This window comes from Quercus lobata, chromosome 2 (assembly GCF_001633185.2).
Source record: "Quercus lobata isolate SW786 chromosome 2, ValleyOak3.0 Primary Assembly, whole genome shotgun sequence".
NCBI lineage: Eukaryota > Viridiplantae > Streptophyta > Magnoliopsida > Fagales > Fagaceae > Quercus > Quercus lobata.
In genome coordinates this window covers 64,485,021-64,629,199 of record NC_044905.1, presented here as the reverse complement: position 1 = coordinate 64,629,199, position 144,179 = coordinate 64,485,021, and the positions used below count along the sequence as shown (strand labels likewise).

At 35.0% G+C, this 144,179-nt stretch overlaps 4 protein-coding genes across 14 annotated transcripts; 3 read left to right on the top strand and 1 right to left on the bottom strand.

Moving 5' to 3' along the window:
• The first annotated feature begins 16,757 nt into the window (after nt 1-16,757).
• On the top strand, nt 16,758-18,269 carry LOC115968339. The gene is made up of 2 exons (XM_031087719.1): nt 16,758-16,976; nt 17,313-18,269. Exons 1-2 carry the CDS (start codon nt 16,758-16,760, stop codon nt 18,267-18,269), a joined length of 1,176 nt encoding a protein of 391 aa, XP_030943579.1.
• A 1,668-nt stretch (nt 18,270-19,937) lies between these two features.
• LOC115968327 lies at nt 19,938-21,791 on the top strand. The gene is made up of 3 exons (XM_031087696.1): nt 19,938-20,837; nt 20,883-21,041; nt 21,201-21,791. The coding sequence occupies exons 1-3, from the start codon at nt 19,938-19,940 to the stop codon at nt 21,789-21,791; spliced, it is 1,650 nt and encodes a 549-aa protein (XP_030943556.1).
• A 6,866-nt stretch (nt 21,792-28,657) lies between these two features.
• On the top strand, nt 28,658-36,223 carry LOC115976211 (choline monooxygenase, chloroplastic). The gene is made up of 8 exons (XM_031097370.1): nt 28,658-29,214; nt 32,624-32,698; nt 32,803-33,012; nt 33,174-33,269; nt 34,372-34,493; nt 34,605-34,698; nt 35,745-35,795; nt 35,882-36,223. Exons 1-8 carry the CDS (start codon nt 28,744-28,746, stop codon nt 36,020-36,022), a joined length of 1,260 nt encoding a protein of 419 aa, XP_030953230.1. The 5' UTR covers nt 28,658-28,743; the 3' UTR covers nt 36,023-36,223.
• A 2,862-nt stretch (nt 36,224-39,085) lies between these two features.
• Nucleotides 39,086-123,695, bottom strand: LOC115976210 (calcium-transporting ATPase 8, plasma membrane-type-like). 11 transcript variants are annotated; one of them, XM_031097358.1, is made up of 43 exons: nt 123,589-123,694; nt 123,410-123,502; nt 109,337-109,369; nt 105,713-105,877; nt 91,911-91,995; nt 76,121-76,182; nt 73,371-73,510; nt 68,359-68,505; nt 66,207-66,337; nt 65,385-65,556; nt 64,555-64,671; nt 64,423-64,462; nt 62,588-62,715; nt 62,345-62,476; nt 62,134-62,223; nt 59,613-59,682; nt 58,590-58,660; nt 58,424-58,507; nt 58,258-58,335; nt 58,097-58,168; nt 52,708-52,791; nt 52,547-52,629; nt 52,358-52,466; nt 52,187-52,242; nt 51,560-51,602; nt 51,367-51,450; nt 50,889-51,026; nt 50,737-50,799; nt 50,549-50,647; nt 47,080-47,190; nt 45,493-45,663; nt 44,373-44,432; nt 43,935-44,099; nt 43,656-43,772; nt 42,777-42,875; nt 42,041-42,178; nt 41,850-41,950; nt 41,405-41,450; nt 41,141-41,275; nt 40,126-40,233; nt 39,953-40,044; nt 39,587-39,687; nt 39,086-39,491 (listed from the first exon to the last, which is right to left on the bottom strand). In XM_031097358.1, exons 10-43 carry the CDS (start codon nt 65,550-65,552, stop codon nt 39,487-39,489), a joined length of 3,258 nt encoding a protein of 1,085 aa, XP_030953218.1. In that variant the 5' UTR covers nt 65,553-65,556; nt 66,207-66,337; nt 68,359-68,505; nt 73,371-73,510; nt 76,121-76,182; nt 91,911-91,995; nt 105,713-105,877; nt 109,337-109,369; nt 123,410-123,502; nt 123,589-123,694; the 3' UTR covers nt 39,086-39,486. The 11 variants fall into 11 exon arrangements, with proteins under 11 accessions (XP_030953218.1, XP_030953227.1, XP_030953221.1 ...); XM_031097367.1 differs by having other exon boundaries at nt 62,588-62,709; XM_031097361.1 differs by having other exon boundaries at nt 73,371-73,507.
• Nucleotides 123,696-144,179: the final 20,484 nt, after the last annotated feature.

Sequence of the window (144,179 nt, the reverse complement as noted above, 5' to 3'; positions counted from 1 at the left end):
TGGACGATCAAGAGAAGACAGCTTTTGTCACCCCCATTGGAAACTATTATTATAAGGTGATGCCCTTTGGATTGAAAAATGCGGGGTCTACCTACCAACGGATGATGACTAAAATGTTCGAACCGCAACTGGGCAGAAACATTGAAGTCTATATCGATGATATGGTGGTGAAGAGTAAAGTGGTGTCCGAGCATGTAGAAGATCTTACGAGTATTTTTGGAATCCTGAGAGAGCATAAGCTACGTCTGAATGCCTTAAAGTGTTCCTTTGGTGTAAGTTCTGGAAAGTTCTTAGGGTACATGGTGACTTATAGGGGAATCGAGGTGAACCCAGACCAGATTAAGGCCATTAACGATTTACAAGCACCTCGGAGTCCAAAAGAGGTGCAGAAACTGACAGGAATGACTGCTGCTCTGAACCGATTTATCTCCAAGTCAGCTGATAGGTGTAGACCTTTCTTCCATTTACTACATAAATGGAAATGATTTGAGTGGACCGAGGAATGCGCTGTAGCATTTCAGCAGCTGAAAGAGTATCTATCTCGACCGCCTATCATGTCCAGCCCTGAGGTGGACAAAGTCCTGTTTGCTTACCTGGCAGTTGCCTCTCATGCAGTTAGTTTTGTCTTAATATGAGAGGACAATGGCATTCAAAGGCCAGTTTATTACGTAAGTAAATCACTTCATGAGGCCGAGGTGCGATACTTATTGCTAGAAAAGGCCATCTTGGCAGTAGTCCATGCAACTCGCAAACACTCGCATTACTTTCAAGCGCACACCATAGTAGTCCTAACTCAGCTACCACTTAAGTCCATACTTAGAAGCGCGGATTATACGGGGAGGATTGCTAAGTGGGGCACGATTCTAGGGGCTTTCAACATCAAATACATGCCCCGCACCTCCGTGAAAGGCCAGGTCCTCGCCAATTTAGTAGCCGAGTTTGCCGAGCTCCCAGAATAAGCTAAGATGAAGCAATATGACATGGATGAAAAGTCGGTTGGCTTGATTTCCACACAGAGCGTCTCATCCTGGATAGTATATGTGGATGGCGCAGCAAATCAACGGGGAGCAGGAGTGGGGCTAGTTCTGGTATCCTCCAAAAAGATCATCATTGAGAAATCCTTGAGGCTGGGATTCTCAGCCACGAACAACGAAGCAGAGTATGAAACTTTGTTGATGGGAATGAGTATGGTCCAGAAAATGAGCGGGAAGGTAGTGGAAGTATTCTCAGATTCAAGGTTGATAGTTGGCCAGGTGAAAGGGGAACTGGAAGCCCAAGATGCAAGAATGCAGGAATATTTGAGTCAAGTTAGGCGTGTACAAACAAGATTTGAATCTTTTGACTTGTCACATATTCCCCAAGGTGAAAATACCCATGCCGACTCCTTGGCAACCCTTGCCACTTCCTCAGCACAGAATTTGCCTCGGGTGATAATCGTTGAGAATTTATGCACCCCTACCCTGGTAGGGGAGGACGAGCTTCAAGTTCATCAAGTCAACCTAGCACCGAGCTGGATGGATCCCATATTGAAATTCCTCGAAAGTGACATCCTGCCGGAAGAGAAAATAGAAGCCGAGAAAATACGGAGGAAAGCTCCTCAGTTTTGGTTGTCCGAGGACAAAAAATTGTACAAACGCTCTTTTTTCGGGCTATATCTGCTTTGTATACACCTCGAGATGTCAGAGTCACTTCTAGAGGAACTGCATGAAGGAATTTGTGAAAGTCATATGGGGGGAAGGTCCCTATCTCATAGGGCCATTACCCAAGGATACTGGTGGCCAAATATGATGAAGGAAGCGCAGGAATATGTCAGAAAGTGTGACCAGTGCTAAAGATTCGCTCCTAACATCCATCAGCCTAGAGGAATTCTTAACCCCCTATCCAGCCCATGGCCTTTTGCTCAGTGGGGTTTGGACATTGTAGGCCCTTTTCCTAAAGTATTAGGAAACAAGAAGTATCTGCTGGTCGGCACAGATTATTTCACTAAGTGGGTCGAGGCTAAACCTTTAGCTAACATCAGGAACGTAGATGTCAAGAGGTTTATCTGGAAGAATATCGTAACACGATTTGGAGCTCCACACATCCTTATCTCGGATAATGGCCTTCAATTTGATAGTAAAGCCTTCAGGCAATACTGTTCAGACTTAGGGATAAAGAATAGATATTCCACTCCAGCCTATCCTTAAGGGAATGGGCAAGCTGAGGCCGTCAACAAGGTTATAGTCAATGGACTTAAAAAGAGGTTGGATGATGCGAAAGGAAAATGGGTGGAGGAATTACCACATGTCCTTTGGACGTATCGAACAACGCCTCGACGGTCAACAAGAGAGACCCCTTTCTCAATGGCATATGGAGTTGAGGCCGTCATCCCTTTGGAAACTGGTTTCCCAACGTTAAGGATGAGTACATTTACCTCGGACGGCAATGATGGGCTGTTGGAAAAAAGTTTGGACTTGATCAAAGAGCGAAGAGAGAATGCAATGGGTACCAATTGGCTTATTACCAACATAAACTCAAGCAAGACTATGATACTAATGTAAAGCTGAGGCCATTAGTTGTAGGAGAACTGGTGCTGAGGAAAGTTCTAGGAACCACCAAGAATCCAGCTTGGGGAAAATTGGGGCCTAATTGGAAAGGGTCTTATCGGATTACTTTAGTAGCCGGAATAGGAGCCTATTATCTGGAAGACCTAGATGAAAAAGCTGTACTCCATCCTTGGAATGTAAACAATATCAAGAGGTATTATTAATAATAAAAGTAGTCTAGTTTGGGTTTCTTTTAAATTATGCCAATCATACATCATGTGTTTCCATATCTATTGAAGTATTAAACAGAAACTAAGTTATGTCAGGTTCCTCGGACCACAAACTTAGTGAAAATTAATACCCTATGACATCTATTAAAGTATTAAACAGAAACTAAGTTATGTTAGGTTCCTCAGACCACAAACTTAGTGAAAATTAACACCCTATGACATCTATTGAAGTATTAAACAGAAACTAAGTTATTTCAGGTGTCTCAGACCAAAAACTTAGTGGAAATTAATACCCTATGACATCTATTGAAGTATTAAACAGAAACTAAGTTATGTCAGGTTCCTCGGACCACAAACTTAGTGGAAATTAATACCCTATGACATCTATTGAAGTATTAAACAGAAACTAAGTTATGTCAGGTTCCTCGGACCACAAACTTAGTGGAAATTAATACCCTATGACATCTATTAAAGTATTAAACAGAAACTAAGTCATGTCAGGTCCCTCGGACCACAAACTTAGTGAAAATTAATACCCTATGACGTCTATTGAGGTATAATACAACCTCTTGTTATTAAAATGCTAGTGCCACATGAACTTGGGCATTTCAAAATAATAAACCCTAAAGTACCGTCCTCGAATCACAGGGTTCTTTATTACCTATTGAAGATATAAATCCCAATGGGCCTGTGACCATCATTTAATATATAATTGAAGTACTTTAGATTTAGCTTTATCTGACTTATGAACGCTTCCTTAAGTTTCAATTTAGTAGAATGGATATACACATATACGAAATGTATCTATGTGGTGTCATAGTCTTAATGGTTATCATCTATTTTGGCCGCCAACTGTTAATATGTGTAAGTTATATTTTTTTCTCTTGTATAAACAAAGAGCAATTAGGATGAAACCACTCAAACTAAAATGAGTAAATGAACGACACAAAAATTAGATAAACGGCAACTCAAACGAATTTCAAAAAGTAAGGATGCATACTTCTTTAAGATATGTCTAAAAAAAACAGCAACAACAAACAAACAAACGGAAACAAAACCCCTTACAAAAGTTCTAATTAAATTACAGAATAAAGCCTATTTTTTCAGCTTAATCTGGAGCTTGGAAGTTTGGTTGGCTGGTTTGTCTGCCTCTGAGGTAGATATTCCTTCTTTGTCCTTAACAGTTCCCTCAGCTGGCATGACTGTAGAGGTCAAATCTTGTTGAAAGACTTGAGAAGCTGCCTCTGCCTCCGGAACGGCTGCAGCTTTGTCCAAGGGTGCTTCTTAGGAAGCACTGGCCTCTTTGGCTAGTTCTTGTTGGCCAGGAGGGGGAGGGTCCTGAAGTGATACTTCTGGATTTGGATCAGTAGTTATGGAAGTCACTTCGGCTTAAGTGGAAGGAGGAGCCGAGACTTGGATTGCAAGAGGGTAGAACACATTCTCTGCCTTCCTCAACTCAGATGAAGCCTCAACCCTAGCTCGATTAAGGGCTTCATCCTAAGTTTGGGCACAGTAAATGCGGCACGCCACTGGGACATCTACCTTAAGGGTTTCCTCGGTCTCAGCTACCCCTAGGTCGTAACCTTTCTGTTCAGCCACATTCGTTGCTTGCTCGGCCTCAACTTTCGCCTTCTCGGCCTTTTCCCTGGATTTTTTAGCTTGATCCTTTAACTTTTGGGTTTCCTCCAGCTACTTTTTTAGGGCTGCCATTTGCTCCTTAGCAGCCTTCAATTCCTCATTTGCTTCGCGTAGGCGCTTCCTATGATCCTCGGCTTGCCTTTGTGCACCTTCCAAGGCCGAGTCAGCACTACGGCGAGCTTGCTCCTCAGCAATTAGTTTTTTCCTCGCCTCCGCCAGGTTGTGCTCTGATATGGTCAAAGTCTGTACAGCGGACCCCCGTTTTTTCCTTTCATCCTCTAACTGTTGTTGACAGTTATTGAACATCTCATCCAGTCTAAAAGTGTTTTGGATAACCTAAAAGGAAGAGATTAACGCCATAGTTAGTAAAAAGCACATATTAGTAAGTAATGGTTGCAAGTAAAAAAAAAAAAAAAAAAGAAGAAAGTTGACTCTATACCATTTCCAAATATCTTTTATTGTTGAGGATAAGTTCATTCTTTCTTGCATTTTTTAGTTCGGCCATGTCCCTTGGAAGTAATAAAGCCTCCTCAACGACCGAGGCTACATGACACCCAATGCCACCATTGAAGTTCCTAAGTGATACGTCATCCCTCAGGGGCTCCCCACCGTGCATGGATGCGGGCAGCCAAGCTTGTGGCTCAGGAGGTTGAGTGTCCAACCTCTCCTGGCCTCGCTATAAAGTATGGCTGGTCTTCTGCTGCTTCGCAGCTCGTTGGGCTTCTTCTTCCTGGGTCGGACGGGATTTTCCAGTCTCCACCACGTCCTTCCCTTTTTTCTCCCTTCGTCTTTTCAAATTGGTAGCTTCAGCTCTTACCGGCTGAGGAGGTTGGTGAGAAGGCTTGTGAGGAGCGGGAGGAGGAGGAATATGAGATTGTGAAGATCTCCCCAGTGCACTTTTCCCGGGCTGGTTCTCTATCAACTCCATAAGACTTCTTTGGGGTTTCCTTTGCACACCCATTTCGTCGAGATCTTCCTCGGAGTGTATGGTCTGATTGAAAACCTCAAACTCATCCGAAAAGTCTATCAAATCGACTACTTCGTGCAGATTTCTTTCTTCTTCTTCCTCTTCTTCTTCCCCTCTTCTGTCCTCTTCTTCTCTAAGGACTGGTTGGGATGCGGATGCCCCTACTGAAATACTGGCAACAAAAAGTGGCTGGGTAGAAGGAGTGTCTCTAGGGAGCGGGATACCCTCTGGAACGACGAACCCCTGGTAGGCAACGCTGATACGTTGGAGCTGAGGGTCGCGAGCTCGGATTACGTATCTAGGAGCTTGAAAGGCGAATGAAAGAGGGGTGTATCTGAGAATCAAATGAGCTGTTGGGAGTTGACCGTCAGCTTCGTTCACATATATCTCGGCTCGTAACACCCTATCTAAGCTCGCTTTATTGACTAGGTTAAGGTTGGGTTTGGTATAACGCCTATTTGCAAAGTCATTGAATTAAAGGAAAGTTTCATGAGAAACAAAGATATTGAGACACGGAACAAATAAAGAAAATATGTAAACTAAAACTCATGAGTCCATGGCTATACTACCACCTGGTTCTCCCTCCTTCGTTGGGAAAGACAGGCCATCATGCCATTCTCCGGAAAAAATAAGGAAGTCCTCCTTTAAATTTTTGTTTGAAGTAGGAAAGCATTGGATTAATCTTACAGCGAGATACCTCGATTTGAGGTAATATCCCTGCCCCTTCAAATTATGAAGATTGTACACCTAGTTTACATCATGATGGATCATGTTCAAGTTCATTCTCTCATTTAAAGCTTCTATACTTCCCAGGACTCTAAACATGTTTGAGGCACATTGTGTGGGAGATAACCTAAAAAACTTAAGATAACTTCTAGTAATAGGACCCATGGGAATGGTCATCCCACCTTCAATGAAGGCGATCATGGGAATGACCACCTCTCCTGTTCTCCTATTGCCAACCCATTCCCCCTGGGCAGCATACCTCATACCCACAGTTGGTGGAATCCTATACTTGGCCCAGAAACTTCTCATATCCTCCTCGGATTTAACCAGATCTTCGAATTTACCCATTTTCCTAAGGGGTTTCGAAGAAAAATTAATAAGTTTAAGAGGGGAATTAAAAAGAGGTTTTAAGAAGATTTACATGTTTGAAAGAGGGTCCTCGGACAAGAGTCTAGTATTTGTAGACGCACAGGCAAACGTAAGAAAGTGACAGGTTCAGTGTATAAGCTCTAGGATTGTGTGATTGCTGAAAATAAAAGAGAGAATTGATTTGAAAAACTATTTATAGTGGCGCAGAAGTTACAAGCGGGAAAATTCCCGCTCGAAAAACAAGAAAAACCATCCATCGTGCGATTTACATCTTACCGTTGAACGTGGGGGACAAAGGCGTCGCCAAAATTTAATGCTGACATGCTCTGGACGCCGAAGCGTCAAGAGCATATCCAGAGCATACCAAAAGACACGTAGGAGGTCAGGAATAAGGGGTAAAGCCAAAGTTAAAGTGGAATAAGGGCATCAAAATCGTCCTTTTCTGCCGAGGAGTCGAAAAGCAAGATTTTGAGGGGCTATTGTGGAGGCCAATTCATTAGGAAGTATTATTAAAAGCAGTGTTAACTGGGCCCCTAGCCCTGTCCGAGGACGTTAGACCACCCGAGGAGGCCCAAATAAGGCTATAAGGGGAATAAAGTTAAGAAAGGAATAGAGGTAATGTGAGATGGGTCCAATAAGTGTCCGAGGACAAAAATCTCATCGGCAACGTGTGTCCGAGGTAAATCTGAGTACCATACCGTCACAAATTTACTTTAGAGTTACACCATAACTAAGGGTTGGGCATTAGACCAGATATAAGAAAAGAAAGGTAGACAAATATCTTCAAAAGCTGCTACCTCCACATTAAATGTCTTTCAACCAACTTTCTGGCCGCATTAATGAGGAAATGATGCCTGAACAGTGATCAAGCAGCCTTACATCCACTGGTTGATGGTTCTAGGAGATGTTGGATGGGGAAGAAGGAGTCCCCCAAATCTAACCTACACGTGTGTGGTAAGGATGATACGAAGGTTGTAATATATAACCTGGAAGAACGTACTGAGAGGGGGATTTGGTTCTTCTATACAATTAAGGTCTTGAAGAAAATCATATAAAACAAGGAGCTTAGTTTGTTCCGAGGATAAATTTAATAATCATATTCGTATCAAACCATCTTGAATCGTTAAGTTTGATCGTCTTTCTTCTGGGATAAATCTAGTTCTTCTATCCACGCTCTATAAATTTATTGTTTGGGCCGTTAGAGTTTGAGTTCAATCCGGTTTTGGGATCAATACAATTTCAGTCCCTACATATATATATATATATATATATATATATATATATATATAATAGGTAAAGTTGAGAGAAAATCTAATTAGATTTCAAATTGGAATTCAATTAGAGTCTAATTTTGCACCACGTGTTCCACACAATCTAAGTTTTCAAATTTTTGTGCCAATTGAGTTAATTTATTGTAAAAATTGGATTTAAAATGGAGTTTAATTTTGTGCCACAGCCCACATGTTCTATCTAATCTAAGTTTTTTAATTTTTATGCCATATGAGTTAATTTAGTGTAAAAAACGAGGAGTTCTATATAAATAAATCATAAAAATGTAATCATATATCTAACTCTATATATAAAATTAGAGGAAGAGAGAGTTTGAATGATTTTTTATTTATGAGCATTTTTTTATAACTAAAAAAAAATTCAAATTTATAAGTAATTTATGTAATATACCATGACTATGTACGGTCAATTATTAACTAGGTAATATATATATATATATATATATATATATTTGCTCTTTTAAACCAAAGTTTAGAGAAAATTCAATTAGAATCAAAATTGGATTTTGCTTTTGTTTGTTTTCCATACAAATTAAATTTTTTAGATTTTTGTTGTTATTTTTTGTCTGAACTAATTAGCATAATTTTTATACTGTTTCTATTCAGATATTTTGTATGCGAAGACATTGAATGTAACAAACTGTAATTGAGTTGAAAGATCTCATGCACCTATCCCCATTCAATTTTGGAGATACTATTTGACCAATTTATTATTTTTATTTTGTGTTATATATAGTAGAATTTCACAGATAATAATTGTGAATTGATATTGTATATGCAGTATCTAATAGTAATTTTCAAAATTTTATACGTAATAGCAATATAATAAGAGATTTAGCGTAACCAATATCATGAAAATTGCAAAAAAAAACTATTTTAGTACCTCTAAATGTCCTGGTCGAACTATGTCTTATATATTTAATAACTCAAACTAACATCAATAGCACTACTACAATTTATTATTCCCGTGTGTAAGAACGGGTTACATACTAGTTTAAATAATGATAAAAGAATTCTAAACCATTCCATATTAATGATGTTTATTGTATGTAATTGTGTCACATGACAGAACCTCATAGTCTCTCACATTAGATTTTTGCTTTCTTATTTTAAAAAACATAAACCAAATAAACTATTTATATATATAATTAGTGCACAACTATAAATAATTAATATGTGAATTTAACCCATGGACACATTCAATGAACTAATATTTTGACATAAATGTAATATTTGTTGAGGTGGAAGCCTAAATGAAGAATACGTCACTCGACAAAATCTCTGCTTTTATATATATATACTAATAAGTTCCCAGTGCGATGCACGGATAATTTTGTGATATTTTATGTAAGATGGTTTTGGAAAATGTTATACATATATTATAAAGAAAATTAAACTAAATTAGAGTAAAGAAACATATCCATTTTAAGATATTAAAAATTAGTTTAATAGCTTCACTGCACATTTGTAGCATTTTCAAGGTAAGATTATTATTATTTTTTTAAATCACGAAACCAAAAATAAATGCAAAAGAGTAACCAGACTTTGAAAATCAACTAATTTGTGTTGTGTTCACCGATTGCATACTAAGAAATGAAAGTATGCTGAACTCTCTTACTGTCTTCCTCTCATCGATAGTGTGATATTAAGACATGATGTGAGCAAGTACGTATGCATGTGTCTTATAGATAATTTAAAATCATGGTAAAATATGGCTTTACATTGTGTACCAAATATTCTCTCTACTTATATACCCAAAACAAAAAACTATTCACCAAATTTTTTCAAACCTAAATCATATTTAAGCCCCTAATTTAAAAAGAAAAAAGAAAAAAAAATTCCCCCTATTAGGGTTTCTATGGCATGATGGTGAATGACGTAGAAGGTGGCCCCTCAGATTATTTTTTCTCTCTTTTACAAATACTTTGTCAATGTCAAACATTTTATTTTGGTAATAGTGAAATAATGTATTTCAGTTAACAATCCACACCTTTTTTTTTTTTTTAATTGCAAATCATATGTAATTTAAATATTCATTTTTACAACTCATATATGGCTTTTAGGTTACTAAGGAAACTTTTATTGTGGAATAAGAATGGAAATATTTATGGAGCAATTTAAGAAGTTTATAGTGGGTAATCAATAATATATATAAAACCGAAGCCTCTGAAGCTCCCATAATTTTCCACGTCATCACTATTTTCTTTTTCTTTTTATTTTATATTCTTTTTATTTCAGATTCTTTTTCCACGTTAGCATTATTTAAAAACAAAAAACAAAAATTCTGATTTTATATGATAGATATTAGAAGATCATATATAGATACGTATAGTAAGATTAATGCCACTTAGCCGGTTGCCATGAATTAAGAGTCCCATTAGGAATTGGATTTTATTGGAGTGGCGTGGAAGTCTCTAAATCATGTTTGTATGCAATACAAACTCCTTCACAGTGAAGGAGGTACCGACTTACTCTTTGTATGCAATACAAACTCCTTCACAGTGAAGGAGGTACCGACTTACTCTCCTATATATGTATAAACCTACATGTATTGCCGCAAACTATTCTTTTGTTACAAACACTTCTTTCTCAAGGTATGAAAATTTCTATTCATAACTTTCTCTCTTTAATTTTTGTATTCTTTCTTTAATAGTAGTTTGTGTATGGTCTGTGTTTGTGTTTGTTTTTCCGTTAATAGTCTGTGTGAATATATTTCTTGGTACTTATGCAAAATCTTTAAAGTTGCCTTCATATTCTATGTTTCCTTTTCGTTTGCTATTTCTTGGCTTATATTATAGATTGTAATGTATATATTCATCAAACAATTTAGTTAATTGGTTTTCACATCCTTAAACATCACCCGTTCATGAATGGAGATTTCGTGCAATATACCACTAGGTTATTGTAGAGTGAAATTCTCTCACAACAATTTTGACATTTTGACTTTTTTTTCCAATTTTTTTTTATTCAAGGGTTTAGATTCAAAGTTACAAAAGCAACTTTCAATCCAAACCTTTCAAAAAAATTTCTATTGATGAATTAAAAAGCTGGTGACTTTATTTCATAAAGTCATTTTTTTATATTCTTAAGTAGAAAGGATAAAATTAAAAAAAAATGCAAAACTATTTTACAAGCATGCTAATTACACGGAAACCTAATTCAATTAGGAGAGAAGTTCAATTAGAATTAGGAGAAGAAGCTACAGGTCAAATGGAAACCTAATTCAATTAGAATTAGGAGACATAAGTTACCACATAGAATAGAAACCTAAATTCAATTAAAATTAGTAGAGATAGAAGTTACCAAATAGAATAGAAATCTAATTCAATTGGAATTAGCAGAGATAGCTAAGAACCTTGTATAATATAAAATCTATAATAGTGTTCTGTATTATATGTTAATATATTTATATTTGGTTTTGAAATTTGCTATTATTCTCTTAAAGTGTTCCAGATTCAAAAGATATGCTTTAACCCTCTATTCCAAATGTTAGTTTTATTACTTTTATAGTTTTACTTAAACTAAGTGATACTTGAACGTTGGTGGAATTTTCATAGTGAGGTTGTGTTTGAAATTGTAACTTTTAAATCAGTATGCTAGATTATGATACTTTTTCGATTACTAATATTGTTTGGTTACTTAGCATAATAGTTAGAACTTAGAAGCTATGTGGGTATGGTCATAAGAATATGTTTTTTCTATTCTCTGCCCTATACAACACTTCAATATATAACATTGGTTACACATTTTTAGATTGAATATTCACTTTAGGATTTTGATTATAATGAGAAGAATTTTGTGTAACAAGTCGCCTTCTTTGAACTTTACCATTGGGCCCAAATATTGGAAAAAATATTTCTTATAGGACCTTTAATCATTCCTTAACAATTGTAGTTGCTCTTGCTTGTGCTAAAATTTCCAACTTTTTAAATCAAATTGTTTTCTTCTAAAAGCCTGTGTTATTAACCTATCCATTAAATATCATTATCTTTGTTTTCATACTAAAAGTTTATGTTCTGGTAAATTTATATCTTTGTGGTGGGAAGTTTAATGAAAAGTTTTTAAAATCTCATATCCAATAACTTTCCCGTGCATCACACGGGTTAGCGACTAGTTATTAAAATGGTGGAATTGATAGTGCAAATTTAATTTTCTTTATTTATTGGTAACACATAGCAAAATGATTAACACATGTCAATAGTTGTTTGCCATGTGGTGTTTGAGAAGTGACATGTACCAATAGGCAATAGTTGCCTACCACGTGGTATTTGGGATGTGTCATTGTTTTATGAATCTTGAATGAGACATGTGTCACCACTTTGTGTATCCACCAGTTTGAGGGATCCCTTTTATAATATACTAGTCGTAGACCCACGCAATGCGCGAAAAAATCTAATATGATTATTTTTTATTGGATAATTATTGAATTAATATATTAGATTGTATATTTTTAAAAATTCAATATGTGTTATTTGAAATTATGTTTTAAATTAAAATTTTTTTTGTAGTGTAACAAAATATATTTTGTAGTAAGGTATTATATATAGTGAGATATGTATGAAAACACAATGCAATATATATATATATATTAAATTGATAGTATGAGAACTATTAGACCAAATTATAGCTATGTATACTTTTTTTATTACTATATAGATGTATACGGTTCAATTCTTATAGGTATATTTTTCTCCAAAACATAGATCCGCATCGATCTCTTTCTTCCTCACAATTGAAACAAAGTGAAAAAGTAAATAAAGATAACTATGCAATAGATGATTATTAATAAATCATATATCATAAAGTGGAAATATAAAATAAAATAAAATAAAATGCAAAAAGAAAAAGTTCCTTAAGTATCTATATATAAAAACATCAATAACATAATGATGTTCTAGAGTATATTATTATTTTATCTTATTCTCTTTTCGGCATTTTCAGTAAAGATGATCAACTAAGCAAAGTAAAAGCTTACCAAAAAAGTTGAAATTAACTAAAAATTTGATGGTGGAGACGCTAATTATTTGTAATAAAATGACCAAAATAAAAATAACAAATAGATATAAGAAAAACATATAAAATTTCTAAAAGAAATTTTACCAAACACATGGGTTGCAATAATACAAAATTACTACATTGAATATTTTTTTGACTTTTTTGATACGCTACAAATAAAATAACTTTATTCACTTTTTTTCATAGTATAAACTATAGAGTGATTACAATGATTATATCCCCCCCCCCCCCCCAGGTTATTTGATAAGCACTTTGATTGAAATCAAAATATGCTTTTTATTTCTTTTCCATTTTTTTTTCCAAAGGCAAGTCAACCTACCAGATAATCCAAATGATTATCATAAGGACATGCTACCATAGAGCAATTTTTGGTAAATGTATGTTATATCAAACATTTGATGATATTTTAGGCTTAGATATCATAGATCCAGCTTCTCAACACAAGCTGAATATCTCTTCACAATAAGTCTAATTAGGGGATTCTCCACAACATCACCAACCTAAGTCTTGTAACGGCAAACTGATATTTTTTTTCATTGTTTGTATCAACTACAACCTCGTCTTTGCGAGTTAAAAGCTCATTTGCCAGAACCATATGCATCTTGTACTTTTTAAGAGTTATATCAGTCTTCTTCAAAAGTATTTGTATATCTGTCTCTAGCTGTTTAGTTAGGAAAAGGAAAACTTTCAATTCCATTTCATTATAAAATAACAAAAAGTAAAAAAACTTATAGCAAAAGGCTTTCTATACAAAATTCCAATTAAAGGGAGACTAATAGGCCTTCCACATTTTTCAAGACATAGGGGATTATGGAAGACCATACATCCTTTGCCAACCATTTTCTCTTTCTCAAATTCACACTACCAAAGAAGTGTATGAAGCTAAAAACATTGTGAATGCATCTTTGTTTAGTGGAAGTCCATTGGCAGGCACATTCAAATTCATAGCAATGTATATTTTGTTTTGATATAAACTCAAATAACCAAAATCCAATCAAAGCTATAAGAGTGATTTGTGAAGGGAAATTTAAAAAATACAACACAAAAAAAATTAAATAAAAAAACCATCAACCTAAATTAGAGTTATAAGAAAGAACAAAAATCAAACAGTAGAGAGAGAGAGAGAGAGAGAGAGAGAGAGAGTACTAACAGTTTTTGTGTGGAAAAAATATGGATTGAATGAAATAAATGATATCAAATTTATACAAAATAAGATGGGGAGAAGAAGAGTTAAAATAAAAGAAGGAGGAAATGATGAAGAAAGTTTAACACTAAAATAAAGAGTAGTAAGGAGATAAAGAGGCAAAGAGGGAGGGGAAATGTTGGAGGAAGAAAAGAAGAGTTTTTTTTATTTTTTATTTTTTTTAGAATAGGAAGATGAAAAAGTTTAAATATTCAATTTCAACAATTACTTAAAATTAGAAAGAAGAAAACGAAAAGTTGAAATTAATTTAGGTAGCTAAATATAGTCAAACATTTGCATCTAATAAATAGTAATATTTGTAATGAATAGTCAAACATGTACATATATCCACTAAAACAAGTAATGAATTATTCAGTTTTAACAATTACTTGAAATTAGTATCCAAAAACAATTACTTGAAATTAGAAAGAAGAAAATGAAAAGTTGAAATCAATATAGGTAGCTGAATAATCAAATATTTGCATTTAAAACAAATGAATAGTAAACTGTTGAATAGTAATGGAGTGCATTAACAGGTTTGTCTATGAACTATATTTAATTATTTTTAAAAGATAAAATAGAAAAATCATAAAGGAATTTTTTTTTTTAAGTATGACGTGACTGATGAGGTGGCTTAATAGGAGTATAGCAACATTAAACTCTATGTCTTAGCTTTTAGATATATATAGATATAGACTAGTAAGTTGCCCGTGCGATGCACGGATAATGCTATAACGTTTTATATAAGATGATTTTGGAGAATGTTGTACATATATTATAGCATAATTGTTATAGAACTTTGTTAATAATGAGTTCAACATAAGAAGCAACAATTATAAATTATACACTCTTATCCATTATAATTATTCAGTTCAAGTGATAAGAAAAAAAAAACTTTGAAGGAATATTATAGAATAAAAGTTGATATTGAATATGCCTTTGTTTTCCTCCTTATATCTAAATAAAATGTACATCCCAAACACCCACAATTAATCACAGCCTTAACAAAACCCACAAGTCCACAACGTTTGATCTTAATATCAAAATCATAGTTGCCACTGTCAGTTAATATAAAATGCAAGTCTTCTTCCTTGGTAGTAGGAAACTCATACAGGTTAGAATTAGATGGAAAAACAATATTTGAGCTAGGTAGGTGTTGTCGAAAGATTGAAAGTAACGCTCCGTTTGTTTCGATGTAAAATATTTTCATTTTCAAGTGTTTGGCAAGATTAGACACTTGAAAATATAAGCATAAACCAGCCACCAGCCACCATCACCAAATACAAGCACAAACCACCACCAACCATCCAAAATCCAGATTGGCAAGAGAGAGAGAGAGAGAGGGAAAAAAAAAAAAAAAAAAAAACCACCGCCCTGCTGCCACCAAAATTTAGTGACTAAACACCACCACCTACACCACCACAACAACAACCACCAATAGGAAGCAACAATACCAAATGAAAACAAAAAAGAAAAATCCAAAAGCAAAGATCAATGAAACCCACCCTTTATTTAGCCACCATTGACATCGGAACCCACCGCCACCATTGAAACACACGAACCACCACAACTACAATCGTGGCTGTCACCAAAACCCAACCACCAAACTCAAAACCAAACCTGAAAACACCAAACCAAGCCCACCAAAATCCAACATCAATGACCCACCCCACCACTGAGAGAGAGAAAGAGACAACAATGCTTAGATCTAATGACGACCCACCCCACTACTGACCTTATCATTGATCTGCACTGCTATTATGCTCGACATCCACATCGGAAACATTGATGCTGAGAGTCAAAGTCCCAAGGGATTGCTAGAGAAGGTGGAGCTAGTGATAAGTGGGAGAGAAGGATTGAATGTGGGTTGGGCTGTGGAGAGAAACTGAAAGAGTGTGAGAGTGAGAAAGGTTGATTGAGACTAAGAGAGAGGAAAATGTAAAATATTTTACCAATATTTCAAGTGTAAAACATTTTACACTTATTTGCCTTGGTTGAATTGTTTGATTGAAAATATTTTACTTTTGACCAAATGTTTTACAACAAAACAAACACTGTAAAATGTGAAAATATTTTCCTGCAAATATTTTACATTAAAACAAACAGAGTGTAAATGACATCTATTATGTGTGTATTTTACATAGGATGACATGAAGGGTTATGGGTAGTGATAGGAATGACGATGCTACATCCTACTGACGAAGATAACATTAATGACGAAGGAAGCATCCTTGACAAAGTCATCAGGAACAACGAAGAAAGCTATCATCATTGACGAAGGCAGGGAGTCATTCAATGCAGTCAATCAATGACCTGAAAAGTTACGAAATCAACCAAGCAGATTGTTGGGAACCTCTTAAAAGTCTCATTATTGGACCAGAGGCGTTACTTGAGAAAGCATTAACAATCACAACGGCTAACCCCTAAGGCCGCAGGTATAAAGCTCTCATACAGTCAATAGAAGGTATGAACACACACTAACACTTTGAGAGCACATTTTGATTCTTTACTTTGTTTGGTCATTATCCTAACTTTGGCATCGGAGACGTTGTGGCAGGCACCACACCGGTGACTCTCATCGAGCATACCCTCGCACACCATAAGGGATTCCATCTGCCCACTCTTACTGACGAGTTTGTGTTTCATCAGTTTGACGTCGTCTGTGGGGACGAGTTTTCAGATTCATATTTGAAAACGTAGTTTCCATTAATTCTTTACATCCAGATGGAATCTAACCCAGATTCAGCAGCCTTGGCCCAGCAAGTTCAAGCCCTTGCAGCCACCATTGAAGAACTTACCAAACAAAACCAGGAAATGAAGCTACGACTCCAGCAGGTTCAGCAGGCCCAACAAGACGAAAGCCGGTCCAAGGGTAACCTGGAGGGAGAAGGGGATAGCCACAGGAGAGGTACCCCCCAAAGGTCAGCTACCCCGGACAAACAGAACTCAGATCTTCTTCGAGAAATGAGGAAAGAGATGGACGAACTAAGGAGCGCCATCAAAGAGAAGACGGACCGGAGTGTGGACAAAATGGTAAGGGCTACGGATTCACCCTTCACCGCAGCGGTACTTGAATGCCCCGTACCGTCAAAGTTCCGTTTACCTCAACTAGAGCCATTCGACGGACTCAAGGACCCTCAGGATCATCTTAATACCTTTAAGACGACTCTAGGTCTTCAACAACCACCTGACGAGATACTGTGTCGTTCCTTCCCAACCACTCTCAAAGGAGCTGCAAGAGAATGGTTCATGAAGTTGCGGACCTCGTCCATAGACAACTTCGAGCAATTAAGCAGTGCCTTCTTACGCCATTTCATAGAGGGGCAACATCCAAAAAGGCCAGTAGACTACTTACTTATCGTAAAGCAGGGAGAGAAGGAAACTCTGAGGTCATATGTCAAACGATTCACCCGGGAAACTTTGGAGGTGGACGAAGCCGATGACAAGGTGCAGCTGACGACCTTCAAAGCAGGGCTGAGGTCTAGAGATCTTGTGGCCTCCCTCGCTAAGAATCCACCAAAGACGATGGCAGAAATGCTCCTGAAGGCACAGAAGTACATGAATACTGAAGACGCTTTAGCTGCCATAAAGGATACCGAGAAGCCAGGCGACAAGGTAAGGAGGGAAGACGATCGCAGGGGGCAGAAGAGAGATCGACCAGATCGTCGGAACAACGACGGGAATAGGAGGAAAGATGATAAAAATCCTCGGACGGTAAGATTTACTCCTCTGGTCATGCCTGTTGACAAGATTTTCACGCAGATCAAGGACGAGCATTATCTCAAATGGCCTAGACCATTGCACTCATCCCCTAATGTCCGCGACAAGAACAAGTACTGCCGGTTCCACAAGGATCACGGCCATAACACGGAAGATTGCAGGGACTTGAAGGAGCAGATAGAGGAGTTAATACGGAAAGGGAAGTTACAGAAATATGTGAAGAAAGGAGAATATAGCAAGTCCAGAGATGACAATAAAACCCAGCACGGATCATTCTCCCGGGATGACGATCGTCCATCCCATCCTCCAAACAAGGTGATCGGGGAGATCAACACGATCACAGGAGGGTTGTTCTCAGGAGGGTCGTTTAAGTCACTCAAAAAGGCATACCAGAGACAAGTTAACAGCGTCCACACCGTACCCCCGTCCAAGCATCGACGAACATACGAAGACATGTCCTTCAATGAGGGAGATGCCATAGGAGTGAAGCAACCCCACAACGATCCCTTGGTCATAATGTTAAATATAGAAGGGTTCAATACCAAAAGGATCATCGTCGATAATGGCAACTCTGCGGACATCATCTACCTCCCAGCCTTCCAGTAGCTGAGACTAGATCCAAAAAGACTGCGCCCTTTTGACTCTCCACTCGTCAGCTTCAGTGGAGACAGGGTCTACCCCCGGGGTATAGTGACATTGACGGTGACGGCGGGGACCCACCCAGTGCAGTTGACTCGGCAAGTAGATTTCCTGGTGGTGGATTGTCCTTCATCCTACAATGTCATCGTTGGAAGACCCACGCTCAATAAGTAGAAGGCGGCAACGTCAACTTACTGTTTGAAGGTAAAATTCCCAACAGATAATGGTGTCGGTGAAGTGAAAGGAGATCAAGTCCTAGCAAGAGAATGCTACCAAGCCATCCTGGCTGGGAAGGAGAACCATACGTGGATGATTGAGGAGAAGGAAGAAGACAGGATAGAGGCCCTGGAGACGGTAGAGTTGGTAGAAGGAGAGGCAAACAAGACGACCAAGATAGGAACGACGTTGAGCCCCGAGATAAGAACAAAACTTATAAAGTTCCTCAAAGAGAATCTAGACGTCTTCGCATGGAGTCAGGAGGACATGCCGGGCATATCCCCAGAAGTCATCCAGCATAAGTTGAATGTGGACCCAGAACGGAAACCCGTCCAGCAATGACGAAGAACCTTCGCTCCAGAACGAGACTAGGCAGTTGCAGAGGAAGTTACCAAACTCCTGACGGCAGGGTTCATCCGGGAGGTGTATTATCTTGAATGGCTGGCAAATGTAGTCCTGGTGAAGAAAGCAAACGGGAAATAGAGGATGTGCGTAGACTTCACCGACCTAAACAAGGCATGCCCAAAGGACAGCTTCCCCCTACCTAGGATAGACCAGCTTGTGGACTCCACAGCTGGACACAAATTACTGACATTCATGGACGCCTTCTCAGGATACAACCAGATAAGGATGGCTGAAGAAGACCAGGAGAAGACCGCTTTCATCACAAGTCAAGGACTCTACTGTTACAGGGTGATGCCATTTCGGCTGAAGAATGCCGGGGCTACGTACCAGAGGTTAGTGAACAAAATGTTCAGCCAACAAATTGGCAGGAACATGGAAGTGTACATGAACGATATGCTCGTCAAGAGTAAAGAAGAGCTCGCACACCTGGACGACTTGAAGGAGACATTTACAACCCTCAAAGCACACCAGATGAGATTGAATCTAAGTAAGTGTGTCTTTGGGGTTGCTTCGGGAAAATTCCTGGGATTCATGGTGTCCCAAAGAGGAATAGAAGCAAACCCAGAAAAAGTGCAAGCCATCATCAACATGATGTCCCCCGGGACCGTTAAGGAAGTTCAAAAACTCACGGAAAGAATTGCAGCTTTGAACAGGTTTGTTTCTAGGGCTACAGACAAATGCCTGCCCTTTTTCAAGACTCTGAAGCAGGCCTTTGCCTGGACCGACGAATGCGAAGCTGCATTTCAAGAACTAAAGCGTTATCTGAGCAGCCCACCACTTCTAAGCCCGTCCAAGGAAGGGGAAAACCTATACTTATACCTGGCAGTGTCAGCCTCGGTAGTAAGTGCAGCCCTGATAAGAGAAGAGAGCAAGAAACAGCTACTGGTTTACTACGTCAGCCAAGCCTTCCAAGGAGCTGAGTCCAGGTACCCAAAGATCGAGAAAATCGCGTTTGCGCTGATAGTGGCTTCACGCAAATTAAGGCAATACTTCTAAGCCAATCCCATTCTTGTAATGACGGACCAACCAATCAAGAAATCAATGAACAAGCCCGAAGCTGCAGGAAGAATGGTCCAGTGGGCGATTGAACTTAGTCAATTTGATATTGAATACCATCCCAGAACGGCGATCAAGGCGCAAGCACTGGCGGACTTCATCGCAGAGTTCACTCTTCCAGACGAAGACATGATTACCAACGAGGTGGACAGATGGACAATACAAACCGATGGTTCGTCAGCTCAGAGGAAGGGGGGAGTAGGGGTCGTCATAACCACCCTCGACGGAGAAGTACTGAAATACGGGGTCCAATTAAGATTCCCGGCCACCAACAATGAAGCTGAATACGAGGGGATACTGACGGGATTGAGGCTTGGAAGGGCACTTGGTGCTAAAAACTTGTTGATTCAAAGTGACTCAAAGCTAGTGATTGGACAGATTAGGGGAGAATACGAAGCAAAGGAAGAAAGGATGCAGAAATACGTCAAGCTGAAGAAACATCTGACTCAGGAGTTTGATGTAGTGGAGTTCATGCAGATCCCAAGGAGTCAAAACATGGGGGCTGACGAAGTCTCAAAACTAGCTTCATCAGAAGAAGGGAAAATTGTCACAGATCTGGCAATAGAGGTCCAAAAACACCCCAGCATTGAAGAAATTGCAACATTCACCATCCAGGGCACAGACAGCTGGATGACGCCCATAATATCCTACCTCCAGGACGGGCACCTCCCTCTTAGCACGGAGGAAGCTAAAAAGATCAAGAAAAGGGCAGCCAGGTTCACGATCCTTAATGACGCCTTATACAAGAGAGGGTTCTCTATGCCTTACTTGAAGTGTGTTGACGAAGAAGAAGCCAAATACATCCTAGAAGAAATCCATGGAGGAATTTGCGGCGACCATGCTGGCCCCAGATCCCTGGTAAACAAGGTAATTCGAACAGGATATTTTTGGCCAACCATGCAGGTAGACGCAGCTGAGATCGTCAAGAGATGCGACAAGTGCCAGCGATATGGGAATGTGCAACGGCTTCCAGCAGAGAGATTGATGACTATAGCTTCTCCCTGGCCGTTCGCGCAATGGGGAATGGACATCGTTGGCCCGTTACCCCAAGGTAAAGGCCAGGTAAAGTTCCTGCTTGTTGCTATTGATTATTTCACTAAGTGGGTTGAAGCAGAGGCTCTTGCAACGATTACTGAGGCTCGAATCTGGAGCTTTGTGTGGAAGAACATAATCTGCAGGTTCGGGATTCCCTTGACGATCATATCTGATAATGGGAGGCAGTTCGACAGACAAGGCTTCAGAGAATTCTGTTTAAACCTTGGAATCAAGAATCAGTTCTCATCCCCGGGGCATCCCCAGGCAAACGGACAGACGGAAGTGACGAACAGGACGTTGCTCAAGATTATCAAAACCAAGCTGGACGAGGCAAAAGGTGCTTGGCCAGAAGAACTATATAGTGTCCTGTGGGCTTACAGAACAACAGCCAGAACCCCGACAGGAGAGACACCCTTCAGACTCACCTATGGCACAGAAGCGGTAATCCCAGTAGAAATTGGGGTAACAAGCATCAGGCGAGGAACTTTCAATGAAGGACTCAATGACAAGGAACTACGACTCAACCTGAACTGTCTGGACGAAGTAAGAGATAACGCATCCAGGAAGATGACAAAGTATCCGAAAAAGATGGCCGAGTACAACAACAAGAGGGTTAAACTCAGGCGACTGGACATAGGAGATCTCGTTCTACGCAAGACCACTACAGCAACTAAAGACCCTACTCAAGGAAAATTGGGCCCTACATGGGAAGGGCCTTACCGCGTCATTCACTACTCAAGGCAAGGGAGTTACCACTTGGAAACCATGGACGAATAAAGGCTCCCTCGACCATAGAACATCGAGCATTTGAAGAAGTACCACGAGTAAATGTAATAGACGAATGCATTTGTCCTTGAAATTAATGAAAGAATTATTCCTCTGATGTCTTTGTGCAGGCAGTTCTAGCTAATTATAAGGCCCATGAATAACTAAGTAACAAGATTCCGCCCTGACGAATGTAAGTTACTGACGACCACCCTAATAGGTATGAATCACTAAGTAACAAGATTCCACCTTGACGGATGTAAGTTACTGACGACCAACCTAATGGTTATAAATAACTAAGTAACAAGATTCCGCCTTGACGGATGTAAGTTACTGACGATAACCCAATGGGTATAAAAAGTTAAAGTGACAAGATTCCGCCTTGACGGATGTAAGTTATTGACGAACCTTGTAGCGGACACAAAAGCCAAAAAGGTGATAAAACGACTAAGTGACAAGGTTCTGCTTGGACGGACATAAGTTACTACTGGTACAACCCCTAGCAAGTGCAAGTGGCAAGAGCCCGTTTGACGAATTCACACAAAGAAAGGGGAAAAGGGAAGAACTGTCCATCGAATCAAAACAACACTCAAAATGCGTTCAAGATCATCAAAACAATCAGTTAACAGATTGTTGACGAACAAACATAGCGCAAGGTACAACAATATGAACGAGTATAAATCAACCAAAACAGCTGCTGAAAAAAAGTAAGTATACTTCATTTAAACCCATAACCACAGGGCAATTAACATTGTCTTCAAAATAAGTGATTGTTCTGGAATTAGATTTACAAAAAAAAAAAAAAAAGAGAAAAAGGCCCAAAACAAGACGGGCATCCACCGAAAATAAAACAAAAGGGAAAAATTTTCCTAAGTGTCAAGGTCAGGCATCAGCAGCAGCGTCTTCACCGGCAGGTGCGTCGGTGGCAGGCTCTGGAACATCACCATCCGGGGCAGAAGACTGAGCAGCTTCGTCCAGAGCCATCTCCTTGTCCACCTCTTCCAGATCCAAGCTCTCCATGTTGACCCCAGAAGGATGCTTGACAAGATACCTCCTGAGAAGCTCGAAACCTTTAAAATACCAACTGAAGAGTACGGTATTGTACTCGTCAGTGGTCTGGAAGGCCTCCACAGATCTGGCAGCAATGGTGATAAGTTTTTCTTTGGCTGAAAGAAGCTGCTCATCCTTCTCTTGAGTCAACTTGCGTTCAACCCTGAGGTCGTCATCCAACACTTTGACCTTCTCCTTCAATGAAGTTGCCTCATCCATGGAGGCAATTAGGTTCTTCTTCAGGTCAGAGTTCTCTTTCTCCAAGGCCTCCATCCGGATTGTCAGAGATGCCACCTTGGCCTCTTGAGTGAGATATTCGGTGGTAATATGGAGGCTCTCTCCCAACACCTGGAAGAAATTATAGAGTCGTCAGTAAAAAAAAAAAAAAAAAAAAAAAAAGAAGAAGAAATGTGTAAGGAGAACTCTGTACCTGGACGAGTTTGTGAACATGACGAGAGGCGACATCGTTCAAAGACATGTCGGAAAGAGCCCTCAAGTCCGCTGGAGTGACAACCTCGTGAGCCTTGTCCACAGCCAACCTTTCGTCATCCCATATTGTGGACGAACGGGTATCAGCCTTCTCCTTCTCCTTTCCTTTGCCAGCCACGCGCGACCTTTTGGAGCCGGGAGTAATGATCTCCTCTATTGACGTGGTCGGAGAGGCAATCCTCGTCGTCTCGGAAGCTATGGGAGGAATGGTATTAAGGGGAGTGGGAGCAGGGCCCTTCCCGGTCACACGCACAGTCTTCTTCCCCAGATTGGACAGCGGTTCGTCCTTTTTGGATCTCATTTTCGCGTACATGTCCTTGTTAAATTTTGTCGTCATCTCTGCAAGAAGAAAACGCTTATCAAGAATGCCTAAGTGCACATAAGAAAAATCAACACTGACGAGGATAATACTTACTTTTTTTGCCTTCAATACTGATTTGACGAAGAACGTAAGGAGACGGGTCAGGACCGAGGTTGTAAAATGCAAGGGACCGGGGGTCAACCAGTTCGTCCCAGCTCTCAATCGTCTCAGCGTACCCGATTACAGTCTCGATGCATTCCTTATACCGGCTCTTAAGCCCAGACCGTCTCTTAACTATACCAAACAAAGAAACAAAGGAGTTAGCAAGACTAGAGCCTCAAAGGTGGCAAAATTAAACGACGGGGAGAAATACTGACGCACCTAAGGTCGGGGTTCCCCACCGACGGAGCAACCTCGGGATATCACCCCAATCACTGCTGGATTGAGTCTCGAAGTTGTCCCCAGACACAAAGAAAAAGCGCGACTTCCAATACCTGAAGGACGAGGGTAAGCCCCTGACAATCCCTGTCTTTCTCTCCCAAGGGACTAACTCATAATACCCCCACTCCTTGGACTCTTTCAAACGATATAGATAGGTGAGCTCACCCATCCTGATCATATCCCCGTTGGAGGCCAACCATATTTTCATACAGTTTATCACGATCCTCCACGAGTTAGGCATGAGCTGCCCCGGAGCAATACCGAAGTAAGCCAAAAGTTCTATCAGGAACGGGTGGACGAGGAATCTAAGCCCGCAGGAGAAAGTTGACTCGTAAAAGCATACTTCGCCTGGAAAAAAGTGACAGGCCCTATCTTCGTCCCTAGGTAGACAGACACGAACCCTAGCCGCAAACTGGAACCTATCCTTGAACCTATTCACTGTTTCGGCGTCCAAACCACAGACCTCCCTAAGGGCATAAAAAGCCCTAACCTCCCGAGGACCAGAGACGGCTGTATCCCCTTCTGCTGGGTCGCCACTAGACGACAACCCAGTCTCGAGATCACTAGACCTAACCTCAGACATCAATTCTCTCCTTGCTAAACCCTCGAACCAATTAAGCGATTGACGGAGCAAAGGCAACAAGTTGCCCAAAACCACGCTCAGACAATTGCCCTCAAACACAAAATTTTCTAAAAATGGGTACGTACATAAGGACCCCCCTAGATGCGCAAAAAGAAATGAGATCGATGGGCAAGCTATCCTAACCTCCAAACTATCAACCATGGAAATTGAAGGGCAAAGAAAAGCAATACAAGCTAAATCCCCAGAAAAAAAAAGACCAACAAAAGAAGAAAAAGGAAAGGAAACAAAGAATCAGAAACTACACTGCAGTAAAGAAAAAAGGAAAAACCAGTGAGGAGAAACGTACCTCCAATGGCGGAACACCAAAAGCGCAGCGCAGATGATTTGAAGAAAAGGGAGTCTCAAGGAAAAGAAACGCTCAGAGTATCACTGGTATTTTTCTATTTTGCTCTTTAAAAAGTAAAAGAAAAATTAAAAGAGGAGAAGTTTTAAACTTAGGCCAAAAAACGATTGAAAAACCAGCGGGAAACCCAAGGGTCACAACCATTAATTCCACTGATCATCATGCGCCACGTGGCCACGTTGCGTGAAGCGCCGCCACTAGGCATTAAATGTGGAACAAAACCCCAAGAGTCACAAGAAAACTTTTCATCTTCCGTGATCGTCATGACACGTCACCGACGACCCCAGAACCTGGGGGGTAACTGATAGGAATGACGATGCTACATCCCACTGACGAAGATAACATTAATGACGAAGGAAGCATCCTTGACGAAGTCATCAGGAATAACGAAGAAAACTATCATCACTGACGAAGGCAGGGAGTCATTCAATGCAGTCAATCAATGACCTGAGCAGTTACGAAATCAACCAAGCAGACCGTTGGGAACCTCTTAAAAGTCTCATTATTGGACCAGAGGTGTTACTTGAGAAAGCATTAACAACCACAACGGCTAGCCCCTAAGGCCGCAGGTATAAAGCTCTCATACAGTCAATAGAAGGTACGAACACACACTGACACTTTGAGAGCACATTTTGATTCTTTATTTTGTTTGGTCATTATCCTAACTTTGGCATCGGAGACGTTGTGGCAGGCACTACACCGGTGACCCTCATCGAGCATACCCTTGCACACCACAAGGGATTCCATCTGCCCACTTTTACTGACGAGTTTGTGTTTCATCAGGTAGATATAAATAAAGGAGTAGAACTGCAAGAGGTAAAAATAGTGAATTGAAATGCAAAGAGTTTAGTCTGTTTGTGTGAGGGAGGAAAAATCTTGAAACATTAAACCAAAGGAAAAACAGAATACTTATTATTTTAATTAAAAAAATTCTAAAAACATTGAACCAAATGAAATAAAAAGTCAATATTTAATTTGTTCTTATATCTAATGTGACACTTGAGAATATTTCGGTTCTCTTTGTAAAGAATAGGTCACTTGGCAGAACGTCATATTTTCCCACGTGAGGTCTCTAAATATATATATATATATATATGTATGTATGTATGTATGTATTGATTATAGATAGATAGATTGATTTATGTATAATTTTTTTTTTATATACCAAAAATAGAAGAGGGGAGAGAAATTTTTGGAGAGTCAAGGGGGCCATGCCCCTAGCGACCTAGCTCCCCTCCATCCACCCCTGTTTATAACATACCTTGATTAGCCATGGTTAGTTGCACTTGTAGTATTTGGCTTCTGGAAATTACTTCAGCTAATGTGAGAGAAGGGCATTCTTAATCCAAGTCAAAAAGCCATATATGGCTTAGTTAAGTTGGATTTTTGTTTTTCAAAGAAACCCATGTGGATAAATTAGTTAAAGTTTTATAATGTTGGGTTGTTTTCGTTTCCTGTGAGAGAATGACATACTTAATCCAAGTCGAATATCTATATATGGATTTGTATATAGAGAAAAACTTTCATCACGCTTTTGGGTTAGGATTCCAACAAGCAAGACTGATGAGGATGGTGTTTATTGTGGGAAGAGAGAGAGAAGAGAAACTGAGCAGGTTGAAATAAAATATTGGTTTCTAAAGAATTGGTACACTAGTATTAATTGGTATTACAATTTTTTCGTTTCTTTGCCCAAATCAAAACAGTCTGAGTGACAACTTTGACTTTGGAGATAGACAAAAGGGCATTTTGAATATAAAATCAAACTTTTTGAACCAAAATGAAAATATCAAACTTAAGGGACCAAAATGAAAGCAATTCCATACTTAAAAATGTATAATAAAAAAAATTAGTACGAAGAAAATGTAAAAAAAAAAAAAAAAATGTTCTGGTTACATTGATGGGCACGCACACATGTATAGGGGTGACAATTTTGCCCCGTCCCACCCCGCTTCTCCCCATGCGGGTTTTCCCTGCTCTACAAAGGTGGTGGGACGGGAATGGGGCATGATTTTATCTCTGCACTGCAGGGCGGTAATGAGTTTAGATTTTTTAGACCCATCCCATCCCCATCCCACCCCACCCATCCCATCCCCACCCTACATTGATAAGGGTTAAATTGTAAAATTTTTATACCCTAAAACCCTACTATTTAAACAAACATATCATTAGCTTATTTTATTCTACCCAACAAGGCTTTTTGCCTTTTATTTATTTATTTATTTCTCTAGTAAGGTTGGAAATAAGGTAATAATTTTAACATTTTCTTTTGTCTTTATTATAAACAAATTTATATACTATTAAATCATTAATTTTGTATTACAAGATTTTTGTTTTTGTTGTGATATTGTCTTGTTAAATACTATAATAATATTATTCAATTTTTGCTAAAAATTAGTTTGATTTGATGGGATAAATTTATTTGTAATTTCAAGTATATTTTTTATTAACGAAACAGATTTTATTAAAAACAATTGTAATGGTTGTGGCTAAATTAATAAGAAGTAGAGTTTTGCAGGGTGGGGTGGGGCTTCATAGGGCCCCAAGGGCCGGGATGGGATAAGAAAATTTTTATCATCATGCGAGGTGGGAATCAGTGGCGGCTCTACATGAAAGCTAGGGTGGTCACAGGACCACCTTGACTTGCAAAATAATGTATGTATACATTTGCCAAAAAAATATTATATGCTAAACTAACCTATTGTGATCACCTTAATAAAATTTTAAACACCCTAACTTGAGAATTACAAAAATTTGGATTCAATAAAAATAATTTCTAATTTCATTTTTCTTTAAAAAATGGTAATAAAAAAAAATTATAGTAATTTAAATTTCTTAGTAACCGCCCTAATAATAATTCCTAGAGCCGCCACTGGTGGGGATGGAGTAGGACAAAACCATACGGAGCGAGAGCAAAGATCTCATCCTTCGACTCTCGCCCCATTGCCACCTCTACACATGTATGTATACTAGGTAAATTTGAATTGAAATCGTGACTTGAAAATTTGAAATCATGTATGTACAGACAATTTCAGTTCAAATTATGTGTTTTGTTATTTGAAATCATGTGTGGAAATATATGTGGGTGAAAAAATGTATGAAAATATATGTAATATTGTTTAAAATTGAAAATGTGTGTTTAAGTAGGTGTACCAAACACCCCAAGTCTCTGCGGACATGTGTGCAAATTGACAGGTGTAATTAGCACTCCATTGAGGGGTATTATAGGGCAAAATTTGGTATTTAGACTGTTTTTAGAAAAAAAATTTTGTGAATAGCATGCGCGTCAAACTATTTAGTAAGTTGGATTGATTTTGGAATTCGAGTTTGCGAAACTTGAGCTTGGGCTGGAAAACAAACACTATAGTGACGTTTTTTTAGTGCCTATAGTAGCGTTTATAGAAAACGCCACTATAGGGTCCATATAGTGGCGTTTTTGACAAACGCCACTAAAAAAAACGGCACTATAGTTTAAATTTTGAGACTTAAATTCCAAAATCAGTCCAACTAACTAAATAGTTTGACACACATGTTATTTACAAAAAATATTTCGGAAAACAGTCTAAATACCAAATTTTGCCGGTATTATAGTGGGTAAACTAAAAACGGGGCCTGAAAATGGACTTTTTTCGCCGGCTGTTTGTATTGTATATATTATTTGTATTCTTCCCAGGGGTTTTCCAACGGGGCTGATTACTCGATGATGATGATCCTGAAAGCCAAGAACCCCCATTTCCTTCTACAATCCACAAAGCCCCCCAATGATAAAACCCACTCCAACAAACACAAACGCAAATCCATTCCCTCTGTGACTGCGTGTCAGTGTCTCCTCCGCAACTCTGATGCTGGAAAATTGGTCCATGAGTTCGACCCAAAGGTTCCAGTAGAAAAGGCTGTGACACCTCCCAGCTCATGGTACACAGACCCTTCGTTTTTCCAAGAAGAACTGGAGCGTGTCTTCTACAGGGGCTGGCAGGCCGTAGGATGCATTGAACACATAAAGGACCCAGGTGACTTTTTCACAGGCAGATTGGGTGATGTAGAGTTTTTGGTTTGTAGAGATGAAAAGGGAAACATTCGTGCCTTTCACAATGTGTGTCGCCATCACGCCTCTCTCCTTGTCTCATCAGGAACTGCCCACAAAGCCTCTTGCTTTGTCTGCCCTTATCATGTCAGTAACACTTGACTTCACTAACCATTATAGTATAGATATGTTGTGTACTAGCACTTCTCTTATGATAGTTAATATCTGTTAGCACATTTCTAAGCCATTTCTCATGTCAAACCTCACCAAATATGAGAGATTAAAAACCTGTGTTGAAAAGGTATTCTGTAGAAAACATAGGGCACAAGTAGCTTGAGCATTTAACTCTCCAGCTTTAACCCAAAAAAAACCCATATTTGAATATAAAAAATGCTGCGTCCATAATATTTTCACAGCGCTTCACAACAGATAGTAGGTGGCCAGTTATTACTGGTGGGCTAAAAATTAATTGGTTCAAATTAGAACTAGTTACTTAAGATTTGTTGTGGAAGTGTTGTGGACAAAACATTTCTCATTTGATTAACAAAATTCAACATATTATGCTTTGTTTTAAGTGGTGAGACACTGTTAAGATTCTTCTAGTTGAGACTTTCCTATTTTTTGATTAGTAAGTAACATTTATTGATATAACATGAAAAGAACATCGATACTTCTTTTCCAGAAAAATAAACACATTGTTTCTCTTTTTAGTTTCACTTTGTGGACAGTCTGTGTTGAAAGAAAAACTAAATTTGAATTTCAAGCACTTGCCCCAAAGAAAAAAAAAACAGTTAATTTGATTTCAAGTTGCTTTCTTCCAAAATATGGACCAGCACCATCTTTATCTCTTCTAGATTTGACCATCATATATCACCTCTTCCTTATATTGCTAGACACATCATACAATGTTATATTAATAAATTACTAAATTTCATCATCATTGACTTCCATCAAACATCAATGGTGTTGTCCAACAAACATGTGTGTGTAAAACTTCCATGTTCGAACACTACTCTTAGGTCCTGTATCTAACACTAGGTTTATATCACTCTCTTGAACAATTTCTTTATTATGTAATGAAACGGAAATACTCACCTTAACCAAATTATCATTGTTAGAGTAAATATTATTGATTGGTGCATAATATCCCATGGAACAAATTCTTTTAAGTTTTTCGCCCTCCATTTCACCTTGTGTTGGATATTCTATATATATATATGTCATCCTCAAGACCACCTCTTGGTATATGCAAGAGTTTGCAGTCCCCTCCTAAATCACCATTTAAGCCTACAATTTGTCAATCCGCTTAGATAACCACTTCAATTGGAGTCCAATCTCTTCCAACTTTTTGATCTTCATGCAAGGATGGATTGTCTTTGGCTCTAATAGCAACTAACGCAACTAAGAATGCTATGAGACTAGGGTTTACTTCAATTGTCCATCAAAACCTAAGTTTCTTAGAGGGAATAAAGGGAAAACCGTTCCTTGAGTGCTTAATCAAGTGAACCCTAAGTCCTTTAAAAAACTTTTGAGCTAATAACTAAATTTTAATTGATAAATAAAAGTCAAGATGTCTTTTAAAGTTATCATAACCTCTATTTATAACAGGATTGAACCCAAGAACCCCAGTAACTTAAAACTGTAGCCCTTAATTAAATCTAATTAATCATGCACTTCAGCTGAAATAAAAGGAAAAGTACAAAAGTACTCTTTAAAAGTCTAGCCATAGTGCCATGTACAGGACAGTCATTACAGTACAATGAACACTACTGCTCTATTAGTCATAACCTTTATTTTAAAGATCTTACCCTGCATTATTTGGTCTTTCTTGGGTCTATTGAACCCAGAAACTCATACTCCTAAAAGTTTAAATTTCAATCCTTTTGCTATCTTTTTCTATTTCATGTTGCTTTGTCAGGAACTTTCTCATAATGCCCATTGTTGCATCAATCAGCTAGAAAGGTGGTACCAAATTACAACACAGTCTGTAACAGAGTAGATGTAAGCTCTTTTTTAACTCTGTCAACATGCTTTGGGGTTAATGTTTACCTGTTCATCTTACCACAAGTGCTTCTGATGCTATAAATACATTTCCTTCTCCTTCTTTTTTGGATTTCTGGAGAGGGTCGTGGGGGATGTTATGGGTACCTTTATTACATTAACACCCCCCAGGCATCATGCCACCAGCCTAGTCCAACAGAACTTCAACTGTTTCCTTGTACCTTTCTAACGAAACTTCTATATGTATGATAGGACAGTGCCTCATCAAAGTTGGTGGGATCACACTCATTTTTTAAATAAAAATTATGAATTTTTCTTTTGTGGCAGTTTAGACCATTCAATGGTTTAAGCATCTCTTATATGATGGATAACTGAGTGAAAATTACAAATTCAATACTTACTTTTACTAGGAAATAAGGATTCTGCTCTTTACCTCATATGTGTTATACAATTTACCTGTACAGATATAAGTAAAGATTTAAATCACTAATAAAAAAAAAATCAAATCACTTTACTTCAGTAACTCAAATGAAATTCGAAGATTGCCTACCATTATGCGTCATTGATTTGTTTGAACAATTTAGATCTATACATACTATGATTATTAGGCTTCAAAAATCAATTTTGCTGCAGCGCCTTCCTATATATATATAACTTTAAGTAATGTTACACGACTTAAAATTTTTTTTTGGATGCGAATTTTGATATATCCATCGTTGGATAACATTTTCTTATTATACCCTTCATGCTTGCAAAATTTCTAGATGATTTGAGACCAATAATTGTCTCATTTGTTAAATGCTGAAATTTTAGGTTTTTGTATTTAAAAATTATGCAGAAAAGATGAGTTTGGATCGAATAGTAAAATGACATTCGATTGACAAGAAACTTGGTATGTGTATTAAGAACATAAAGAATGTGTAATCCAATGGTGGTACTTTCAAAATATTAATTCGATAAAATTTTATCAAGTCGTGTAACACTACTTAAAAGTTACACCATGTGTTATTTAATCCTAACCTATAACTGAAGGGAATGAGTACGACTTTAAGCTGTCAATCTATCAATATAATTACAAAATAAATTATGCTGTTTATTTTGAGTTGAGTTCAAATTACATCTGGTGTAACTTTAAACTATGTTACACCACCCAATAACTTGTTATAGAATTCATATTTTGAAAATCTCACCGTTGAATTACATGTTCTATATATTCTTAACATTCATGCCAATTTTCATGTCGATTAGATGTTATTTACCAATTAATCCATAAACTCATCTTTTATGCATTATTTTAAATTACAAAAATTTGAATTTAAATAGTTGAATGATGACATAACTATTAATCTTTGATCACCTTGAAATTTTGCAAGCATGGAGAATATATGAAGATAATGTAATCCAACAATGGATTTCTCAAAATTCGCATGCAATTTAAAAATATTGAGTGGTGTAACATTACTTAAAGTTACAACAGGTGTAACTTGAACTCAAACTGTTTATTTTATATATTCTTATGATGATTTTAACAGATAGACCTAAACTTTTTCTACAGGCATGGACGTATGGGTTGGATGGACAGCTTCTTAAGGCAACTAGGATAACAGGAATACAGAATTTCAATGTAAAGGTATGCTGTGAAAATTCCTATATTAGCAATCAAATTCGAATTCTTGTACAATATCCTCTAAATTCGAGAATAATTTGGATACTTTCTCTGGTCATTGAGGGTAGGACTTTGGACTTATACCAATAAAAGTAGCTACTTGGGGGCCATTTGTCCTTCTCAACTTAGACAAAGAGATATCTCGGCATGAAGCTGATATTAATACAGTGGCAAGTGAATGGCTTGGTAGCTGTTCAGAGATACTGAGTACCAATGGAGTTGATTCTTCCCTAAGTTATGTCTGTAGACGTGAATACACTATTGAATGTAACTGGAAGGTGTGGTCTTCTAACTATGTTGTTGAAATTATGCTCCTTAATGAATCTCCCTTTTTCTATTCTTTTTTTTTTTTTTTTTTTTTTTTTTTTTTTTTTTTTTTTTTTTTAAATTGGCCTCATATAATGCCTACAACTTTTAATGCATGGAGATCCATATGCAGGTGTTTTGTGACAACTACTTAGATGGTGGATATCATGTGCCATATGCACATAAAGGCTTAGCATCAGGTCTTCAGCTTCAATCCTATTCCACCAAAGTATGATTCACTGCTTATTACCTCTTTGAAATTGTACTTCATTGTTACAAATTATGGTAGTATGTCTCTCACAGAGTCATGAAGACCATAATGTTTTCTCTGAATTACCTGCATTTGATTGCTGGTGTTGTACTTCCAAGTAATAAAAAAATTGATTGTTAATTACACCTAAGGACAACCTCTGATTCTAAACAAGAAATAATACATAAACTGAAGCACTTAAGATTATAGAACACTTCTTTATTTAGTGACATAGGTTTTGGACATACAGCATTCCAGAAGAAGAATGACTTCGTCTTGAGCCTTCTTCAACTTCACCTGCAAGTTCTAATCTATTCAGAAGCATTTTCTACCTTTCCAATTTTGTTCCTTCTGTGTTCCAACAAAACAGAAATTTTCTGTTGTTTTTCTTCAGATTTTAGCAAGAACAAAAATTCTCTCAGAAAACTCTCTCTGATAGCATTATATGCTTGAGAGATTTCAGTTGAATTTCAACATTCGTTTCCCTCAAAAAACTCTCTGACAGTGTTATATGGTAAAGTGATTTCAGGGGACTTTCTGTACTCTTTTCTTGCAGAAAACTCTCTTTGACAGCAATATTTCTAAGGAACTTTTGTTATAGTTTCAGTACTCTTTTTCTCTTAAAAGCTCTCTTTTTTGCAGTGAAGCCCCCATATTCATAGGGTATGGGAAGTTAACCATAGCTGAGCCTTTTTTCCAGACAATCATTTTGTTAATATCCTAATTTTTATCCTTATTCAAGATTATTCAGGCACATATCTGTGACTTTGTGAGGCCCAATCATGGACCCATCTGGTTGCTGAAGAATCCCCAGCTGTGGGCTTGAAACCAGGACCACACATGGTATCTATTTGGACCTTTTAAGGCTCTGTTTGAAGCCCAACGCTGCCTCCCTTAAACTATTCCTGCCAATGCACTTTACCTTTATTACTTAAATTTTAATTTAAGCTTTTAGAGCTGGACTTGCTTTCCAGAAATTAAAGTTTGGCTGTCAACATTGATACTTCTAGATTGGTAGTTTAATTACTCATGTTTATTGATGTTTCTCTTTGTTCCTGATGGGTTGCTACTTATGAGATAGATGTATGAGAAGGTTAGCATTCAAAGTTGTGAAGGTGGCTCGATGGATAGGAAAGATGATTACGATAGACTGGGATCAAAGGCTCTATATGCTTTTATTTATCCAAACTTCATGATCAATAGGTATTTGCTCAGTTGTTAGAAGTGGCAATGGCTCATCTATTTGTTACTTTCATGAATTGTTTCAGCTAATCTGTATGTCCTAATAAGTTGAGTTCTTTGGTGGTCTTATAGGTATGGACCTTGGATGGACACCAATCTAGTACTCCCACTAGGACCCAGGAAATGTCAAGTGGTATTTGACTACTTTCTTGAAGCTTCTCTTAAGGTAATCTCTTATTTTATCCACTAATTCATTACATCTTGTCCATAATTCAAATAGTACTACATACAATAAGCATTACCTCAAACGACACTTTCTTCCACTGTAAGAACAAGATGGAAAGTGAGGTTATGGGTTCAAAACTCATTAGGTGTATGTTTAACTTACTAATAAAAAAAATCGTGAAGGAATATTTAGATGGATGTCATGTCATAATTTGGTTATCCTCCACCCAAGCTGTCTCTCTGTATAGGTATTGGCTTGATTGTACAGTGTTATCGAATGTAAGATTTTCTTTTGTTTTTATTTATTTATTCTACATTCGTGTTTAAAAAAAAAAAAAAAAATTATTTTGGAATATTTATTAAGTGCTATTTGCAGACAAATTATTAATTTTTTGGGGCATGACATTTTGAATGTGTCTGAGCATGCTGTGTTAAGAGGGCTGCACATCGTTGGGTTCATACTGGTCAAGGTCCCCAACTAAACCACATTTAATAAAAATGGTTTGGGTTGAGGCGGAAGAAGTCTAGTGTCATTGGATTGCTTCTCACTATTATATACTCTTGCCTGCTTATCATATTGATTTGCATGTCTTACAATATAAGATAACATGACAAATAAGCAACTATCTATATATCTTGATCTTGTTGGAAAGCTGAGATAGGCGAAACTGCAATAGATATTTCTTCAATCTCTAATTTCCTAATTGTACTTGTAATTGCTATTGAAATGACAAATCATTATTCTCAAATGCGTGATTCAGAGGAAGCATTTTGGGGATAAGAGTGTTGAGTGTGAGCTCCATGCATAGTCCAGTCTTAACCTACTTGTGAAATGTATGAAATTTTTATGATGAAAATTTGAATGATTGATGGCTTGTGGTTTGGAATATTTTGTGCGTCTAAATTCTATATATGTTGGCCAACAAAAGAAGAAAGGAAAAAAAGAAAGAAAAAAGAATACAATGTTTTATTATATTGGTCTTCTGATATGTGAAAACAAGTGCAATGTACTCTAATGAGCTATACTTTTTTTTCCCCTCATCTCAGGATGACAAAGCTTTCATAGAGAAAAGTTTAGAAGATAGTGAACAAGTGCAGGTAAAACATTGTCTAGTCCATCAATCTGGAAACTATCTCAAGTATCACTTATTTTAAGGCTAATGCACTTGGTTTAATAAGTGCAGATAGAAGATATTGTGCTATGTGAAGGTGTTCAGAGGGGCCTTGAATCACCAGCATATTCTACTGGCAGATACGCTCCTACAGTAGAGAAGGCCATGCACCATTTCCATAGTCTGCTTCGTTATAACCTAACAAATGATTAACTCATCTAGTTAATTCCGAAATTGTATATACGAACATTATTTTTTTGTTCCACGGTCCACCTTCCATTTCGTATAACGCATGTCTCTGTTAATTCAAGTTTACAGTTTTATGTAATAATGAACCTTTTTGTCAGTGCCTTTGAGTTTATATTGTATTCCCAAAAGCATGGAATGACACCCAGAGTCATTCTCAGCAGTAAATTCTTGGTCGTTGAGTAGTCTTGCTTCTATGTAAATCTAGCCAAATGGGACTATTGCCCTTGTCAAGTACCAAATAACCAAATACATGAACAAATGACAAATTCCAAACTTCGAAGTTACTATCCATATCATCCTTGGGAAAGAGGCGTAGCAGGTTTAAGAATTATTAAATAGGAAAGGGTAAAGAAAAAATAAAAAGGATTGTCAATAAATTGATAAACCAAAATAGTATTGACAACCCCTAGTTATGTATGATCTGCTCTCTAAGTTAAATTTTATCAAGTTTTTATACGTACTCCAGGGCAAAGTTAGGCCCAAAACAACTTAGAAAACAACTAAAGTACGTCTACTTGAACTGGAATGAATTTTTACTTTTATTTTATATATATATATATATATATGTAATTTGTATACCTTTTAACAATAGATATTTGAAACATTGCTCCCTGGAAAATTAAAATGAAAGGCCAAAGAATCATCAAACAAAGCTTATTTTGATTTTAATTTGCATTTTTACCGTCTTGATTTTGACTTGAAACTTTAGGGATTCTGACCTAATAATAATAATAATAATAATAATTATTATTATTATTATTAGACAAAATCAGCAACAAAAGAAGTGAGAGTGCTGAAAAGGGGAGGGCACGCTTGAGAGAGAGAGAAGAGTTGAGTCTGTCATGCCACAAACGTCCAAAGTTGATTTTTAATTTTTTTTTTTAAAATGTTGAGCTGTAAAATGGTGAGGCCTCAAAAGTTTGTGTCAAATATTAAAAGATTAAACAAAGTTAAATTGTTCAAGTTTTATATAAAATAGTCGTAAATTTATGCGATGTATGAGAAAATGTAATATAATTACTTTATAAGAATATATTGTAAAAATTGTAGGTTAAATAGTACGTGTTATGTAAAAGTAATTTCTATTTTTAAAAGTTTTATGTAATAGAACATATAATGTATTTCATATTCAATAACAATACATATACAAAATGTAAATTAATAAGAAGATTTAAATTACATAAATTATAATATTGTTTTATATAAATAGAGAAGATGTTATTAAAAGGATTTTAAAATTTAAAAAAAAAATATAAAATAATCAGTTGACTAATTTGAACATATCTAAGAATTAACAAAAAAAATATACACCCACATTCCATGAAACACAAACATGTTACATTAAGTTTAAATTATTATATAAGTTTAGAATTGTAGCTTTTTTTCCCCAAATATAATTATAATGCCTACATTATTGAATCTTAAATTTTAAGGTGATCTTTGTCTCAAAAAATATATATTAAGCTAATCTTTTAAATATTTATCATTTTTATTGCTTTTTTAGGGCTCATATTTCTAAGTTCAAATGCCTATTTTGTTTGTATTTTTTAGCCAAAAACTAGAGTTTAATACGAATAAAATAAAATTTCATACAGGAAAAAAATTTGTGTTTTTGAGCCAAAAAGGAAAAAAATTGAAAAGACAATCTACAAAAAAAATCAATTTAAGTCCCAATTAGTCCAACATAGATCAAAACGAACCAAATTATCAAAATGAGGCAAATGAGACTGAATAGACTAAATGAGAACAAAGTGGATTGAAATGAACCTAAGTAGACCAAAATGGATCAAAATATACAATGATGTTGCTCAAAAGGACTGGATAGACCAAATGGGACTGAATAAACCAAATGAGACCAAAGTAGACCAAATTGGACTGAAGTGAACTTAAATGGACTAAAATAAACCAAAATGCTACGATGTTGTAGCTTAAAAGGAAAGTAACAATAATAAATACTCCGCTCTCCACTTTTTTGGCCTGTTTAGAAGGAAGGAGTAGGAGGAAAAGTGGAGGAAAGTAGAGTTGGCTAAAAATAAATTAATTTTGTACTAAATCTATTTTATTTCCCTTTCCTCTCCCTCAATCCAAACGGACCATTACAGATTATATAGATTATAAATTAATTTTTTATTTGTAATTGGCTTTAAAGAATAAAAATAGTGTCAATAGAGGTTGACCATTTTTTGGCTTAAGCACTCGCTCAATTTTAAAGAAATGAAATTTTTTAGTTGTATTGTGTTCTATAGTGAAGTTTTCTTAATCGCGGTAGTTTTGAACCCACTTAAAACAAAAATGATATAATTTGATGGAAAAAAAAAATTAATGAGTATTGTTGTAAAAACAAAAATTATAAAATTTGGTAAGCCAATATTCGCATGAGAGAATTACATAGGGAATAAATTTAAGATCACTTTAAAAAAAAAAAAAAAAAAAATTATTTGTAATAACATATATTCCGAAGGCAGAGGGAATCAGAGAACTGGAAATCTGAAGATCATCTAGAAGATGCCACAATTTTTGTTGGAAAAGAGAGATTCTAGAGAGAGAGAGAGAGAGATGGGAGTGAACAGAAGAAATAATCGGGGGAGTGTGTCCATGACCCAAAGTCGTTTTTATCAAGGGATTAAAATGAGCTCTTTAAGGCATTCTCGAAACTCATTATAAAGTAGAATTAACCCCCCATAAGTATATACACTGTAATAAGTATATACATGAGAGGTATATACTATGTACTGAAATCATTTGACATAATGCTTAAATCATGAAATGAAATGCAAAATCTCCGTAAGTATATAAACTGTAATCATTTGACATAATGCAGTAATTACTGCCAACAATTGGAGAATCTTGGAATTTAAGCACGCTCAGTTTGATAAGATGTTTCACTCGAAATTCCTGTAGCATCCCACTAATCCACAAAATATTACCAAAACAGAGGGTAGAATTAACTATACTTAAAATACTGCACGCTTGCTATGCACCACGTAACCCTAAAACAAGTTCTAATGAATGAATTCGAAAATGAAAAGAAATGGACTCAAAAGAATTCCTTTAAGATAAGTTCCATGCATAAAATCCACTTTTCCCTCAGTATCACAATGTGAGGATATCAAGTACCAAACATAATTTCAACAATAGAACTACACAAGCATATCTTGTCAACAAAAACAGGTAGTATATGCCAAAAAGTAGAACTGCACTAGTACCCTATCATCCTCGATAAAAAAAAAAATCCCCAAGCAATTCAGGTAATAATGCAGATTGCTCCTATTTTCAATTCATTAGTTTGTTTTTCCATCAAACGTAAATCACTGACATCCTAAAAACTGAATATAAAAAAAGGGCAATGAAAAAAACCCCCAAAGAGATAGTGAATTTGTAGACTTGGTTGACGTCACTGCTCCAACTCCTCAAGTCTTCTATATAAACTAACCTATAAGGCACGAAAGAGAGAATTAAACAAATCAGAAGCCATAGCAGTTAGAATGCACCCTAGAGAAAAATAACATAAATAGTGTCATTTCTTACTTTGAGAAGCTCCTCTTCGACAGCACTTTAACTTTTTCAATCCATTACCGATGGGAGTTTCTGAAACAGGTATTAGTTTCCCTAGAACAGCAAGGGGCCAACTGAATGGGGAGAGAGAGTGAGAGAATATTCCATTAGTTAGGGGAAGAAAATGGAGATAAGCACTTTAGCCTATAATACTATAATAACACATGCCTATGGTTTTTACATGTTCATAACGGTTGGATGGAGTTTTCCAGGTTTACCAATGACCATCCAGAAAAAAGAGATTCACTTTGCAGAAAAAGTTCCAAACAAAGTTGAGATGCAAGATGCTCAAAAACATTTACAACGCCTTAAAACCACTTGATATTATTACCAACTGACCTTATGATACCAATAATAACAGAGATCAGCCACTGAGACCAATTCAATTTTACTGTTGAGGTGAACTTCCCAAGAAACTCGATGATAAGAACCTAAACAACAGCAAGAAATGTGAATTCCAAACAAGATCCATAAAGCCAAAAGGCACATAAAAAATGCTGTACAAGTCTCACCTGAAGCACAACTGTTGCTCCCACTATCCCCATGAAAAGATAGTTTTTAGTAATTCCTTTGAACACGTTAAATTCATCTGGCTTTCGAGCATTAAATTCATTGAAAATCTGCAGTTGGAATAATTAATTGAAAATGCTTAATAGCTAACAAATATCACTCATGATATACCAATTTCCTAGTCAAATGAGATCAGCTTGGCTGGTTAACTTTACGGACAAAAATGAATCACACATTGGAAAACTAGCAGACAAACAATAATGAATGGCAGTCAGGATATTTTTATCAGCCAATTAAAATTTATAAATAATTGGATCACGAATGGAGTTAGCAGCACCAGTGTGCCATCCCCACCCTAAGAAGATTTCATAATCCTGACAAGTGCAAGTGTTCCCGTAACACACACAAGCACACCACTTTTTTCTTTTTCATTTTTTAAAACAAAATTATAATCACACAGCCACAGGACTGGGTAGTCTGTGGCTGCAACCGCTGACTTTTAGCATGTGTAATGAGATAAACAGAGATAGAGATATCAACAAAAAGTAAAGGAATTACATGGGCAAACTTATTCCTTAGAAACAGAAGATTTTTATATTATATATATATTTTAATTTTTAACTCTCACACACACACACAGCTGATCACTCCCAGTGAAGAAGCATGAAAGAATTTGATAGGCATGATGATCAAGAGCTTCATTACGACAGCTTTAAATGAGTTTTCTTGTCATGTGTGTAGAATCGGAATAAAGCCAGACTGAAATCATTTCATTTTAATTCTCCAAGAGGCTAAATCAAGTGGTCTGTGGAAGCCGTGCATGTCAAAGTAGCCTATATATATATAGTAAACCTATTTAACAGATTTCTGAGAATGTAGCTATAGAACCTTCTGTGAAATAATGTTTAAAAGAGATAAATATGCCCCAAAGAATATCCAGGCAAATAGTCAAAGTCAAAGATAGAAGCTTAAATAACTTAAACTTCATTTCTTTAAATTGAACAAGTCAAAAATTACCTGACAAAGTACAAAGGCATTGAATATCAAAGTATTCTTCACTTTGGTGGCATGGGCGACTGTGTCACCCTCTAACTTCAGTATACTTCTACCTTGGAAATTGAGGACAAGCAGAACGGTCACTTGATATAGAGCCTGCAATTTCCAAACCAACATAAAAAATGACCATTAACATGACAGACAACTGAAAGACAGTTTATGAACTGAAATTCCCTCAACAGTAACATAGTACTGGTCACAAAGAAACAAACAAAACACATGTACCTGTATCAGCAAGTTCCTCCACATGATATTTGTTATAAGAGGTTCTCTGAAAAACGGACAATAATTCATAAAAGCATCAAAGAAACAAATATACAATAATTTGATCATTTTCAATGAAGAGCTCAAAATACAAGTCATGCCAGCCAATAAAAATTTAAAAAGATTTGAATAACCTTGGTAAAGATGACAAAAAAACAGAAAACAGAGTGCACAACCTGGTTGGTCCCTCTAAAAAGTTGGTCCGTAATGCCAAAAAGAATACATTTTACCATTATAAAGTTCCTTTCAACAGGGGATAAACTATAAAGTAAATGACAAAACTTTAAAATCATTTTCCAATCCCATGGAAAGCATTGCATCACACTAAATTGAAATAAAACAACAAGCAACTTATTTTCAAGAAACCAGCATAAAATTACAGCTCCCATGATCCAAAAATTATTACCTTCGACCAACTGGAGGCCTGTCCATCAGGTGATCAGTTGGTGGTTCAGTAGCCAATGCTAGAGCTCCAAGAGTATCCATGATAAGATTAACCCAGAGAAGCTATACAACAAGCAACAAATGTTGATCCATCAGCATGGGGCACATACATCCATGCAGAGAGAGAGAGAGAGAGAGAGAGAGAGAGAGAACCTGCACAGCATTTAGTGGGACATCCCCAGAGGAAACTGCCGCAACAACATTTATAATCAGAGCTGCTACATTTACTGTAAGTTGAAACTGAATGAATTTTTGAATATTTGCATATACAGATCGGCCCCATCTGACAACCTACATTACAACAACAACAAAGCCTTAGTCTCAAAATTTTGGGGTCAAAAATAAAAATTATTAAACATTTTGCATTTTAAAATTAAAATATGACATTGTGGCCAGGATGATCCTAAAGACAAGCTCATGCATTAATGGGTCTCAAGTCTAATTCAATTGTGTCATTTAACAGAGAATAATAGAATCTTGTAAGTTCATAACAGAACCCTCAAAGAGCAGAAAAGTCGAATCAAATGATCATGAACATAAACTAACATGACACATTAAAAGCTGCAATGACCAAGGACAAATCTCTTTTGAGATAATATCCACATTTTTAAATAATTCAACAAAACAAAATATTATATATATTCATTCCAGTCCTTGCAACTATGGACCATTATTCCTAATCTTCTCTTGTTCTTTTACCTGTCTGGCCAAGCAACAGAAAACATAATGAAAGCAGTAGTCACATTTTACAACAAACGAAAGTTACAGAGAATTATCTTGAGGGCAGAAGAAAGCATTTTACAAGTTTTCAAGATCAAAGTTATGCATATAATTATGAGGGAAACAAAACAGAGAAGAAATAAGAAGGCACATATATGACAAAGCTAACCTTCACAACAGAAGCAAAATTGTCATCCAAGATAACGATATCAGAGCTCTCTTTAGCAACCTCTGTCCCTGAAATACCCATTGCAAGACCGATATCTGCCTAAACTCCAGAATAATATAATACCAATCAACACTAAGAAGATAGATTTTTTTTTAGACCATTTAATGTCAAATAAATTTCAAAATCTAAAGGCAAAAACAGGGCTATAACAAGTAGCCAGTACAAATTGTACAATGAAAACCATTATTGCATGTGTGAACAGAGACCTGGATCCACAATTAGTTTGTTTCACTCACAAAACCAAAGGATCCATTATATTGCTCTTGGGAGAAAAGCACATTTAAACAGGGGATTCTCAAAAATGAGAATCACCTAAGTTGATTGTATCAAATGGTATTTGCCACAGCATCCAGACATCTATAATCAAATAGATTAAATTATAACGTACACCATTATTGTGCTGACTTTGTGAACAACGCTTGTTCTTTAAAAAAAAAAAATTATAGTTGGGGGTGAGGGATATGAAGCCGGATGTTTCCATTGGAAAAACCAAGAGTTGCCAGTTGAGCTATGAGGTGGCAAATTTGTAAACAATACTACTACTAGTAGTAACAACAGTAAGACATGGCCAGACAAAGAAGACTCCATAAAACGACACGAAGAAGACAAGAAGAATAATAAGAAATAGGAGATGCTGTTAAACCTCATGTAGAGCAGGAGCATCATTAGTGCCATGCCCAGTTACAGCAACAACATGTCCCCTCTTTCTCAATACTACCAGTAGTAGTAACAACAGTAAGACATGGACAGACACAAGACTCCATAAAACAACATGAAGAAGACAAGAAGAATAGGAAGAAATAGGAGATGCTGTTAAACCTCATGTAGAGCAGGAGCATCATTAGTGCCATCCCCAGTTACAGCAACAACATGTCCCCTCTTTCTCAATGCTTGCACAAGCAGAAGCTTGTCATTGGGAGAAGATCGCCCCATCACCTATACATTGGACAATACAGTTAATGTTTCTACCATGTTGGTCACAACAAATATATATTTTTTGGATAATTAAAAATATATAAATAAATAAACAATTTAATTAGTGGTCATATACACAATAAATAAATAAATCAAAGATAATACAAATGTAGCAGATCATACAGATATCTGATCGACAATTTCTTCTCTGCGCGATTCTGATAACTCACGAAATACTCTTCCTTCAATGAGAGTTGGCTCAGTAACATCGTCATCTGAACCTAGTATTCCACATTCAGAAGCTATTGCTTTCGCAGTTTGAATATTGTCACCAGTAACCATGCGCACCTATGCATAGGAAAAAAAGATACTCCTTTTAATAATCTATATAAAATTTACAAAATTACTCTCCCCACACACACACTGCATACCATCATGATCATATTACTATCAATAAAATAATGAAACCAAAAAAGCACAAAAGAGAGAGAGAGAGAGGGTTGCTTTATCTCACACAAACTCTATGATAAGCTATTTTAGTGTAAATCACATGATTAATGACAGAAACAGGTCTTCAACATTACATGCAACTAAAAACTTTAGTACAGAAAAAAAAAATACCTTAATGCCAGCATTTTGGCATAGCTGCACAGAATCTTTGACACCAGGTCGACAAGGATCCTGCATTGCATTGTCCACATAAGTTAAAGCCCTCGTATAGGAATTGACTTTCAAAAAGTTGATGCTATCAGTAACACACTTCAAGTAAAACCTTCTTGAAACATTTTAGATGATGCCCTTAAGAAACAAGCCCTCTTTAGTAGAAAAAAACTAAGAAACAAGATAGTTATTGGACTTTGTGAAATATCAACTGCTGGAACAAAATACTTATCAAAAAGAAAATGAATGCTACAAAAATAATGCAGACTAATTATACAAAATACTTGGTGAAATGAATGTATATAAGCATTTTTTTAGAGATATTTTAAGAACATTTTCCATGCCAGGAGTGCAAAGCAAGGAAAGGAAAGAGGTATTACAGCAAAATGGCATAGAATCTCAACCAATAATCCCCTTCATAAAAGGACAAATCACAAATGCTTTCCTCATTTCATACAACACCTATTAAGTTAAAGGAAAGTTTTATAAGACTGCTATACGACCAGGTATGCTCTATGGTACTGAATGTGGTGCTACTAAGAAGCAACATATTCATAAAATGCGTGTAATTGAAATGAGATTGTTAATATGGATAAGTGGAATTACACAGAAAGATAGGATCCAAAATGAGAAAATCCGCTTAAAAATAAGCATAGCCCCTATTGATGAAAAGATCAGAGAATCTCACTTGAGATGTTTGGTTATGTTCAAAGAAGCGCGACTAATGCAACAGCTAAAAAAAGTGAATTGATGCAAGTTGAGGGAAAGAAAAAAAAGTAAAGGAGACCCAAAATTACATTAGTATAAGTAATTCAAGAGGACTTGTCTGGTAAAGGAGAGTATGAATTCAGCTAGAATAGAATGGAGGAGTAAAATCCATGTGGCCGACCCTAGCTAACCCTAAAAATTTGGGATTAAGACTTGTTTTTGTAGTTGTTGTATATTGTACACACCAGTTAGGACCCGAACCAACAATTTTACCCTCAATCCAATTCTTAAAGGGGAAGAAGAGGTGCCAATTGAGTTAGAGCTTATCAACGAGAAGAATGTAAACCATAAATGGAAACATGGAAACATATACCTTTATGCCCACAATAGCCAGCAATACAAGGTCATCCTCAGGTAAGGCCCACTGATCTAGTTGCTCTTCAGCAGATGGAACCTTTTCCACTTCATATAATCGATATGCCATGGCAACACAGCGCAAACTACCAGAAGCCATATCTCCAATAGCTTTCTTAAAATCCATCGCCTGCAAACCGAGAAAAATTTCACCTAAGCAATTAAGTTACAACAGAAACTTGAAAAATACTTGTACTAATTGTGGTGTGATCATAAAATACCCATTAAGTCTACAGTATTGCATGTTGGACTATTAAGAACTAGCATGTTCATAAAATGAGCATAGTTAATGACAATGTTAAGGTAGAGATGTGAAAATACAAAAGAAAGGAGATGAAATAAAAAAATTTTAAAAATAAAGATAGATCCTATTGATTAAAAGATAAAATAAATTCACATGAGGTGGTTTGGTCATGTGCAAAAGGAGAGAGATTGATGCAACAGTGTGGAGTGATTTATTTCAAGTCAAGAGAATGAAAATGTGTAGTAGAAGACCTACAATAACATTAGTAGAAAAAAAAAAGATATGTCAATTAAGGAAGTGAGAGTATGATTTTGGATGGTATAGAATGGTGGAGAGAACATGGGGCCGACCCGTATTAGTGTATGACGGATCCATAACAAAAATTTAGGCCAAGGCTTTGTATTCATCATTGCTCTTGATATACACCTTAAGTTTAAAGAAAATAACATTTCTTGCAAGATTTAAAAATGAGTTAGGTTCAAATCACACCATGTTTATTCTTGATAATATCAGATGAGTTTTTTGATTGATCCATTGTTGAATTACATTGATCCTATCAATAACTATTTCGTTTATAAAATGTTTTAAGTTCAAGTATTTTGTATTCTACATATAAGTTTATTAACAAATACTAACCAGTAACCAAGTAATCAAATGGTGAACTTTTAAAAAAAAAAAATCTAACAAAAAGTTGTTAGTGTTAAAACACTAAAGAAATATCACTAGGTAAAACTTGAACTTACCAATAAATAATTTTTATATCCAAATAATATCAAAACTGAAAAGGATAAAAAGGAAAAGGAAAGAGAATGACAACGAAAACAATCAATGATATTGTTGTTGAGTACTTCAGCTAAGGTATGCTTTTTGAAAGTTGAATGTTGTATTCATTTAAATAGTTAATTATCTTTCTTTTTAAAGCAAGTTTTTAGAACTTTTTTATTTTTTATTTTTTAAAAGTACTTGGATTTTAAAGCTAAAAATTGAATTAGTATTGGGTATGTTATCTCTTTTTTATACGTAAGTATTAGATATATTATTAACCTTTGATGCTTGTTATTTATGTTTTAAACTTATAGTAACAATAAACATACAATCACAAAAATATATATTAAAAAAACCCCTAAAAAAACATGTTAATCAATTCATTAATTAACATATTTCCACCATATCATATCCTAATTTTTTAAAAATTAACATATCACCACATCTGTATCATATTGGACCTAGATAGAGTATTCATATCAATGCTTCATAAACTATGACAAACTGTAAATCTTGGAAAGTAATTACGCATCCAACCTTATCTTCATCCATTGCAACTAACTGACCCGCTGCATCAAAATACTGCGTGCATGATGCTAAAACTATTTCAGCAGCCCCTTTCCAGTGAATATGAATTTGCGAGTCGGGCTGTAAACAAAGAAAAGAAAATGATAGTCATTAGTAATAACATTTTGCCATATATGCAAATCACATAGTATCAGTAGATTAATCCTGAAATTACACACAATGATTATTGAATTCCACCAAAACTTGTTTTGGACCAAGATGCTGGTTTCATGGAGAACATCATATCATAGATAAAGAATTTATATTTTTCCATAATAAATAAGTAAAGCTTTAAAGTCTTCTTTATTGACAGCACTTTGATATCCTAATTGCTCATTAGTATTCTTCTACGTATCAATATCAAAACATGCAATAGGCAAAAAGGAATCTTGAATTTTTTTAATTGGAGGTGGATGGATCTATTAGTAGGTTGTATACACACAAGCATATCATGTAAAACATAGGGTAAACAAAATTTGTCAAGCAATGGTAGATTTCCATTCCTGCAGGGAGCATAGTGTGAAGCAATCACTACCTTAGGAAAAAAAACAATGAAACAATCACTACTTTAAGAGAAAGGGGGAACAATAATGTTAAGCAAAAGGTGACATGCGATGTCAAGGGAACTACCTAGTGAAACTGCACAAAAATTTATTTAAATTGAGAATACTTAAAAATAGTATTGCTGAGAATATTCTACTAAAAAAGAAAATTCTGTTTTGTCTTTTTAATGCTATTTGTCAGCAGGGAGGTTACGAGGTAGAGTATTAATTCTTTTGAAAAGTTGGGGGTGCTGTGTTATTTCTTGAAAATCATTATAGTGAGTGTTGTTTCGCTATACCTTGGGGCTGTCATTGTAATTGATCATATAAATTAACTATTTAAAATACAAAATTGTTAAATAAAAACCAAATTAACTTAACTAAACAAAAAAGATTTAAAATTCTTGCCACTGAATGAAATTCTTAATTCTCTAGGACTGTACTGGTAAACTATCTTTCATTACTTTCTACAGAGTTCCTTGAACTTTTTTTTTATTAATGGGAATCTGACATCATTAATAACAAATAAATAAATGGTCATACAAAGTGCAGAACCTCTGATTCTGCAGGGCTGTGAGTGATGGTTGGTAGACAGCCTTACCCCCGATTTTTGGAATCTGATCTCAGTAACATCAATAACAAAATTTACCACTTTCAAAAACTAAAAAAAATGAGCAGATTACCATATTTACCAGCTGTATCTGAGATTTTGTTTCTTCAGATATCAATAATACAAATGGTGTGGAAGAGAGAATAACATTGGTAATAACTATAGGTTTCAACTTTTTTACTGACACACAAAAAGTTCCATAACCAGCCACTAAATTCCCAAGAAGCAAGCTTAAATTAATCTTCTATTTGTTCCTTTGGTTTGTTATGCCTAATTTCAATCTAAATAGGGGTAATTACTGTAAATCTACTTGTGGTTAGGCCCATTTAAATAGTGCCTACCCGTAGTTTAAACTTTGTCACTTTACCCACTTGAGGTTGCCTCCATTAGGACTCCTTAACCCACCTCAACTTCTCACTGTTAGAAACAGGAAAATAAATAAATAAAGATAAAGATCTAAAAATTAGGGTTTGATAAAAATTGACATCCCCAATTCCAACCTCAAATTCCAGAAACCCAAAGAAAAAGTGTAGCAAGGAGAAAGAAGAGAATCATTCAAGGATCCAAGAAATCACTGTGTTATAAATTTCAAGCAGATATCCCGCCATGTCAAAATTTCAGATACAAATTCTAATGGTCTGTTCTACAATAGACCTTATCTGAATATCAATTTCCCACCTAATGTCTGTCCACTGAAGCCACCGAAAGATTATTTCTAAGATAAAGAATAAAAATGACATTAACATCCTGCCTCGATAGTAAACATGAAATGAAAATAGCACCTGGGAGTGAAAAAAAATTAGAAATTACTTAACTTTGGGTCGGAAAATTCTAATGATCAACTGCTTTACCAGAAGACAATGAACTTCGACCAATGCCCCCCCCCCAAACTCCGAGCCAGCTAAGAATGTTGACAAAGATATGGGGAATTCATAGCCCCACCATTTTACTGAGAGGGGCATAGTTGGCACCACAGAAAACAGGAGTTGACCCAATGCCATGGTGGGTAAGGCCACCCATGAGGTTCGAAAAGAAGGCAAGGACCATGGCTCCAAAGCATGGAAGAGTTCCAGATCCATAATGGGTGCTCTCAAAATCTCAATTTTTTTTCTTTTTGGTTTGCACTATGAAATTTAAGAGATTCCAGAAAGACCCATTTGCCAAAAACACCAATTTATTTACTTATACTTCCGAAACACAAAAGAAAAAAAAATTACAAAGGAGACAAACTTTCCAGATCAATGATGGGTTGCAGAGAGATTGAAAGAAAGTGATGAATAGAAGGAATTCAAGCCCAACGCAGTTGATAAAATGGCCTCCACCAATTTCGCTTGAGGGAATCCAGCAAGTAGGTCACGTTAAATTGGAAACAAACAAGGCTTCGAAAAGCAACACATGAATGCAACAAGCACCATTTCTGGTGTTTGAATCTGTACGTACGAATCTGTGGGTATAAACCATGTGTTGGTGAAGGTGAATCTGAGTGTGTACGTTCATGCAGATTTGGCCTTGTTTGTGATTGTGAGTATATTGATTTTCCGTTCGGTGTACAAGTCATAATGTTAATATAAACACATCATATCCATTTCTGGGTTTTGATTTTAGTGTTCTAAGGTCAAAGTTTAAAAACTTTCACAATTTTTTCCAATACCACTTTTTGATCTAAATTTTTCTGGTTTTGATATTTTTTTTTTTTTTTTTTTGTTTTTAATGGTGAGAAGTTGAGTTACGGAGTCCTAACAGAAGCAACCTTAGGAAGGTAAAGTGATAAAGTTCAACCCACAGGTAGGCACTATTAAAATGAGCCTAACCAGAAGTGAGTTTACTTTAATTACCCCATCTAGATATCTTGACAGAAAAACTCTCTATTCAGTTCATGGTATTTTTTTTCCCACTTGCAGATTTAATTTGTGCCTAAATCTACTTATCAAAAAAAAAAAAAAAAATTGTGCCTAAATCTCTGTATTCCAATCAACAATCAACATAGGCAATCTGCCAAGAGTCTTGTAGCAAAATGAAAATGTTTGGTATCCTTTATGTGGGAAACCAAGCTTCAAATCCCCCTTCCCCCACTTCTTGTAAGAATTTAATTATTTAAAAAAAAAAATTAAAAAATCCAACATATGCCATCAACAGGCAGCAATACATGTGTTGCATAGTTTGTGTAGTCTTGGGCAAGATTCACAATATTAAGAACTGAAAATAGAAAATATATAAGCAAGTATCGTTTATTCCAGTTGCTGCCATGATTGAATAATATTTAAAGAAGAATATGCCTTCACATTACCAATTTTAGTGCAATGCCTCCTCGTTTTTTATCGGAGTTGAATGGGAAGACATGAATGACTGAAGATTCAGATCTGATGGCCTCAAAATTCATCCCCAGCTGTGAAGAAAAAAAACAGTCACTTAGAGTACTACTAAAAAATCAATTTACCAGAGAAGTGGCAAAAGTTATATAATTAGAGAACGAACCTTCAATCCCAAATTAAGAATAGCCTTTTCTGTTGGTGAACCAGAAAGCTCTACATCACCACCCTGCAGGAGAGCAGAGACATCATTATCATACTATGCATAGGTTTTCTGCTTACGTTTTTGCAGAATTATTTACTAAGAAAAAAGCACACCTCAGACACATAAACACTGCCATTAGTGTTTTGTGCAATGCCTTCAATGAGTAAAGAGTATAGCATGGAAGGCCACTCTGACTTGTTCTCAGGAGAATCAATCTTTTTCCCGCCAACGTAAGCCTCAACAACAGTCATCTATTAATAAAAGATAATATCACAATTAGTAAACATAAATTGAAGAAAAAGGACAAGTGACTAAACCCCAAGTCATCTATCCATATCTCTTTCTTTTCATTTTCTTTTTCTTCTTTTTTTTGGGGGGGGGGGGGGGGGGTTATTGTCTTGGAATTAAAAGATTTAACCAAATTTTAAGACTTTTATTAATCTTATAAATCTACATAATTGTTATGACTTGGGCATGTTCATTTGATATTTCAATCCTAAGGGACCACCAAGTCAAAGCCTACCAACATACATAAGGAACTTCTCTTCTGAACAGCATAAGATTAAATCAAGCAACTGCTTAAAAATCTACCTGATTCAAAGTTAAGGTTCCAGTCTTATCACTGCATATTGTTGTGGCAGAGCCCATGGTTTCACAGGCAGAAAGCCTTCGTACCTGCACTATGACTTTTGTTATACAAATATATTTACTTTCACACAGCATGTGTACGCGCGTACTAAAAAACTAATGTAAGCACAAGCGTCAAAACTCCATCATTACATACCAAGGCCTTATCTGCCATCATTTTTCGCATAGAATAGGCAAGACTGTATCATAGTCAAAGAAAACAATTATCAGGTAATGACAAAATATGAGACAAATAGAGAAATAAACACATTAGAATAACATATAATATTAGATATACATATATCAATTAATTTCCCCATAATATTCAGGAAAAACAACCATAGGAAACAAGGGGTGAGAGAAATTGATATATATATATATATATATAAATTAATACTGGTCGGACTAATAACAAGTTGGAGGTAGCACCATCACCTAGATGAGGGGAAAATATGCTGAGACATTCCCAACTTCATGTGCCAGAAAAGGGAAAACCAACCAAAAAAAAAAAGGCAAAATGCTGGCAGTCCCTATCTATTATATGGATTGATTGAAGGCATTTCAAGATTTAAGGGGAAAGACTACAAAGAAGAGAGAGAGAGAGAGAGAGGGGGGGGGGGGGACATAACACAGTTTAACATGGGGAAAGGTTACAGATTTATCGATATTATATATACAATTATTTTTTAACTACGGTAATTACAGAAAAGATATTTGCCCAAAAATACAGAAAGAATTACAAAATTTCAACATACAAAACATATATAAAGCTAGGGAAACTCACGTTAAGGTAACGGCTAAAGGGAGCCCTTCAGGCACTGCAACCACTACAATGGTGACCTACAATATTTCAACATAGGTAAATTTATCAACTTGTTTTTTATAGTAATGAATTTCTCCACATATAAATATGCGCATAAACACACAAAACATCAACCAAAATACATATACATACAGCAACGGTAACAATTTTAATGGCGCCATCTATGGCAGGACTAAGTTTTGTCTTGCCAGCTGTGAACAGAATGTTTCCATTTGCGTCTTTGGTATGGCCAGTAAAATATCTGCATACATTTTACTTGTCAACCACAGCACTTAATTGTGAGAGAGAGAGAGAGAGATCATTCCCAATATTTTGAGTTACCTGACCAGAAGGACAATCAAGACACAAACAGCTACTGTAAGTCCAACCATACCAATTAAAGTCGCAACTCCATTTAGGCGTACCTATAACATGTAATTTGCAAGTTAACATAACATGCAAAGAATGAAGTTACTCAAAAACATCAAGATTAAATAGCTGACCTGCAACGGAGTCTCCTCACCAGTGTCTTCTGAAATACTAGCCATGAGCATACCCCACTCAGTATTAATTCCAACACTAGTTACCTTTAAAAAAAATGTGCATGCAAGTTGGTGAAAATAGAAGAGTGACAAGCAAATAAGATTTGCAAATAGTACAACTTGATATTTTCCGTAATACAACTTGATATTTTCCGTAATACAGACCATAATAAAGAACAGTGATGACATTTTCTTATGAGACGAACACGTAAAATTAGAAAAAGAAGACAAAAAAAGGTGTTAAGACTCTCATCATTACAAACTGTCTCATTAGTATGCTGTTGTCATGACTGATATGCTGTAGACATTACTAATATAGAGATACTTCTGTAATAATAGATATAAGGTGTAGTAGTAAGCTGATAAGCATATCAATTAGACATGTTCTTCACTATTAATGGCATGTGATTAATTAGATATACTATTAGTCAGTTAGGACGTAGTTAGAGCTGTCAGTTACAGTTGTAGGAGCTTGTAGCAGTTACTTAAGATTAGAAGGGACAGATTGTAACTCATCAATGAAATAACACACAAGTTCTTTTCTTTCTTGTTCTCTATTCTCTCCAATTCCTTCCTCTAATTCTTAAAAGGCCTGGCTACATCAAATCAGCCATTCCAAAGCACAATTCACACACTTAATCACCATCAACAGTTCAAGGGAGAAGATCCAGCCTGTTGGGTGTACAAGGAAAATCAACTCTTTGCATATAATAAAACCCATATGCATCAGCAAGTGTCAATGGCTTCGTTTCACAAGGGGAAGCTCTGGTGTGGTTTCAAAATGCTGAAGACATGGTTGTTTGCTGGTTTGGGACTTCTGCATATGATGACCCCATGGCAGTTTCGACCAAATTAAAGCAGGCTTCCAATGTGCTCAGTTACAAGAGTCAATTCAAGGCATTATCTAACAGAGTTAAAGGGCTTTCAGAGCCTCATAAGCTCAGTTGCTTCTTGAGTGGACTCAAAGATGAGATCAGACTCAGTAAGAGTGCTAGCTTATAAGACCTTAAATACAGCATTTGGATTGGCAAAGATTCAAGAAGAATATCTGAATAGCAGCCAGAAAAGACTGAAATCAGTCCAAGATAATGGGAAGCCATCAATTCTTAAAGTTCCTAGATTCGGGAAAAAAAAAAAAGAAAAGAAAAAAGTAGAGAAAAAATTACAGGTTCCAGAGCAGAAGCTCACTAGTGCTCAAATGGAGGAATGAAGGAAGAAGGGTCTTTGTAATAGCTGTGATGAAAAGTGGCATGTTGGCCACCAATGTAGGGGAGTGAAATTCTTTTCTTAGAAGGCTCAATTGTGGAAACAGATCACAAGCCTGGAGTACAATTGGTAGAAATGACTGCCGATGATGAAATTATGGTGGATCAGGTTCAAGAAGTCCAAGCAAAGGATGCAGAGATCACTTTGTGTGCTCTAGTGGGAAATCCCTCTCCAAGCACCATGAGGGTTAAGAGCAGATTTCAAGATCAAGAAGTTGTGACATTGATTGACTCGGTAGTACTCACAATTTGTGGATGCTGTTCTGGTTTAAACAAGTTAGCAGTGGACACTTCTCATATCCTGGAAGTGAAGGTAGCAAATGGAGAAGTTATTAAAACAAATGGGGTTTGTTGTGGCCTATTTCTTTTGATGCAGGATCAGAAACTGTGTTAATTTGAATGTGATATCCATGGGGGTTGTGAAATGCAAGGTCAGAAATTTTGTGTTGATTTGAATGTGATGTCCCAGTGGGGTTGTTAAGTAATCTTGGGGGCTCAATGGCTGAGTACCTTGGGAGCTATAGGTTGGGATTTCAAGTTGCTTCCATGGAGTTTTAGTACCTGGGAAAGCAAGTGGTACTTCAAGGGCATGCAGCTTACTGACTCTGTCCTTCAAGGAGACATGTTCTTTACTAAAAGACCAAAGAAAGGGTTAATTTAGCAGATCGCTACAGAAAGTCCTGGTTGTATGGAGCAGGAATCACTACCTGCAATCTTGGCTGATCTCCCTGCAGATTATGCAGAGGTCTTTTCCACACCAGTGGGCCCTCGTCCAGTTAGAGGCCATGAACACCAAATCATTCTCAAGGAAGGTACTCCTCCGGTTTCTGCAAGACCCTACAGGTATCCTTATTTTCAAAAGTTTGAAATAGAAAAAATTGAGAAAGAATTACTTGAGGTGGGGTCTATTATAGGGCTTTGAATAATGCTACTGTTGAAGTTAAGTTCCCAATTACTGTTGTAGATGAACTCTTTAGATGAGTTGGCCGGGGCTGAAATTTTTTCTAAACTTGATCTCAGATCTGGTCACCACCAGATTCATATGAGGGAGGAAGATATTCCAAAAACTGCATTTAGAACTCATGGAGGTCACTATGAATTTCTAGTTATGCCTTTTGGCTTAACTAATGCTCCTTCTACTTATGAACACTGTTTAAACCCTGTTTAAGAAGATTTCTTTGTTCTTTGATAATATTCTGGTCTTAGGAAGACTTTGGATTTCTAGTTAAGCTTTCTGGCTTAACTAATGCTCCTTCTACTTATGAATAGTGTTTAAACCCTGTTTACAAAGATTTGTTTTAGTCTTCTTTGATGATATTCTGGTCTTTAGTAAGACTTTGGATGAGCGTATAGTTGACTTGAAAGCTGTCTTAGAGTGTCACTGAACAATCACGGCATATCTTCTGTGGCCATGGTTTTAAAGCTGATCCCAAAAAGACAGCAGCAATGCAGCAATGGCCAGTGCCTAGCTCAATAAAACATTGAGGGGTTTCTTCAGCCTGACTGGCTATTATAGAAAATTTATTAGGCACTACGGGGAGATTGCTAAACCACTGACTGGTCTACTTAAAAAAGAATAATTTCTGTGGGATAGTAGGCTCAAGTGGCTTTTGAGAAACTGAAACAGGAAGTGGCTAGTCCACCAGTGTTGGCCCTTCCAGATTTTTCCAAGCCATTCCTTATTGAGTGTGATGCTTTGAGCTTCGGGATTGAAGCTGTTTCAATGCAAGACCATAGGCCAATTACTTTTCATATTCAAGCTCTTAAAGGGAAGAGCCTGCATTTGTCCACCTATGAAAATAAATTGTTGGCCTTAGCTACCGCAGTGCAGAAATGGAGGCCTAACTTGTTTGGCAGGCCTTTCCTTGTGAAGACTGATCCAAAAAATTTGAATTTTCTGTTGGAGAAAAGAGTTGGTAATCTGGCCCAGTAGATATGGATCACTAAACTCATGGGCTATGGCTTTTCAGTGGAATACAAGAAGGGAAGTGACAAAAGGGTGGCTGATGCTCTCTCATGAGTGGTGAAAGTAGACTCACAAACCAGCCAACCAAACTTTCAGCAAGATTGTATTCTATTTTTGCTCTGTCCCAAAGCCAACTTGGCCTGATACTCAAAAGGACAGTTACCAGCTGGATGTCAATTTACAGAAGTTGATACATTCCATTGAATCAGGTGACCCCCATCCAAATGGTTTTTCCTTGAATAATGGCCTGCTATTATACAAAAAAAGAATTTATCTTCCCCCAAATTCTTCTCTCAAGCCTGTGGTTCTCAAACACATCCATAATAGTCCTGTAGTATAAATCTCTTCATCTGCTAAAGAGTTTTATTAGCAAGGCATGAAAGCAGACATCATGTGATGAACTGTTGGCACCAGTCCTCCATTTTAAGGAATGTAGTATCTGTCAAAGGATCAAGTCTGACACTACTGCCCCAGCAGGTTTATTACAACCATTGTCAATTCCAACAAAACAATGGACTGATGTTAGCCATGATTTCATTGAAGGCTTACAGTAATTCTGGTGGTAATGGACCACCTGACCAAATATGTGCACTTCATGCCTTTATCCTCACCCTTATACAGCCGCAAAGGTAGCCTCTGGGTTTATGCAGCATGTCTTCAAGTTACATGGCTTGCTTGCGACCCTGGTCAGTGATGGGGATGCCACTTTTACTTCCCATTCCTGGTCTGAGCAGTTCAGATTACAGTGTGTGGATTTGGCTTTGTCAACAGCTTAACACCCTCAGTCTGATGGACAAACCGAGGTGGTGAATAGAAGTCTTGAGCAATACTTAAGAGCTTTTGTGGGTGATAGACCTCAAAGATGGGTTGAATACTGGCTGAATATTGGTTAATTACCAACTTTCACACATCTCTTAAGCTCACCCCTTTTGAGGCTTTATATGGGTTCCCTTCCCCCAAGCTGCAGAATTATATCCCTGGTCAACTCAAATTGAAGCAACAGATTACTCTTAAGCATAATTTACTGCAGGCTCAAGAGAGGACAAAATTTCAAGCCAACACAGGTCTGAAAGGCATTTTCAAGTGGGAGACTGGGTTTATTTAAAGTTGCAACCTTACAAACAGAAATCCTTGGCTGGTCAGGGTAAGTGGAAGCTTGCACCAAGGTTCTTTGGCCCATTTCAGATCCTACAGAAGATTGGGGAAGTGGTTTATAAGTTAAAACTACCACCTGGTACTGGCATACACCCTGTATATTCCATGTTTCCTGCATGTCACACCAGCCACAAATTTTCCCCTTGATTCAGAAGGTCAATTGACACCTGAGCCTGTTGCTGTTCTCCAATAGGGTGAAGCAGTTAAGATTTAGGTCAATCACTAAGGTGTTGGTTCAATGGAAGGACACCTCTCCAGAGAATGCCACCTGGGAGTCTCTCCACAAGCTGCAACTTCAATTCCCTCACCTTGTGGGCAAGGTGCTTTAAAGGGGAAAGGAATGTTAAGAGACTCATCATTACAAATTGTCTCATTAGTATGCTGTTGTCATAACTAATATGCTGTAAACATTACTGATATAAAGATACTGCTGTAATACTGGATATAAGGGGTAGTAATAAGCTGATGCTCATATCAATTAGACACATGCTTCAAAACTAATGGCATATGATTAGTTAGATATTCTGTTAAGTCAGTTAGGAAGTAGTTAGAGCTGTTAGTTACAGCTGTAAGAGCTTGTAGCAGTTACTTAAAAAAGCAGAAACGACAGATTGTAAAGCATCAATTAAATAACTTCTTCTCTTTCTTGTTCTCTATTCTCTCTTATTCTTTTCTCTAATTCTTAGGAGGCCTGGCTACCTTGAATCAGCTATTCCAAAGCACAATTCACACACTTAATAACCATCAACAGTAAGAACCACAGCAGGTTCTTATCAAAAGGTCCTCAGTTTTCCAGAAAAGATAATTAATCTGGGGAGAGAATCATTCCTACATATTAAACTATCATTTTATATATATATAAACACACACAGTATATGAGAATGACATATATATAGTTTATGAAGAAAAACACTACACACAATAAGTGAAGAAATGAAAAGAGCTAAAAACAATATCATTTTACCAGCATGGTGCCACTACCATCAGCAACTTTGCAGCCAGACATCAGAAATGGATCTCTGGAATCCTTGTGTACCTGGGGTGGTGGGGGGGGGGGGGGGGGGGGACATTAAAAATGAAAAATATGATTATTAATAAAAGTGCAAGATAGGTAGAAATGCTCACAATCTTGCTCTCCCCAGTCATACTTGATTCATCAATTGCGAGAGAGTGACCAGAGATCAATACTCCATCGGCAGGAACCTGTGAAGAGATTTAGAATGTCAAATCAACAAAATATTTAAAGCACGACTGTAGTGTACAACAATAAGAGCAAGAATGAAACATGTACCTGATCACCGATGTTGAGAGGCAAAACATCACCAACTACTATGTCATATATAGAGATTTCAACTCTTCTGCCACCTCGAATAACCTATGCATGTGTCTTCAGGTGCAAATCCAAAAAGAAAAGAACAAGAGAAGGGGGGGCACCACAAAAAGTCATAGAAACAAACCTCCATATGGATATTTCGCTTCTCTTCATTTAAACTTTGGAACTGAAGAGATTGTTTGTAATCACTTATAGCTGTAGAGGAAAGTATTAGAAAAAAATGGCAAAATAATAATAATAAAATAATAAGTGCTACTGTCTTTCCATAGAGGCAATCAACATGACAATTTGTAAGCCCCTCCAAGATGCACTGAATATAGAAATTGCATATGATAAACAGATCAAGAATTAAAGATCCATAGAGAATTAACAGAAAGCATAACTTCAGATAGAATAGAAGAAAAGTACAAATGTGGCCGACCCTAAGTAATCTATTGACAATCCATAGCTGAACCCAAAAAATTTGGAACTAAGGCTTTGCTATTGTAGTTGTAGAGAATTGTAGACACAAAACATCACATAGTAAAACAGATTAAAACTAAAAAAGTGAACAATAATAGATAACAAGAATTCAGAATAAAACTTGAGCTTCAGCAATAATAAAAGGAACAGGTGTACAGTTGTGGGAATTTATAGCTTGAAAGAAAAAAAAATCCCTTAATTGTTAGGAAGACAAGCAGGTAAATTAACAAATGCACATGTTAACAAGTATAATATAATGTTCAATGATATGAAGGAATTACATTTTCAATTGATTGGTTGGTTTTCAAACATTAAACATTTACGAGTTTTTTTGGCCCGTATATATCTAGAAATAAAACAAAATAAAATAAAATAAAAAGGGAACAAAAAAAGCTCAATGAATGGTGTAGTAGTCCTTTTTAGCAGCTGTAATTTTATCCTCCATGAACACAATGATAATTACAGTGCTTCCAATTCATCTTGTTTTAAAAACATTTAAATGTTTCCCAACATCTTGTCAAAAAGAAGCAAGAATATTTAAAAATCATAAGAAAAACTAAAATAAATAAAACCAACTAGAGCTGAATAAAATGAACATTTAATAGAGGAATTAATCCAACATATTAAACTTATCCTCTAATGTAATAGAAAATAAATATTTTTAATGAAGCATTCCATTCAATACCTGTAACAACAATCACAAGAATAACAGCAAAGGCAATGCTGCCTCCATCATACCATCCTTCCTTAATCCCCTTCAGAAAAAAAAAAAAATAATAATAATAATAAGGCATAGTTTCTTGAGATAAATAAAGATAAATGTCACAGTTACTAAATAAGTGGAAACTAGCATACTACTTATCAAAAAATAAAAGAGATAACTAGCATACTAAAACAAGGCAAAAAGGAAAGTAAAACAAACTGAGAGAGAGAAAGTGTACCTCTCTAACAAATAATGATCAAAAGCATAACAGAAATAACAGTCTAGATGCTCTTAAAGCGAAGCTTGACCTATTTGTAAAGTCTTATTACAAAATGCAAAGGGGCACAAATCATGTGTGCACCAGGAAGTTAGGAGCCCCCCAAACCCACACAAAAAATGGAAATCACACCAACCAGCTTAAAGTATAAGGAAATGACAGTCATTCCCAAAGTTTTGCAAAAATGACAATCACCTCTCTAAGATTTGTGATAAATATAAAAATATAATGGAATCCCTATTTTGTCATTGAGTTTATCCTAATTTTGCAGACTAACTTGCCCTTGACTAAGGGATAATGTTCCTATTTGTTCTTGGCTTATCAATGAAGTCTTTATTTTGCCCTAATCTAATCACCCAATTTACCAAAAATTATGAATGCTTAAATTGGGTAACTCAAGGGTAAAATAAGAATTTCATTGTATTTTTTTATGTTTAAGTAATATAACTTCATTAAAATAAATAAATAGAGGGAACCAAAGCACATGCAACACTGATTTACCAAAGAAATACCTTCTTTTGATAAGGTTATCCCCTGCAGTATCTTATCAAAGGCTGCTTTCCAAACAACAAAAGCTTCTCTTTGGTGCCTTAGCATGCCATATATGCTTCTATGGAAATCTTAAGTCATTTAATCCATGAACAACTTCATAATATGATTTCACATCAAACTTTTCATTGCCACTCAAAAGATCATGAACACCACCACATGGAATATTGGAATATAGGATGTCAAGGAAAGACTGAACTGACTAAAACATTCCATCCAACAGCTTGTTCCAAACATGAAGAAACTAATAAATCTTTGTCAACTGTGATGGAGGACAACTAAGGATACAACTCTTTCAGTATGATCACCACACCAAGTATCATATTCATACCAGAATCTTACCCTATATCCATCACCAACCACATGAACAAATAGGTCACAAATCCATCCCATCATACTCATACTCTTCCAAAATCCCCAACAGTGAGTAGTTCTAACCTTATCCATGGTCCAATGGCACCATGCATCCCCATATTTCCCTTCTATAGAAATTATTTTTCTCCTCTTTTAACACCACAATCATTTCCCCAGGAAAACTTGATTAAAATTCCTCACCCCAACCATAACTGCCCTCCGAGCGTGATTGTTTTTCCTTCAAGTGTCCTATCATTAAGATTTCAAGTGTATGGTCACTCTTGGAGAATTCCATTATGCATTTGAAATTAATTTTTATTTTGGACATTTCCTTCGTTAGGATTTATTTGGGATTTTTGTCTATGTTTAATCTTGTGGGGTTTAGACCATTTAGTTATTTTGGAGATAGATGGATTACCACATGATTTGATTTCATGACTAAACAAATTTGATTGGGAGATCTTATATTTTGGTTTAAAATATAGAAACTTTTGGAATTTAAAATTTCATAGCATTACATTTAGTGTGGGTTGATACAAGGGGAGAGGGGCAATCACATAGTTAGTGGACTGCAGGTCTCACTTATGTAGTTGAAAACGTTGGATTTGATATTATTGTTCTAGTGGTCGAGTAATATCGGAACTAGTGATATGAATTTCCTTCTAGATTTTATTCTCTGTTAGAATGCAATTCTTTAGGAGCACTTTGTGCACACCCCCTGTGTAAATGATGTCTCTCCTCCATATCAATAAAAATATATTATCTATAATAAATAAATAAAATCTCCAAGTTAAAAATAATAATTTACAGATTGCAAAAGAACAAGGGGACCACGGGCAACATTCAACCCACATTTTAACGTGAGCTACGACTTGTATTTGCGTAGCATAGATATGTCTCAACAGCTAACTCTTAGGTTTTATCAACACACTAGGTTTCTTAATAAAGAATAGAAGGATGTGGCTCACATAATTCTAAAATGCAACAAGACAAAGATAATTGTCTTGCAGTGGAACAATACACCACAACTCTATTAGAAGAATACCAGGGCAGCCTGCATCCACAAGTTGTGAATTCTGACACCAATATGACCATCATCTAAGTGAACAAGCATTTAAAATGTAAACAAATCAGTACAAGAAGGAAAAACCAAACAGCCAGCCATTCATGCAGTGTGCGAAGCAAAATAGATTTGAGATCCAAGAGAAGAGTTCAAGCCCCATCGAATAAACGCTCAGGAAATTGATCAGTCTGAGACTGATCAATTTTTATCCATTATAGCTAGGGAGAGTTATCTAATTAATTATGAAATTGAAAACTCACCTCAGACTTTATACCAAGTGCCAAAGAGGCCACAGCAGCTACTATCAATATGATTAATGTGAGGTCTTGCCAAGCTTCCCAAAGAAACATCTAAGAGACAGCAAAATAAATAAGTACAATCATCTTGTATTCTCTTCTTCAACAAAGGTAAAGTAAATAGCACTAAAAAAAACAAATGAGTATTAAAAGATCAAATTGATGATGAATTTACCCAAAAACTCCTCCCTTTTTTCTTAGGATATGTATTTGATCCAAATGCATTCTTCCTCTTAAGCAAATCAGCATCATCACCTTTAATACCCTTCTCTAAATTTGTTTTTAACAATTCTGATAGTCCTTTGACCTGATGTAAAGGTAGGGAAGCAAATAATATATAAAACTAAACTTAACTAAGTACTAACAATACAAAAATCAGATAAAATAAAATAAAAAGATAATTCAGTTGCAAACTTGCCCCTCCACACTGCTGCAGTGCTGAAACATCATGATCCCGTGACATTACAGCAAGCTGGTCTTGTCCAATTGCAAAATGACCACCGGAAGGGGAAGGTGGAGGTAGAGATGCTTCTGATGTTCCTGACCCTTGAAGACAACAAATAAATAATCTTGCGTACAAGTAGGATAAGGAGATGCATCAAAAGTTCAAAAAATAAGTCCAACATAAATGATAGTTAAATATAAACTTGAATCCTGCCACATCTTAAGATCTGGCTACAAATAAACGATCTCACACCAGCATAGGCAACAAGAAGGTAGGGCTAAATTGCCCTTCAAGAAGACTAAAAAAATTGAAGCAGTTATATAAAATATTCATAAAATATGGGTAACCCGGTTGATATTATGTCTGGTACAAGAAGAAACCAAAAAACAAGGCTGTTGTCCTGAAGAAAGAAACGGTCTCCAACAATAAACCCATAGAAGGCCCTCAACAACACAGAATGGTGGGAAAAAACAAAACAAAACAAACAAATTAGCATGAATTTTTTAAATTTTTTTTATAAGGTTTGGCCCAAATGAGAGGGGAAAGGAATTTGAACTAGTAACCACAGCTTCATAGGTCAAGGTCTTCATAATTCTATTTGTGGTACCCTCACTATTTATTTCCCTTGGAAGACCATTTGGTGTGTTAAGGCCTCAAACAGGGTGTCTTTCTTTCAGTGGACAGCAGTGTGGGATCAAATTCTCACAACTGATAATCTTGTTAAGAGGAATTTTTCCCTAGTCAATCGTTGTTGTATGTGTTGTTATTGTGGGGAATAGGTGGATCATCTCTTGCTTCATTGTGAGGTTGCTCATCCATTGTGGAGTGTAGTGTTTTAGATGTTTGGGATTCAGTGGGTGATACTGGAGAGGGTCATCTATCTTCTGTTTGGTTGGCAAAATTGATTGGGGAAGCATTTCTCGGATGTTTGGAATTTAGTGCTTGCGTGTCTAATGTGGTTAGTGGGGATGGAACAAAACAGCTACAATTTTTGAGGATGTTAAGAGACCTTTTGAGCATTTGAAGTCCTTGCTAATCCACACCCTGTTTGATTGGTCTCGGATTTGGGGTTTACACACTGCATTTCCAACATTCTATTAGTTTCTCTTTTGATTTGATTTTAATTGTTTTAGATACTTTGTGTTCACCATCATGAACATAGAGTCCTCATTTCTATATCATTAAATTCTTATTACTTATCAAAAAATAAATGCTCTCCAGCTGATTATGCTAACAAAAATTGTGAGACAAATTAGAAAGAAAGGATTTTTGAAGCCAAATCCAAGCAATTAAATCAAACTATGTCCACTGGATTCCATTTTTTAGTCTCAATTATTCCATTAGATTGACTGCCTAACACATAAGTCAGACTGTACTTGTCGCTCGTCATGACCCTGTTGCCACAATTTGTGCTAAAGAAGAAAAATAACTGTTTAAAAATTAAGAGTAAAAAATACCAATTACAAAACCAGCAAGAACAAGACAGAGAAATTTAATAATTCTTCTGAGCAACAAGTTATGGATCAGTGATTTATTAAGAAATAAAAAACAGCTGACAGAAACCAAGATGGCATAATTAGTATTAGAAATAAAACTATAAAATCTTTCCTAAATGCAAACCTCAAACACAAACAAAAAAAAGGGAAAACCAAAAGATTAATGCAGATAAGAGAAATTGTGGTAGCAAAAGGTAAGGAATAACTAGAGGGAAGGGACAGACACTATAAAGCCAAAACAAGTAGCATTCAGATTTGATAATATAATAACTGCTATAAAAAAAGAACAAGAAAGGACATAAGTAGATTTACCATTCCTTTGTTCCCCAGCCGCCTTGAAACGATTTGCAGCCTAATACAGCCAATTTCATAAATTCAAAGATACAATACACCTGTAAACACTAAACATCGTACAAGAAAATCAAGTTTGAGGAAATATATTACTCGTATGGCTTCAATATTTACTCTAACTTTCCTCATCAGTTGCTGCTTCTCTTCTTCCCTTTTCAGGTCCAAGGTGTAACGAAATCGACGAGAAGCATTTAGCACAAGTGCCGCTTGCTACGATGAAAAAAAAAAAGGTTGAGTAAGTAGCCCAAATGTTAAGGAGCATTGTCTTCTAATCAAGACACAGTAAATTCAGCAACCAACAGAAAATTCACTTAACACCCACTAAATATAAAGAAAGATAAGACACAGAGTCAAACTTGCCATTACTGCTAGAATACAGTAAGATTACATAAAGTAATTTCTGAAAAAGATCAACTGCTACTTGGAAATGAAAATACTCAGTATGATGCACTATATAATTACAACCATAATTTTTTATGCTAATTTGAGTATTTCTCAAACATATTTGTTTGCTTCTTGCCATAAATGAAATCTTATTTGCTGCATATATAAGCATCTGGCCAACATAAGAGAACTTCACTCAGATTAGTTGAACATTGCATAGCATTCCGTACAACAATCCTCACTGTACTGTTACACAGGCACCAGTTACCGGGTAATCCATCAAGATTACTACTAATACTGATTAATGTTTCCTAAATAAGCATGATATAACAAAAAGTTGATTAAAAACATTACTATAAACACAAACACACTATTTTTGTTCAGAACTTTCCTGGTGAATCAAATAAACATTGATTTTGCCAGTTACATTAATTGGCCTCAAAATTTAGTAACACAAAGCAATTGAAAAGGTGCACAATTCCAATTTCAAACACAAGATTGGCCAAAAATAGAAATAAAGTTGAGAAAAAAAAACGTACCCTCCATTTTCGGAGACGCTCGATGGAGGCATTCTTAGTGCTGGTAATATTGAAAGGATCCGACGACGACGACTCTTCGTCTTCATCGCCGCGGCTTCCTCCGCCGGCCTCAACGTCGTTGTTGTTGTTGTTGTGCCGGCGGTACGGCGAGCCCTTAAAGAAACTCATGTCACTGTCGCAGGAGAGATGGCACCGTCAGATTTCTCACTTCACTCTCTTTTCACCACTCATACATCACACTCATCACTTCACTACCACTGATTCACTATCACTATGTGAAATCGAATATTCAAACAAACAGTAAAACACACTCTCTCTCAAATCTGAAATATATATTTATTCTACCCAGTTTTTCACTCGCTGTGTTTGCACTTTCTCACTCGCCAAACAGAGATTAGGGTTCCAAAGAAAAAAAAGAAAGAAAAAAAAGAAAAAAGAGCTACCGGTGCTGCACCCTTTTTATAGGAAAACGTGGTTGGTTTTCCTCCAAAAGAAAATATTATATTATATTCAAAACTTAATAATAATAATAATAATAATAATAATAATAATAAGTGTGATTTGAAAAGGCTGTACAAAAAGTAAGTTTATAAACGGTAGATAAACAAACACTAAAAAGCAAAAATATTGTAATATACGGACACTAATGATCCGTTGAGACGAGGGAGAGAGGAGTAAAATAAGATAGATTTAACACAAAATTAATTTATTTTTAACCAATTTTACTTTATATTTCTCTCTTTTTCTGCTCTATTCAAACAGACCATAAAACAAGCCATAAAAGCAAGTATACAGAGTCAATAGTAGTTCACCTAGCCTTACCTGATCGGTTTTGTTTTTCAAATTTTCTTCCCGAAAAAGAAAAAACCAGTAGCCAAATTTTCTGCTGCTGTTTCCCTTCTACTTCCACTTGACCTTTACGTCTAGTCTTCTTCTTCCTCTGCAATCTACGGCTGTAAGCAGTAAAAAAGAAGAAGTTAAAAGGTTATTTATATATTTATATATATATATATATTAAGAAAATTGTTAATGGATATCTAAAAATATTTGGTAGTGAACTATTTTTAGAAAATTTTAATAAAAAAAGAAAAAAATTAATATTTTGACAATTTTTTCTATTTTTTATAAAAATTATGTTAAAAATTTTTTAAAATAATTTATTAATAATTATTTTAAGCACATCCGTTAATATAATTTATTTTTTAAAATTTCAAGCCTATCTTAAAAAAAAAGTAATGTCTCAAAAATAAAATTATAACGTATATGTTTCTAGTAATCAAAATTATTATTATATTTATTACTTATTATTAGTTCTAATGTCACTAAAATAATTCTTATATTTAAATTATTAAAAGTCTTGTATCTAAAAAAAACTAATTGATATAGGTCTAGTTAACAAATTCTTTATTAATAAACTGTTTTAGAAGAATTTTAATGTTATGATAAATATAAAAAAAAATATATCAAAAAAATCAGTTTTTCTTTTCTTTTCATATAAAGTGTCTTAAAGCATTTTTTAAAAGAATTCCCTTAAGGGATCTATTAACAAAATTCATATATTTTTGTAAAAAAAATTTATACGCGTCTTTTTCTCTTGAAAACCCTTATACATGGCTTAGGCCATCCCATTAATAATATCTAAAGGCTTTTTAAATTAAAAAGAATTAAAAGGTAATAAAAAATAAAAAAATAAAATTATTTTACTCTCTAAGATTAATTTCTTGCCCCTAAAGTTACTCTTATGCGAAATTTCCTCCCCTCTTTCTTGTGCGTGTTTAAATGACTAATGGTGATTCGATTTAAATGTGGAAAAGGATATTTTCCAAAAATGGGAGTGTGGTGGGGACCGAGCGCGAAATTTTTGAATCCTTTCGGTCATATTGTTGAATCACAGCCTGACTGGTGGAACCAGGAAAGCAAGTAATGACAGATGTACAGCATGCAATATGCATGATATCTTTGATACCATCATCACCACACACATGGCTGGTGTGTTGGAGAAAAGGCGGTGGGGAATGCGTGTTGAGTAGGGTTTTTTTTAAAAAAAAAAAAACCACTAGTCACAAGGAATGCGTGGTAGTGTGGCTATCATGACACAGCTGATGCAGATGACACTTGTTAAATTGAAGACTTTAGAGTGTGGTAACTGCAAACGAGTTCAGGCTGAAAGGGAGGGTTTTCTTTCTTGGGCAGGGAAAAAGATATCAATCATGGTCTACCCGATTTTGCTTTCAATGAGATTAATGGGATTATTATAAACAAGAAGTTGTTTTAGATAGAACTCTTCAAAGAGTTTTCAATTTTTCAAAGCTTATTGTTAATATCATTGTACGTATCAGAAATAAACTTAACAAGTACGTACTGTATCATAATCGATCAACAGCTTATCAAAAAGGACCATATAGTACTCTAGGCGACATGCATACTAAGCACTAGAGTGAGTCCGATCATGCATGCAGTAGTATTATCACTCAAACGGTCAAACCTAGCGAATTCACTTTTGGCTAAGTGCCTACTGTTTCCATAGACCATGATTTTATACCATTCACCTATGTTTCTGGCATTTAATCATGTGACCATATGCACCCAAGTTATCAACTTATTATCATATAGAGTGGTGGAATACAGATAGATTGGTATTGATCATGGTTTTTAAATACCAGACCTTATCGGCCGATTGAACCAGAAATTGTACACTGAACCGGCCTAGTAAAAGCTATGAAAACTGCCCGTTCAATCAGAAACCGAACCTATTTTTGGTATTTTGACTGTTCAGATTTTTAAAACAATATAGACACAACTATTCACCTTTCACAACTGATATTTTATGGAAATTGATTTTCATATAAGAGACTGGACTGGATTGCACTCAAAATCATAAATGTGGCTGAACAGTGAATACCAAAACCCGTTTGGTCAACGAATTTGGGAATAATGAAATAAAAGTGCATGAAAAGTCCACTGAGATACATACCTTTTAGCTTTCAGTTGCTCGAATAGATTATCTTGGGTGTTGAAAGAAAAATCACAATAACCCCTTCACCACCAAAAATCGAGCTTATGAGATGCCTCTTCCTCTATCAATCCCCAACTCCAATATGTATATTTTCTTCCTTAAAATCTTCATACATGCATCAAAAAGATGTATTTGAAAAGATCCCATATATTGATCCGCACTTTAAATGAGATTAAAAACTACAAATGAGTGGATTCATCGTGCTAATTATTAAATGAGAGAAGATTAGAAGACATATATATATATATATATATATAGTACTGATTCAGCAAAATATATATATATATATATATATAGTACTGCTGATTATCAAGATTTACTTTGAGATGAATGCATTTCTTCAACAAAAGAGAGAGAGAGAGAGAGATGAAGAGCTTGCCGACAAGAAAGATGTAGACACGCATTTTTGTGAAAAAGAAAAGAGTACACGTGGAGACATGCACGCATTTCTTGCCAACTCAGTGACAATCTGACATAAACTCATGTGAAAAGCATTAATACCAGCAGTAGTGTTCTTATTATATTCTTTTCTGTTCTCACCACGGCTGTTTGGGTATTTTTGATATATATGTGGGTGAAAAAATGGTTGAAACGTGTGTAAAGTTATTCAAAATGTATAGAAATGTGTTAGAACTTAGCTGCCAAACAGCCCCTAAAACTGATGAGCATCGTTAAACGGTTAAAGCCACTCATATATACACTACAAACATTTAAAAAAAAAAAAAAAAAAACAACGAGAATACCCACACGCACCAACTAGACCTACATCGGTACAATTTTAAACTTAAACGGGTTTCCGCTTATGGATATGTGAGAGAGCCTTTAAAGCTTTGCGCATTAAAAAAATATTTTTCTTCTTCCTTTCTTTCCATGCCTTGCCTTTATTCTATTCACGCAAGGTATACACCGAAAGAGAAGCTGCACTAGTATGTAAAATGGTAAACAGGTGAAGATTTTCTCAAAAAAAGGTTTTGCCCAGATGAGGTTACTTTGATTAATTTAATTCCCTTTAGAGTTGTACCACGATGAATTTTCTTTACTTGCTGGATGGGTTTGCGCTTTCGTTGAAAAAGATTTGTTTATGAATGAGAAAGCGGGGATTTAAACCCCATGTACGTTATCTTCAAAAAAAATGGCTATGAAACACGAAATTTCCACTTGAGATTTCATACCCAGTCTCACTGCTTTTGTATTTTAGTGGGCCAAAATGCCTAAACCGACATCCTGTATCTTATAATAAGGGTTTCCCTTGGGCCTTGATCATCTCATCAAATTGCCAACCCCTGGGATTATTCCCAAGCACACATGCATGCCACATGCATGAACGTGGCTCCAAAGTAAGCCGCATGAACCATAATCTGAATCCAACAACATCCCACAATGGCATGTATATTATGTCAACTCGCCTTTAATAAAGTTTGTTATTAGGATTAGAAAATCGTCCTTCTTTGACATATTTGGAGGCACCCACATGGCATTTTGTGTCGACCACAGCCGCGGGGCTCCACATTGTCGACAGAATGTTCAAGATGTTCATACAAACACTTAGGGTCTGTTTGATAGAGGAGTTTAAGTAATGTTTTTTTAGTGTTTTTTATATACATGTGGGTGAAAAAGTGTGTTAAAATATGTGTAAAGTTGTTTAAAATGTGAAAATATGTGTTTAAACCACACAACCAAACAGGGCCTTAGACTTGCAAAAATAAATAAATACACATACTTTTAATTGACTTGTTTTGTTTAACCTAAAAAAATATATTAAACATGAGAATTCAAAAATTTTGGGTTCAACAAAAATAAGAATAATGCTAACAACGCAACAAAAAACCATAATAATTTTATAACATTCTTAAATTAGCATACTAACTCAATCATTGGCTCACCACAATCTCAAATTTAATTTTTTTTAATGATATGGCATACCAATTTGGGAATGTTGTGAAATTGTTATGGCTTTTTGTTGTTCTTAGCATTACTCCAAAATTAATATTGGCTCCCAAATATAATCCTTAACCTCTTAGATAGATATATATATATATTTATTTTATATAAAATGAAGCTCAGACAACAATGATAAAAATTAGCTCAAATAACAATAAAAATAGCCCAAACAACAACAAAACTTCTAATATATCAAAACTCTTAATCATTCAAATTTGTAACTTCTTCAACTCATTCCATAAAAATAATACCCAACTTCAATTTCCTAAAAACAATGCCAGATACCGTGAGTTCTCTTCAGTAGTGCTGGCAGCTTTGCTCTCTTTGGTTTTGTAATTGCAACATTGATAATGAAGCTATTATATAACGATTTCAAACTTTGAAAACTCGTAGAAGGAAATTGTAAAATTTCATGTATTTGTATGTGTGTGTGTTTTTTTTTTAATGTCAATATATATTTAAGGTTTTTTTTTTTTTATCAAATTTTATATAATTTAAGTTTATTAATGACTACTCTATAGAAAAAATTTCTAGAAAAAATTCCTAATTCTGTTTTTGATGCAGTCAGTTCTTTTGATAAAAAGTTTCTAGTGTATTGAGGGAAAGGAATTACTAGCAGAAGACTGCTCGATTTGAGGATCTAGTTCCAATCCAAAGCACGCTTAATCTAATGGCTGGAGGATGAAGACAGGCCCTTTTAGATTCGAGCTAAGTCAGGACAGTATATGGAAAAGGGTGGTCCCTAAGGTCAACTAATGGATACGAACACATTTCCAAAGTAATTCCAAAGCAATCCTTCATAAGATGCCTAGCAAATCCAAAATAGATTATCAGACAAGGATAATTGCTACAGTGGGGTTTTAGTGGTGTTTCTTAGTGCCTTTTATGTAGATACAAAATTGAGAGCTGAGAGCACTTGTTTTTCTAAATTACAGAGTCTGCTATCATTCGAGGATTTTTTTTTGGTGCCCTAGCCTTTAATGTTAGCTACTCTATTTCTCTGTGTTAAGGTCATTTCCAAGGAGCTCATGCATTGGAAAGTGATGCAAGATTGATTTGGTTAATTGGTTATAAATTGAAAATTCCGCTGCATAATTGATTTAGGGTCTAAACTACTTATCCTCTAAATTTAGCGTCAAAGCGTTGGGTGTTGTTGGGCATATTAGACCAAATTATTTAGGCTTAGGTCTAAGTTAACTCCCTTACTTAAATGTTCACCTAGAAAGCAATGCAGTCCTAAGACAACTCATTTTTTTCCACCATTTTGGTTCTGCGTAACACACTTGTCCCAATTTTATTAAAATTAACTTAGTCTAGAGCACTAAATCATGTGCCTCTACCTGGTGAGCTGTTAAGAGATCTTAGTTTTTTAACTCAATTTAATAGGAATAAAAATGCCTCTCGATTAGCTCATAGGCACTCTAGGACCAATTCCTCCCCACCTTCACAACCCAAGACTCAAGTTGTATGGGTGAAGAAGGATTCCAAGAATTGAGTATCATTTTGCATGTCCTCTGCTTTGATACTTCCTATCTTGTGAGGGGCATACTCTTTTTGACTAATTTGGATGCATATCATTTTGCATCAATCATCCTAGGACTAGGAGTCTATGTATGTTATTGTATACTTTCCATGCCTAGAATTGTCAAGGGTTGGAACTAAGAAGAAAGACGCATTTACTCCTCAAATGGCACTAAGTTTATATTCTTCTAAAAGCAAGTATACTTAAAAAACCTAAAGAAGAAGGGGGTCTTGGGATTCAAGCAGCAAAACCGAAAAACACTGCTCTATTAGCAAAGCCTAACTGGAGATTTAATTCTGAAAAATCCTCCCTTTGGGTCAGAGTCCTTTCCAAAAAATATCTCAAGCAGAGGCGAGGTTTTAAAACCCAAGAAGCATACCAGTTGGCAGTGAAAAAGGATGAAGATTTGAGCAGAACTTCTTTTCCAGGTGCTTGGGTGTGGAAGATTTTATCCCTTCCCAAAGTTAAGCACCTTCTATGGCAATGCTGCCATTATAGCATTCCTGTGAAAACAACCCTTAAGGGGATGGGAATTCCACCGACCTGCCCTGCCCTGTTTGTAACACCGAGCCAGAGACCATTATCCATGCTTTAAGAGACTGCCCCAAAGCCAAGTGTTTTTGGAACTCCTTGATGTCGTCGAATATCTTTTATGGAGTGCCTCTAGTTGATTGGCTGAAAATAAACTGCAGAAGCTCTCTGATTAGCGCTATTCCTGATATGGAGTGGGGAACTATTTTTTCCTATGGCAGTGTGGATTCTTTGGCTCCACCGAAATAGCGTTGTGTTTGGCAGAACAGGGCCGCAACGAAATCTTCTAGATGAAACTTCGGCTAGAGCAGCAGAGGTAGCCTATTTGGTTAGCAATGGGAAGCAGAACACTATTAGAAACAAAATCCAGGTGAGGTGGCTGAACCCCCGAGTAATTAGTTCAAATTAAATTCGGATGGTTCATCAAAGGGCAGCCCAGGTTTGGCTGGCAGAGGAGGGCTGATCCTAAATGAGAAGGGTGAGTGGGTGAAAGGGTATGCCTGAGCCATTGGTATCACGACTAGTGTTGCTGCAGAACTGTGGGCTTTACATGATGGCATTCGGCTTTGCATTGCTCTCAAGCTTCCAGCAGCGGAAATAGAGTTGGATGCCAAGGTGGTAATTGATTTAGTGAGGAAAGAGACTAGTAAGTTTAACAGGTTAGATTCGCTAGTAGCTGATTGCAAAGAGGGCCTGAAGAAAATTACTAATGACAAATTTATGCACTGCTTCAGAGAGGCCAACAAGTGTGCAGACAATTTAGCTAGGCGAGGTGCTCTTTTGGACCAAGATTTTGTTGTTTTTATCCACCCTCCTCCTGAGGTGGAGTTGCCTATTAGATTAGATGCCGGGGCACAATGTATGACCGTTATGTATCCTCTTCTATAGAGGCTTTTTAGTTTGTTAATGAAAGTTCCTGTTTACCAAAAAAAAAAAAGCAAGTATACGGAGAGAATAGTAGTTCAGCAAGCCTTACCTGATCGGTTTTGTTTTTCAAATTTTCTTCCCGGAAAAGAAAAAAACAGTAGCCAAATGCTGTTTAAATCCTTCTGCTGCTGTTTCCCTTCTACTTCCACCTGACCTTTTCGTCTAGTATTCTTCTTCCACTGCAATCTACTGTTGTAAGCAGTAAAAAAAAGTTAAAAGGGCTATTTAAATATTTTGTTTTTACATGTTAAGGTAAAATATATATATATATATATATATATTAAGAAAATTGTTAATGAATGCCTAAAAATATTTCTTAATGGACTATTTTTGGAAAATTTTAATAAGAAAAGAAAAAAAAAAGTTTTTTTTCATATAAAAAGTGACTTAAAGCATTTTTTAAAAGAATTCCCTTAAGGGATCTATCAACAAAATTCATATTTTTTTTTATAAACAAAAAACAAATTTGTACGCATCTTTTTCTTTTGAAAACCCTTAATACGTGGCTTAGGCCATCCCATTAATAATATCTAAAGGCTTTTTGAATTAAAAAGAATTAAAAGGTAATAAAAAAATAAAAAGAGAAAATTATTTTACTTTCTTCGGTTAATTTCTTGCCCCTTATGCAATCAAAGTTACTCTTCTACGAAACTCTCTTCCCTTTTCTTTGTGAGTGTTTTAAAAAAAGAATACAAAACGCGTTATTCTTTTGTTATAATGTATTGCACACGACAATGACTAATAGTGATTCAAAGTTAAACTTCCTTCCCTTTTCCTCGTGTGTGTTTTAAAAAAGAATACAAAACGCGTTATTCTTTCGTTATCATGTATTGCACACGACAATGACTAACAGTGATTCAAAGTTACTCTTCTACGAAACTTCCTTCCTTTGTTATCATGTATTGCACACGACAATGACTAACAGTGATTCAAAGTTACTCTTCTACGAAACTTCCTTCCTTTTTCCTTGTGTGTTTTTTAAAAAAGAATATAAAATGCGTTATTCTTTCGTTATCATGTATTGCACATGACAATAACTCATAGTGATTCGATTTAAACGTAGAAAAGGATATTTTCCAAAAATGGGAGTATGGTGGGGACCGAGTGCGAAATTTCGAATCCTTTCGGTAGTATTGTTGAGAGTCACGGCCTGATTGGTGGATCCAGTGAAGCAAGCAATGACAGATGTACAACATGCACTATGCATGATATCTTTGACACTATCATCACCACACATGGCTGGTGTGTTGCAGAAAATTAAGGCGGTGGGGGATGCGTGTTGAGTTGGGTTTTTTTTAAAAAAAAAAAACAAATAGTCACAAGGAATACGTGGTAGTGTAGCTATCATGACACAGCTGATGCAGATGACATTTGTTAAATTGAAGACTTTAGAGTGTGGAAACTGCAAACGAGTTCAGACTGAAAGGGAGGGTTTTCTTTCTTGGGCAGGAAAAAAGATATCAATCATGGTCTACCCGATTTTGCTTGCTTTCAATGAGATTAATGGGATTATTATAAATAAGAAGTTGTTTTAGATAGGAACTCTTCGATGAGTTTTAATTTCAATATTTTAAAGCTTATTCTTAATATCATTGTACGTATCAGAAATTAACTTAATCAAATTAAAACTGCTAAGTTACAATTGATTCAAAACTTAACAAGCACGTACCACTGTATCATAATCAATCACCAGCTTATCAAAAAGGACCATATACTCTAGGCCTAGGCCCTAGAGTCCGATCATGCATGCAGTGGTATTGTCACTCAAACCTAGCCAATTCACTACTGTTTCCCATAGATCATGATTTTATACCATTCGCCTATGTTTCTGGCATTTAATCATGTGACCATATGCACCCAAGTTATCAACTTATTATCATATACGTTATACAGTGGTGGAATATAGATAGATTAGTATTGATCATGGTTTTTAAAAACCGGACCTTACCGGCTGGTTGAACCAGAAATTGTACACTAAATCAGTCTAGTAAAAACTATGAAAACTGCCCGTTCAATTAGAAACCGAACCTATTTTTGGTATTTTGATTGTTCTGAGTTTTAAAACTATAGTATTGATCACTATTCACCTTTCACAACTGATATTTTATGGAAATTGAGAGGTTATTTGTAAAGTTGTTCTAGTAATTTTTTTTTTTAAATATGTGTGGATGAAAATATGTGTGAAAATATGTGTAAAATTATTTAAAAATTGAAAACATATATTTAAAGTTTAAACACATATACCGAATGGATCTGATTTTCATATAAGAGACCGGACTGGATTGCACTCAAAATCATAAATGTGGCTGAACAGTGAATACCAAAACCCGTTTGGTCAACGAATTTGGGAATAATGAATGAGGGCAATTTCATTTATAGCCGAAAGAATTAAAACTCTGAAATCTATAGAAAAATAAGCAATCGTGCGTGAATGTTTTGCTTTATTCTGGGTATAATTTCATCTTAAGAAAAAAAAAAGTTTAAAATGAAATTTCCTAAACTTGAAATTTTTAATTGAAAGATTCTGATTATCTAAAAATTTGTAATTATATAACCAAAAAAAAACATTTAACTTTAAGCAATAAATAATAATTAAACAAATTCCGGCGGAAATTGAATATAGTGACCCAGAGAGAGGGAGGGAGCAATTGGGGGAAGAAGCAATATTTCCTTTTCCGTCATGTTTTGGCGAAAAGTAAAATCATACTTGGACGATTAATATTCAGACCAAATATCTTTGGCAACTCACAAACTTTCTAATGAAATAAAAGTGCATGAAAAGTCCACTGAGATACATACCTTTAGCTTTCAGTTGCTCGAATAGATTATCTTGGGTGTTGAAAGAAAAATCACAATAACCCCTGCATCGCCAAAAATCGAGCTTATGAGATGCCTCTTCCTCCAATATGTATATTTTCTTCTTTAAAATCTTCATATATGCATCAAAAAGATGTATTTGAAAAGATCCCATATATTGATCCGCACTTTAAATGAGATTAAAAACTATAAATGATCAGTGGATTCATCGTGCTAATTATTAAATGAGAGAAGATTAGAAGGCATATATATATATATATATATAGTACTGATTCAGCAAAAAAAAAAAAATTATATATATATATATATATAGTACTGCTGATTATCAAGATTTACTTTGAGATGAATGCATTTCTTCAACAAAAAAAACAGAGAGAGATGACTGAGATAATTAATCTTCAGTGGAAGATGATTTCTTTTTTTTTCTTTTTTTTTTTTGGAAAAGTGGAAGATGAAAAGCTTTGCGACAAGAAAAATGCCGGCCTGTTTGATAGCTCAACTATAACTATTATTTTCATATTTTAAACAACATCACATACATTTTTACACATTTTTTTCATCTATATATATATCAAAAATATCCAAACAATATTACTCAAACTCTTCTACCAAACAAATCCTAAAAACGCATTTTTTGTGAAAAAAAAAAAGTATACGTGGAGACATGCACGCATCTTTGCCAACTGTCTCATCGACAATCTGACATAAATTCATGTGAAAAGCATTAATACTTGCAGTAGTGTTCTTATTATATTCTTGCCTTCCTATTCCCACCAAAAACATTGTTACAGCTTGCAGAGTCTTCGAAAAGTAATACTGATCGAGCATCGTTAAACGGTTAAAGCCGCGCATGTACACTACAAACATTAAAAAAAAAAAATAACGAGAATACCCACACGCATTTAAGAAGGTGTTTGGATTGGGCTGTTTTGAGTTATATAACTCAAAACTGATAACTCAAAACTCAAATTTCGTGGACCTACTGAGTTGCATTTTGTTTGGCGTTGTTTTCAGTCATGGTTTCTAAAACTTGTTTCTCAAAAATTTGAGATATGGGAATGAAAACTGAGAACAGGTTTCATGGTGTTTTCAGTTTTCAAAAACAGGATTTGATAGCATTTTGGTTATTATTTCATCTATGTGGGACCCGGTGGCAGTATATAGTTACAACCAGCACAATAACAAGTTCAACTAACAGCACCTATAACGGAAAAAGACAAAAGCTATTGCAGGCTGTGGGCTCCATCAAAAAGTGAAAAAAATTGGGAACTAAGATGTGGGGCACGGTTTTGAAATATTGAAGCCAAACAACTTTTTTCAGTTTTGGATTTTGAGTGAGATAAAGTTTTGAGAATTGAGTTATGTTTCTGAGTCACGTGTTTTGAGTTTAGAGTTTTGAGTTTTGAAATACTTCCAATCCAAACACCTCCTAAATTCCCGCTTTCTCATTCATAAACAAATCTTTTACAACGAAAGCGCAAACCCATCCAGCAAGTAAAGAAAATTCATCGTGGTACTGGTACAACTCTAAAGGGAATTAAATTAATCAAAGTAACCCCATCTGGGCAAAACCATTTTTTGAGAAAATCTTCACCTGTTTACCAGTTTACGTACTCCTGTTGCTTCTCTTTCGGTGTATACCTTGCGTGAATAGAATAAAGGCAAGGCATGGAAAGAAACGAAGAAGAAAAAGGCTCTCTCACGTATCCATAAGTGGAAACCCCTCTAAGTTTAAAGTTGTCCCGATGTAGGTATAGTAAACCCTATATATGTTCTCTTAAAAAAAAAAAGGCTATGAAACACGAAATTTCCACTTGAGATTTCATACCCAGTCTCGCTGCTTTTGTATTTTAGTGGGCCAAAATGAGATATAATGCCTAAACCGACATCCTGTATCTTATAATAAGGGTTTCCCTTGGGCCTTGATCATCTCATCGAATAGCCAACCCATGGGCTTATTCCCAAGCACACATGGATGCCACATGCATGCCACGTGGCTCCGAAGTAAGCCGCATGAACCATAATCTGAATCCAACAAAATCCCACAATGGCATGTATATTATGTCAACTCGCCTTTAATAAAATTTGTTATTAGGATTAGAAAATCGTCCTTCTTTGACATATTTGGAGGCACCCTCATGGCATTTTGTGTCGACCACAGCCGCGGGGCTCCACATTGTCGACAGAATGTTCAGGATGTTCATACGAACCCTTAGACTTGCAAAAATAAATAAATAAATACATATACACGTAATTATTTTTTAATTGACTTGTTTTGTTTAACCTTAAAAAAATATATTGCACATGAGAATTTTAAAATTTTGGGTTCGACAAAAATAAGAATAATGCTAACGACGCAACAAAAAACCATAATAATTTTATAACATTCTTAAATTAGCATGCTAACTCACACATTGGCTCACCACAATCTCAAATTTAATTTTTTTTAATGATATGGCATACCAATTTGGGAATATTGTGAAATTGTTATGGCTTTTTGTTGTTCTTAGCATTACTCCAAAATTAATATTGGCTCTCAAATATAATCCTTAACCTCTTAAAAATATATTTATTTATTTATTTGTCTCAGACAACAATAATAAAAATTAGCTCAAATAACAATAAAAATAGCCCAAACAACAACAAAACTTCTTATATATCAAAACTCTTAATCATTCAAATTTGTAACTTCTTCAACTCATTCCATAAAAATAATACCCAAGTTCAATTTCCTAAAAACAATGCCAGATACCATGAGTTCTCTTCGGTAGTGCTAGCAACTTTGCTCTCTTTGGTTTTGCAATTGTAACATTGATAATGAAACTATCATGTAACGATTTCAAACTTTGAAAACTTGTAGAAAGAAATTGTAAAACTCCATGCATTTGTATGTGTGTGTGTTTTTCTTTTTAATGTCAATATATATTTAAGGTTTTTTTATATCAAATTTTATATAATTTGAGTTTATTAATGATTACTCTAGAAAAAATTTCTAGAAAAAATTCCTAATTCGGTTTTTGATGCAGTCAGTTCTTTTGATAAAAAGTTTCTAGTGTATTGAGGGAAAGGAATTACTAGCAGAAGCCTGCTCGATTTGAGGATCTAATTCCAATCAAAAGCACGCTTAGTCTAGTGGCTAGAGGATGAAGACAGGCCTCTTTAGATTCGAGCTAAGTGAGGACAGTATATGGAAAAGGGTGGTCCTTAAGGTCAACTAATGGATGCGAATATGATTTCCAAAGTAATTCCAAAGCAATCCTTCATAAGATGCCTAGCAAATCCAAAATAGATTATCAGACAAGGATCGATTAATTGCTACAGTGGGGTTTTAGTGGTGTTTCTTAGATTATGTTTAGTAAAAGTTTTTGTTTTCTATTTTCAAAAACTTGTTTTTGGGAATATAAAGAAAAAAAAATTTCTTGTATTTTTTAAATCAAAAACATGTTTGGTTAATTAAAATTAAAAATATAGTTTTTTGAAAAAAAAATAGAAAATACTAAAATATGTTGTTATTAGAATTTAAACTTTAATGCTAACTCATTAAATAAAATAAATTCATTAAATTAAATGTGTGTTTTTATTGACTTTTGAAAATTAGAAATTGAAAACAGCATTTTGCATATTTTCAGTTTCCTTTACAAACTGAGTTTTGAGAACAGATTTTGTTTTCTGTCCATTTGAGGTTGCCAAATAAGTTTTTTAGTCTCAAAAATAAAAAATTGTTTTTGAAAACAAAAAATAAGAGAAAAAAACAGTTATCAAATATACTGTAAGGACATGATTCTTTTGCGGCCCAATGATGATGTTGGGCTCGCACATGAAAGATCCCTCACAATATGATTTGTAGAGAGTGGGCTTGAAAAACTAGCCGTTGGTCACGGGGCGATGTTCCGGTCTTGATTTTAGAGGAATTCATATAGAAAGAGGAGTTGGGTTTGAACATTTAAGCCCTACAATGTCGCATCCTGTGGGGTTGGACTCCTCGGACTGGATTCGAGGATCATTAAGGTCTTACCCCGGTTACCCGACGGGGGGGTTTTCTGTGATGTGCAGGTGTTCTCCTGATGTTTTCCCCCATGGAACCCTTTCTTTTGGAGGTGGAATGGGAGCCTCCCTCTAGATTTACTTACTTTTTTCTTTTATACTCGCCTGCGTTAGCTGTCCTTCGTCCACGTGTAGGGTCAACCTTTACAAGACTGATATTTGTCCCATCAGTCTAATCCCAGAATTGTTGGGGATGATTGATAAAACTGAAGAATACGGCTCTGCTAGGTGCAGAGTCTTATCTGGGAAGGGTCATAAGGGTAACTTTTCCAAGATATTTTAGGTCTCTTTTCAAGTTTAGTCCTATACCAGTTTTACCCCTTTTTTCCGGTGGGATTTTGGATCTGTCGAGGACTGAACTGTCCTCGGCTGTATTCCAAAACTGTCTTGTGCTCTATGTTATCGGGCTTGGGCCATAACTCTCCTCGGCTTGGGCCTTCGGACTCTCCACGAGCAAATGTGCCTGGCCCATAAATTATTGGGCCCCACATATACCCTTAGTGTCTTTTATGTAGATACAAAATTGAGAGTTGAGAGCACTTGTTTTTCTAAATTACAGAGTCAACTACCATTTGAGGATTTTTTTTAGTGCTCTAGCCTTTAATGTTAGCTACTCTATTTCTGTGTGTTAAGGTCATTTCGTAGGAGCTCATGCAATGGAAAGTAATGCAAGATTAATTTGGTTAATTGGTTATAAATTGAAATTTCTGCTGCATAACTGATTTGGGGTCTAAACTACTTATCCTCTAAATTTAGCGTCAAAGCATTGGATTTTACCTCCTAAAGTTTAGAGTGTTTGGATTTTACAATTTGAAGTTTCAAAATTTTGATTTTACACCCCCCAAAACTTCAAGGCATAAAATCCAAATTTTAAAACTTTCAAGTGTAAAATTCAAGCACCCAAACTTTAAAAGTGTATTTCACAATTTAGCCTAAAAAAAAAAAAAAAAAGACGAATAAAAGTACTCAAACAATTCAATGCCATGGGTTATTGGGTTTTGGACACGTTCACGTAGACTAAGCTAATTTTAAAAGGTTCAAAGTGTAAAACCCTGAAGGTAATCCTCAATAAAGAGCCTAAAAATTGTACTAATGAGAAAGACAAATTTTGGGTTATTGGGTTTTTTAAAATTTTAGTTTCCAATTAAAAAAACCATGCTGAATCTTGTAAGTATGGATTAGATGGTGATGTTGACCTTCAAGCAACCTATAATAAGCTTTCTTTAAAGAATTCATGAAACTTCCTAAAACATCTAGGACAGCTATTAATTTATTAAAGATATAAAAGGGGTTCAACATGAAAACGAGACATTGGTATTGTAGGGACACGATTATTTAGCGGCCCAAGAATGACATTGAGCTCGCAAGTAAAGGGCCCTAACAATATGATTTGTAGAGAGTGGGCTTGAAAGGCAGGACCTTAGTCACAGGTTAGCGGTTTAATCAGGGTTTCTATGGAAGCTAATCTATGGGTGGACTTGGCTTGACTAGCTAAGCCTTCCATTAGTACGGATTGTGGGATTTAAGTCTTCGGACAACGTCCGAGGAGCCTTGTATCCTTCCTTTTCTTCCCTTTGCAGGATTTTTCCTTCTCCTCGGGATCCCTTTCTCCTTCGCTTTCTTTCCCTTTTATACTAGTGTTTATTTCCCCTTTTAGTGTCCACGTGTAAGTTTTACTTTCTGGGGTGCAGACCTGTCCTGTCAATCCATACCTAGAGTGGTTGGGGGTCGTTGGAAAAGTTAAATGGCATGGTTTGGAGCATGGGCTTGTCAGATGCAGGATTCTATATTATGATGTTGGCAGCTTTCTCCCTTGTCCTACCCCTGTACTGAGTTTGCCCTTTTCTTCAGGCGTTTTGTGAGGTGCTGGGCATAAAATTGTCCTCGGCCATGTCCTCGTGCCCTTCTTGGGCTTTCATTATGCGTCCTCGGTAATAGCTCTCCTCGGCTTAGGCCTTGGGCCCTAATGTAGAATGGGCCTGGGTCACGAATTCTCTGGCCCCACAATAACCCCTCAAAATCCTGCTGCCCAACTCTTAGTTGGGGAGGAGGGTTTTGGTAATGTTGGGCCCACATCATGACTCACTCAAATTCGGTACTTTACTGATGTTTGTGTTTTTCCATTTGCGTGGGAGATGTGCGGAATTAAGAGGCATCCCTTTAGTTTTTACTCACGCGGTGTCCTTTGACGTTCCAGTGCTCGAGGCGTGCCTTCACGAGGATCTTCAAATCTTATGGTCACAAATGGTGCTGGAAATTGAGCCAAAACCATCTGGTTCGTAGAATTTCTTGGAAACCTGCATAAATTAAATGCCACCACCTTGCCCTTTATATAAATAGGATAGGAGGTTATTCCCTTTATATATAAACCTTTCGGCTCTCTTCAAAATTATAATTCTTCAGCCATAATCACAGTCTCCATACCCAGTTCTATCCACCCTTAGTGCAAATATGTTTGAGGCACGGGCAGGGGTGAAGGATCTACACCCGCCACAGAGGCACCAGGTCCTTCCGAGACTCAAGGTGGTGCGGTCTGGACAGGGGAGACATAGATTCAAGATAATCCTCCATTTTGACAAGGGGGGAAATGGTATTTCTGCCTCTTTCAGTCAAAATCCGAAGCAGGTACTGGTCGCACCAGATTCTTGGTACGTCAGAAGTAAGGTTTTCCGCCATCAGCGCCGTCTGCTCTATCGCAGGCGTGGCTAACATGGAGGCTCATCAACTTCTGGCTCCCTGCACCTTTTCTTCCAAGGTGCTAGCCCCATGTTGCCGAGTTATGGGCATGTAAAAGTATTGAGGAATGGTTTCCGTAGACAACGTGCTGGAACTGCTACATCTCTCCTTTCTGCGCCTCTTCCTCTGTTTTTATTTTTTTTATTTTTTTTATTTCCTTGTATTTTTTCTTTTTGCTTATGTAGTTTGTTTCAGTATGAGCTTATTTAAGCTCTTTCATTGTACGCTGTACTGTTTCTTTGTCTTAATAAGAAATGGATTTGTTTCCTTTTAAATACTTTTCTTTTCTGCAACAACTACTTTGTGAATGGGATACTATATGTGTATTTTCCTTTAATGATACTTAGAGCAAGAAACCTTGAAACAGAATCCTACTAATTTGAACTTATCGACATTATCAAGTATAATAATGCTAATTCCCAGTAGATTAAACTCATGAAACTAACCGAGATAACAGCTGAGTGCTCCGTAATGCATGCGAGGTGACCGTCCGAGAACGATAAACTCTAAATAAACCATCCGAGAGGATTGCCGAGCAGTGAGGGACTTTGGCCGTGTTTTTGATAACACCTGACCCTATAACAGTCGCATCAGTTCCCTTGGTATTGAGGATCCGAGGGTAGACTGGGGATTCCATTCAGTCTAGGGATTAATCCAACTATCAATGGGTAACTCTTCTCCGAGGTAGATTCTAAGGGCCATATAACGTCCAAGTTGTGTCCAAACCCTGTATTTTTCCTCTTAAGTAGGTGGTTTCCCCAGAGGCTTGAGTCCAAGGACCATACAAGGTCTTCGTTCTGTCCAAAACTTGTGATTTTTCTTCTAAGTAGTTGGTTTCCCCAGAGGCTTGAGTCCGAGGACCATACAAGGCCTTGGTTCTATCCAAAACTTGTGGTTTTTCTTCCAAGCAGTTGGTTTCCCTAGAGGCTTGAGTCCGAGGACCATACAAGACCTTGGTTTTGTCCAAAACTTGTGGTTTTTCTTCTAAGTAATTGGTTTCCCCAGAGGCTTGAGTCCGAGGACCATATAAGGCCTTGGTTCTATCCAAAGCTTGTATTTATTTATTTATTTATTTATTTATTTTTCGAAGGTTAGCCCCTCGACCAAGGTGGGGGGAGTTAGCTTGACATTAGAAGCCCCTGGAATTGCCCGTGCCATTGGCACTGCGAGGCGTAGCCCCTAACGGAAATTTATGTCGGAGCAACAACAACATGTCGTTGGAAATGAAGGAACCTTCGCAGACCTTTGCTTGACGGTGGCTCAACTCCACCGCCACCTGTGCCAACGCGCAAGCCTTCCCCACAGACAGCGCCAATTGTAGGGACACGATTATTTAGCGGCCCAAGAATGACATTGAGCTTGCAAGTAAAGGACCCTAACAATATGATTTGTAGAGAGTGGGCTTGAAAGGCAGGACCTTAGTCACAGGTTAGCGGTTTAATCAGGGTTTCCATGGAAGCTAATCTATGGGTGGACTTGGCTTGACTAGCTAAGCCTTCCATTAGTACGGGTTGTGGGATTTAAGTCTTCGGACAGTGTCCGAGAAGCCTTGTATCCTTCCTTTTCTTCCCTTTACAGGATTTTTCCTCCTCCTGGGGATCCCTTTCTCCTTCGCTTTCTTTCCCTTTTATACTAGTGTTTATTTCCCCTTTTAGTGTCCACGTGTAAGTTTTACTTTCTGGGGTGCAAACCTGTCCTGTCAATCTATACCTAGAGTGGTTGGGGGTCGTTGGAAAAGTTAAATGGCATGGTTTGGAGCATGGGCTTGTCAGATGTAGGATTCTGTATTACGATGTTGGCAGCTTTCTCCCTTGTCCTACCCCTGTACTGAGTTTGCCCTTTTCTTCAGGCGTTTTGTGAGGTGCTGGACATAAGATCGTCCTCGGCCATGTCCTCGTGCCCTTCTTGGGCTTTCATTATGCATCCTCGGCAATAGCTCTCCTCGGCTTAGGCCTTGGGCCCTAATGTAGAATGGGTCTGGGCCACGAATTCTCTGGCCCCACAGGTATAATAATCAAAATGTCTCTCACGTGGATAAGATAAAAAGTTTAGAGAACTTGATTTGTTTGGGACAAAATTGGAGAGTCTGTTTAGTGCTAAACTTGATGAAGTACTTAACTCTTAAAAGCCTAGTTTTGATAAGTTTGGCTTATAATATATTTGGGTAAGCAAGACCATCTAACCCATCAACGTCAGAGTCCCCTACTTCTATGGAAAAATTTATGTTTGAACCCCCAATTGATTTAAGTGAAAAAATGCCAATTTAGCTAGGGTAGACACTGGTAATGATCTATAAATGAAATTCAAGTTATAAATCCATGTCTAGATCCCCTCCTAGGCAACAAAATAAATAAGTTTGTGTTTACCTGTCAACATCATGGTGTTGTTGGGCATATTAGACCAAATTATTTTAGGCTTAGGTCTTAGTTAACTCCCTTTCTAGTTAAATGTTCACCTAGAAAGCAAAGCAGTCCTAAGACAACTCTTTTTTTTTCCACCATTATGGTTCTGCGTAATACACTTGTCCCAATTTTTTTAAAATTAACTTAGTCTAGAGCACAAAATCATGTGCCTCTACCTGGTGAGCTGTTAAGAGATCTTAGTTTTTTAACTCTATTTTAGAGGAATAAAAATGCCTCTCGATTAGCTCATAGGCACTCTAGGACCAATTCCTCCCCACCTTCACAACCCAAGACTCAAGTTGTATGGGTGAAGAAGGATTCCAAGAATTGAGTATCATTTTGCATGTCCTCTGCTTTAATACTTCTATCTTGTGTTGGGCATACTCTTTTTGACTAATTTGGATGCATATCATTTTGCATCAATCATCCTAGGAGTCTATGAATGTTATTGTATACTTTCCATGCATTGCAATTTCATATTTTCGTTTGTTTTTGCACTTTTGAGTGTATTTTTGGTTTTGTCAAAAATAAAACTTTATTTGACCAGAGTCTGTTTTAGTGTGCATTTTATAGTTTACACTTGCATTTGTAATTTTGTATTCCCTAGTTAGTTTGAGCTAAGTTCTGCCGCATGTGAGTGCTTGGTAGGCAATCAATTTTGTAATTGGCATGTATGTGACTCAAGTCAAAGGCACTCACTAGAAACTCTAGAGAGAATGGCTTAAATATACTCTCAGAACTGTATATATTATGACCCCATGCAAAATAGAAAAAGTTGGTGTTCCTATACTATATAAGCAAAAGGTGAACACTACATGATTATAGGGTATTTGTGTGTTGATAAAAAAAATAATAATAATAAATAAGCCAAAGATTGAAAATAGCTAGGTGATCATCAAACACATTACACTTATTGGCATCTAGTTAGGGGGAGTACGTGTTAAGTACCTCATGGAGAATAGTGTTTGTGTCTAGGCATTGTGGTCATTAGCTATGCGCCTATGCTAGTTGTATAATTGATTTCATATGATGCATATATCGCCGTACCTCACGAACTTAACGTTTTAAACTCGCACATTAATTTATTTTCACACACTACACAGAAGTTTATGCAATAGTCTATCTATTGCCCAACTAATGCGTACATGTTCAAATTTGGTTGCATAAGCGTACGTGTGGAAGAAGTGTTGGACTTTGAGTAGTACCTTGACTAAAAATTTAAGAATTATGTCCAGCTCATTGACCGCTTGAGTAAAGAAAGGTAAAGAAGTGTGATAGAATAGTTAGATGTGCATAGTTTCAAACTCATAACGTATACCCATGAAGAATTGATACAGGTGCACTCTTTTGCGATGCGCATTGATACAATTTTGGCCTTACATAGTGTCTTGATGATAGATTCAAATAATGCCAATTGATCTTAGAGGAAACGCATGCAACTGTGGAAGGTAGTAATACTTTCGCCAGGTTCTTGTCGGGGTTGATACAAGGCAATCATAAGATTATACTCTCTTGCACCACCAGATCCAGAATATTGGGAAGTAAGCATATTTCAAACTCCTTTGAATGTGTTACATCTAGGTTATCCACGGGTCGAGCTGGGTCAGTTTTGGACCCAGCCCAGACTCGACCCGCTGACGTTGGGTGGAGGGCGGAGGGACCCAAAACCGACCGCCGACGTCAATCAGTCTGGTTGGTTTTGGGTTCAGGTGGGTCGGTTTGGTCGGTAGTAAAGTTAACCGGAAATTACAAAATTTCACTAGGAACTACAAATTTTTAGCCTAAATTTGCAAATTTTTGTTGAAATTTATTGTGATTTGACCAAATCTGGCTAAATCCTACGAGATCTAGTTGAGATCTCACTAGATTTGGCTTGATCTTGCCAGATTTGGCCGGATTTCGTATATAGCTCTGGTTAGGTCAAGTGGCTCGGGTTTTGGAGAAGGAAACCCACCAGTGTCAGTTCCTGAAAACAAAAACCTGCCGCCGACCGACTAGAGCTTCGGTTCAAGTCGAAATCAGGTCGAAGTTGGCCAGTTTGACTGAGTTTTTGGGCTTCGGTTAGGTCTGGACAGCCCTAGTTGTATCCCCCAAATTCAATGTGAACAACAGGAACAGAGGTGTTGCAAAGCCAATTGATAATTTGATGGTTGGTGTCATCCCAATCTTTATGGAAAAAAACATAGGCATTAATAATTTCACCTCTCTGAGTTCAAGAGCCTTGTGTTGCCCAGTCACATAAAGCCATAACTTATGACTTGAGAAAGCTACACATAGCTTGAGTCTAGTGAGAGTAGTTGTTGCGATAAAGGACGACTTGAATTAGAAAAGAGATCTCTTGTTATGCCATAGAGAAAGCTCAAGTGCAAAAAAGGATTGTAAAAATGAAAATTAGGATGTGAAAATAGTTAGATGTGCATAGTTTCAAACTCATAACGTATACCCATGAAGAATTGATACATGTGCACTCTTTAGTGATGTGCATTGATACAATTTTGGCCTTACATAGTGTCTTGATGATAGATTCAAATAATACCAATTGATCTTAGAGGAAACACATGCAACTGTGGAAGGTAGGAATACTTTCGTTAGGTTCTTGTCAGGGTTGATACAGGGCAATCATAAGATTATACTCTCTTGCACCACTAGATCCAGAATACTAGGAAGTAAGCATATCCCAAACTTCTTTGGATGTGTTGTATCTAGGCCTGTCCACGGGTTGGGTTGGGTCGGTTTTAGACCCAACTCGGACCCGGCCCGCTAACATCAGGTGGAGGGCGAAGGGACCTAAAACCGACCGCTAATGTAATCGATCGAGTCGGTTTTGAGTTCGAGTGGTGCTCAAGTCCATTCGGTCGATGATAAAGTTCACTGTAAACTGCAAAACTTCACTAGAAATTGCAAATTTTTTCCCGAAATCTGTAAATTTTTGCTAAAATTTGTTGTGATTTGGCCAGGTCTGGCTAAATCCCGCCAAATCTGGTCGAGATCTCGCTAGATCTGGCTTGATCTTGTCGAATTTGGCCGAATTTCATATATAGCTCCGGTCAAGTCAGGTAGCTTGGGTTTTCGAAAAGGAAACCCACCACTCGACCCGTCGGTGTCAGTTCTTGAAAACAAAGACCCGTCGCCGATCAACTGGAGCTTTAGTTCAAGTCGGAATCAAGTTGAAGTTGGGTGGTTTGGTCGAGTTTTTAGGCTTCAGTCAGCTCTAGACAGCCCTAGTTGTATCCCATAAATTCAATGTGAACAACAAGAACAGAGGTGTTGCAAAGCCAATTGATAATTTGATGGTTGGTGCCATCCCAATCTTCATGGCAAAAAACATAGGCATCAATAATTTTACCTCTTTGAGTTCAGGAGCCTTGTGTTGCCCAGTCTTACACATGGAGGAGTATTATGACAGCTTAAGAGGTAGTGAAAAAAGGTATGAGGTGACACTTGGACAACAAGGATAATATCCGCATCTGGTCAGATAAATGGCTCCCTTCCCCACCCTCATATAGGGTGATTTCACAAGTGCACATCCTAAATGGGAATGCTAAGGTCAGCGAGCTTTTCGATAAAGAAAAGAGAGTGTGGAAAAATCAGTTTGTTAGACAGGTCTTTTGTCCCCAGGAGGTAGACTTGGTGCTAAGCATCCTTCTGAGCCTCAGACTACCTTCGGATAAGAGTATTTAGGCTGGCACCTCGAATTAGGGGTGTCCACGGGTCGGGTTTGTGCCCAACCCGGACTCGACCCGCTCAGGTCGGGTGGGAGAGAATCAGACCCACAATCGACCACCGATCAACACGGGTCGAGTCGGATCGGATTCTAAAAAACGATCGATCGGTTCGGTTGAAACCGACGAACGGTGGCGACAAGCGGAGAAGAACGAACCATCGTCGGATTTGGTTTGAGGAGAGTGAAACCTTATCGATTTGAGCTTAAACATCGTCGGATCTAAGCCAAAGTTACCGATCTAAGCTTACATGTCACTAATCTGAGCTTAAACGTCACCGATTTGAGCGATGTTTTGAAAAATATTGCCGAATTTGAGCCAATAATCATCGGATCTTAGTAGATCTAAGCAAAATCGACGCCGATCTAAGTGAAAAATGGCTAATCGTTGATGGACCTGAACGGAGGAGGCTTTCATCTGAAGTGGTGGTCGGGCGGGTTAGGTGGCTGCGGTTTTAGGGGAGAAAACCCGCCACTCGACCCGCCGGAATCGGGTTTGGAGGATTGAGACCCGCCGCCGACCGCCAAAGTCGTCAGGTCGGGCGGTGAGCGGGTCGGTCCAGGCGGGTTTCTCGATTTGGTCGGGTAAACGGGTTGCATGGACACCCCTACCTCGAATGGTAAATTCACAGCTCATAGTGCATATAAACTTCTCATGGAGGAGGTTTGGAGTGTAAGTGGATGGAAAAGTTTAGATGGTTCGGCAATGAGGCAAGTATGGAAGAGTATATGGAGTATGAAGACTCCTAACAAAATCAGAAATTTTGCCTAGAGGGCATGATGGGACATCCTAGTCACCAAGGTAAACTTAAAGAGGAGACCTATTACGGATGATGACCTCTGTAATGACTGTGGGAATGAGGCTGAAACTAGTTACCATATGTTCTAGTTTTGTGACAATGTCAAGGAAGTTTGAAGCAATAGCAAGTTGGTGTTCCCTTTTCAAATAGATAGTAAGTGGAGTTTTATAGATATGATTTGGCAGATCGTCAAATATAGTCCCAGAGCTCCAGTTTAGTTGAGAAGACTCTGACTTTCTGCTAGGAAATCTGGAAGTCTAGAAACATTGCACGACATGGAGGCACTCGCAGACCGGGTAAGGTAATTGTACGAAACTCATTATCCTTGGTGGAGGAGTATCAAGCTGCAAATGAAGTTGACCATCTAAACAACCCTATTGAAGCGGTCAAGTGGCACCTTCCAAAGCCACCTAGGTTCAAGATGAATATGGATGGGGCTGTATTCACAGAGTTGGGTGCAACAGGCATGGGTTTGGTTATAAGGGACTTGGAGGGGAAAAGTGATGGCAACTATGAGCAAGAAGACCCTAGTACCCCTGACAGCGCTAGAAGCTAAAGCAAAGTCCATGGAGGTAGCGGTTCAATTAGCTTGGGAGATGGGGTTCAGAGAGGTGACTTTCGAGACATACTCCCTAATCCTTTGCAAAGTTCTTACAGGTTCCATAGAGGCTCCTTCCTCTATTGAAACTATTATTGCTCGCATTTTGTCTTTAGTTCAAAATTTTAGATTTTTACTTTTTCACATGTCAAACGGCAAGCAATAAGCTTGCCCATATTCTAGCCTAGTTTGCAAAATAGATTGGTAACTTTGTTTGTTTGGTTGGAGGAAACTCTAGCCTCATTAGGTACACGTGTACTCAGGACAGGATGTAATTCGCTCTTTTTCTTTGTTTAATAAAAGAGAAGCACAGACTTTCTATAACAAAAATAATAATAATAAAATAAAACTAATTTTTTAAAGTTTCTAATTTTCTTTTTCTTTTTCTTTTTTACTGAAAAAAGTAGAATCATTTTATTAAAAAAATAAAGTAATAAAAGGGTAAGCATAAGGGGGTCCACGGGCTAGCTATGCAGAATTAGCTAGACGGAAAGTTTTTAATTTTCTTTTTTTTAAAACTATAACATTCTTTTTTTTTTTTTTTAGAAACAAACACATATAGGAGGCAGAAAAAAAGAGAATAACATATAGGAGGTAGAAAAAAAGAGAATAGGTTCTAATACAAAAGCACACCATCACAATGAACAGAAAAAAGAGAGAACCGAGAAATTAAAGATTGGAGTTACTTATAGAAAGTTTTATATGTGCCAGGTATGCTCATGCTATGTTATATTAAATTGCTCATTTGTCTTTTCACTTTTACTTTTTCTTATAATAATAATAATAATAAATATTAATATTGTCACTGTCGTTTCGATAAAATATTCAGCCAAAAAAAAAAATCGTTTCAATAAAATAAAAATAAAAGTAAAGAAGAGTTACGCTATGGGATAAAAAAGTAATGACGGATGTTCCTTAATAACTATAAATTGTACCATCTAATAAAAAGAAAAATTTATATATTGACAACAAAAATAAAAAAACACACAAATACATAAAATTTATAATGATTTTCTATGAGTTTTCATATTTTAAAATCGTTGCATAATAGTCTCATTATCAATGCTACAAGCTACATCTTTTTCAATATATACAACCAAGCAATCATTCATCTATTGAATGTAGAACAAATTATAAAACAAAATTTAATTTTATTGGCATAAAAAAATTTTAAATTATTATATAAAAAAAATTCAGGTCAGGTGGCGTCACCCTGACCTTAAGGTGGCGTCACCCCTGATAAAAAGTGATTTGAGGATGACCTCATCAACATTTCATCCATCTTTCTACAACATTCATGTTTTTTTGGGGGTCTCTACAACATTCATATGAAAGAAAGATAGAAGTTCTTTCTTTAATACAATGAAAAAAAAATTAAATACTATGCATAGGAATACTAAGACGTGCTCAAAAACTCGAACTAATTAATAAACATAAGGCTGAAGTAAATAACTTAAAAATTGAAACTAACCTTTTGCAGAGAACAAATGAAGCGCATGCATGCACTGGAAAATATATATTCCTTGTTTAAATTCTTCAGAAGCTTTGGGCAAAATCTGTTTGGATGCGCAAGAGTGACATTCCATGAGAATGAGAAAGGTTGCAAAATTGTTTCAGACTAATTAGAAATAAACACTATAAAATGTCAACCACGAAGCCTCTTTTTCTCTCAACCGCAAAGAAACATATAAAAGAGAGTTTATATATATATATATATATATATATATAAAAGAGGAATATTGTTCTTCTCTCTTTCGGTAATTTGCTTTTGACTATGGTCGATTCTTTAAGTCTTTATAGAGCGAATGAATCTAAAACACGTATCGGATCAAAGTAAAGCAAAGAATAGTTGCAGTTGATATAAACAAATATCTGATCAAATCAAATTAACTTGATCTCCACATCTTATATTCATATAGAGAATAATTCGTTCGTTCATTCATTCTTATCTAAACTATCCCATCCATCCAACTACCAGCACACAGTTGACACGTAAAATCAAGATAGCACTTGTACATCCTTTGTTCCTTACTTTTTACAGCATAATATGTAACATTCCACCTAAATATTAGCTTTACATTCAATTTAGTTCTTCTATCTTCTCTGGCACAACTCAAAATAATTAAAGACGTGAAATAATGAAATTCGTGGGCATTTATTTAGCGGCGGATTCTGGGTAACGCGCATGGATATTGTGGTAGCTGATATAAATATTACGAGATCAATGTACTTAATTATGAGAGGATTCAGGATGCATATATATTCCTTGTATCTTATTATAAGTACATGCTGTTATAATGGTAAATTTACCACAGACCTCTCTCTCAGCCAAAAAACCAAAACACAAACAAAGAGATCTTAAACGCATGCACAAGTTTTAATGTTATATCATGGTTATCTAATACTACTTGCTTTAAAATAATTTTAAGATGATCGTATTTGTGTAGGAATACCGTGTCTTTTAGTGGTTTTTGGGTCAACAAACATTATGTCATTCAGTGGGCACACACTGTAAGGCTAAGAAATGAATACCAAAGATATATAAGTGTCGGCATTTTAAAGACTATACCATTAACTTGGCGTCGGTTAGTTGCTAGGAATTTGTTTCTCAAAAAAAAAAAAGTTGCTAGGAATTTTTTCGTTAAAATTTTATTAGTTTATTTACAGTTTTTTTAAAATTTTATATTTTTTCAAGTACAAATATAGAAATTGGACTTGCGGATGGGAATATGCTAGCAGGTCGGTATGAAGTGAAGAATAATGCTTTTCCTGCCCGTCACTTTCATGTAATATATGAAAGCAACTTGCATGGTAATCAAGGGTAACATTCATCCAAAAAAAAAAAAAAAAGTAATCAAGGGTAACAGATACTCCATAGCATTCTTAGAAGTCGGCAAACTATTCTCAAAAAAAAAAAAAAAAAAAGAAGTCGGCAAACATTTTAAAAAGTTGGTGCCCTTATTCCAGGGTGATCGTGACAATTATTTGGAAAAAACATAATAATAAAACATTACATAAAAGAACCACATAAAATCCTAAGAAAAAAGGTTCACGCGTTTTTTTTAACCAAAAAAAAAAGGAATAAGATTTTTTTTTTTTTTTTTGATCATGAGATTACAAATACAATTTTTTTCTTTATAAAAAAAATGCAAAACTAAAATTGATGACAAATAGGAGTAAAGTTGAAACATGGATGCCTTGTCTCCTTTCCAAGATGAGGAAGAAGTGCCAGACAAAAATAGTACTAGATGTGGTGGAAGTATTTTACTATCACTAACAAGGTGATTTCAAGCAATAATGAAATGGAAATGAAAAAAAAAAAAAAAAAAAAAGGAATGAACAATGTTGAAATACATTGTTAGTCACTAAAGTTTAGTCCATCAGTTCATGAGTAATGACCTTGAAGTTGAAAGTGGTCGTTTTTAATTTCTAACTGACTTAAAGTGATCAATGTGATTCTAACACTAAGAAAATAGAGATGAAAGAGAAATGGGAGGTACAACACTGAAATACATTGTTGTCCCTAAAGTTTAGCTCATGAGCAATTTTACTCTCTAAAATTTAAAACAATTGATAGCTATTTGAATGATATGGTCAAACTAAAAACTGACACACTATAGATATATCACTCCATATTAACCAAAGGTGTTCACTTTAAGTTTGTTAAAGACTAAAAACAATCACTTTAAACTTCAAAAACTAAAATTGCTCATAAACTTTTAAACTTTAAAAACCGATAGTATATATATATATATTTTTTTTTTGAGAAATGGGACCAATAATTTATTGTGACCTATGTTTAAAAAAAATCATCAATATTATATGGATATATAAACAAATATTAAATTAAGTATATAACTAATATATATAGACTCACACATCCTTATGACAAGAAAAACTCACATGAGATAGAGTGGGAGAGATGTACCATATGGTACTTCGATTGTGGGCTTATTGGTGTAGGGTATTTAGAAGTTTTAGGTTGAATTGACCATAGTATTGATTAACGTGATATCAAGGGAATTGCTCAGTCAAAAAAGAAAAAGAAAAAACAACAACAACAACAACAACCTGATGACTTTTTATTTCAAGCAAGTCGACAAACATAAAAGCTATGGTATTTGACAAAGAATTGGTGGATCCTTTCGGCTCAATTCTTTTCAAATCTCTCTTTGCTTTTTTTTTTTAATAAATTTTTGAGAACAAAAAAATCTGAATTTGAGAATACTTCAGTCTCCTTTTTAGAGAGAGAGAGAAAACCTGACACAGTCCCAGAATATTGCTTGCTCTCACAAAGGGGTTAGGTCCCATGCCCCTTTCTTTTTAGTTACTTCTTACCCACTACACGTGTTAATGAAAGCAGCAAAACAATTAATGAAGCACTATTTCTTTTTTTAGTCAAAAGATCAATTTCTTACAAATAACTTTTCATCTTAGGCTGTGTTTAGTTCCCATAAAATATTTTTCGAAAAATAAATATTTTTCAGAAATATTATTTTCGGGAAAGGAAAATATTTTCAAGTGTTTGGTTGTATTATGAAAATTGTTGTAAAAAATATTTTCATGTGTTTGGTTCTATTCTGAAAATGCTATTTTTCTACAAATTTTTCACATTTTCTCAGCTATTTTCTCAGCATCCAAACAAATTTTATTATAGAAAATTTCAAAATCACAGCCAAATCCCAACACCAGACACCACCGAAACTCCAATTCAACCCACGGCAGCAAATCCGGCAATCAAAAGCTACAACCACCAAAACACCACTACCATACCACCACAACAACAACAAAAATCAAAATCACACAGAGAGAGAGATCGGTGGGTCGAAGGCAAGATCGTGCGGAGGCGAGATCGTAGGTGAGATCGCGCGGAGGTGAGATCGAGCGACGAGATCGAGCGGCGCGGTGCGATCGATGCGGTGCTACGATCGACGAGACCGGTGCGATCTAGTGCGTGCGATCGTCAGACTGGAGCTCGGGGTTTGCCGGCGATGTCGAAGGCGTGATCTAGGCTCCCTTTTCTCTCTCTCTCTCTCTCTCTCTCTCTCCGGAAACCATTTGAAGTGAAAATAGGAACAGAAATGAATTTCCGTGGTCAAAGCCTCTTTTTTACGGTCAAATGAAAATGATTTCCAGAAAATTCTATTTTCAAAACCAACCAAACACCCGCATTTACAGAAAAGCATTTCCGGAAATGATTTTCACCCAAAACAAACACAGCCTTAGTGTGCATTTGGGAATGCGCTTCCCAAACGCCTACGACCACGTTTTGCGTTTTTATTTTATTTTATTATTTTTTTTATTTTTTAAGTCATGATGGTTGACCTTTCTCTCATGAACAGGGCATGTGTGTACTATTTACTGGACTTACAAACTTTACTTTTTTGCAATTTTTTCATTAAAAATGGGTTTTACGGTACTATTTACATATTTAAAATTTATTTTGATACAGTGTTTTCAGCTGTATCCAATTTGGATACCACTTATTTTGCTGAAAACTAAAAACAATAAAAAAATTATTGTTCACGCATTTGGAACTGTTCATAAGCCTAAAATTACTGTTCATGGATAATGAACAGTACCAGACGAGTGTCTAGGAAAAAAAAACGCAGAAAACGCAACGCAAGAAACCCAATACCCAAATGCCACCTTTAATGCTCCTACATGGCATGTTTAAAGTAAATTCTGGGGTGTAAATATGTCTAAAATAATGCAAAAAAATAATTTAAGGTTGTAATTTTGTGTAAGAATCTGAGTTTTCCCATAATTATGCTTTATTTGTTTTGAAGTAAAATATTTTTAGGAAAATGTTTTTTCATTTTTAGGTGTTTGTTTGCGTGTAAAATGTGGTTAATCTTGTAAAATATTTTTCATTGATGATAAAATCTTTTATAAAAAGCTATAAAACGTTTTACCTTTAAATTTTTGGTTAAATACTTTACAATAACAAATAGTGGCTTCCCTCACCTCATGTAGTGGCTAGGTCACCGGTTTATAAAAAGTTATAAAACATTTTACAATAATACACAATGGCTTCCCTCATCCTATCTAGTGGCTAGGTCACCAGTCCAATGGGTTAGATAGCTAGTGCTAGGGTCCTATTACTAAAGTTGCCACTCCAATAATCGGTGTTGGCAAATTGATGTGAAGGTTTGATAATCAAAGCCGACATTTTGGCCATCAGTGTTGGCAGTCCGATGGTCGGAGACACCATTTCGGCCACAGTGCTGACAGTCCGGTCACTCGAGACACTGCTTTGTCTGCAATATCCGGCAATTTGGTCACTAGAGCAATCGTTCTAGTGATCCTATCACTAGTGGCTTCCTTCACCTCATCTAGTGGCTAGGTCACCGGTTTATAAAAAGTTATGAAACATTTTACAATTACACTCAATGGCTTCCCTCATCCTATCTAGTGGCTAGGTCACCAGTCCAATGGGTTAGATAGCTAGTGCTAGGGTCCTATTACTAAAGTTGCCACTCCAATAATCGGTGTTGGCAAACTGATATGAAGGTTTGATAATCAAAGCCAACATTTCAACCATCAGTGTTGGCAGTCCGATGGCCGAAGACACCATTTCGACCACAGTGTTGACAGTCTGGTCACTCGAGACACTGCTTTGTTAGCAATATCTAGCAATTTGGTCACTAGAGCAAACGTTCTAGTGATCATATCACTAGACCTTTGAAACTAGCGGCTCTCGTGGCTGAGCCACCAATTTTAATGGTTTGTTTGAAAAATTTTACTTGTCATATCAAACACTTGGAGATGTTTCACATGTAGAACCTTTTATTTGTAAAATATTTTACATTTGAAAATATTTTACTTTACAACAAATAGAGTGAAAAAGCCAAATATTTTTCTCATAGCACTTTTCAACATTGTATGCCCTCTAGGAATGCTTCTCATATATGGAAAGCTCTATATTATGGAAAGGAGAATTTGAGTCAAGGTATGAGACGGAAAATAGGAGACGAAACTCGGCTAAAATTTTGGGAGAAGTGTTACATCTATAACATTTTCACAACAAATTATAAATATAAGTTGTAATTGGTTCTAATTTGAACCACCACTGAAATTTATTTTTTGTTCACCGATAACAACCAGTAACAACCTATTACTTAAGTTATATTATAAAAGTATTATGAAAGTGTTGTGAATATAACATTTTTCAAATTTTGGACTAACCCATGGCTTACTAATGGCACTTTGAGGTTTCAAGTGGAAGGCCCTTTGGATTTGGAAGAAGAAGATAGGTGTGTAGCTTCGCTTTATATGTCTGATATATGCCACTTGGATAGATTATCATACCAACTCCCTTGCCTATTCAAGAAGCAATAATTGCTACCCCTATTCCTCAAGTTCAAATCCATCTTGATTTGTTAGAATTGTGTAGTTAAATAATTAAATTATTAAACTTACCGTATTCCAATAGTTTAAGTTTTTGGGATAATCGGTAATTTAACATGGTATTAGAGCAAGAAATCCTGAGTTTCATCATTGTCTCTTCTACTTTACCTCCTATTTAAAATCTCACGTGTTGAGTCTCACATATTAATTGGAGTTCATGCCCAAACATCAAGGGAGTGTTAAAATTGTGTGGTTAACTTATTAAATTTACTATATCCCAATAGCTTAACATTTTGAAACAATCGATAATTTAACATGATCATAAATTCATAAGAAGTGGCAAGGAGGGTCTCTTATTGAAAAGGATAAATGGATTTGGATATGGAAAATCCCATGCCAAAATAAAATTTAGATTTTTTTTTGGAAATGTTTCCATAATAGGCTCCCCACCAGATCGTATATTGTTCATAACCAGAACAATTTCGGGCCGAAATGCCAAGAATGCAACCAAATTGAAACATGTTATTTAAGATTGCTCTTGGGCCAAATCATTCTGGAACTCCCTTCCAGGTCAGAGAGACTAACTTTTTTACTACACCCTTAGAGATTTCCCTTCCTACCAATCTGTGCAAGGATAAAGCTAGTAATTATCCATCTACTCCTTGCAATATCATTTTCGATTATGGGTTATGGCACCTTAGGTAAGCGAGAAATGAACACATTTTTAATCCACCTTCTCTCGGCTTAAACCAACTTCTTTATAAAACCTTACATCTATCGACAGAATTCTACCATCCTGTTTATTCCCCCAATCAACCTTCATATAAAATCATCAAAATTGTTAAATGGATGTCACCCATTGACCCGTTTGTTACATTAAGTACTAATGGGATAACAACCAATAATGCAGCTGAAATATAGGTAGTAAGGAAGGGTTTATAGATTTCATGGAATTTAGATTTACGTAATTTAAATCTTGATATAGATTCTTCTCTCTCTCTCTCTCTCTCTCTCTCTCTCTCTCTCTCTATATATATATATATAGAGAGAGAGAGAGAGAGAGAGATTATGAGCTTGTCATTAATTGTTGACTTCGTATTTTGGCTCCGGTCTCATCTGTTTTGGTCTATGATTATAGGCAATTACTGAACTAGGTGTGGACCGTCCGTCTACACGTCACATCTTTTGTGAAGCAAATAGTGTCGCGGATGGACTCGAAAGAGAGTAGGGAGCAAGGCAGCATACTAGAAGAATATAATATATGTCCTACTTTTGTAACTAGTAACTATGTGTGCGATCTTTTGCAAATTGGAACTCCTTGTGAGTTTCCTTTGATATCCCCTATGACTATGCACTCTCCATGAGTGCCTTATGGACAAACCTAGTGTCTTGTTGCTAAGTTATAAATAATACCCCCTTTTTCTTACCAAAAAAAAAAAAAACAAACAAAAAACAAACAATATATGCACATATTTATGTATGAATAAATAAATTAAAACTCAGACCAAGTGAATGCAATATGAAATTCAAAACTGATCAAGGCTAGTGTTTGACACTATTTATTTAAGACAGATTTCATCTCTCATAATATTTCTTTTCAGACTCTTAGATGTTTGTCTCCTAGGATACAATGATCAACATTACACAAAAGAAACACTACAGTATTTGTGCACAATGATTAGAATTGTGCATCTCTCTCTCTCTCTCTCTAGAGTCTCTAATAAATGAGTGCAAAGAACTAACTAAAATGAAATGAGGGATACCTATTTATAGAGACACTCACACTAGTTTAGAAAATGTGCAATAACAAATAGACATATTGTTTTGGAATTAATTACAATGTGCATATACAAACATTGAAACAAAAAATTATTAAATATTGAACGAACAAGGCCTAGCCCACACAGACATGTGTCCAATATTTTATGCTTTCCTTTCCCATGTGGGGACTCTAGGATTTTCACCAATTTAAACTATATTCATGTGAGCTCTTTAAAAGTCAATTTCTCATTCACTCCTTAATGGTTTTGGGAAAGTGATTACATAATGTTAACCTCCTCACAAAGGAGAACATGTCCCAACTCATAGCCACCTCAAACAACATGTGGGTCCCATTTTAATTTTGGCTCAAAAATTTCCACCCAAACACTTGTAAAAATCAATTTTGTTCTAACAATCTATCACAAGATTGAAAATGTAAATATGTGAATGATAATGAAATCACAGAGAGAGTTGAATGAAAAATCACTATATCGGGATAGATAGCTTTTACATTTGAATCTTCTTTTGTGAAAGAAAATTGAAGATTTTGGCTATCCAATAAACATGGTGCCTTGAACTATTTAGCCGTTTGTGTATAGGAAGACATTAAAATTCACACAACTTTTCGAACAAAGTTCATTTTGGCCCTAAACAAAGCTAGGTTTCATGAATGATCTAAAGAATTCATCCCTAAAATTCACATAGAAGCGTCCAACTGCACACTCATATTGATGATTTCTTATTAAGACTATCCTGCTATACCACACTTGGATTTTCAAGATTCAACAATCATTAAAAGCATAATTTAACCTAATTTTTCTTGTAGGTGTCACTATTTATCATAGGAGTGGGTAGTAGATGTTATCTACATAATGATAGTGCCAAGTCACACATAATTTGGTTTTTCCATTGTTCCTAGATCTTAGAATCTCCAATCAGCTAGGTAGAGCTGCTATCATGGGACTTTATTTTATAGATTTTAAACCTATCCCCCTCGATGAACATTATTTGCTCTCCACTCAAACCTTTTTGTTTAATGGATCCACTATATCGTAGTCGATGAAGTTAATTCCATTTGGAAGCAACTACTTCATAGTATTTTGAGACTTACCGTAATACATACAACTCCGTGCCCAACCACTCGCTAACTAGCAATCACAATGCATACAAATAAGAGGTATAAAGGGTATTGCTATTTGTCAAAGATTTTGTAGATTCTTTCGGCCCTACTCTTTTGTTTTTTTAATCAAATCTTAATGCGACAAAATCCGACAAAGAAGCGCTATCTCTTTATTGTAGTCAACATGACGGATCATTAAGTTGAAAAGTTAATTAGTCGCAAGATTTTTTTTTTTTTTTTTGACAAGTTGGTCGCAAGATTTTTTTTATAAAGTTAGTCGCAAGATTTTTTTTATAGGAATTAAAATTAAAAAAAAAAAAAAAAATCTTGCGACTAACTTATGTCATGTCATGTATAAAGTAAGTTTTTGGGTGTAAATTTATAAATATTTTTTTTCAGTAAAAATAATTTTAAAATTGGATCTCATGATATTATTTATATATTTAAAAATTATTTTGTTATAGTATTTTCAGTTTTTAATTTTTAATTTTAAATAATAAATAATATCCAAATAGACCCTAATATAATTTTCACATAATCATATAGATAAAGTCCAATAATATATCTTTAGATTGCATATGTTCAAGTTATGTTTGTAGTAAATCAAAAAAAAAAAGTTATGTTTGTAGTAACTTTTTAAATATAATACACAACTTATACCCTTCATATTTACAAATTTTGACAAATTCATTGATAGATTAAATTTTCATCTTATACCTTTCATATTTACAAAATTTTAGAATAATATGAGATCAATAACTATCTTATCCATAAAATATTTAAATTTTTAGTTTTTTTTTTCTTTAAAATTGTGCATAAAATATAGTTTTTGAATTTAATAATAAATAACATTTAATTGATACAAAATTTGAAATGCATATCAAAAATATGAAAGACATGTACATTCAACAATGGGATTTTAAAAATATTAACTCTATATAAATTTACGAGCATATAAACCCTATATATGAAAAGGTATAAAATCCTATTCCCTAAACATGTATTAGCTTATAAACCCCACATTTTTATCATTTTTTAAAATTTTAATGTATATTTGGTAACATTAGGGAATAGAAATTTATTTTCATGATTTTTATTATTTTAGATGTTTTTTTTAATGCTTTTATAGTCAACTAAGGGTCTTTTTAGGGTAGGGTATCAATAAGATATTTTTTAAAATATTTCTTCTTATCAATCAAGTTTTATGGGACCATTAAATTAGTCTCCAAGTCTGTAAAGGAATTTTCAATTTAGAATTATGAAATTGATTAATAAAAATTTTAAAGAGGATTTTCTGTTTCCTTTCTGGTGGATTTCATAGGAATCCATATGGATTTAAAGGTTTCATTATGCTATAACAATATCTACTTTTTCCTATTAAAAAAAGATTTAGTTCTTTCCACATTTGTATTGCGTTAATTGGTATCAGAGCTTTTTAGAATCCAAACACAGCAAACCACAACGACAAAAGCAACCACTCCATTGATGGTGATCGTGGGGTGCAAGCTCTGAGGGCAAAAATTCAAATTGATAGTGTGAGATTGACTTGTGAATTCTATGAAATTTGTTACATGCTCATTGATTTGGGTTTGAATGCCAAACAAGAGTATGAAGAAAATGGAAATAATTATGTCAAACAGTATTCTTGGGGTTGTCCTATCAACCAAAATGTTCTTAATTTTGATGATATTCCATGCTTTGATAGCATATCATACCAAGAAAACTTCATAAACTGGACTTTGGATCTTGAGCATTATTTTGCTTACGCAAATATCCCTGAATATTTTCATGTGTAATTTGTATTGAGTAAGTTTGCTATCAATGCAGGGGGATCGGTGGAATGATATTGAGTATTTAGAATATGAAGGGGCAAGTTTAGAATTTTCTCACAACCAAGAATGAATAAGATGATGCATGATAAACTTTTTCTTTCGTTATGATTTTGATGAAATATTTTTTCGTGTGTCAAAATTATAAGGGAATCAATTCATGGAATATGGATAATAACTAGAATTTTGGATTTCATTTATCCAGTGAAGAGCTAGCTAGGTTTAGAGTTCAATAATGTGAAGCCAATTTTTGAAGAAAATATGGAAGACATTGAACAATATGAAATAAGACCAAAAGTCAAGATTGAAGACCAAGATAATGTTTTGCAAGAAGTTGTTGAACGTTAAAGCGGAAAATATGAAGTTGATTGAGGAGAATAGCAAAAATTATGAGTTGGAGATTGTTATAAATTTAGTGGAAGATTTAATAAAAGTTAAATATGAGGGTGAGCTACCAAGAGTCTTGTAGTCTAACTGACATCTCCTAGTATTTTTAATATAAACATTCAAGGTCCATATTCCCCTACCCCCAACTATTGAATTATAAAAAAAAAGAGGGTGAGCCTATAACCCTTAAGTCTCAAGATCCTATTGACAACACATCAAAGTCTATTGATTTTTAGGGGTAGAAAATATTTATTATGTGTGCGTTTGGAAAGCACGTTTCCAGCCCTACGTTTGCGTTTGCTTCTTTTTGGCTGTTCCCATGGCATCGCTCATGGACCAGCCAAAGCACAAAAACGGGTAAACATTGTTTTGCCTTTTAAAAAATATTTTGCTACAGTATTTTCAGTAATAAATTTTCAGTTTTCAACAAATAAATGATATTCAAACAAACCTTGTCTTCAATCCTTTATTAATTGATGTCCAATGGGAAGATATTTTATATAACACTATTTTGAGGATAAAAGTTTCAAAAACCTGATTACTGAATTATTCAAATTATCTTTTTCTTTTCTTTTCTTTTCTTTTTTTTAAGTGGAAATTTCAATTTCTAGACAGGTTAATTTTCATTCAAGTTGATAGGTTTGATGTAAGACAAAATATAAGGGTCTATTTTTAACATTCGTTAATTATTTTATTTTTTAGTTTTAGGTATTTTCGATATGATTTTATTCCCATAACTTTAGGTCATTTTGATACTTTTATAGTTAATGAAGAGTCCTTAATAATTTGTGAGTTTCAGTTATCTCAACTGGTAAAATCTTTTATTGTTGAATAAGAAATCTGAAGTTCAATTTCTGACTATACCAAAAACCTATTAGTGTCTTACTCTATCCCAAAAAAAAAAAAAAAAAAAAAAAATGTCCTTCGTTTTGAATCAAAATCTTTTGTCCCACGGCCATTGTTCCACTCCATATACCACTAATAATAAAAAAATGACTCCTGGCTTTTTTTTCCCCTTCTAACTTAACGAATCTCTTTAGGGGATTTTGGGGTTTGCTACGGTAAATCTCCACAAAGAGGATTTTGGGGCTTGTTTTGAATTTCTTCTCTTTGATTTGGGGGTTTGTGTAGATAACGGATTAATGAAATTTCTCTATGTTGGGGCATTGTTGGTGGTGATGCTTTCAAGTAGTAATGAGTAGAGGGGTTTATCACAAAGGCATAGCAGCTCATGCTATCTTACAGAAGAAGGATTGGCCTAGAACGTAACCCAGTTTGAATTTTGTTCTATTAGGAAAAGGGTTGGAGAGAAAAAAGTTTCTCTTTATTGTGAAGATTTTTGTTCCTATCCTGCACAAAGCAGGAATGTGTTCATATTCATTCCCTTTTTTTTCCCCTACATAAGTGTTCATATTCATTCTATTGCAAAAAAATTTGAAAATTTGGAATTAAAAATTTTCAACAATTTCTCAAACAAGAACTTTATCCAATTCAAAAAATTAAAATTCTAAGCAAAAGGTTTAAGATGTCAAGTTGTATACCAACTTCAACCAGATTTAATTAGGAACTTTTAAATAAATTTCAAACAGTTGCTGTTACATGGATACAATAATAAATGGTCCATAAGATTTGCGTGAACGGAATCCTAAAATTAGTTTATATAAAAATGCAGAAGGAAGGAGAGAAAAAAGGTTTTTCTTTGTTGTTTTAAGAGATGGTTGAGACTTTGAGATGTTAGCTGCAAGAAGAAGAGGAAAAAAAAAAGTTTGATCTAAACAAAAAGTCACGTGACAGAGAGTTACCCAGTTTACCAACGTTACTTGGATGAAATAGGAACCTTATCTCAACTGACATGGAGAAGGAAAAAATTTAAAATAAGCCAGGAGTCATTTTTTTATTAGTGGTATGTGGAGTGGAACACAGCCCATGGGACATAAGATATTGATTCCTTAATTTTATTACTAAGAGTTTTGGAGCTCAACTGATTTGACATCTTATAATATTTCTAACGAAAATATCTAAGGTTCAAATTTTTTATTAGCAATCAATTATGATCTTTTTTACCTATCAAAAAGAGATCCTAATTGTCTTGTCTCACGGCGTAGCTCCATCACAGATTTTTGCTTCTTGTTGGGTACTTCTCTTGTCTCATGATGTAGCAAGAAGCATGATATTGTTTCTCGTTCCATGTCCTTGCTAACACCACTGCTGAGTTTGTCTGGCTTCGATGGCTCCTAGCTGACTTGAATGCTTCATAGCCCACTGGAACTCCCCTATATTGTGATAATCACAGTGCTTATTCACATTGTTTATAACAATGTCTTCCATAAACGCAACAAGCACATTAAAATCAACTACCACATCACTCGTCATCATCTCAAAAAACGCAATCTATTGTTGTATTCCATTTCCTCCATCGACCAACCTGTTAATATCTTCACCAAGACTCACCCACCTAGTTGTCTTTGAGATCTTATATCCAAACTCTAGTTGGTTTCTTCCTTACTATCTCAAGTTTAAGGGGAGTGTTAGTATATATGTTAGTCTTGCCCATTGTGTTTGGGCCTTGTATACTGTACTTGTAGTACACTCATCTTACCTGTACTTCACATATACTGTGCCTATATAAAACTCTCTATTGTACAATGTTACATACAGAATATGCATCAATATACAAACTACTCTTAGACTCTCTCTCTCTTTATATTCTTATCATTGGAAATGCACAATATAATTGAAGTTAAACATTAGAGTACAAAGGGAATATCAAAGGATGTGAAGGAATATGTATGTTGAGTAAATTAGATGGGCCATAATTCCACATACCTTTGTAGAACAGATCACCCACTTGTCAGATCTTTTTCTTTGTTTACTTTACAAACTCCCCACAATCTCTACCGTTCTTGAAGCACCTTCTTGTCATCGAAGAGGCTATCAGAGTCTCTTCATAAATTCCACGCTTCAAGTTCTAGAGCACTGTTGATGGTGTCCCTAGAGAGAGCACATAGAGAAATTGTACTTATATTTTTTGTTCTCACAATTTCTCCCTTAGTCTTCTCTAATCTATCTGTTATAGGAGTATTCAAATTCAAGGATAAATCCAATATCAAATGAGTGGTCCTAAAAACTCTTAACTATTTATCTTTAATCACTTCAATATTGATATTAACAACTCATATCAAAATCTTTTTTTGTTTTTTTGTTTTCCTTTTTCCAGAAGAGATTAGTTTAAATCTAAATTTAAATTTAAACTCACTTATTACATAACCCATGCAGACGATCCAAGGGCCATGAATTATGGGTCGGATCTAAGTCAATTATTAACTGTGTAATAATCAAGGATGCTAATGCTTTCAAGAGGAAAAAAAAAAGAATGAGGAAAGAATGTCCAAACTACATTAATTTCAAAGGTAAAGCCATGAATACTACCTTGAGTGATTATGAGAGTTTGAATTCTGTAGATGGCAGTGATAGTGAAGGAAACTTCACTACATTTATTGTATTAGCTGATGTTATTGGTGAGAACCCTGGAGAAAATTTTGTGGAAGTTGTTAAGGAAGTGTGCATTTGGCATTGGCTTAAAAAGCTAACTTTTTTTTACTATTTATGGGTTCTATTGCACTTTTTGGTACTATTCATGAGTTATATTGTACCATTTCGACTACCTTTTAGCTTTATCTATAATACTTTTAGCAAAAAGTTTTTAGTTTCAACTAAATTAGTTGTTCCTAAACAGACATGAAATCTCTAAGTCTGATGATGGTGAAGGATCAGAGGATGAATTTGGGTGCAATAGAGATCATCAAATACCTTATAATGAGATTGTTATGGATTGTGGCAAGTATGAGAAAACTTTTGGAATTGCTCTTAAAAAATTTAGTAAAGTTGGGTGAAAAAATTTCTATAATAGAGTAGTTAGAGGTGGCTACAAAGGAGATTGAGCAGTTGAAGATTGATCTTGTAGGTGCTCTTGATAAAATCATGCTTTTGGAGCAAGAAGTTGCTTAATCTAGAACTAAGTTGGATAGGATTAGCTTTAGGTTACACTAGTGAAGGTCCATCCAACCCATCTTCCTCTCAGTCCTCTAGCTTAAAAGGAAAGATCAAATTCACTCATTCGTCCTTGTTTCAATTCTAATTCTTTATATCATTAGAGCATTCACATTAGGAATGGTATATGCCATATGTTGGTTTCATTTAGCATAAAAGCCCAAAACAACCTCTGCATCCAGACTTGTAAAAAGCTAGTATTGCAAAAAAATTTGCAATTGTGCTATAGTGTGATTCTAAATGTAGAATTGCACTGTAGCTCAATTGTAAAACAAAATATAATATTTTATTCTAAATATCAGCTTTCTCTTTCATTCACACGACATAATCTCTCATCTCTCTCTTCATCACTGAGCTTTACCAAGCCTCTCTCTTCTCTCTCAAATTCACATTGTGATGCCCCAATTTGATTCATTGTGTGATGTGTGTGGGTGTGTGATGAGTCCCACATCGGGTATTTACTGGGTTGAACTGGGCTTTATTAACAACTGCAAGGAGCTTCAATTGTGACTAGTCTTTTTGAGGTATAGCGCAGATGTGGCTAGCACTTTTCCTTGGGTCGTTACATATGGTATCAGAGCTGACCTGGTAACCCCGTGTGGGCTTAGAGACATTACCCCACAAAGTGGGCCCTAACGAGGACGTTAGGGATTTAAGTGGGGGAGATTGTGATGTCCCAATTTGATTAATTTTGTGATGTGTGTGGGTGTGTGATGAGTCCCACATCGGGTATTTACTGGGTTGAACTGGGCTTTATTAACAACTGCAAGGAGCCTCAATTATGACTAGTTATTTTGAGGTATAGCGCAGATGTGGCTAGTGCTTTTTCTTGGGTCGTTAATTTGATTGATTGTGTGATGTGTGTGGGTGTGGGTGTGTGATGAGTCCCACATCGAGTATTTACTAGGTAGATCTGGACTTTATTAACAACTACAAAGAGCCTCCATTGTGACTAGTCCTTTTAAGATATAGCGCAGATGTGACTAGCGCTTTTCCTTGGGTCGTTACACACATGGTCTCTCATCTTTCTCTCTTGCCATCGCTGAGCTTCACCAAGCCGATTTACTCATCTCCTAAACCCAACACTCTAGATAACTCTACCCATTTAACTCTTCACTCTATCACTTTCTCTTCAAACCGAGATTCTCAAGGGTTTTTAGGTTTGGGTTAAGATTTTGTTTGCAAAATCTCAAAACAAAGCTCCGTTGGTGATGGATTTGGATAGGTGGGTCAGGTGATGGGTTTGGATAAGTGGATCGGTGTATCATAGGCCAGGTGGTGGTGTGGGATTGGATTAGTTGTGGCCGGTAGGTTTGGATCGTGGAGATTGGTGGATTTTGGGTTTGGGATCGGCGTGGGTTTAGATCGGTTGTGGCCAGCGGGTTTGGATCGGCGCTGGGTTTTGGATTTTGGATTTGGGATCGGCGTGAATAAGTGGAGATCGGAGATTGTGGTGATTTTGTTTTTGGCTTGGTTTGATGGTAGGGTTTTGGCTTGGTTTGAACTGATGCTTTGATTGTTTTGTTTTGTTTTGATTTTATTTTATTTTTAAATGTGGTTTTGGTTTTGGTTTAATGGTCTGGTGGGTGGTGCTGGGATATGTGGGGGTGACTATGTGTTGAACTGTTTTGGTTTTATCTGTTGTGGCCGATGCTAGAGGTTGAGGGAGAGAGAGGAAAAGAGAAATAGTAAAAGAAAGAAATAAAAAAAAATTTAAATAAAATGGGAAAAAAAATAGAATTTTGGGATGCTGGGTGTATTGTAAGATAGTATAATACAATTGATAAAGTAACTTTTTGAGATGGTAAAATAGGATGGGATGCAATTTTGGGATGTGAATGCTCTTAGTGGACATTCATGTGCACATCTGACATTGCATTTGCATGCATTGTGCATCCTAAAACTTAGTTGGATAGGATTAGCTTAGGTTACACTGGTGAAGGTCCATCCAACCCATCTTCCTCTCAGTAGGAAAGATCAAATTTGCTCCTCCGTCCTTGTTTCAATTCTTTATATCATTAGTGGACATTCATGCACATCCTGCATTGCATTTGCATACACTATGCATCGCATCTCATTTAGATTTATTTAGTCCTTAGTTCCTTTTTCCATAGTTTTGTTTGTTTTTTAAGTTTTGATAAAAAAAAAATATATACAAAAAATCTGAAATCTTTCTAAAATAGAGTTAGTTTTGTGAAATCCATTTTTAGTCATGCATTACAATGGCGTAGTGCATTTGTGAAGCTAGCTAGCATATGTATGCATAAATAAGTTTGAGTGAGTATTGTGGCCCTTGAGTGAGTGATTAGCGGCAATCGGTCATGTGACCTACTTGTAAATATTGAGAATTTTGATGAAATACTAGACACTCTAATGAGAAATGCATAAATGAGTACTTACAGCTAATTTTTCTGTTCTTCAAAAATTATCCTCCTGCATATAGAAAAGTCGGATCTCATAAGATTTTTTTCTTTTTTTGAGAAACAAACACACACACAAGAGAGAAAGGGAAAGAAGTTCTAAGATAAAGACACATAAAATAAGTAAATATGAATAATTAAGCATGAACTTAAATATAAGATTCAAATGTGGTGTACTTTAATTTTGTTAAAAAAAATGTAGAATTCTTTTAATAATGACAAATAGGAAGGGGTTCATCATTCATACGATGTAACTCATTAGAAGATTGTGTCTATCAAACCTTAGTGATATTTTGTGTGTACATTATGTGCTGGTTTCTTGTATGGCATTTAGCCAACTCACTATTTCTTTTGTAATAACTTGCTTTTAGTGTTTAAATTTACACACTACTTGCAAGTCCTAAGTGTAATCAATGCCTAATTTCTATTATGGTTCAAATAGCACTTGCTCAAACTTTGTTTAAACATGCTTCTCTCCTTATGAAAGAACCCAAAAGATGTTTTGTTCTTTTTTTTTTTGGTGGCAAGTCTTTAGAGTGTTTTTCTTGAGAAAAATAGGGTCTTTTTAATTTTCTAAGAGCATTTGCATCAAAAAACAGATTGGTGTCTTAGTTTGATGATAAAGAGTTATTATCAAGAGCGGACATCATAAATTGAAATTCTCTCTAAAAAAGAGAAAAGAAAAAGAAGAAGAAGTGCATTTGCATCAATCAATACAAAATAGAAATATGTATCAATTTTACACATTCAACATTCAAAATCATCCATATCAATCAATCAAGTTAAAAAAATGTAAATTTGCAAAATTGTTAAAGTAACTATGTAATTTACACTAACATTATTCATTTTGCATATAGTTTTTTATTCATTTTTTACGCATTTCGAGGTTGAAGGAAGAAAGTGAATAATGATTATTTTGTGTGCAAAAAGAAAAATAATTAGGGGGTGTTTGGTAGAGTAGTTTGAGAAATGTTGTTTGTAGTTTTTTAAAATATGTGTGGATGAAAAAAATGTGTAGAAATGTGTGTAATGTTATTTAAAATGTAAAAATGTGAGTTTGAGATGATAGATCAAACAGGCCCTAAAAAATCAAGAAAATTTGATATTTTAATAAAATATAATGTAAAAATGTGGAGTGTATTGATGGGTAAGTATGAGTTTGACTCCAAATTAAAAAACCAATTTATTTTACTATATAGCTTATTTTTGCTACTATTTATGGGTTCTGTATTTTTTAGTACTATTCATGAGTTCAATGTACTATTTCAGCTAACTTTTACTTTTATCGATAATACTTTCAGTAAAAAATTTTCAGTTTCAGCAAAATAAGCAAATTTAAAACAGAAAAAATGTAAAATAAAAATTCTTACTTAAAATAGGCCGAATTTTTTTTTTACCGAATTTTGTTCCAAACCTCATTTAAATGGTTTTTACTCGACATTTGGGGTCGGTTTTGCTATTTTTTTCGGTAGTCCGAAATTTCACCTCCTCACCCTCAAGCTTCCAACCTGAAATTATTTCAAGATTACTGTATTCCTTTCAGGTTTTCCTTCATCATTGAGGTAATCTTACGCTATCCCATCTCATTTCACCATGCATTTCATCTAGTTTCAATCTGGCGCATGAAAATTGGGATTTTTTCACAAAGGTTGGATTTGTGTTTAAATTCCATCAAAAATTCTCTATTATATTGGTTTTCAACGATGGGGTTTGTTTCCCTTTGAAGCTTTGAAGGCTATTTGTGTGTAATTTGGACCATTTTCATGGGTGGTTGTTCGCTCATTCCCGGTTGCGTTGACTACGCACGCTAAATGTTCGACAAAATGCTCAAGTGAAATTTTGCCCATTAATCATCGCCTGTATACCATGATTGTGTTGTAGGCCTTGATTATGGCCTATGTACTAGGTATTTTATGGTATAAACCCTTCACACTTGCACTACAATTTCCATACACACATCATTGTGGAAATACCTTTCCTCAAGCATATTGGGATATCTCATGTAGGCGTTGTTCCATTGAGTCATGTCTTGATCTTCATTGCATATTTTCTCTAATTGTTTCCAGGATAATGGCTCCTAGCTCTAGCTCTAGTGCTTCCACTTCTTGCTTTGACAAGAACCAATTCATCATGTTTGAGCCTCAAATGCTTTCCATGAGTGTCATGGTCTATGTGAGATGCACCTTGAGCGTCCTATAGATTTTCCTGATCTAGGTAATACCTGTGTCCCAAGGATTATAGAGTCTTGTGGTACAACACTAGTACAGCACCCCAAATGACACGAGTGCGACACCAGAATGGCACCCCAAATGAAGTATCCGTGCTTTCTTTCCATTACTCACAATGTCATCAAATCTACTCTCATGCTTATTCAATAATTTTTCTCTAATTTCCATCTCATCACTAAGGAGGATTCTTTTCAATCTTTTGTCATGGAGTTAGTTTTAAGGTCAACCTGGATATTCATTTAAAGATAATATTCATTGTAGACTCCCTATTTTGTTCCAATAAATAGACTCAAGTCCCAATCCTTAATCTTGAAGGTGCAAAGCTCTAACCTTGATAAACAAAGTATTGGAGGCTTTTGTAAAGGTTCTAGATCAATTCATACTCAAACGTCCCCTAAAGTACTACTGATAAAATTTTGGGGGTTTTCATATTTAATTTCATGTAACCATTTCTGTTTTGGTTTTCATAATCATGTTTAGAACCCCCTGAAATTTTATGTTGCTGCACTAAGACTCCTTTATCGTTTGTTTGTTTGCTAATGTAGTAAATGAACTTGGATGGTGTACCAAATACACCCCTTATGTTAGTTATTCTGTCAATTTTAATAATGAGATAAGGTGAGACTCATTGGAGCCTTAAATTTTAGAAACAAATCTTTTTTTTAAAATTTCCTGAGCATTGTATTTAAGTTAAAAGACACTTTCTTTTATGCATGACAAATTGTCAACCAAGTTAACTATAGATAATAAAACCTATTAGGGGATTGTCATCTATCAAAAAATTTAAAAAAAAAAACCTAGTAGGGGATTGTTGAATATTTGTGGATATATATGTAGGTTCTAATTTATGAATGATCTTACTTTGAAAGTTAAAGAATGAAGAGAGAATAAAATTAGAAAACTATGTTTTAATGACTTGCTTAAGCAAGCTTGAGGGCCACTCAAGCAATGCCATAATGTTCATTCCCTAAATCACTATTTTATTATTTTTGTGTCTTGGGAACTGTGATAAATAAAATTAGGTGTTTTGAAAGGTGAGAGAAATAATATTTAAATGAAATCAGATTTAGAGTAGAGAATTTGTTATGGGCGTTTTGAAAATTGGTTAGCTAAGATAGAAAAAAGTATGTTCTTATCCTAAAATAAGGAGAAAAATTTAGAGATACTTAGAGCATTAACATTGAGGGTGCTAAAACACTCAAAATGCCATTTTAGCACCAAACAACAAAAAAGTGGCTCCATTTGAAATGCCACTTGGAAAAAAATTTGCAAAAATTTTTCACTATAGCAATGCTACTTTTTTTTTGTTAATTAATTTATTCTCTCTCCTCAATCTCTCACTCATGCCTCTCTCTCCTCTTCCCACCTCTCTTTCACCATCTTTCTCACGCCTCTCTCACTATTTCTCTGACTCTCTCACTATTTCTCTATCTCATTCCTATGGTTCTAGGCAATGGGTTTGGTGATGTGGGTTTGATGGTATGGATCTCAATTTGTGATGTGGGTTTGGTGGATCTCGGTGTTAGGTGGTGATGCGGTGATAACTATGGGTTGTAGTGGTGGTTGTGGGTTGTGGGTTTGGCAATAGGGTGTTTACTCTGTGTGTTTTCGTTGTCTCGTATTTATTCGTTGAACTCGGTTTTTCTTTGTGGGTTACAAGTTGGGGCAGCAATTTTGATTATGCAAAAGTTTGAGATTGTTAAGATTTTGGAGTTGGTTTATAAATTCAAGGTTACAATCGCACATTTTGTTTGTTTGGTTGTTTTTGCGATCGCTAAGAGCCCTGAGGTTAATAAGTATGACTTGTTGACGATTCAGGTAGTGATGTCTGGTACAATACCTATACGGAAGGAACTTGAGGATGTTATTAGAGCTAAACTTCCTAATGCCAAACTTGGATAGGTAAACTTCTTTTAATTCCTTTAATGCATTGATGCTAGGATTGATGTGGTGGTGTTGGGTTTGGTGATGTCGGTTGTGGTAGTTTTTGTGGTGTTGTGTTTGCTATTTTAATTTTTTTATTTTAATGGCTTGTATAATAAAATAGTATATAAGATGTAGGTTGAATTATGAAATGGTATATTAAAGTAGCAAAAATAGTACTTTAGTATACCAAACTAACATTTGTTTAGCACACTGGATGCTAATAGCACTACCATTGGATGTACTAAATGCTAAATTTTTAGCATTTAGCACATCAAACACAAAAAAAAAGTCACCTCCACCTCTCTAACCCAATTGCGACACCACTAGCCATTTCTCATTAGCATTTACCATTGGATGCACCACCATTTCTCTCTCCTCTCTTATACTGATCTCTCTCTCTCTCTCTCTCTCTCTCTCTTTGTGGAAAATCCTCCAATTTCTAAATCCTTTCTAGCAAATTCACCTCCATGTCTCTAGCCCAATTGCGACACCACTAGCCAACAACACAATCCCTACCATGCCCAAAACTTGTTCCCCGCCAATTCCACCTGGATTGTCTTCTTTGAGCTCAACATAGCCACTAGATTCGCAGCAAGATTGATCAAGGAAGAAGTAAGGCAAAGAAATTCAATGATGGAGAGAAATGAATCGAAGTTGAGATTTCTGTTGCCACTATTTATGAGTTTAATTTTTGTGAGTTACGATTGGTGGCATTGAGATTAGTGGGTTTGTGGGTTGCAATTGGTGTTTTGTGCGATGGTTGCGATGTGTTGGGTTTTTTAGGGCTGCAATTGGTGGGTTGGTGGCTTGCGATTTCATAGAAATTAGGTTGGAGGTAGGGAGGTTGGGTTTTTGCATTATGCGAATTACAGCTATAAAATTTTGGGTTTTTGGTGTTTTGCAAGTTGTGGGTTTTTGTATATCTTGATTTGTAGAAATTAGGTTGATTTTGTGGGTTTTGCATTTGGGTTTTCCGTATTTGCAGAAATTTGGTGGTGGTGGTGGTGGTGGGTTGTGGCTAACTAGGTGGTGGTGTGTGTTTTTATTTTTAATAATAAAAGGTATGTATTATTTTAATGGGAAATGTTTATAATAAGAGATGAGATGTAAGGTATAATGTTAAATACTGTACTAAAATAGATAAAATAATTTTTTGTTGTGCTAAAAATAGGATTTGTTTAAAACATCTGATACAGCTGCTCTAAAAAAAAAATATATATATATATTATTTTATTGAAAATATCTCTCTTTTCTTTGCGTCTCACTCGTGTCTCCCTTCTCTCACCTCTCTCCTTTCTCAGCTACGTCTCTCTCCTCATAGACATCACCTCTCTCACTCTCTGGCCTATCTCTTCTCCCTTCTTTCTAACTCTCAATCTCTCTCTCAGACCTCTCACTGTGGGTTTCATGGGTTAATTTTGAGGTTTATGAGTTGTGGGTTGCTGGTGGGTCATGGGGTGGTTGCTTAGGTCGTGGTAGCGTGAGTTCTCACTGTGGGTTTCATGGGATAATTTTGAGGTTTACGAGTTATGGGTTGTTGGTGGGTCATGGGGTGGTTGCTTAGGTCGTGGTGGCGTGAGTTGTGGAATGTATGGGTTTGGGTTGTGGGTTTGGCATAGGGGCTGTGGGTTGGCTGCGTTTTGGCCATGATGTTGGCTATGTGGGTTGGAATTTTGGTTATGGGTTGTTGTGGTTCGGTGGTAGTGGCTATGTGGATTTTGGCTGTGACGTTGGCTGTGTGGGGTGAAATTTTGGTCGTGGGTTGTTGTGGTTTGGTGGTGGTGGTTGTGTGGGTTTGATGGAGTGAGAGGAAGAGAGAGTTGATTTGTTTATATTATTTGTTTGTATAGTTTATCTTATTTTAATAAGTTGTATATAAAAATAGAAATTAAAATATTGGGTGAGTTGTAAAATGAGGTGGTAAAATAAATAGAATATGTTTTTAAGGTGTAAAATAAAGTGATATGAAAAAAGGAAGGGAAACAGGGGGTCCCTTGGTCTAATACCTCTAGATGGGCAAAAGGAGTCGAGGCAGCCACCATTAAAGAGAAGGGAAGTCGAAAGCGAAGATACATAACTCATAATGAGCTCAATAAGATTGGCAGGGAAGTTGAAAAAGATAAGCATTTCCCTAATAAAGCTCCACTTGATCTTGTAGTAAGCTTTTTCAAGGTTAATCTTAATAGCCATATACCCATTGCTACCTTTGGCTTTGTCTATAGAATGGATCAACTCTTGAACAATAATGACATTGTCAGCTCCTCTTCTACCCGGAACAAAAGCCTTTTGGTAAGGCAAGACCAGATACTCCAAATGCGGTCTAAGCCGAGCCACAATAACTTTGGAGATGATCTTATAAATAGTATTGCATAGATTAATAGGTCTGTAATTACCAATGGTTACTAGGCTTTGGATTTTTGGAATGAGCACAATGAGGGCTCTATTAAGATAATTGGGAACCTCCCTTTCAATGAAGACTCTCCACACTTCCACCACAACCGATTTCCCAACCACAAGCCAAAAGCGTTGAAAGAATCCGGCGTAAAGACCATCCGGACCTGGCGCCTTATGCGGTTTCATAGACCATAAAACATCATTTTACAAGGAAAATGGGCAGCGTGAACAGTTTTACTGCGGAAGTCTGGACTCTTCGTGATGGTTTGATGTTATGCCACCAATGAAGCTCCCTGCTATTAATGTTGAGCTTGACGCTAGGGGTGTCCAACAACAACCAATACCCGACCCACCCGGCCAACCTATCTGATCCAGCCCGAGAACCGGCCGACTCGACGTCGGTGTCAATCGGCGGTGGCTCTTCACCTCTAGAATCCGAAAACCGCGGGTCGGTTGGTGGGTTTTCTTCCCAAAACCCGAAGAAACCCGACCGAACCGATAAAAGAGCAATTTCCGACAAAATTTTTTAGATTTGGTGAGATCTCTGCCATTTCCATCGAGATCTCAGCTAGATCCATGGAATCTCCATCGGATTTGGCGAGATATCACTAGATCTGACGAGATCTTGCTGAATTTGGTGAGATTTCGCTAAGTCTGACAATAACCCAACGAAAATCCGTCGAAAATATCATCGATTTTTTGCCCATTTCGTCGTTAACTAGCCGGATTTTGGCCGATTTGGAGATCTCCAACTCTGACCGAACCGACTGCCATCCGTAGAAGGTGAGATTCGCCCGATTCGATCAGCCACTTCGGTCGTCGGCGGGTTGAAATTCTGGCCATTTGATTTGGTCGGGTCGGTTTCGGGTTGGGCACAAACCTGACCCGGATTGACCTGTGGACAGGCCTACTTGACGCTAAGGCCCTTGTTGATGCATTAAGCAATCCCAACTACAGCAACTCAGTGATCTCTCATATTTTCAATGACTGTAAGCTTCTCATTTCCCAAATTCTCCTTGTCCGTATTAAGCATATCTATCGAGAGGCCAATATTTGTGTGGATCATTTAGCTAATTCTGGCCATTTCCAAGTTTTAGATTTTATTATTAATTTTGTTCCTCCTGTGGAATTGACTTCCTTTGTTAAGGTTAACCGTAATGGTGTTTCCTGTAACAAGCTTTGTCTTGAGTTTTTTCCTTCTTGCTAGTTGAATAAAATTTCCAAATTACCAAAAAAAAAAAACAAAAAACAAAAAAGTGATATGCATTCTCAAATACTAGCACTCGTAAGATTTTTTTTTTTTTTTTGAAAGGGCATTTGTAAGACTTAAAACTAAGGGCTCATTTAGTAAAAAATTTATAGTATGGTTATTTAAGTGTTGTGAAAATATTTATGAATTAAAAAAATGTTGTGAAAATATATGTTATAGTATTTAAATACTGAAAATTATTATTTAAATAATAATACCAAATACACCCTAAGAAATCTACGACCACACATATGCTCAAACAACTTAGAGCATTAGCATTGGAAAATTCCAATGCTATCCTATTTTACCATTCTAAAACACCACTTTATCAATATACCATACCATTTTACAATTCCTCTACATCCCAAAACTCTATTTTTATTAAAATATTATTTTTTAACCCATTTTTTATTATTTCTTCCCAACCGTTCAGCTTATTTTCCTGGGCTTTTCAACAGCCATTTTTATTCCTCTCTCCTAGCACCGATTCAACACACAACACACACCCATTATACAACGATCAACCTATCCAAACCCATCATCACACCCACACACACACAAACACAAACATCAAACCAGCAACAAAGCCACGCACAAACACAACCCAGCAACAAAGCCAAGCCACACACACAAACACAAACCCATTCAAAAACCGGGCCACCGATCAAAAACCCAGGCCAGGCCACTGATCCACGCCGCCGATCAACCAATCCACACCGCCGATTTGAAACCCAAGCCACCGATCAAAAACCGAAGCAAACCCATTAAAAAAAAAATCATCACCGGAGCAAACCCATTCAAACCCATTCAAAAAACATCATCACCGGAGCAAACCCATTCAAAAAAATCATCACCGAAGCAAACCCATTCAAACCCATTCAAATAAAATCATTACCGGAGCAAACCCATTCAAACCTATTCAAAAAAACATCATCACCGGAGCAAACCCATCCAATAAAATCATCACCAAAGCCATCGGAGAAAATCCATTCAAAAAAATGAGAGAGATGAGAGAGCAGAGATGAGAGAGAAGATGGAGAGCAGAGATGAGAGAGCAAACCCATTCCAAAAAAAACATCACTGGAGCCATCAGACCAAATCCATTAAAAAAAAATGAGCGAGATGAGAGCGCAGAAATGAGAGAGAAGACGGAGAGCAGAGACGAGAGAGAGAGGGGCACAGACAAAATGAAAGAAATGAGAGACAGAGGAGAGAGAGTAGAGATAAAATACTATTTTTTTTTATACAATTCTGCTACAGTGCAATTCTAAAGATAGAATTGCACTGTAGCAAGTATTGTAAAAAATTTACAATACTTGCCTTTACCATTTTCTGATGTAGATAAATTTTAAGCTTATAAATGCTATATTTCCCAAATACACCCTAGAAATCTACGACCACACAATGCTAATGCTCTTACCACAACTAAAGATCAAGCAAAAACTTAAACGTCAAGCAAGTAATCCACCCACACGTTTCCAGTTAGTCAAATGGATGAACAAGTTGTATCACTCACTTTCCGTGACGGTCCAGATGATTCTGACGTGACTTGTCAGTTCTGCAGGGACCTAGGGGTGTGGTCCCTGACTTGACTAATGCCACATACTGCGTCTTCTTTATTTATTTATTATTGACTCGCTCTCATGACTATTGCAGGGATGCGTACTGCGATTTAATCCTTTGAACTTGAAACGAAGTTTCGCAGGGCCTTTAGAAAAGGGTGTGTATTATTTATTTTTAAAGAGTTAATAGTACGAAAGTAAGCAGGCATTGGCACTCTGAAATTGCCTGGAAAAGCAGTGGGAACAAATAAAAGGGAACGAGGTTTCTATTTTCTAACCCATGGCACACGGTTCGGAGAAAGTGGCCAAATTGACTAAAAAAGTCATTGTTAGCTGGATTAGCATTGTTCACACTTCCTATTGTCGATGTCTCTCTAGGTCCTGGTCGTGCTACGTGCCTACGTCTGTGATCTTAGCAACTCTACGACTAGGAGAGCTGGATTATTTGTCTAAATTCGATAATCACAAAACCCAAAGCAAAATTCTCCTTTATCTTGTGTTTTTTTCTGCTCTCCTCACTTGTCACCTCCAATTAAAGTCATACGAATAAAAGTACGAATAAAAGCATTCGCATTGGGTGATGTAATAATTTTTTAAAAAAAATTAAAAATTAAAAATGATATAAAAATAATTTTTAATTACTGTTTATACTTATAAAATGCTGTTTATTTGTTTTAATGCACATAAACAGTGCAAGAGATGCCGTCAAAAAAAAAAAAAAAAAAAGGCAAAAATGCCCAACACAGAAACGCAATCAGCTATTCAAACGCATACTTAGAGCACTGGCATTTAACCACTTTTCTGTTGTTATTTTACCATCTAAGTATTTTAAGAACAACTTATATAGCTTTTTATTAAAAAAAATTTTGTTAAAAATGTGTTATATTATACTTATACCTTGAAAAATTTTGAAATAATGAGAAAAAAATAAGAAAAAGTAAAGTTATAAAAAGTTGTTCATAAAAGTTAAAATCTAAAAGTTAAAGCTTCAACCAGATGCCAAACTTACCCTAAGACACCCGAACTTACCTACACCCAAAACTCACTTCATCTAGATTTGTAAATTTCAAAAAAAATTGCAATTTTGCTACAGGTTGCATATATACAACCTTACTATTTATAGGTTGTAAATAATTTTTTTTTTTTTAATCTTATGTAAAGAGTAATTCTTATTTTTATTAGGTATGTATTATTTTATTAGGTTGTATATAAAGAGTAATTCTTAGATATTTTCGTAGCACGGAAAATAATATTTTCTCCTCTCACATTCATAGTTCATTCATTAAATTCATGATAGAGTCTACCATATGTGTGAAATGATGGAACACCATTTTTTTGTGCTCCAGAAATACCTAAGAATTTTCTATTCTCTTTGTGGTGTAGGATTGTGGATAGAAAATATATTTTTTTAATACGATGAAGTGTAGAATAAAAAAAGAGAGATATATGGTGTGTTGTAAAAGTGATAATATAAAATAAATAAATTGATTTTTTGTGATAAAAAAAATCCTTCTTTTTGTTGTTGCTACAGCACACTCTAACTTGCCCATTTGGTATTATTGCAAGGAATAAAGTTAAAAAACAAAATTATTTATAGATAATATAGTATTTCAAATATATGACATCTTTTACCAAGATATTAATTGATTTTTTATGTAGGTTATAAGAGAAGATTGTTTTTACGATCTTGTCAATATGATATCAAGTTATTTGAATTTTTGCAAAAAAAATGAGTTAAAGTATAATTGCACTTTAAAATTTAAAAATCTGTACATAACAAAACAAGTTGAAAACTACACCAAAAAAAAAAAAAAAAAAAAAAAAAAAAATTAGTGGCAAATAGACACCTAGAATCATAATTGAAAAACTTTTAACATTTTGATAAATTATAGTGAATAATTTTTAAAAAAATTAAAAATTTATAAAGCATATATAATAGATTGTAGAGGTTTTTTTTTTTTTTTTTTTTTGTCTTTTTTTTAAGATTTTAAAAAGACTATAAGAGAGTTTTATAGGGCTTAAAATTCTTTTTTTTCTTAACACCAAACTTTTTTTTATACTAAAGTTTAGAGCTATTGTATGCTTTAGTGAGATCAAGAAAGAGTGTATTTGGATAGAGGGAGAGGAGAGGGGGTATCTTACCCCTTATTTGGATGTTTTGGATCAAAAAGTGTGTTTCAATGAAACTTATCTGAATGTTTTTTAAAAAGGGGCAGGATGATATCTGAATGTTTTTTAAAAAGGGGCAGGATGATATTAATGTTCCATTGGTTTTGTTGGAACTGAAAATAATTTCTAATAAAGACATTTACAAATGTTTGGTGTGACCTACAATGAAAAGGGGAAAAATATCATATCAAAACCTACTCGCGACCACAAGATTAGCACAATCCACCTTACGGCCCACCAAATTGGAGCAACTCGATCCAACCAACCATCAAATTGATGCTTGTTGACCTCGCCACCACTAGATCAGCCTAAAAACCAACTAGACCCATGGCCCCAACCACAAGATTGGTGCAACCTCAAGGGATCCACAGCCTTGGCCACTAGATCATTGCCCTCAGCCACCAAATTAATGCTTCCCAACTACCACTGGCACCCCTCAACCGCTATTAGTGCCTCCCAATTGCAATTGAAACTTCACCAGCACAATTCACCAAAACCCAACCGCCATTGAATCCTTCAACCACCACGAACTAGATTGTGGTGACCATTGTGATTCAAGGCTATGTAGACCACCTTTGTGAGCAAAAGAGGAAAAGGGTGAAGGGTGTACAAGGAGTATTTAAGGGCGGGGGGTTGTGCGAGCTCAACTATTTGTAAAATGTTTTGCCCAAGTTTTTGTATGAAAAACATTTTACAAAATTTTGTAAAGGGTTTTACGGTCAACTAAAATGTTTTTAGGTTTAACCAACATTTTACAACAAACAAACACCGCTATGTTTGTTTTGAAATAAAATATTTTCTAGAAAATGTTTTCTCATGTTTAGGTGTTTGTTTATATGTAAAATGTGGTCAAATTTGTAAAATATTTTTCCGTTGGCCGTAAAATCCTTTATAAGTTGTAAAACATTAATCTTTAAAAATTTGATAAAACATTTTACAAAAACACACAATAGCTTCCCTTCACCCTCTTTGTTGGCTAGATTACCAGTTTGGTGGGTTGACCAGCTAGTGTCAGCAGTCTAGCGGTCGAAGCCACTGCTCCGACGATTGGTGCCAGAGGTTCAGTTATGAAAGCCGTTGTTCCGATGACCTGTGTATATGGTTCAATGGCCGGAGCTGCTACTCTGGAACTGGTTCCTATGGTCCATTGGCCGAAGTTGTTGTTTTGATGACTGGTGTCGAGCCTTGGTCATCGTAGACATCGTTTAGACAATCGGTGTCGGAGGTCCGATAACCAGAACTGTCGTTCTGACTATCGATACTGGTGGTTCGGTTATCAAAGACATTGCTTTGGTGATGGTCGCTAGAGTCATCGTTTCAACTACAGGTTTTGGAGATCTGATCACAAGACCTCTGGCTTCACTAGTTGAGCCATTGGTTTTGGTGGTTTGCTTGAAAAGTTTTACTTGTCATACTAAATACCTCAAAATATTTTATATATAAAATCTTTTTCCTAAACATTGTACAATGAAACATGTGTTTTATCAATTTTATATCCTCGAGGAAGAGGAGGAGGAGAGATCATGTTCTAGTGTAGTACGATTATTTCCATCATTATTGTGGGAAATATGAACTTTTGTTTTTATTAGAGCATCTAAGTAGTAAAAGTTTAAGTGTTTTTTTAAAAGTAAAAGTAAAAGTTTTTTTTTTTTTTTTTGAGGGGCTAGTAAAAGTAAAAGTTAATAGGGGCAAAGAGACCATAATTGAAACCTACCAAGGAAAAGGAACTTTAATACCATATTTAGAGCATCTAAGTAGTAAAAGTTTAAGTGTTTTTTTAAAAGTAAAAGTAAAAGTTTTTTTTTTTTTTTTTTGAGGGGCTAGTAAAAGTAAAAGTTAATAGGGGCAAAGAGACCATAATTGAAACCTACCAAGGAAAAGGAACTTTAATACCATATTGAAGCATTCGAACTAAGTTCTTAAGCTAATATGTAGAGAGCCAACAAATATATATATATATATATATATAACAAAGTAAATTCTTAAATTATTTTTTATATGATTTTTATTTTTTGTGGCGGGGTCAGGGTTGTTAAGAATGGATGTATCAAGTTGCCGTATTCGCCTCTATACTTTTTGGAAGAGTATTGGACTAAAACAATGCTAACCGGTTCAGTTAGCCAATTTGCTCCTTGTGGAACAAGAGAATTGGATTAACAAAAATGGACAAAGTATATTAAGATTCCTTCCATTTTATAATCAAATTAAATATTATAAATTTAGAAGTGCACCATTTTAAATTTTAAATGGCGCAACACACTATACATTGCCAAATCCAAAAAAATAAAATCTCTTCCATAAAGAGAATCTGATTCCTAAAAGATCCTCGTATGTAATTATAAAAAAAAAAAAAATTGTTGGGTGAATATGATTTTATACATGTTTATGCATTTAGGTTAGAAAAGGAATTCAAAAGTGCAGTAAGATGCCAGATAATGAAACTAGGGTACAAATAAGGAGTGTATCGAATTTGATTGTGTTCTCTTACATTAATGCATAAAATAATGTGGAGGATACATACATACCTGGGAAAATGATTGAGACCGGAGAAGAAATACCCACGAAGGATCAGCTCTGAGCTTATCCGATTGAACGAAGAAATCGAATCTGCCAGCCCCCTGGAATAAAGAAAAGATCTACTTGGAAAATCTAGGTGTGAAAACCATATATGTTGAAAAGACTAGGAACAGTAACTTCTTAGTACCGATCTTAGAAAGCTTAGTGAAGTGGATTCTGCATAAAAGGGCTTCAACTGCTAATCAGTATGTCGTCATTCGGGGAAAAAAAAAAATAAAAACAGCATCATGTCATCAACCACGCTGCTCTCAACTGCCATTCATATTTATGAGGTATGCTGTATATTATTTTGTTTATAGCTGGTTCAGTAACCAGTTGACCCCAATGAAATTTCCAGGAAAGAGATAACTGGTCCGTGCTATGATATAACTTATTTTTAAATATATTTGGTTAAATAAAACTTTTACTTAATTTATTTTTTATTTAAAAAAGAAAAATGAAAAATGAAAAAAAAAGAAGCTAACTAGATTCTTGTGAATATGGCAGTAAATGAACCACTCCATTCATAAACAACTCAAGTTTAGTTGGATAAAAAACTAATTCATGTTTGTTTTTTAATAAAAAAACCAAATTTTAACTTTAGTTTTAGACTTTTTTAATAAACGAGTTGAACCTAAGCAAAAAATAAAAAATCTGTTCATGAACAAACTTGAATATTAGGACTCGATATAGGGATGGACTTAGGATTTTAAGTTAATAGAGACTAGAATATAAAGGAAAAAAAATTCAAATAGGCATCTATATAATATTAAAAAATTATAAATACTTAAAATCATTATTTCTAAATACATTAACATGCCATTATTTACCAACAAAGACAAATAAAAACAAAATAATGTCTTTTTTTTTTTTAATACTAGAATGGCTAGGGTTTTTTTTTTTTTTTTGAAGTTAGAGCACATTCACATTGGTGGTGCTAAAAATTTTAGCTTTTAACGTCTCAAAAAGTTACTTTATCTATTTCACAACCTCACTTGCAATACACCCAATATCAAATGTTTTTTTTTTTTTATAACCTCATTTAAAATAATATAAACAATTCATTAAAATAATAAAAGAAGCGAGAGAATTTGAGTTTTTTAATTAAATGAAGAGATATAATTTTAATAAAATATTGTATTTTATTTTTAAAAACTTGCTACAATCAACTGGTTTTTATACTAGTTTATTATAGTTGCAAAAAATAGTTTTTATACCAATAATACATGATTTTCTGGTTCTTTGATGGTAAAATAGTTTTTTTTTTTTGCTAAAATAAAATCATCATTGTGAATATTTTTATTGTTTCTGTTAAGTTTTTTGGTTGGATTGTTGCTATTTGGGTGAAGTTAATTAGGCTTATTGTGAAGAAAGGATGCCTAAAGTTTTGGGAGAGGCCTAACTACAAAAATGAAAAATATTATAACTAAAAAAAAAAAAAAAATTGGACCTAAGGTGGGGCCCGAGCCCCCACCTGGGTCCATCCCTGCTTGATACAAAACAAGCTAAGTTTGGCTTGTTTATGGGCTTAATAATAAGTTTGATACATGGATTCATATATTTTTAAAACTTTAATTAAATAGAATTTAGGACTCATTCGTCCAAACCAAATAGGCTAAATAATAAGCTTGATAATGTACTTGTTTTAAATTTCAAACTCGAAAACCTAATATTGAGCTTGAGTTTGAGCTTGAACTTGGCTTAACTAATAAATCAAGCCGAGTATAATTTCCATATCTATAAGATGAGGAAACATATAGAAAAATAACATGCATACGAGACAATCACACAACACAAGAAATTGCATGGTTTGACAATTTTCCACATCCATGAGTTGTAGTGATTTCATTATTTTTAAGGAACATATACAAGATGCGGTAGTACAATTTTTCTCTCTAAAAAAGCACACAAAACCCTAATCTAAAACAACGATATTTATATCCCATATAGCGGGTCCTGTCGACCTAAGCCTTTTATCCATGGATTAAGTTTCAAAAAATCTCCCATTAAAACCGTACATACTTTCATATTGAGTTGGGTCATAATTTGAATCAAACACAAACTAGGCTCTACATAGCTTAACAAATCTCCCACTTGGAGACTAGTTCAATCACCAACACCAGCCACATACCTCCAAACACAAGCTGTCATCATTGCAACTCATTATCATGTCTTTAAGCTAGATTACCAACTCAAGCTGCCACATCTTCAACTTCTCAATGGTGACACCCCTAGTCAACATATCTGCCGGATTCTTAGATTCACATATCTTCTCAAGTATCAGCAAATCATCTTCAAGAAGATTATGGATAAAATTGTATCTCATCTTTATACGCTTCAACTTTGAATGAAAAGTCGAAATTTTAGCAAGAAAATTAGTACTCTAGCTATCAATATGTAAAATATCCTACTTCTTACCCAATTCATCCAAGAAACTTTGTAGTCAAATCATCTTATTCACAGCTTTAGTCGATGCAACATACTTGGCTTTTATAGTAAACGGAGCAACAATCTTCTACTAATTTGAAGCCCATGATATAGTTGTTCTACCCAGAGTAAATACAAACCTAGTAATACCTTTTTTTTTTTTTTTTTTTTTTTGTCAACATCATTGGCCAAATCAGCATCTACATAACCCTATAGTTTCAAAACTACACTTATAAACCAAAGACACATTATCTAATGAACCTCTTAGATACTTGAGAATCCACTTGATTGCTTCCCAATGCTAATTTTCCTGGCCAAATTATATATCTACTTACAACTCCCATTGCATGTGCAATATTTGGTCTTGTACACACAATAGCATACATAAGACCACCAATAGTTGAGGCATAGGGTACCTTAATCATATGGTCTATTTCTTGCTCCGTCTTTAGTGATTGATCTTTACTTAGCCCAAAATGATTACCCGATGGTGTGCTTATTGGTTTAGCTTCATTCATGTCAAACTTGCTAAGAACGTTCTTCACATACTTTGTCTGTGAAAGCTTCAGTGTACCATTGACCTTGCCTCTAGTGATTTTCAAACCAAGGATTTGTTTTGAAGCTTCCAAATCCTTCATTGCAAACTGTTTTGACAACTGCTTCTTCAAATTATTAATTTCTTCAATGCTAAACCCTACAGTGAGCATATCATCTATATACAATAGTAAAATGATATAAGAGTTGTCAAAATTTTTAACATGAAAGCAATGATCTATTTCATATATCTTGAACCTAGTTCTACACATAAAACTATCAAATTTCTTGTACCATTGACTGTGAGCTTGTTTTAAGTCATACAAGATTTTCATAGACTATAAACTAGAACCTCCTATCCCTGAACAACGAACCCATGTGGCTGACACATGTAGTCTTCCTCCAAATCACAATGAGGGAATTGCGTCTTCACATCTAACTATTCAAGATGTAGATTATCTGCAACCACCATTCCTTGTACCACTCTAATTGTTGTCATTTTTACAACTGGAGAAAATATATATGAGTAGTCAATACCTTTTATTCTGCTAAAATCCTTTTACAACTAATTTGGCTTTATAGCACTTACTACCATCATTCTCATTCTTTATTATGTATATCCACTTATTGTGCAAAGCATTCTTTCCTACTGGTAGTTCAGTTAGTTCCCAGGTATGATTTCCAACAAAGAATCCATCGCATCCTTCATGGCTAACAAGCACTTGCTTGAATTTTCATCCAACAATGCTTCATCATAACACTCTGACTCATCACCATTAGTTAAGATGATATAATTCAAAGGAGGTGAATAACGCTATGAAGGTATAATAATCCTAGAATATATATGGACAGTAGCTATAGGTGTACTATGATCTACCTGTGAATTTATATTTTTCACCCCTTTTATGGACAATACTCTCATTCAATTCATCTAGGTTGACAAACTCAGACTTCTTTTGATCTATCCCTGTAATATATGGCACTGTAGTTGACCCGTAATTATACATAACATGTTCATTAAATATCACATTTTTACTTCTGGTGATTTTTCAATTCTATTCATTCCAAAACTGGTAGCCAAAGTTTTCATCACCATAGCCAATAATTTTTTATTATTATTTTATTTTATATTTTATTATTATTATTTTTTTTTATACAGTTTGTATCAAGTTTACTACGTGCATTAGAATTAATATGAACAAAAGAAACACAACAAAAAACTTTCAAATGAAAAAAATTTATCTATTTATCGTTCCAAACATCTTTAGGAATTCTAAACTCTAAGGGAACTAATGGTATTTGGTTTATCAGGTAAGCTGCAATATTAACTGCACCGGCCCAGAAAGTTTTTCGTAATCCAGTATGCAACCTCATACTCCTAGCATACTCATTGAAAGTTTTGTTCACATGTACGCTCAGCCACACCATTATTTTTTGGTGTTCCAAGAATAGTCTTCTCCATCCTAATCCCATGTGCAACACAATATTGTTTGAACCCTTCATCTATGTACTCTCCTCCATTTTCTAATCTCAGAGATTTTACCTTCAAATTTGTTTATGTATCTACAATGGCCTTTCACTTCTTAAAAGTTTCAAATACATCATATTCATTTTTCAAAAAATAAACTCATACATTTCTACTTAAGTCATCAATGAAAGTGAAATAATTGCTTGAACCTCCAAGGCATGCAACTGGAGAAGGCTTTCATAAATCAGTGTGTATTAACTCTAATTTTCAAACATTCAGGGTTAAATTTTTAAAAAACTCACATTTTTCTACTTTCCCAAAATGCATTTTTCACACATGTTAAAATCAATAGAATTTAGTTCTGGTAGTATCCCTTTTGACAGGAGCATCTTCATCCATTTCTCACTCATGTGACCAAGTTTGCAATGCCATAGGCTTGCAACTGCAATTGTGTTTCTTGGACTTGAGATCATATACAAAACAAAATACCAATTTTCTTTCCATGAGCCAGTACTATGACTCCAATTATAACATTCCATGTACCACCAACAAAGAGTATCACATGCCCTTCATCATCAAATTGTCCAACAAAAATTCGATTTCTCTTCAGGTTAGGAATATGTCAAACCCTCTACAGCAGCCACACAAACCCATTGGGCAGTTGAATCTGTATGTCTCACATACCCATAACATCTAAGGCTTCTTCATTAGCCATTTACACCTTACCAAAATCACCTCTATCATAATTCTGTATGATTTTTCAGTGTGGAATGGTATGAAACGAAACTCCTAAGTCCAAAAATAAATCATCAAGAGGACTATTTATTGCAAAAATTAGTTGTGAGAGACCAAGAAAATTGGGGTCCCTCAAAAAAGAGATTTGGGTGCTTTTAAGGGCATCTCTCATTTTGGGTAGTGGTGTGAAGTCACCACTTATTTTTTTATACAAATATATATATATATATATATATATATATATTTATATAAATACAAATTACATGTTCAAAATACTTCATTGTCATTGATTGAATAAAGAACAGTACAGCTTTGGTAAATTAACCTTACAAGACTTTGGATCCTAATTACAATCTATACAAAAGAATACAAAGCTTTGGTCCTAGTTACAACCTACCAAAATTAAAAGATGAAACACTAATCTACCTATCCAAAAATCCTAACCTCAGAGGCTAGGTTATGAGATAGGAAGGTGTTAGGCACCCATTCTGCTCAGACAGAGTCTGGTCTTCTAGACTCTAATAACCAATATACCCTTTTTGCATGATGTTGAATGATATGTTGAACATACATGACAAACACTTGACAAAAAAATAATTTAAATACATTTGGCTTATGAATGATGTCCTTTTTATATATATAAAAAAAGATTTTATCAAGAAAAATTAAAATAATAAGGCTTTGTTTGTAAAAAAATCAAATCTATTTTTGAGAAGGGTTAAAAAAAAAAAAAAAAGATTTTATCAAGAAAAATCAGATATGTTTTGTGTTAAGTTTAGAAAAAATTTGGTTTCTTAAAAAAAATCAGACTTGTTTTTTGTAAAAAAAAAAAGATTTTGCTATAAAGAATCAAATCTATTTTTTATAATAAAAAAATGAGATTTTGAAAAGAATCCGATCTGATATGTGTAAAAAAAAAAAAGGATTTTATTTGTAAAAAATTAGATCTATTGTTGGACACAAATAAAAAAAGACTTTTGAAAGAGGATCCACATTCATGAGACAAATTTATTATACATGCATCACATATTAAAAAAACTTTAACCTAACTTTCAATCCCTTCTTTTGAATTTCAAAATCTGCAATTTTATAACAAAGAAAACTTTTCAAAAAAAAAAAAAATCAGATTTGTATTTAATGAAAATATAGATCAGTTTTGTATTTAGAAAAAACATCAGACCTGTATTTAATAAAAATACAGATCAGTTTTGAGTTTAGAAAAAAATCAGATCTGTATTTAACGAAAATACAAATCAGTTTTGGTTCTTCATAAAAGATTTTTGATAGTCATTGCAGATTTTGAAGTCAAAAAGAAAGAATTGAAATAAACAATCATTTATAGTATCTAAGCATGACAATTATATATTAAGAACAAGACATCATAAAACATACTAAACATATTCATGCAGCAAACAAAAACATACTAATTAATGGAAGAAGAAAAGAAAGAAAAAACATAATACCTCTTGCATGAGTGTGCTCTTCTAATGAAAGAATATTTTAGAAATCAAAGCAGTTTGTTCATCTCTTTGAAGTCTAAAATACTTTACTTACAAAAAAGAAGTTCCTAAAGCAAAAGCCTCCAGAATGTCTTTAACGTAAGGGAAATAGAAAAGTCAGAAAAGAAGAGCCCAGAAAGAGGGGGTTAGAAAAGAGTGTTGAATGTTGGGAGGCCTCCCCTATTTATAGAGGTTGGAATGCTGAATGAGATTAGATACGAATTGAAATGCGTCCTTATCTCTAAAAATCTGAAAAAGATAGGCTTTATCTCAATTAGGGCGTCCCTAGGTTGGGCCGGGCCGAGCATTTGTGCTAGTTAGCACTTTTCATGTGCTAATTGGCACTCCAAGAGTGTCGAATGGCCCTCTTGGGTGCCAAACCTGCGTTTGAGTTTTGGTCCAATTTGGACTCCCTTTTCGAGGATTTTTAAGCTAGGAATCATACCTAGATGCAATTTTAATCTGTATTATAAAAATTAATCCATTTTTCTTGATATTTAAGTCTTTAAAGTGATAATAATCTTGTAGATAAATATTCCAAAAAAAACTTGATTATCCACAACTTCTTTGTTATCTAATTATTCACTTTATTCCCATGCAAGCAAGTCTACTTATGACACTAGCCAACAACTAATCACAAAATTATTTAATTATTTTTAATTTTATAACCAATTAGAATTAATTTAAATTAATCATGCGTGATTGGCTCTACTCAAACAAAATGCATGCAAACTGTGAAAATTTAATCATGTGATATCTTTCAATCCGACGGTCCGATTTGGAAATCGGACATACTGTTGCGATTGTTAGCCTCTCAAGATCATTTTTATGATATGCAATGAATGAATTAATGCATGTAATGCAACTCTAAATTTTGGATATATGAATAGTCACTCTAGTCATCTTCCTAGATTAAATTATTGGTGCAAAATAGAGTATCTACATTAGTGCATCATGTACCTCTTTTGTTACGGTATTTGCAGAGTCATTCTCATTCTTCTTCTTAAGACTTTTGTAGTGCCTCCTAATATGGTTAGCCTTGTCACAGTTCCAACATTATACTTGTTGGCAAGATCTAGATTACTTCTTGTACCAATTGGAATTTTTGGATTTTTATTTGCCTCGATTTTAATTTTTGTCATATCCTCTATCCCTTGTCTCAAGGTTTAAGGCAGAACTAGATCTTGAGGTTTCACCTACATCTATTCTTCAAATCTCCTAGGCTAGAATTAGATCTCATATGTCATTGTACTAGGATTACATACTTCCATTCTCATGGTCTCCCAATTGTTTGCCAAAGAGGCTAAAATGATTAGTGTATGGTCTCATCATCAAAATTAATTTTTACAAAACACAATTGATTTGTGATGGTGTTCAATTCATTTAGATGCGTTGCTATTGACACATTCTCTGCCATCGTTAGATTAAATAATTTCTTCATCATATGCACATTGTTGTTTGCTAACTGCTTTTCATACATACCAGATAAGGCCACCATCAAACCTACTGTGGTTATGTGCAACCAATCTAGATAAGGTTAATTGAATAAACCCTAACACCTGTCTTTCAAGAAGTTTCCAATCATGATCATCCATGCCTTATGGCTACTCACCTAAAAGCAACTTGTGTAACTTCTTCCTATATAGGTAATCCGCGATCTTCTTCCTCCAAAATCCAAAGTTTGTGTTGTCGAAATTTTATATTCTAGATACCTTTCTTGTTTCCTTTTCCATTGCTTTCACTTAAACCTTAAGCCTAAGCTCTGATATCAATTATTGGGAATATATACAAATTCCCAAATCTGAGATGTGAAAACAGATAGAAAAATAACACACACGCAAAAGGCAATCACACGACATAAGAAAGTACGTGGTTAAGAAATTTGCCTACATCCATAGAGTTGCAGTAAGTTTACTATTTTCAAAATATACAAGATACATTTGTACAATTTTCCTCTTTAAAACAACACATAAAGCCTTAATATGAAACAACAATATTTATATCCCACATAGCGGATCCTATTAGCCTAAGCCTCCACTCCATGGATTAAACCTTAGAAAATCTAACATTAAAATCGTAACACTTTAATTTTAGGTTGGATCATAATTTAGATCAAACACAAACTAGGCAACTAAAGTATTCAACTAGTTAGGGACAGAACCAAGTGGGGGCCCAAAGGAGCCCAGCCCCCCAGTCTTAAGAAAAAAAATATAGGTATATTTTTTTTACAATTTTATATTTGGGCCCCCTCCCTACAATTTTACATTAATTACAATTTTCATTGTAAGAGCATTTGCATCGGTTGTAAAATAGAATAAGGTCTCAAATTTGCCCAATCAACTCCAAAATACCCCCACATTAGTCTATGTATCATTGTGAAAAAATACATAGACTGATGTGGGTGTATTTTGGAGTTGATTGGGAAAATTTACATAGTTACTGTAGCTATGCAAAAGAATATTTAATCATTATTTAGATTGAGGGTAGTGATTTTTGGTTGAGGAAGAGAGAGATGATTTGGGATAATAATAGGAAATAGTATTTTTATAAAATATAGTATAAAATAGATGATTTGATGTGAGGTATTTTGAAAAGTGAGTATGTAAAATAGAAAAGGCTAGTAATTTCACTAAGATAGACATATATTTTTGCATGAGCTAAGGCAAATACTCTAATGTAGAAAGAAACAATGGTGCTTTGTGTCTTTGTCTATGTTTGTAGATGATTAACATAAACAGAGACAAATTTTACAAAAACAAATTGGTCTAAAACATTTTACAAATTTTATCAAAGAGTTTTCCCATCAACGAAAAAGAGTTTCATGTTTGACCACATTTTACAATAAAACAAACACTTGGAACTATGGAAAAAAAAAAAAATTCTAGGAAATATTTTACAAGCAAACAAACAGAGCATTAGTGTGATTAGGAAGAAACTTAAGGACTATTTTGTAAATAACTTTTCAACCTCCACAACACGCCACCTCAAGATAAGCATCATGCTAAATCCTACTTCCCTCATGCCACCACTAGCCTTGCTTCATGCAATCTCCATCTTTCTCTTCCCACCTTATGCTTCCCCTGTTGCCAACTCTTACTTCCCTTGTAAACATGTTTCACTCATGGTTAAAAAAACTAGAACAGTCAAAGAACTGAAAAAAGGGTATGGTTTTTACCCGTTGAACCGATGGTTTTTATAGTTGAACCATTGATTTTTACCAGACTAGTTGAGGGTTCGATTCCTGATTGAACCGTTCGGTCCAATCCTGTTTTTAAAACTATGATTTCACCCGTTAGTTTGTGAGAATTTCTGCCCCATTTCGACCAAATACTTAGGGCGTAGGCATGCAATATCTAAGATAACAAGAACATGAAACCATCTTAAATCACTCTACTAGTTATCTCAAATTGAGTATTTTTGGTACAAAGCAATACCTATGCAAGTAGGGATAAACCCATTATCAAGATGAGTAGTCCCTAAAAATACTCAATTACTCATTTTAAATCATTCCATTAGTAATCTTGACAACTCATATTAAAATCAGTTTAAATTTAAAATCATTTATATGATAGCCCATGTAGACGATTCATGGACCATGAGTTATGGTTGGGTCAAATTTGGCCGAATTACTATCATATACCAAGTTAGACTTAAGAATGGATTCTTAGTTCTTACTATGTTGGTATGTGCGTAAAACTATAGAAGGGACTGCCTTTATATAGGTATACATACTCGCGAGTATTGTACAACTAATTATAGGAGTGTAGTACAAAATGAAGTACAATGAACTTAGGATCCATTGGGTTAACATACACCAACAATCATGATTCAAAAAACCCATGAAAGAGTAAAGACAACCAAATGGCTATGGCACCCGAGTTCTTTATCCAAACACACTAAAAATGGAGTACCATATTATGAGCCAATGTAAATGATAGAGAGGAAATCCGAAATCATAAACATTTCAACTAGAGTATGCAATCAGGAACCCCATTTTTAGCAATTTGAAGTTGTTGTTTATTTATTTATTTATTTTTCTAGGAGTTGCAATCTTAAGTTGTTTTTCTTCTATCAAAAATATACAAGTAAGGCAATGAGGTAACACTACAAGTTACAATGGTCAACCAAGAAGGATGACTTTAGTTAGAGATGACGGGAGGTCATTGAATAGTATTTTTTTTCGACAAATGGAAAGAAAATTCCAATATAGTGAAGTTTCGCGGTAGTGAGGTGATAGGCTTCCACGTCCTTTTATTATTATTATTATTTTAAAAAAAAAAATTATATAGGTTTGTTAGATAAGGATGAAAAGGAAACTAATGGAAAATTGACAATAGAAAATAGTGGGATGAGTATCATTTTCTTAGTTTGGTAAAGAAGAAACTCTTATCCGAAAGTAGGAGAGTTATGATTTTTCTTCCTTGGCTCAAGTTTTTTCCCCCTCTATCTAAAAGAAGAGAAAACAAGGGAGAAAAGTTCCCTAACGAAAAGAAGACAAATTTACGATTTTCTCCCATGTTTTTCTAATCTATTTATAATAACAGATCAAAAAAAAAAAAAAAAAAACTATTTATAATAAGGTGCAATTTGTACTAATTTACTCAAATTATTTTTTTCTTATTTAAAATAGATGGATATATAATAAATTTAATATACGTTCACTAGTTTTATAGTCATAATAATAATCTTTATTAACTTATCTAATTACATTTTTTTCCTTATATGCGCAAAACTTAGGTATGTATTTTTATTTATTTTTTTAAAAGATATATATATATATATATATATATATATTGTAAGGATTTAAGGATCACACAGCCCAAGCCCCCTTAGAATAGTGAGGTTGGAACAGTTCAACTAGGCCCAAATCAATATGTATTTGTAAGAGAGTGGATTAAACAAAAAGGAGGGGTCAGCCCGAAGACAAAAACAGGGAAAAAAGACTAAGGATCATAGATTCAGTAAATGGCTTATTACAAGTTCGCCCGAGAAGGCCAATGATACTTAGAATAATACATTGTTCATGCTCTTCTTTCAATATTCTTGTACTAATGCCTCTCCCTCTTTTATCTAGAAGTTCTCTTCCCTTATATACTTCTTAGCACTTCAAATCTTGACCCCTCATCTCCACCTACCCAAATTCTCATCTTGACACCTACCCCCTTAAGCTTCTGATCAATGTGGTAGAAGGAACTGCTTAGCTGTAAAATCCACTGTTTAGGTCACTTCTTCATCAATGCAGCTAATAAAACTATTGCTAACCATTTAATGTGAAGGCAGTAAACTACTTCTCACTGGAAACTTCTCGTACCCCCTATGATTCTCTTTCCACACATTGTCCTTCCCCGTCGGAGCTCCCAAAAGTCTTTTGTCTCTTCTCCTCCTCTCCTCTGGTGGATTCCCTCTTTGGGCTTATGATGCATCAATAATCATATTAACAGCTCAATGATCCCTTCCTCGGTCCTTGCCCCCCCCCCCCCCACCCCACACACACACATATATATTTTAAGTTATATAATTTCTTATTAAAAAAAAGTTAAATAATTAAATTCAAATATAGCAATGTGTTTAAATTTAATTGGAAATTAAATTTGTTATATTGCACCTGAAATACTTTACCTAAGTTTTACCATAATAGTAAATTTATAAGACAATTTTGTTTCAGCCTTTCATCCTTCCTCCGAAGTCCTAACCAAACAAAGGAGGGTCATATTTATTTTTTTATCATTTCACTTTTCTATCATCCTACCAAATTCAAAACACACACACACACATAAATTATGATTATGATTATGATTATTTTAACTTTCTCATATTCTTATAGTGTTACCTTACCTACGGAGTAAGGATTAGTGTTTGGTTCAATGAAAAATATTTTTTGATTGTAAAATATTTTCAAGTGAAAATATTTAATTTCTAGATATGAAATTATTTTTAAGTGTTTGGTTGAATTCTTGAAAATATTCTGAAAAAATATTTTCTAATATTTGGTTGTGGTCCTGAAAATGCTATAGAAAACATATTTTCTACTATTTTCTCATCTCCCAAGCACGTATATAAATTTTTTTTTTAAAAAGAAAAGTTTAGATAAAAAATAGTAATTAGGGACCGGTGGTTGACGGCCACTAGCCACCGATGACAATGTTTATTGGCCATCGGAGATGGGGGACTTTAGTGGGGTGATGGTTGGGGGGGGGGGGGGGGGGGGGGGAGGAGTGAAGGTTTGGTTGATAAGTTTTTGGTGAAACAAAAAAATGGTTTACGGAAAATGAAAACATAAACCAATTTTCATCATAAGTACCTTTATTTTACTATCAATTGGAAAACAATTTCTGGTTTAACAACATTTTTCATTGCCCTAAATACCTATAAATGTGAAAAATACTTTTCCTGAAATCATTTCTGTCAACCAAACACAACATAAGCTTAGAAAGAAACCAACGGCCTTACCTCCTAATGAAAAGTTATGAGTACCCAAGGGAATAATAAACAAGGGTCTATTTGGGATCCGCTTATTTTGCTAAAACTGAAAACTTTTTGCTAAAAGTACTGTAGATAAAGGTAAAAATTAGCTAAAATAGTACAATGAGACCCATTAATAATATTAAAAAGTGCAATGGAACCTATAAATAGTAACCAAGGGAATAATAAACAAAACAACATAAAATAAGAATCACTTGTGACTCGTATGACACCGACTTCCCAAAAAAAATAAAATTATCATTTTTTACACACTAAACATTGGGGTAGGCCATATACATGCAACTTGACACTGACTTAGCATTCTCTGAAAACCCCTAAGATGTTGACTAAAAGAGCTGCAAAATGTAAATTGAGTAGTGAAGATTAGAATAAAATTTGAAGTTTGAAAACTCAGTACTGAAGCATTTTTTATACTTCAAACCAATGCATACTTTTAGGGATGTTACTGCATAGTCCTGGACTATACTCCTGTTCTCTCATAGAGGGGTGGGTCCCACCTATTATGGAGTCCACCCCTCTGTGAGAGGTAGGGAGTATAATCCTAAACTATGAAATAATTTTCTTTGTCAAAGAAAAAGTACATAGTTTTTAATTCAGTTCACATTGCACCTTCGAAAGTTTTTTAAGAATTTTTTTTAGGGTGGTCACCAAAAAAAAAAAAATTATACAAAATCTAATAAAGAAATAATATGGATTTATGTCACAAAAAAAAATCGCAAATTTATGAAATATTACAATTTCTTTCTATTAGCAAAAAGAATGTTGATGTAGTATTACTCTTATTTTTGTTGTTGATGTAGTATTACTCTTATTTATGTTGGACAAATTTTTATTGTTGTTATTTAATTATTAAATTTTTATTGGTTTTTTAATAAGGTTAAGGATTATATTTTGGGGCAGAATTATTTATGAAGTAATGCTATGTTCATAACATTTTCATAATAAATCTTATGCGACTAACTGTTATATATTGATGGGTAAAAATGTGATGTTAGTATTAGACTCAAATTAGAATTAATAACAGCTTACAATAATATTATTCCTCAAGTTAGAAGCTGTAATTTGTAGTGAAATTATTGTGAAAATATTGTGGATGCAGCATTAATTTTATTTTTATTGAACCAAAATTCTTGTGATTCTCCAGTCAAAGTGATATTATTATTAGGATGGTCAAAACATGTTACTTTAGTATATAGTTTTTTTAAGAACAAAGTTTCTCTCCAAACTAGTTTGGAGAAAAACTCTTCAAACTTCTCATATATCTCTTTTTTTGGTGTGAATTTTGAAAACTAACTGTTGAACTTCATGTTCCTTAGGTTCTTAACATGCATATCAAATTTCATTTAAATCGGATATTATTTATTATTCAATCAATAAACTTATTTTTTATATGATTTCAGATCATAAAAATTTGAAATTTTAACATTTTTTCAATAGCATAGCAATTGATTTTTGATCTTCTTGAAATTTTACAAGCATAAAGGATATGATAAGAACATGCTATTCAAAGGTTAAATTTTCAAAATTCACACTCAATATAAAGATATAGAAAGAGTTTGTATAGTTTCTCTACAAACTAGTTTGGAGAGAAATTTTGTTCTTTTTTTTAATTTCAAGTATATATAAATTTTTTGGCGTGGTCCTGTAACCACCTGTACTATATATGGAGCCGCCATATGGGTCTATGACAGCTGTTGTGTGTTCCATTCCTTACATCTTGCATGTGCCACATGGAAAAATGCTTCACCCTAATTATGGAGCCACAACGTCTTCTTGTGTCAGTCCATTACATCTGGTGCCAGAGGTGGTACCATGTCTAGCTCTAGCCTGCAATATTCCTCATATCACATGGGTCTTGAATTGTGATCATGTGCAATACTTAAGATATGGCATCTGATGTAATAGCAATGAACGGTTGAGACTGAAAGTTACAAAAAAAAATTTTTTAATCTCAACCATTGAATAAAATATTAAAAAGAAGTAAAAAGTTAAAGTTAAAAAATTAAAAATGTAAAAAAATTTGTGAAGGAGAACAAAACAAAGTAGGATTTCTTTCATCATTGACTAAAGTTGACCTTCATTATTTCTTTTGCATGTTAAGGAGAACAAAACAACATAAAATGATGAGAGTCACAAGATAGAGTATTGGTGAGTTGAAAGACTTTGGAAAAGGAAATTGTAAGTGATATGCGGTGAAACAATTTAGGAGGCATTTTGGTTTCTAAATATTTAGAATTTTGTATTGAGTTTTTAGTATATTTTAGTGATTTAAACACGGTCAATTTTTAACCCCAAAAAAAAAAAAAAAAACATGATCAATTATATATGATGACATATTAAGAATAAAGAGAATATGAATCCAATGGTGAAAATTTTAAAATAGTAATCTAATAAAAATTTATTGAGTGAATCTTAAAGAGGTACACTAAAGTGTAACTTGATCCTAAATTATTGTAAATATTATTTAATCTAGTATAAAAGTATTTACTAATATTTAAAATTAAAATAAATAGAATTTTAGAAGTTTAGTTTTTTTGGTTTATCTAACCCATTATAGGAAGATTATTAACGGGGCAAATGGGATGAGTTTTTATTTTTCAATTACAAATAGTATGAGTTTAGGGTGAAATTCTTAAAATTCAAAGGATTTGGTAGGTAAAAACTTAAAGGATTAGGTTTTGTAGGTGGGGTTGCTTGGGAAGATAGGAATCATTCATGTTTTTATTTTTACTATACTTACATTCAATGTACTTGTTTTAGTCTCACTTAATCGAAATCCTTTAGATTCTAGAGTTTTTTGTCAAATTTCTAACTTGTTATTAGCTCTACTTCTAGCTTTGTACACCAAATCTATATCATTTGTAAAAGGCATATACTAAGGGACTTCCTTTTAGATCAATTTAGTGAGCTCGTCTATCATTAGTGCAAAGAGATATTGACATAATGTTGATCCTTGATGAAAAATCATAGTGATAGGAAACTCACGTGTGATTCCTCTTGTTCTCACACTAATTACAACTCTATCATACATATCCTTAATCAACTTAATATTACTTTAGAGAAATTTCTTTCTTTTCCAAAACACACCACATAACTTCTTTAGAGGCCTTATTGTATGCTTTCTCTAGCTCAATGAAACCATATGAAGATCTTTACAAGTGTTTCTATATTTTTCTATCAGACGTTTAATTAAGAAAATATAGCTTCCATAGTAGATCGTCCGGGTATAAAACTAGATTGAGTTTTTAATATTATCTTTATTTCTTAACCTATGTTCAATCACTCTTTTCCGAAGTTTCATATCACTCTTTTCCGAAATTTCATAGTGTGGCTCGTAAGATTAATTCCACAGTCATTTGTATAGTTTTAAATATTCTAACCGTTAAATTAAAAAATAAAATAGATTTTAGACTATCATTCGATTCTAGATACGTGATAGTGCACCAACCAATTAACTTTATTTTTCAAGAAGATAACTGGCACCCACTATATCTGATTTTCCATTTCAATGGTGCTCCATTAGTCTAATTATTTCCACACCTATAATTCTGACTCCCCCACCCCGAAGAAGAAAGCATGGAAAAAAGAAAAAAACAAAGAAGGTGGCAAAATGTTCTGGTCTTAAATGGATCGGTGATAATAACAAATACACTATACCATGTGCCCTTGGCCCCTTGTATGCGTCTCATAGTGCTTGACCGGACCGCTAAAAATGTCAAAAGAATTAGGCCCATAGAATAGAAATAAATAATAATAGTTTAGGGGCCCCAAGAAATTAAAAAAAAAAAAACTTTACAGCCTTTTCACTTTCACTTTCACTTTTTCCTCCTAAAAAAAAAAAAAAAAAAAATCTATCACTTTTTCCTTTATCAGTCGCCGTGGTAAGTCTTTGGGTTGAACGAAATTGAGAAAGTTAGTTGGTGAGTAATACATACACAATACAAAATTACAATAACTTCGAGATATTTCTAAATTAACATTTCATATCATTTAAATTGAAGATTGTGGTGATGCTCATATGTGAATTGACATATTAATACATGAAATGTCGTGACTTTTTGTTATTTTTTCCACTTTTCACATTAAACTAGGGTGTGGTGCATTATATATATCATTCGATAATTGAGGTGTGAGAATTTGAACAATAATTACTGAATGCCTCTTTTGTGTTAGTTGAGGTGGAGGAATTTGAATAAAAATTCCCGAATGCCTTATTTGTGCATTCAGGAATCATTATTCAAATTAAATATTAAAAATTAAAAATTATATAATATATCACATCAAGGAATAGTTATTCTTTTTAAATAAAAATTAACTATTACTCACCAAAAAGACTATAATAACTATTCATTTATAAGGCTGTTGGAAAAATTACCAATTTCTCTGTTTGTTTTGACCTGAATTTTTTATTTATAAAATTAATCATTTAAAAGAAAAATATTCTTTAGAAAACTATCTCATTTTTCTATATTGAATTTGATAGTGACCTTAAAAATGAGATAGAGTTTTCAACAATTTCCATATTGCCTCAACTCTTAACTTTAATTTTATTTATTTAAAGTAGTATGAGATAGAGTAATTTTTCGGAAAAATAGTCATATTTTTAATGGGATTTTTAATTGACAAAGATAGTTTTCCTTTTATTTAATTTTTTTTACTATAAATAAATATTGAAAAATGCAAAAAACTATCTTTACAAAAGATTTTGTATGTAAACATACTGAGTTAGTGCAACAATTAAAATTCCTTCAAGAGCTTCATTTATTCTCTCTTGTTAATAAATAGTGAACTCTACAATTTTCTTGCCTTCCTTCGTGACAGATATGAGTTCTCTTAGTGTTTTTTTCCTGTTTCTACCACAACCAACACCGCACTAATTTTGAAGTGACCCCAATTCTTGATTGACAAGTTTTATTAGTTACTTAAAATTGTTTTAATTCTCCTGTTTTTTTTCCTAGCACCGCACTAATGAAGAGATGGCACTAGCATGCTAGATAGCATGTTCTTATTGTTTACAATTTTAGTTTGATATTTATAAAATGAGTAACTGTATTTAATGTCAGTTTTTCTTTTTAACTGTTTATATCCACTGTACTAGTGGGTAGAAAGTACAAATTAATTCATAAAATAATCAAATAAACAACGAAAATCAAATTCAAGAGGAAAAAAGAGGCAGAGGAAAGAAAAGGAGAAGGCTTTACTAATAAGTAATGGAAAAGTCCAAAACTACAAAATTTTTCACAATTTTTTGCTACAATTATAACACAGTAAAGTGTGATTGGTGAAGAAAAAAGAGAAAATTTAGTATTGAAACTTATCTTACAACTTCTTTGCCACAAATGTGAGTGGTGGAGAAAAAAAAGTGGGTCCATAAGTAAGTGATAGACAACTACTTACAATCTGCCATATTAAAGTTGTGGCAAAAAGTTGTGAAATAGTATGTGATCCTAGAACTACTCAAAAAAAAAAAAAAATAGTGGATCTATGTGAAAGTAATGGTTAACTATTTACAATTTGTTATTTATAATTGTAGTAAAAAAGTTGTGAAATAATTTGTGATCCTAAAACTGCTTATAAGTAATCTGGATAAATAGTTTAGAGAGTTTATTGGTTTTTCCATTTATAGATAATAGAATGCTAATATAATATTTTTAATATGATGCCGTTTCATCTCTCCATGATTCCATTTCTTTTTTAGGACCAAAGTGATGAATTGGAATAGGTACCTAATTCCAATTTACTATTACATTACTTATTTCTATTACACTGTAATTATCATTACAGTGTACCAAACGTGTTTTTACTAACATTTTAAATAAAGTAATATTATAAGTACAAACTATTTTATAATATTTTTACAATCTGTTGATGTGACAGATTTTTACTAGTTCTCATATGGTAGGTCCACCATTAACATTATATTTTTACTTACCAATAATCACTCATCACATTAACAATTTTTAAAAAAGGGTTTTAGCATTTTCCTTTTAAAAAACATAATACATGATTAGGTCCAAGATAAGTGAACTTAATGCATGACAAACATAATAACTCTTATTTGAGTGTGCCATGGCAATGGGGTAGTTAGGATTTGACTTTAGGGGGGACAATTTATAACTAACATACTTGTCTTCATAAAGTTGTGGTCATATATAGACACACACATTATGCACTCGCATAATACTCAAGACCAATCTAAATAATAAAATGGCATTAATATAAATACCAAATGAGTGTTTTTTATATAAAAAAAGTAGTAGTTTAATGTTATAAAACCTATAGAATATGACATCCGTTATATTTTATTTATTTATTAAGGTTTTTTATATAAGTAAATCGCGTTGTAATTTATTTTTTTCATTATCAAATTTCATTTATTATTATTATTTGATTAGTTTTAGTAATTAGATAAACTTTAAGTACAACTTATGTTAATTTTTAAAACTTATAAAATGATTTAAGTTTTACCAATTTTAAGCCGTAACTATTTGTACATCTAAAACTTTAGAGTTCAACAAAATGAAGATCAAATTATGAAATATAACTTTATAATTATTTTAAATTTTATTGCCTATAAATTCATTTTATGAATGATAATAAATTATTTTATAAAGAGTTTGAGCTCTTAACCCTTTTAAAGGTTACTTCTTTTTATTTGTATTTATTTATTTATCTTCAAATTATAAACTTTTGCTACGTTATTTTTTTTAACCCTCCTTTTTCTTTGGTAACTTTTTGACATTAAGAAACACCGGTAATATAGGATTTTTTTTTCTTCATTCGTTTCAATTAAGTTTGACATTTAAAAAAGGTTTAAAGAAAACATATATTAAAAAATGAAATAGAGAAAAGAAAACAAACAAATTTCTCCAAGTAGGTTTTTTTCTCGTCGACACCTTTGTCAATGGCCAATACATATGACCTTGTGTGATTTGAACAGTCGGTTGATGGAAATATTTGTTGCTTTTTCGGTGCTATCTATCTTCTTGACAAAAATAAGAAAAGAATGGCATCGTGGGGTGGGCTGGTGGGGGAAAAGGAGTACAAATATTTGAATTTCACATTGTAGAAATATGACAAAGACTTTGATGTGATTAAGTACTTGCTTGGAAATTTTGTTGGCTATGGCCCTAGTTTAATTATGTGATTTTGGTCTAATTGCTCCACATAGCGAGCATGCATGTTACAAAAGCTTTCAAAGATTCAACCTCACGTTACATAAGCACAATTATAGAAGAAATATATAATTTTTATATATACTCTCTTTTAATTTGGCTGAAAGATTTGTTTCTCTCTACGCTTCTCTTTTGCCTGGTACGAAATCACAGTCTCTTGTCTTTTGTTATCATCTAAATATATTTAAGGAATCAAGGTATTGTAGAAAGCTCCATTTTATTTGAATCAATATCTTAAGCCCCCGGTGATGGAGGAAATAAAGCAAATCAAAGCAACCACTTCAAATTAAGGACTGTAAAATATCATTACACAAATTGAGAGAAAATAAAATTTTACCCTTCAAATTGCTTTCATATGTAGTACATATTACTTGCACAACAACTTGTCACGTATCCAATTACCATAAATGCATAATCA

Bases quoted from the DNA above. Each gene is read 5' to 3' on its own strand.
- LOC115968339 (XM_031087719.1), top strand. From the start codon at position 16,758: ATGAAGCTACGACTCCAGCAGGTTCAGCAGGCCCAACAAGACGAAAGC. The intron at 16,977-17,312 runs GTAAGGGCTACG...ATCGTAAAGCAG, and splicing joins ACCGGAGTGTGGACAAAATG to GGAGAGAAGGAAACTCTGAG.
- LOC115968327 (XM_031087696.1), top strand. From the start codon at position 19,938: ATGACGGACCAACCAATCAAGAAATCAATGAACAAGCCCGAAGCTGCA. The intron at 20,838-20,882 runs GTAAACAAGGTA...CCAACCATGCAG, and splicing joins ATGCTGGCCCCAGATCCCTG to GTAGACGCAGCTGAGATCGT. The intron at 21,042-21,200 runs GTAAAGTTCCTG...AATGGGAGGCAG, and splicing joins TACCCCAAGGTAAAGGCCAG to TTCGACAGACAAGGCTTCAG.
- LOC115976210 (XM_031097358.1), bottom strand. From the start codon at position 65,552: ATGAGTTTCTTTAAGGGCTCGCCGTACCGCCGGCACAACAACAACAAC. The intron at 62,477-62,587 runs GCAAGTTTGCAA...CCTTTACATCAG, and splicing joins CACTGCAGCAGTGTGGAGGG to GTCAAAGGACTATCAGAATT. The intron at 44,433-45,492 runs GTATATGTTTCC...AATGCAATGCAG, and splicing joins TGGCTATTGTGGGCATAAAG to GATCCTTGTCGACCTGGTGT.
- LOC115976211 (XM_031097370.1), top strand. From the start codon at position 28,744: ATGATGATGATCCTGAAAGCCAAGAACCCCCATTTCCTTCTACAATCC. The intron at 29,215-32,623 runs GTCAGTAACACT...CTTTTTCTACAG, and splicing joins GCTTTGTCTGCCCTTATCAT to GCATGGACGTATGGGTTGGA. The intron at 33,270-34,371 runs GTATGATTCACT...CTTATGAGATAG, and splicing joins TTCAATCCTATTCCACCAAA to ATGTATGAGAAGGTTAGCAT.